The sequence below is a fragment of the Apodemus sylvaticus genome, chromosome 3 (genome assembly GCF_947179515.1).
Source record: "Apodemus sylvaticus chromosome 3, mApoSyl1.1, whole genome shotgun sequence".
Lineage (NCBI taxonomy): Eukaryota > Metazoa > Chordata > Mammalia > Rodentia > Muridae > Apodemus > Apodemus sylvaticus.
This window is the reverse complement of record NC_067474.1, coordinates 57,625,602-57,769,780: the sequence shown is the minus strand read 5'-3', so window position 1 is coordinate 57,769,780 and position 144,179 is coordinate 57,625,602. Positions and strand designations below refer to the sequence as shown.

Below are 144,179 nucleotides of genomic sequence, written 5' to 3'. Positions count from 1 at the left end.
AGCTGGGGAAGGCTGGTGAACTGAACCTTGGCGGATGAGGCCAAGTGAGGACCCCATCAGATGACATTCATCTCAGGGGGTGGGGGGACAGGACCCTGCCCAATCTTCTTCATCAGTGCCCATCCTATGCTAGGGTCCCACTCTGAGAGCCTGTAGCATCCTCCTGCCTCAGAAGCCAGGTTCCCTGCACTGTGTGCCTGCTGGATTCAACAGGTCAACAGCAGCCCTTTGCAATTCTGAACCGACAGGAAGACAAACGCTTTCCAGATAAAGGCCATTCAGGCTCCAAGGCTGCAAGAAGAGCGCTGCTCTCACCCATCCTGGGCAAGAAGAAAACTGACACAGCTTCTGCGTGGTGGGACTAAGCCTGGTCTCAGAGCTATGGCCGCTGCCTGATTGTCCCGGCCTCCGGGTACTTTTTCACTCCAGAATCACCTTGGAAGGACTCAGAATAATAACACAAGATCCCGGGATAGAAGCTGCCTTCCTGATAGGAAAACCAAATGCTCAGCCATGTTGAGAGCAGTCGGAGCAGTGCCTGGGACATCCTAATGCATACACTGAGTTCCACAACTGATGCAGAGCCTACCCTTGAATCTGTTTCCTTGGGAATCCTGCCCCTCCCATCCCTGCCACTCAGGCTGCAGAAGTCACCCAGGTGGGACTGCCAGCCCAGCTCCACTCCCTACCTAGGTACCTTTGAGAAAGGACATGAGAGATGGCCCATTTCTCCTGAAGCCAGCTTAAACTTCAAGTTTCCCTTAGGACACAGGAGGAGGGAGGGAGCAGCTATCCTGCCCACCTCACAGGGTGAGGACAGAACAGGACAGCAGAAGCCAAAGCCCTTTGTGGGCTGAAGAGAAATGAACCTGGGAGCTGGCTGGGTGGGCTGGACTGGCTCTTGTTTTCTGGAGGACACAAAAGAATCCTAGGACCAGACACAGAGTGTGGGGGATGGGCCATGTCACGTTTGCCTTGACAGGCGGCCTAGGATGCGTTGGAGGGGTGAGTGTCTTGGCCAGGCCCCACCCCCACTGCTGATTTCTGGGGCCTGTGTCCCTAGGGCCTGCCAAGATCATGGTGACAGCAAGTGCCATTCCTAACGACTGGCGCTGGCCACAAGCCTGTTCTTGTGCCCTTGAATCTATTAAACAGAGCAAAGTGATTAATTATTTTACTGTCTTTATAGCATCAACTTTAACTTGCTTCTCATCCAGATTTCCAATTACATAAGCCAGAGTCTTAAACTCAGGAGGACATGTATTATTGAACTATTTATAATCGGAGTTTTTCAGAGCAGAAAGAGCTCTGCCAGACAGGGGCTACACAACCAAAATTAATGATTCGGAGTCCCAAAGACAATCTTTCTGTAATCAGAGGGATGTGGGAGGCTGGAGGGGAAAGCAGAGAGGTTGAGTCTGAATTAAATACAGCAAACCATTTTCCACTAAAGGACACAGACCCTCAACAAGAGAACAGAGCAGACAGACTGGTGATGGGAGTCAGGACATGCCCATGCACCAAGCAAGCAGACCCTATGTGATCCCAGAGCGCAGGAATTCCAGAACAGCCTGAGCTACACAGCAAGTTCAAGGCCAGCCTGAACTATATAGCAAGACCCTGTCTCCAGTAAAATAGGGTGGGGTAGGACAATCAAACGCAGTTCAGGAAGCCATTTGAAGAAAATGGTGCTGTTGTGAATCAGACACCCCACCAGCCTGCCTGTCCGTCACAGCACCAAGGCTTATGTCATTTCCTGCCACAGCCAGGTGCAGCCCATTTTCACGTCACTACAAGCTGTGTCTTTTTTCCTTTGCAACACACGCACCCTTTAAAGGTCCCTCTGAATGCTGTGGTGCTCGTGCTCCCTGTCTCTCTGTCTCTCTGTCTCTCTGTCTCTCTGTCTCTCTCTCTGTCTCTCTCTCTCTCTCTCTCTCTCTCTCTCTCTCTCTCTCACACACACACACACACACACATTGTCTCTGTCTCCAGGGGCGGGCTGTCTCTCTGTATGTCTGTATGTCTGCCTGTATCTCTCTCCCAAGTCCCCACTCCTCCAATAAACCACTTGTGTTAGCTCCGTTGTGTGATATAAGTTCTTTGCAGCACACCTCGGCCCCAAGCAGCTAAAGTACCTTTTACCACTTTATCTTAACAGATGCAGCCTGGGTTACCCTAGTTGCAGCAACTCTGGGTTCAGGATGACCCCCAGGATTACTGAGCACTGACGGCTCAGAGGTGTGTTAAGTCCACTCTAGCAATCCAACAAGCCTGACTTACCAGCTGTCACCTCCTGTTGACCCCCCAGGAAACTCATGTGCTTTATCCTCCTACTTCATAGGAGAGTGACCCACCTCTGTCCTGTCCCTACATTACACCCTACTGCACAGCGTCATCTCCACGGTGGATGTGTCTGAGTCCTGCGTGGCCCACAGCCAGCCTACGCCCCATGGGGATTGCTTCTTCCCACGCCGGTGCCTTAAGGAGCTGTGAAGAGCCCACAGTTTGCTGACATTCTGCAGTGCATCCTGTGAGGACCCACTTCTGGTCCTTCCGTTGTGTCCTCATTTGGGGGGGAAGATACAGGAAGCTCTCTAGGGTCTCTTCTAGCAGGGCTGCATGAGAAAGATTTGCATCGTTGTCACAAAATACTTGAAACTGATGAATTTATACAGTAAATGGATTTATTTAGCTTACAGTTCAGGGAACTGAAATCCCAAACAGCTCTCTGGCAAGAGCCCTTCGGTTACATCACACCGAGTGGATAGTATCACAGCTGGGGCTGTGTGAAGAGATAACATGGGGGATGGGCAGAGACCAGATTGAGGCTGGCATCATTGTAATTTAACTGAGGGAACTAACTGAACTCTCATGAGAACTTCATTAGTCACGTTTCAACACCCCAATGTCCCAGTCCCTCCAATGAGCCCTGCCCCTTAAAGATTCCACCATCCTTAAGCCTTGCTGTCCTCTGGATCACACTTCTAACACACGGGCCTTGGGTGGCCAGCCCCCATCATACAGACACCGCAGCAGACTCTGAGCTCATTCTCAGAGCTTCTGTCCACTTCGCCACACTGCAGTGCTCCACCTCCTAACACAGCTACCTTGAGATTAGGGCTTCAATAGGTGAGCTTGGATAAATTCAAAGTTAGTCCATTCCCGCTGGGTCGGAGCGCTAGCTACCCTGGAGGGCTTCGAACCTGTACCTTCTCTCTCTTTTAAATCATTCTCTTTATGAAAAACTATACAGTTTCATTATATAAACACAAAGATAGCTCCTGGAGCACAAGACATTCCACATTTGCGATAGATAGAAGAGCTTGGAATTTATTTTTATGGCACGTTGAGTTTGTAAAATGTTATGAATTATAGTAGCATGGAATTTTGTTTTATTTTTATGACTTCAAAGGTATTTTTTGTAGACTTTCTGTCTTTATATTGCATTTTTTTTAATCTTACCAGCCTTTTGCTTGTATGTGATGGTTTCCAGTTTTGATTTTATGGATTTTGTTTTATATGTGTGTTTCTGGTCTTTTTTCCTTTGGCTTATTATTGTTATTTTTATTATTAATCATTACTATGCTTTTTATTTTTTTTTCTGTTTGTTTTCTACAGAGAGAAAAGAGAAAGGACATGGAGTTAGGTGGGTAGTTGAGGAGGATCTGGGAAAAGTTGGGGGGAAACCATGATCAGGAACTTATCTGTCCTCGGGCAGGTGGGGGTTACAGGTTAGAGGCATTTTTGTGTTATAGAATACATTCTTATGCACGGTAATTTGAATTTAAAACATAACATTCGCCATCACAGTCAAAGGTGACAGAATCAAAGTATGAGGGGACCTGAACTCCTGAGCCAGTACTGGGGTCTTGTATCTCTAGAGTAGCCAGGATTAGCAAGACTCAAAACAGGATGAGCAGTAAATATGTCTTCAGTTATGGTGTGTCCCCATGTTTGGGACATAGTGACTTTTCTGAAGGAGTTCTGGGCCCTCAGATCATGGAATTATCGTTAGGAAAACAATTTAGACTTTTAAACTTAAGCCTTTTTAATTAATGCAAACTTCGGTGTAACAGGTGTGTGTCCTATTTGTGTGCTTGTGTATGTGGGCGAGTGAGTATGAACCTGGACCCACGTGCACCTGGGGGTGTGGGTAGCAGAAATCAATGCTGAGCACATCACTAAGTTGTTTCTCCTTTTTATTTTTTGTGACAGGGTCTCCCACTGATCCTGAAGTTCACCAATTGTCTAGACTGGCTGGCCAGCAAGTCCCAGGGATCCCCCTGCCCCTGCCTCCCCAGCACTAGAACTACAGATGCATGCCACCACACCTGACTTCTCATGAATGCTGGGAAAGGTGTCTGAATGAAGGTCTACATGCTTGCATAGCAAGCACTTTTCTGACCAGACCACCTCCCAGCCTCTCATTATCCTGTGAGCATCTGGCAGCCATACTCCTACCTGTCAGAGCATAAATATGTTTGAGCTGTCACACACTTGGAAGTCTGTCACAGCAGGTAGCACTTACAGGCATGACTTAACATAATACCCCCATGCACTCTGAGACAAGATCTCACTGTGTAGCTCTGGCTAGCCTGGAGCTGGCTATGTAGACCAAGCTGTCCTCCAGCTCACAGAGATCTGCCCGCCTCTGCTGGATTAAAAGCATGTGCCACCATGCCCAACCTTGCATCATTCTCTTGGGGCACCAGAGAGGACGTGGTCTGATAGACTGATTGGTGCTCATACAGGGAACATCATTCCTGGCCCTTCTTGCTTGGGATGCTCTCAACGCATACAGCTTTGGGTGTTCTTTCCTTCCATAGACACACTTGGGGCATCACAGAGGAAGAGAGAACAGATTGAGTTCTTTCTCAACCCACACTTTACTTGGTGTTACCAATAATTCTAGTCAGCCCATGAACTGAGTGCAGTGTAAGGCTAGGAGAGCCCAGAGTCTAATTAGCTCAGTGACGAAGGCACTGAGGGGAAGGGATCAGTAGACAAGCCTGTGTCCCCTGCTGGTGTATGGTGGCCTCCAGCTCTGGTCTCACAGAGCAAGAGCCTCAGTGGGTAAATGACCACCAGCCCAAGTCACCATGTAGGTGGCTGGACCAGAAGATGTGGCTGAGCTCAGAATGTTAGGTCGTGGAGTCATGGCAGTGGCTCTCAGGGAGTGATTTCCAACACAGCCCAAAATGCAGAGAAAGATTTTTTTTTCTTTTTAGTTTATGTGTATGGGTGTTTTCCTGCAGGTCTATATGTGTACCACATGCAGGCCTAGTACCTACAGAGGCCAGAATAGGGCACTGGATCCCCTGAAGCTGGAGTTACAGGCAATTTTTTGAGCTACTGTGGGGTGCTAGAAACTGAACCAGGGTCTTCTGAAAGAGCTACCAGTGCTCTTAACAGCTGAGCCATCTCTCCAGCCCCTAGAAGCAAGAGTTTGAAATTACATAAACATAAGTTCAGGTTCTGGCTTTGCTGTCTTTGAATTCTCTCTCTCCCTCCCTCCCTCCCTCCCTTTTCCATGTGTGAATATATGAGTGTGTGTGTGTGTGTGTGTGTGTGTGTGTGTGTGTGTGTTACTTCACCTGGCCGTTGGGCAGCTTTTTTCATCTCTTTGAACCTCAGGAATGAGATAACACCAAACAAATGTTACAAAATCACCAAGAAGGCCAGGCGTGTGGCTCGGCGGTAGAGTGTTCTCCTAGCCGGTGGTAGAATACTCCCCTAGCATCTATAAAACCCTAGGTTACAAATTTGGCAGCTGGGCAATGGTGGCTGGTGTACACCTTTAATATCAACACTCTGGAGGCATAAGCAGGTGAGTTTCTGTGAATTTGAGGCCAGCCTAGTCTATAGACCAAGTTCCAGGACAGTTAGGGTGGTTATATGGAAAGACCCTGTCTCGAAAATAACCAAACCAAACCAAACCAAACATATCTAGCGCCACAAAATCGTAATGAATGAATAAATAAAATAAAATCACCCAAGAAAGAAACTAACCAATAAAATCATCCAAGACATCTTACCCAATCCCCAAATCCCTCATAGTTAGAGCCCAACAAGTGAAATGAAGACCAGGAGGCTGGAGAGGAGGGAGGAAGAGACTGTCTTTCAAACTCTCGCTGGCTCCCATGAAGATGAACAGCATCCCCACACCCTACTTCTGTGGACCAAAGGCCACTTCAGTTGGATTGAAGAAGGTTTTTACAGTACCTCCACCTTTCTGTCCATCAAGGCCCACAGAGTTCTCATCTGTGGATAGAAACATAGACCATAGAAACGGGGATCCTCACAGAAGCTGGACTCCTAGTTAGGGCAGCTCCAGCCCTATTCATGGATGGCTATGACTGTCCCTTGAGATCAGAACAGACTATGAGAACTATCTCGAAACTCAAGCACTGGCTCTAGCTTTGCCTCTCTGGGCCTGAAGCTTACTTCTCCAAGAGACGGTTCTCTTGTGGCCCCGTACCCCAAGGATGGCCGGCGGGGGGGGGGGCCAGAGGCTCACTTAGAGCATCGTTGTTTACCTGCTCTGGAAACGCCGCCACCGGCTCCTCTGAGCCATTACCGTCCGTCATGTTTATCTGCATTTAGGTGCAGTGGGGATTCACACGCTTCGATCTGTCTCTGCTCATGAAGCAATGGCCCAAAAAATGGTAATGACACCTCTGATGCCGCAGCAGTACTGCGTTCCTGCAGCCTGGGACTGCCAGACTCAGCGATAGAAGCATAGAGGGCCCTGGTCTGTTTGAATTGCACATAAGCCACACAGTATTTTTGTCAGGATATGTATGAGTTTGTGTGGGTTGTGTGATATGTGTGCAGGAGTGTTGGGGGATAGTTAGTGTGGAAGTGTTGGGGTAGTTAGTGTTGGGATAGTTAGTGTGGAGGTGGTGGGGTAGTTAGTGTTGGGGTCGTTAGTGTGGAGGTAGTGGGGTAGTTAGTGTTGGGGTAATTAGTGTGGAAGTGTTGGGGTAGTTAGTGTTGGGGTAGTTAGTGTGGAGGTGGTGGGGTAGTTAGTGTTGGGGTAGTTAGTGTGGAGGTGGTGGGGTAGTTAGTGTTGGGGTATTAGTGTGGAGGTGTTGGGGTAGTTAGAGGCACTCAAGGACTGTGATACCTGTAGTGATTAGTGTTTGACCCTTGAATGCAGTTGTCTTGTGCGAGGTGGTCTTCCCTGGGTAGTAGAACGACCAGTTCATTCCACTTTGACTTTTACAGCTTTAGGACCGAATGTTCTAAGTTTGTGAAATCTCCTTGCTACCTGTCCAGATAAAAATCAAGATGGTGGGCATATATGCAAATTGCCAGCAAGACTTCTTCCCCATCACATGTCGTCCTTAGTGGTGTTCCACATTATCTTTTGAGCCGGGCTCTTTCACTGAGCGTGGGCTTCACTGATTTAACTAGGCTGACTGGCCCTTGAGCTCCAGGGCTCCTCCTCACCCCAGTGTTAGGATCACAGACAGGCAGAGCTGGACCAGTCTTTATGTGGATGCTGAGGCTCTGATCCTAGTGCTTGTCCGGCAAGCACTTCACCTACTGAGCTATTTACCTATGAGATCATCATCCTGACCTGTCTCCCCAGCCCGAAAGATAACTTTCAAAGTGAGTATGTCTGTTGCTTTCACTCTAAAACTATTTACTGTTTATCTGAAATTCGAGTTCAGCACAGCGCCTGTGCTGCTCCAGTGACCCTTTTAATGATATATCAGGTCAAGCTCAGATAAAGAGCTTTCGGTTGGCTAAGTAAAACCTACAGGGCTAGAAGTTCTCTGCACAGCCAATCCCACCTCCTCTTACAGCTTCCAGCATGTCCTCGGGGCAGGCCCAGGGCACCCAGTATCTGCTACAAGGGAGCAAAGCTGTCCCTAAAGAGGAGGGACTTCTCAGTCTTCCTTGATGCCATGGAAATGTGTCTCCTTGTTGCACATGTTCATTTGCAGTTGGTGGCCGCCCTGCAGTGGGAAGACTTCTTTCTGGCAATTTGCATATGTGTCCACCATCTTGATTTTTATCTGGACAGGTAGCAGGGAGATTTCACAAACTTGGAACATTCAGTCTTAAAGCTGTAAAAGCCAAACTGGAATGAGCTGGTTGCTCTACTACCCAAGGAAGACCACTTCGCACAGGACAACTGCATTCAAGGGTCAAACATTAATCACTACAGGTGTCACAGTCCTTGAGTGATTCCATGTTCTGGCAATGCCTGGGAGAAGAAGGAGGAAGAGGAAGAAGAGGAAGAGGAAAAGGAGGAGCGAGGAGGAGGAGGAAGAAGAGGAGGAAGAGGAGAGGCAGGAGGCTCTATGTAGGGATTCAAAACAATGAATTTGCACAATGAATTTCAGTTCTCCACAGCAAGGAGATTATGTGGCTCTTGGGGGGCAGGGCATGTGTGCAGGAGCACACAGCCCACACGTGCTTAGTTTGCATGGATGCATGGATGTGTATAACTGCATCTGTGGGACTATGCACAGAACTGATGTTGGAGTGGTATAGGATATCCTCAAATGTTCCCATGAAAATAAATACCCATACTTCTGAAGGGATGGAGCTTAGCCCAAACGTTATGTTCAGAGAAACTCAGCCTGGTAATTTTTCTAAGAATGGTTTTAGAAGAGGGTGAGAATCATCTGAGCACTCAGCAATTTGTCAAGTTATAAAACTTATAAACAATAAAATATGGTGTAGTCATTAAAATTGTGTGATGAAAGAGTCTGTAATAACTGTGGTAAATATTCATGATATGCAGAAGTCAGCAACAGAATAGGGTGCTAGTCTCTGTGATCGCCTTTCTTCTACAGAGCTGTTTTAGGTTCACACCAAGTTGAAAGGAAGGCAGAGATTTCCTGGGCATTGGAAGGAGAGACATGGCAGGAGGTAGACATACCCCTGAACCCATTACTCCTCAGAGCCTAACTGCCTGGAAAGCCGGGCCTGGAGACCAGGCTAAATTTGAGGGGAGATTGTATTGTGTTGCCTAGTGGGAGGCCCCTAATTTCTGCCATCATTGTTTTTGGGATGCAGATGGAATAGGAAGAGAGCAGGTACTGGAGACTTGTAGATAAGTGTGTTTCCATGGCTGTACCCAGGGCTTTCCATGAGTCTCTGGCTCTAGGACAGTGTGAGACATGATGTGTCTGCTAATATGAGAAAGGGCAACGCCGTCTTCACCCTGAGAAATTCCCGTGAGCCTCAGAACCACTAGGGAAGACATTCAGAGCACTCTGGCTTCCAAATGGAACAATGGATCTTTGCGACAAGAGAACGCCACAGGCAAATGAGAAGTCTTTGGATGGAACAGTCTCCTGATGGGGCCAGAGACGTGCGGCCACACTTGGTAGGTTACCTCTTCTAAGGCTTGGCTTTGAAAATAAGCCCAGTGGGTTTGAAGTCTCCTTAACTAGAGTCCTCTGGTCAATACCATGTGGTCTCATGAGGTCACTGGCCAAGACCAAGGCACATATCTCTGATGTAGAGATGAAGCAGGGCCCCAGGACCACAAAATGAAAAGCACAGTCACTGTCCCTTCCTACCTTTTACTTAGCCTAGAGAGTGGGACAGAGAAAAATCGACAGAGAAGTCCTAAGTGTGGCAGAGTTTGGATCAAAGCTATATGAAGAGTCCCCGCATAATCATGGCTTCCTCAGGAAATGGCTGGATTCACTCTCGGCTTCAGACAGAACAGGGCACAAGGTAAGAGGAAAGCCTGTTTCCTGGAGAGAGCAGGCTCCAAATGGGTGCACCCTGCCTGAACTGTGGGCTCCCTGGCTTCTAAACCTTCAGCATCCCCCACACTGTAAGACCTATGTCAGCATCAGCGGCAGGGAGCAACTCCCAGGGCAGGCAGATCCCAACTGAGGAAGTTTTTCCTGCTGAGATTTGATTTTCCTGGAGGCCTATTCACTCTCTACAGAGCACCACTCACCTACCACCTAACCTTCCGTATCTCATAAGTGTGGTTCTGTTTTCTGCTTCTTCCCTTGGGGTATCCAGGTGCTGCTGCGCACCAATCAGGGAAGAATGGACTTTATGGACCTCAGCTCCTGGTCTGAGCCTTCCCTTGGGGTGCTCCTCTGATGCACACTGGGTCGGAAAGGGTGCAGAGAAGCCTGGAATGGATGGGTCAGCAGGATCCTCGGCCCGCAGTGAATGCCGGGAAGAGGAGGGCTCCTGCAAAGATTTCAGTGTTAGAAAACAACTGTCTTAGATGATAGTCAATGAAACAGCCTCCATTCTTTATCCAGGGTGAACGGGGACTATATAAACCTTCCAAAGTGGGAAGGGTGAGTTTCATTTCTTCTTAGGGTGAGTTTCATTGACTGAGGTTTAATGTTCTGGGGATGCCTCATTTGCATGGAGAGGCATTCCAGGAAGTTGAACCTGTAATTTCGCCAAAGATTACGTGGCATCCCTCAGGTAGAGTGTGGGGGTTGAGCTCTCCGGATAGGGTAGAGAAGAGGAAGTCCTGCTACAAAAGGGAGTCCTCCATTTTGCACCGAGCTCAGGGGAGGTATCCAGGCATGGGAGACTTTGACCTTAAGTAGCAGGGCTTCTGCAAGAGAAGGAAAGAAGTCATTGCCAAGGGCCTTGCAACACAGGGATGCCTGCGGGACCCATTTTCAGATCCGCCACGGGAAAACCGCCCGGCTGATATGAAGCAGTGCCCGAAGCCGTGCCCACATCCGTGCCCCAGCCTCTTTCAAAGCCCATTCCTGTCTCCAGAGCACCCTGCCCCTCCCTTCCCCCACTCCCACCCCCCATCCTCACCTCCCCCAACTGAAGTCAGCCTGACAACTTCCCCAGTGGTCCTTACTCTGAAATGATAGTGGGATGGGGCGTGCAGGATCCCAGAGATCTCTGTGCTGGGGAAGGGCCATCCTTTTGTGTATGGAAACAGCAGTTAAGGCAGCCAATGGACTGAGTTAGGTAGGGATCAAAGGCCAACTCTGGAACTGACACAGCAAGACCCTAAGCCTCAGTTTCCCCACCTATAAAATCAGACTATTAAAGCAGGCTCAGACTGTGGTTGAGAGTGGAGAGGACTCTGTAGTCATTAGCAGGTGGGGCAGCCCACAGGGAAGGGCTGAGCGACAGGCCCGCTCACCAGCCTCCTGCGCCCCTCATTCCCCTCTCTGTATGCGCTCAAAAGAGACTTCTGCTGCTTTGTTCCCAGAATAGTGCCCCCATACTGAGCTTTTGATTCAAATTAATTCAGATGGAAAGGTTTTGAAGTCAGTTTGCCTTGTTTTGTTTTGCTTAGTATTTGACTGAGAAAGGCTTCCAAAATCCTACCTTCCCGTTCAAAAATCCCCTCGCTGCTAAGGCTTCAATCCACCCCTCCTCACCGTCCTCACCCCTCCTCGCCGTCCTCACCCCTCCTCGCCCTCCTCGCCCTCCTCAACCATGCACCAGCTGAAGTCAGACCTCGCAAAGTTCTCACGATCTTGACTCCAAAGGAGGCCCACGCTTTTTCCATCCAAAGTGCCAGGAGAACCTGGGGACACCTCCAAAGCGATGCCATTTACAGACAATCCTTAACAGTGACAACGGCAGGGCAATGACCTTCCTAGGAATCCCTCGTAGTAACATTTCAGCCCTGGCCTGCGACAGGCTCCACTGACTCCTGGACATAAATTACTTGTTCATTATCAGGCCTTGACACGGGAAGACGGCTGCTGCTTGATTGTGTCCCAGTCCTGGGCAGGTATTTGCATGCCGGTGTGGCGCTGTCCGTGGTCCTGTTTTACGCGGCCTGCAGCCGAGGCCTTCAGCTTCATGATGCAGGCTCAAGTCTTAAGTCCCCCATCAGCTTCATCCAGGATGCCTGAGAGTCTTAAGAGCTAGGTGCCAGGGGGGGACACACGGACACACGGACACACAGACACACACACACACACACACAGAGCCAAGTGCTCTCAGCAAGAGGCTGGGGTCAGGGGCACATGAAAAGCCAGCTCCATCACAGGTGGGCTGACGGGCTTGAGTTAATACTCAAGATCCCTTGCTATAAGTCAATTGTTGTGGTGAGTGGATATGTTAGATAGTTGTGTGCTCCTGCCTGGAACCCTAGTGCTGGAGGTGGGGAGGGGTGGGGACAGATAGATGTCCGGAGTTCACTGGCCAATGTTGCCCACCAGTCAGCTCTGGGTTCAGTCAGAGACCCTGGCTCAAGGAACAAAGCAGAACGTGACAATGGAAGATATCCAGTGTCAATCTGTGGTCTCCTCAACTTATGTGCACACACATTCGCATATGCATGCACCCACATGCTTTCATACACACACATGCACACACACACAGTGCATATCATAGAAACCCAACCCCAGTCAACTTGATGGGGAAAGAAAATGGTGTGCACATTCTTTCAAACAGGAAAAGCAAGGTACATTGTATGCTAAGATAACTGACTCCGCCCCTCTTCCCATCTCTGGGAACCAGCACCACTCTCTCCGCATCTCTAATCTCTCCTACGGATTCAACTGTCCCCACAGCCCCAACCCTGGGCCTCTGTGTCAGTGTAAAGCTTACAACAGAGAGGAGAGAACCCTTATTTTCCCTAGCTGCTGTGAAAGAAGAGCCCCAGGAACTCTCTGATTGGCTCCGTGTGGTCACATGCTCTGACCAGAGCAATTCTGCACTGTGACCTCCAACCATGAGAGCAAAGAGGAGTCCTTACACAGAAAGGGCAATGTGCCCCACAGGACAGAAAAGCCACCAGTGCACCCAGATGCTGTGTCTCCCCATCTTGTTTGCTCCAGAGTCAATTTCCCTTGCAGGTGAGGAAACCGAGAGTTAGGGAAACTGGGTGATCGGCTGTAATCTCACAGCTAGAAAGAGGCAGAGCAGGGTCAAGTTCAGGTGATGCATACTCCAAAGCTGCTTGCTTTACCTGCACGGGTGGAACATTCTCTTGACAAGCAGATGAGTCTGAGAGACTTAGTAGGGAATGACATGCGCAGAATCTATCACCGTGGACTGAGGCTTTGCCCTGGGGGAGTTCTTAGAGCACAGAGTATGGCAGAAGAGGCCACAGCCTGATAAACCATGGCCTAATTTCAGGCTTTCCCTGAGGTCCACGAGTTCTAGCTTAGGTTGAGCTAATGTCCCTCATCTGCGGGTGGCCCACTGCAGGCAGAGCCAGCAAGCACTGAAGGAAGAGCAAGAGAAAAACAGAAAAGATAAAAAACGCTCTGACAATATCTAGACACAGGTGCCAGACAGGTAAATCCCGTAACCTACACATACCCCACAGCGTCCCAGATCCTCACATCTGCCTCAGACCAACAGGTGGCTGGAAAACAGGGTGGAGTTCTTCCCGTGCCTTTGCCAGTGGTTCCCGGATTAAATTCCCCACCTCAGCCCCACAGTTCTTCTCTATCAGATTCCCATGGAGCCAGCATGCCCCACAATCCCAGGGTGGGGACCAGGCTCCCGTTCTGCAGAAAAGAGAATTAAGGCAAAGAAGGGCGTGGCTTTCCCCAAGACAGCATCGTCATCAAAATCTCTTCTCCAGCCAAAATGCCAACAGTGGATTGGCCAGCTTTCTTTCTCTATGCAGATCCCTGAGATAACCAACCTGGAAGGAACAGACATCCACATGGTGCCCTCTGGTCCTCTCCATGTCCCTGGTGACCTTATTTTTTACTGGGTTCTACCTCTAAAGGATCTATCACCTCCCAATAGGGACATGGGTAGTTCGAGGAATAGTCCTGTAGGGGCCATTTGAAACCCAAGCGACAATAAAAGGTAATTAAAATATGTCTGTATGCATCCAACCTCTGCACAGGAAATACTGTGTGAGCAACTTATAAAACCAAAACAAAGCCAGGCAGTGGTGGAGCACGCCTTTAATCCCAGCACTTGGAAGGCAGAAGCATGAGTGTCTTTGAGTCTGAAGCCATCTTGGTCTACAGATTGAGTTCCAGGACTGCCAGGGCTATACAGAGAAACCCTGTCTCTAAACAAACAAACAAACAAATAAATAAATAAATAAAAAGACAAGGGTTGTGCCTTGTCCTGGAGTGAGGGTGGAGTGTATAGCAGCCTCCTTGAGGATGCCATTAGCTGTCTAATGCAAGAGAAAGCTTGAATGAGAACCACAGTTACTGGGGAGACTTATAGACTGGCTCCCCTGGATGCTGACCCAGGGTAAGGAAGAGCACTTACTGTCAGTATCTTATCCAGGAGAGCACTATGCAGGAGGATCCTGAGGTGCAGAGCGGTTTGCCCAGGTGCCCTCTCCCATGGGCGTGTGAACAGGATGCTTCCCCAGCTGGAGCTCACCAGGCATCTGAGTCCACAGAAAGCACTCCTTCTCCACAGCCTTCTTCCTCAGCACCTTCCTCAGATATCACCAGCACTTCCGTGTGAAACAATGCTCGCCAACTCACCCTCCCTCAGCCAGCCCCAGAACTCCTAGAGACAGAGCCTGCCAAATCTCCTCTGCCTCCCCAGTCCATCCTAATCCCACCCCCAACTCCCCCCAGTGTAGACAGCAGCCGCTTAATAAGAATTTGAAGGATGGGGGCTGAAGAGATGGTTCAGTCAGAAAAGCTTGAAACCCTTAACTTGACCCCCAGAACCTATATAAAAAGCAGGGCAGAGCGATGCACGTGCTTGTAACCCAAGCACTGAGGAGATGGGGCGCAGATTCCAGGACGAGTGGGAGGGCCTATTTGCTGAAATTCAAAGTCCAGTGAGAGACTCTCAAACAAAAAGTGGAAAGCGCCTGGGGGGCCAACACTGGAGGTTGTCCTCTGACCACCACACATACATGCATACACACTTACCCACACATACATAAGGAATTCAAAGGACAGAATACCTCGAGGCTGATTTGCCCAAATTTGAGGCTCCCTTCCCACCCTGGGACCGTTTCTCTCTGGATTCACCTCTGAAATCTGACTTCAGAGCTAAGTGAATGCGAAGAACCCAACACACATGCACACACATATGTACACACATGTACATATGCACATGCATGTGCACACACATACACATACACACATGCATATATGCATGTACATATGCAAACACATACACACATGCACATTTATATACAAATACACACATATACACACACATACACACACACACATACACACACACATACATACACACACAAATACATGCACATACATTCACACACAAACACACTTGGAAAGCCCGTGGTCACCAGAGTCTCAGCTTCGAGTACAGGACCGTAGTCAAAGCTGTTTCTAGCCTCCTGTAAGACACACATCTCTGCCTAGAAACCACCAAGGGACAGTGAGGGCCAACGCACTGCCGGATCCAACCGAATCCTCAATCCCTAAGCACAGGAGGCTGTCAGTGCCTCATCTGCTGTCACACAGAGTTCCCAGGAGCCACGCCCAGGGCCTGGCACACAGGAAGTGCTTGACCGAGCCCACTGAGTGAATAAAGAAATTCACAGAAGGAAACATATCCAGTGAGGGAGGAACAGCAGTATTTGCTGAACAATACTCTGTGATAAACTCGTGTGTGTGTGTGTGTGTGTGTGTGTGTGTGTGTGTGTGTGAGAGAGAGAGAGAGAGAGAGAGAGAGAGAGAGAGAGAGAGAGAGAGAGAGAGACCTCAGTTTAATGCCCAGACAACATCCTCGGGAAGAGATAGATGGTCCCACCTAAGCTTAGAGAGGGAAGCGACAAGTCCATTTTCATATCCAACTCCTCAGAGTCTACACAGAGTGAATCACGAGAAAGAACACACCCTCTAGCTCAACATTGCAGCGCCTCAGTGTTCAGCACTGTGCCCGGCTTAAAAGAGATGCCCAGTTGTCTTCTGAGACTGGGGTTGAAGCCACCATGATGTCCTCTGGGTTAGAACTTGAGACTTTTCTCTGTGATAGCAAAGGGAGACAGAGCAGGAAAGTTCCAGACTTGGTGACCAGGGCCAGAAGGCATCACAAGCTTCCTACAGATGACTCCAGCCTCTCCATAGTGGTCCTACTAGGTGGGCTGCCTGCAGTGGCCACGCCACCCTATGTGACTGGTGAAGGGCTTCAGCAGCCAGAGCCCCCGGGACCAAGCAAACCCCAAGGTCCCCAAACTTTCTACTTCCATAAAGTGCTCTGATCTTGTCAAATTGCTACCAGAGGAGTCATAGCTGACTGAGCATTTGCCAGGTTCCTGCAGCTCTCCTGAGAGCTGTCACCATCTTCATCCATCATAATTGAAGCAATCCACCTGCTCCGAGTCCATCTCTCCAACTGCCACGATGGCTGGGGTGCGGAAGATGTGTCTCGTCATCACCTTGACTCCCCTTCCCTGGAGAGCACGAAGGTCAGGAGGGATCCTGGAGCAGGTGAAGGTGATGTAGCACAAGGCTTGACCGCCTCGCCGTGGCCATCTGCCAACTTCTAGCTGCTTTTCTCCATCAGGACCAGAGTAAGCTGGAGGCTGCCTTCATTCCCAAACAGGTGCCGGCACCTGCCTGTCACCTTTACTTCTGCAGAAAGGCTGGATCCAGGAGGAATGGGGTGGGGGTGGGGTGGGGGTGGGATAAATGCTCTAGAGGGTTTGGTTTCCGTGATACCTGGATCTGAAACTACCCTAAGACACACACTTGCGCATGTCCCTCCTCCCGGTCTGTACCTCATACCCACAGCCTTGGTCCTGATCATCTGGGAGGAGGACTGCTTATCACCGGTTTCCTGATCTTAGGTTCATGGACTAAGACAGAGCGCATAGACAGGAGTGGAGAACAATAGACAGGCCTCAAGCTGCCCTGCCCAGGCAGCAGTGGCTTCTTCCCGGACAGGGAAGGGTTGATATGAAAATGGACTTGTCACTTCCCTCTCTAAGCTTAGGTGGGACCTGTTCCCAGAGCTCTTGCTCAGAAGGCGCCAACGTCTCCGTCTACATGCAGAGCAAACACCAAGGAGCTTGCGCCAGCATTCAAGGCTCTAGGCAAAGTGGTGCCAAAGAAGCAGGCAGTCTAAGGAGCCGCAGGGACCCCTGAGAGAACCAGGGATCACTTGGTTCGAGAACTAATGTATTTCTTAGCCATCGGAGATGCCCCGGAACTCTAAAAGATGTCAAGGGAAGAATGAGCTTCCTGTCTGCTGTGCCGTGCTCCTGGCCGTCTCTCTATAACCTCCTTAACAGGCACTGTTTCTCCTTCTCCCCCTCTATTTCCCAGAGGACACAAACACACACACACAAAGCACGTGCGCGCTCTGCTGTCCTTTGGCTCAACAACCCATTTCCTGAGCACCTATTCTGTGCCGGGGTTGGAGATAACTCAAACTTGGTCCCAGTAGATCTCCCCCAACATTCTTCTCCCGCCCCCGAGACAGGGTTTCTCTGTGTAGCCCTGGTTGTCCTGGAACTCACTCTGTAGACCAGGCTGGCCTCGAACTCAGAAATCCGCCTGCCTCTGCCTCCCAAGTGCTGGGATTCCAGGCGTGCGCCACCACTGTCCAGCCTCCCCCACATCCTTCTAGGACACGCCACCCACCTTCCCAGCACCAGGCATCGTGCTCACTGCCTTCCATGCTCTTCAAGGTGCAGCGCCCTCCTCTAGCACCTCCCCGTGCCTGCTCAGGTCCCAGCTTCCTTCTGCTGGTGTCCTGCAGCCAGTGTATTCACATCATTTCCCCCATTAGCCCACTGAAGGTGGGAGTCAACACAGCTTCCCAGCACCAGCCCTGAGGGTAACCCCTATTTTAGGCATAATTTCATAATAGTAGTTCTGCATGACTTTGTATAAGTCTATGCTTTTAAAAGTATATTTCTATGAATTACCTGAGATTACTGTTAAATTTCTTCTTCTCCCGTGATCTTTGGCTAAACATCATCCTCATTTAGTGGATGAAGAAACTGAGGTTGAATTTCCACGTCCTGGCTATCCTCCCCCACCTCAGCATTACCTAGAAATGTTTGAGGAACAGGGCAGGAAAATGTCACCTGACAGCTGTAGCTGACAAATATTATTGTTAGTTGTTTGTTTTGATTTTTTGTAAAGATTTACCTGTTTTATGTATGTGAGTACACTGTCGCTCTTCAAACACACCAGAAGAGGGCACCCAATCCTTTAACAGCAGCCACGTGGTCCCTAGGAATTGAACTTGGGACTGCTGGAGTAGTAGGTGCTCATAACCACTAAGCCATTTCTCCAGCCCCTTATTTTTAATTTTTTAAGAGAAAGAAAGATGACCTGAACTAGTCGAGAGCTGCGACCTCGACACTCAGCCAGAGAGACTGACGAAGGTGAACGGGAAAAGGGGGAGTCAGGGGATGGCAGGGCCCAGGCTGAGAGCTCAGGGCCCATTGACAGGGAAGGGAAGGGGACTGGGGAACGGGGTAGAGGCAGAGAAAGGGGAGACATGGGGAAGGATAGAGAGAGAAGAGAGCGAGGAAGAGAGGAAGATACCAGCTGGGTACATATGAGGAAGAGAAAGAGAACAGGAGGGAGAAAGGAGGGGTAACAAACAGGTCTTCTTACACTCTGGGCTTTTACATGGTGGGGCAGAGACGCAAGCTGTTGCTAGATAGCTGTTGGGCAGAGCTGAGATGAATTGCCAACAGTATCTATCTATTTATCTATCATATATCATCTATCTGTGTCTCTGTCTTTCTGTCTCTGTGCCTCTGTCTCTGTCTCTGTCTCTCTCTCTCTCTCTCTCTCTCTCTGTGTGTGTGTGTGTGTGTGTGTGTGTGTGTGTGTGTGTGTGTGTGTGTGAAATCTTCCATTACCTAGCTATAGCTACCCCATCCTGAGGCTCAGGTCCTGTTTCCTAATGATGATTGATGGCTTTGAAGACGCAGGAAATCGATAGGGTCTGAATTCCTAAACTCTTGACAAGAGCTGAGGCGAACGCACATCTCAATGCCTGTCCTCGCATCGGCCAGAGATGGGGCTGTGTGGGTCACTCAAAGAGATAGTCTTCTAGGTGCTACACGGCATGGTCTGTGGCTGCTTCGTTCATTCAGACAACACTCAGCCGTGTCATCTGCACCGGTTTGCACTTAGTCCTAGGGTAGGGTGGTGGAAGGGAGAAAAGACAAAGCTTGACTCCTGCTGGTGAACTAAGTCCACACAAGAAGCAGACTGCAGAGGGGAGGGCCAGGCGCCTGGACCAGGCCTCCTTAGCGCTCCTGCCCTTCCGTGCCCTCTGCATAGCCCTATAGGGAACATGTTATCACTGAGGCTGGAGTCCCAGATGAGGTCTCCTGGCCAAGGGTCCAGAGCTTGGAAGTAGAGGCGGTAGGGTGGAGACTCTACCTGAACTCAAGGCCATCGACCAAGGGGAAATGCCACACTGGGCTTGTGAGCCAGCTCTCCAACCAGAAAAGAGGATTTTAAAAGGAGCATGTGCAGGTCTTATGCTCAACACAAACCAGACTCCACCAGTGTCTATTATTTGTTGGGAGGGGAAGGGGACACACACACACTTTTTGGGTTGTTTTGTTTAGTTTTTGTTTGTTTGTTTAAGAAAGAGAAAAAACATAAAGTTGGATGTTGGATAGAGGAAGGAATCTTGAAGAGAGTGTGATCGAAAATATTGTAAGGTGTTTTTTTCTTTTTCTTTTTTTTTAAGTGGAACAGTCATTCTAGTTTGACCCTGTAACAGAAGTTCAGGAGAAAGGGAGGTGTTTGTTTGTATGGAGAAGATGCGTTAAAGAGAGGTTCCAACACAGGATGGGGCTGGGTCAAACGAGACATGCATGGGGGCCACCAAGGGTGAGTTTCTGTTCAGGAGAGGTTCCTGGGACGGAATAACGTGGAGGTTGCATCGTGGAGCGAGCCCAGCAGGGACGGTCGGGGACTTGGCCCCGGGCAGCCAGCGGCTGGAGGACGGTGCCCGCGTCCCGCCGAGTGGAGAGGAGCGCTGCGGAGGGCAGGAGGCTGCGGGGCGGGCGGCCACGCGCCCGACAGGTAAGTGATTGGATTAAGAGACCCGGCTGACAAGATGTCCGTTCAGCCGCTGAGGCTAATCAACTTCCCCATCCTGTCTGCTAATAAATCCTGCTCCGGGGACCACTCGCCTGATGATGGCTCCTCGGGGACCGCCGCCGACTTCTCCCGGAGCACTCGCTCGCAGTCTATTAAGGAGGCAGCGCGCGCCTGTCAGGTCCTCAGTCCCGCAGCGGCTCCGAGGTGCCCATCACCCAGGTGCGGCGGCCGCCAGCCCCATTGTTCCCACCGCGGGGGTGACAGCCCGGCCCGGGGTCCCTCGCCTCGGGGGTCCCGGGCCCCTCCGGGCGGCGGCCTCGCGGATCCCGCTCTCCGCCCTCGGAGCTGCCACCCGCTCAGGCCGGGCTCCGCGCATCAATTAGAAAGTGGCAGTTGCTGGATCTATAATATCGGTGGAGAAGATGTATAAATAAATTAAAGCTGTAATTATTTTCTTGCATTCGCCGCAGCTCCGAGAGGTAGCCAGCGCTGAACTGCTGAGGAAGCTGCACTTGACTTGACTCTCACCTCCCCCACTCCCCAAAAGGAGCAGGGGGTGGGGGTGGGGCGATGGGGAGGTGGAGAAACAATTTCCTTTGTTGCTCAATATAAAAAGTACAAACCTTTTGACCTGAAGACCCAGCTGCTTCTAAAACAATATGCTCCCCACTTGAATAACACACACACACACACACACACTGCTGTGAGTGGTGTCTATAGACAGCGTTCAATCCCATATTTTCATTTTATCTGGAAGAACCTCCAAGGGCGTTATTAAATATGTGAAATATGCCAGAAATATCCAAGCAATCCCCATCTGGCCCTGGGAAGGAGGAGGAATGTACTGGGAAGTAATAAAGTGTGTTTATTTTTTAATTTTGATGACATGTGTTACATCATTAAAAAAGGACAATTATTTTTAAAATTCAGCCAGCACGCTTCGGTGATTCAAATGGTCTGTGGAATCCACCAGAACCTCCCTCCAAAAGCCCAGCTCAGTCCATCCTCAAAGCCAAGCTGCATTTTTAAACATGCTAACATGAACATGATTGTGAGTCTTAAAACAATAAATAAAGAAAAATCCCAATTCTCAAGGAACAGAAAGGGCACTGATGTTACAGATTCACCTGTGGCCCCGCCTTTGCCAATCCTTCCAAAGCAAAATACCATCATCCCTCTCTGAACAGCGCTGGTGTGCTCCAGTGTGGGTGACTCCTCTGTGCCAGACAGAGCCTCTCAGCCTGCACCACCCCCTTCAGCGAGAAAAGCAGCCGGAAGTGCCAAGCATAACATCAAACAGCCAGCTCTGAAGATATCCTCACCCCTCTCTATGTTTTCAACACACATCAAAAGGCCCGGATGAAAGTGTGGGTCTGCTTCAAAGCAGGGCCCCTGCTCACTTCCCAGTGTATCTGTGGGAATGTAATCCAAGAAGCATACAAATATTATGTGAACATTTCTCTCAAGGATAGTCATGGAAATGCTGTTAAGCAATTTCTCAAGCCAAAAGTCCAAAGTCAGAGCTTGCATATTGATTACTGGACAGAAACACATGAGGAGGGCTGAAGAGATGATGGCTCAGCGGTTAAGAGTACCGACTGCTCTTGTAAGGGTCCTGAGTTCAATCCCCAGCAACTACATAATGGTTCACAACCATCTGCATGGGATCCAGTGCCCTCTTCTGGTGTGTCTGAAGACAGCTACAGGGTACATAAACAAATAAAATCTTTAAAAAAAAAATACATCAGGAATACCTGAAATGTCCAATAAGTGAAGGTGGTTGGCTACATTCCTGCACTTCCTGGTCTACCAGATGGCTATTGGAAATGATACTGCAGGGTTGTGTTTAATAGAACAGAAAGAAAATTATAATTTTAAAATTATAACTATTATATTTAAATATATATTTACATATATTACAATTAATATATTATAATTAAAATAATTCACACAGCCTGTAAAAACAAAAAATGCATGTGCAGAAACAGTGAAAGACCTCAAGTCATTAAGGACTCTCCCCGGGCAGTGGTGGCACATGCCTTTGATCCCAGCACTTGGGAGGCAGAGGCAGGCAGATTTCTGAGTTCGAGGCCAGCCTGGTCTACAGAGTGAGTTCCAGGACAGCCAGGGCTACACAGAGAAATCATGTTTTGGAAAAAAAAAAAAAAAAAAAAAGGATTCTCCCTTGACATTAGAATTGGTCATAGTTTTTATTTTCTCCTTTTTGCTTATCTATAAGTATACATCTTATCTATAAGAATACATTGGTCCAGCTTCTCTTGGTAACACCATAATTCCTCAAAGGGGGCATTATAAAGACATAAAGTCAACAGGTTTATTGCAGCTCACACTGCTGGTCGAGTTGAGGGACAGAATCTGGTGATAACTTTTTTGCCCTCAGAGTCCTAAGTTGGCTCAGTCACCATGCATATATGAATGTGCCCTGTGGTCTCTTCTCGTGAAGACACCAGTGCCCAACCTCTGACTCTCCTGTGCATAAGTTACTTTCTCATCACTGTTAGCAAATATCTGTCAGAATAACCAAATGGAACATTGATACTTAGTCACTGTTTCAGATGGTTTGGCCCCAGTATGGGAAGGTATGGCAGAACATGACAGTCTCATGACAACTGTCTCGAAGCAGACAGCCCAGAGTGGTCAAGAGCCAGCTACCCCCAGCCATCCCTTCACAGGGACCCACTGTTTCCAGGCAGGCTCCACCTCCCAGGGTTTCCAGAACCTTTCAAATTAAGGCCACCAGCTAGGGACCAAGCACTCAAGTCATAAGTGGTGGATGTGTTTTCAAACTCAAACCACAAGATCCCATCCATGTCAAGCAACATCCCAATGGCATCACCTTTAACCACTCTAGCTGGGTGTTTTCATACCTGGCCTAGCTTCACAAAGAGAACTGAACTCCACTATGAGGATTTGGGGGGGGGGTGGCAGTGGTCGGGGGCAGAGTGCAGATTCAACCCATAGCAAAATATTTCTGACCTTGAAAACTCCTAACGCACAGGAGGTAGAGGCAAGTGGATCTCTGTGAGTTCCAGGCCAGCAAGGAGAGGCTGGTCCCATCTTTAGTCCTTTGTGGCTGTTTATAGGCATAAGTAATAGAAACAGGGTCATGCCCAGGATGTTACCTTAGAGGGGAGCAAGAGGAGTGGGCAGCATATACAAGGAGATGGAGTCACCAGCTGGCATCAGGGTGTGGCTCCAGAGAGAAGCCACCAGTCCAGATCCACCCTGCACCAGCCAGCCTCGGAGTCTTCAGGTCACTGTGGCAGGCTAGTGCTCATGGGGGGGAGGGGCTGGTCAGAGTCTCATGTTCCCTTAGAGCTTTTGCTATCTTTTTAAAAGCTATATATTTGTTTTTATTATTTTAAGTTATGTGTATGTGTGTCTCCGTGTGGGTGTGTGTACATGAGTGTAGGTGTCTGCAGAGAAGAGTATGTCAGATACCCTGGAGCTGGAGTTCCTGGCAGTTGTGAGCTGCCTGCTGTGGATGCTGGGATCTGAACTCTGGTCCTCTGACAGAGCGGTATGTGCTCTTAACCACTGAGCCACCTCTCCAGTCTACAGCCCTTGTTTTTCTTTTTTTGTCACTTAAACTACAACCCAGATAATGAGGTAATTTCAGCACAATCAGAATAATGGGGCAAGGAGAAGAAAAGACAGAGAAAGGGACAATAGGATTAAAAGCTGGTGCCAGCCTTGTGTCCATCCCACAGGATATTAAAAACTGCCTGGGTTGAAGAAGACAACACAGCCGGAAGGTCGGATGCTGCAGGGGTCCCTGAGAAAGGCCCCAAACTCTGCTCTCAGGCTGAGTGGGGCTTACAGGGATAGCAAAGGCTTAGTTGGATTTGGAGAACTCTGAAAGTGGGAGAGACCTGAGCCTTCCCTAGGGAGTTCAGGCACACACAAGCCTGACAGTGCCCATGGACACAGCCATCATGGAGGGATAGAACAGAAATGGCCACGGTGGGTAGAGAAACCCATGGTGCTTCAGGATAGGAGAATAGATACCTTTTTTGAATTCCTTACAGCCATGGTAGCTGAGATTGTTTGTTATTTCTTCAGTGAAATCTGCTAGGAAGCAAGAGAGTCACCGCTTGTAGGCGCTAGTCGTGAGGGCCGGTAGGATAGGCTCAGAGCAGCTATGGGATGGGCATCTCCTGAGATAGAGCTTCTCATACTCTTTCCATCTGTGACCACTTTCACCCAAGAAATGTGCAAACTCAGAAACCTATGTATATAAAATAGGTATATAAATCAAACATTTACTGACAACAAATTAGAAAGAAATGTGTTTTAAAGCAATTCTTTGATACATATAATTTTACCATTTGTTAAAGACAAAAGCAAATTTACATACTAATGAGATGAATTTGCTTATTTTTTACAGAAAGAATTAAATCCTGGCTGTATATTTGATATTGTAGGACATAATGCATCACCCACATTTTTCGGAGTTGATTAGTATTTTGATTTCGTAATTGTAAGTATTGAGGATGCTGCTTTGCATAAATATGTAATACAAAATGGCAGAAATATGCTCAGGGCAATTTCAGAAATTGTTGGAAATTCTGTCCTAATCCCAAGTCAAAATTCACGCAATGATCTTTATGAGACTGGAGTCAGGAACTAAAACAGCAACTTTGTAGAGTCAACCCCCCCAAGACAGCCCCATGGAAGGATACACTAATTGACACTTAAATGCTGAGGCATGGCGAGAGCCTTTGTTTTCCATAATTAAGCCATTATGTTTCTCTGAGTATAAAGCGCTGCAATTCCTAACATACGATTGCCTCAGATAGAAGCCACAGGACTTCAAACAGCATTGGTGGGGCGTTACACATATGAATGCATGTGCAGAGCAAGGTATATATGTTGTATGTTAAGGCCCAAGGCAGTAGCGATGTTCTACAGAGAAACATAGATAATCACCACCAGATATCCTCCAACCCAAACATGATTACAGTTTAAAAAGTTGGAACACAGGCAACCCTAGAACACAGGCAACCCAGCTGTATAGATATGGCACCGAGAGACCTCACACACACCCAGGACGGAGGTATATCTGTCAGATGAAGAGAGAGATGAGAATCCCCTAGCTGCTGCGATCAGCTGCAGTTCCCTGAGATGACCTTCCTGCTTTGCCTTCTGATGGCACAAGTGCGACCACAGAGAAGCCAGGAGTCACACAGAAAGCCACACAGAACCAGATTTTAGTCCCAGTTTTTCCTAGACCCTGTCCCCCAATCCCACCCCCAGCACTGTAAGTAGCCACAGGACAGAATCAGATGGAAGGCTGAGACATCCCTGGGGCATGTGGCTGTGTATGTGGGTAGGTGGACCCCCAGTTGCTGCTGGGGGGTTCCAGGTGCTCCTGTGCCTGCTGAGCCTTGTCTCCAGCCACAGCACTCTGCCAATAATTGCACTGACTGTCCCCACAGCCGCCAGCACTAACCATCCACACAGCCTTCCAGCACCTGATTTATCTGAACCTAGGGCTCGCTCTTAAAGGGTCACAGCCCACTGTGGATCTCTGGCTCCTTTAGCATTAAGTGATAGAACATATTTTCTCTGCTAACTCCACTGAATGTTCCAGGATACATTATTTTAAGAATCAAGACTAAATTGAAACAAGGCAGGCTTGGATTTTCCTCCCAAAGAATCCTAGACGGGGGTCATCTATCAGCGTGACACAACAGGAGTGTTTGAGGGCTGACTCCAAAGCCCAGAGCTATGGACTCCACCCCAGCCAGTGTTTGCCTGGGTAACCTTGGGTGAGTGCTCACCCTCACTGCCTCTCAGCTTCCTCAAAAACCAGGTCCCTTCCTGGTACACAAGATGGTTTTGTCAAGTCTGTCAACAACTGCCAATGGGCTTGACAGAATTTCCCTAGGGAAGATGCAACAGAGTCACAGGAAAAAACGTTTCAAATCCCTTGTGCCCTTAGAAATACAAATCAAGAGCTGGAGAGATAGATGGCTCAGCAGTTAAGAGCACTGACTGCTCTTCCAGAGGTCCTGAGTTCAATTCCCAGCAACCACATGGTGGCTCACAACCATCTGTAATGAGATCTGATGCCCTCTTCTGGTGTGTCTGAAGACAGCTAGAGTGTATAAAATAAATAAATACATCTTAAAAAAAAATAAAGGATTTGCCTTTAAAAAAGAAATACAAATCAAAACAGTCAAGGACAACAAACTGTGGAAGGCTCCAAGATGGTCAAAGGCAGTGTGGTGAATGTGAGGGGTTACGGGAGCTCCCCAACACTGTGGCTGAAGATGCAGCCCCACAGCCCCCACAGAAGCTGGTTTTCTGTCGAAAATGAGCTTGCCTTTTGCCTCAGCAGTGCTACACCTTGGAGCTGTCTAGCGAAAACAAGTGACTGTCTAAACAAAGGCTAGCTGGTCGGTTGTGGCACATAGCTTTAATCCCAGAACTCGGGAGGCAGAAGCAGGTAGATCTCTGAATTCAAAGCCAGCCTGATCTACAGAGTGAGTTCCAAGACAGCCATGGCTGCACAGAAAAAAAGTGAAGGAGGAGGAAGAGGAGGAGGACGAAGAAGACGAAGAGGAAGAGGAAGAGGAAGAGGAAGAGGAAGAGGAAGAGGAAGAAGAAGAAGAAGAAGAAGAAGAAGAAGAAGAAGAAGAAGAAGAAGAAGAAGAAGACGAAGAGGAAGACGAAGACGAAGAAGATGATGATGATGGGGAAGGGGAGTTAAAAAATTAGGAACCAGAACCTGACTCCACTGGCCAAAGTTTTTAAAGGAAAAGGGGAAGGTGGGGTCTTTAGGGATTGACTAAAGCATGATGTTTGATGGAATATTGTTCATCTGGTTAATAGTTTCATGAAAACAGTAGTGATACAAAGTATTCATTATTTGGTTTCCTTGAAAGTAGCTCACAACAAAACAGCATGCAGAAAGAAGTATATTAAAATACTGACAGTCAGCAATTTTAGTTTTGTGCACATGTATCATCCACATGTCCTATAGTGGCCAGGACATCCTCACTTTTAACACAACAAGGGTGTAAGAATAACCACTATCTTTCTCTGTCCCCCAGGGTGTGAAGGTCTTGAGTGAAGGTCTGTACTTCATCTCCATGCCCCCACTAATAGCTTGTGTCTCTCTGCAAGTCCTAGCTGGGCTCTTGCCTAGGACTTATTTATGTCTCCATACCCCCACCCCATGCCCCAAGAAGTCACTGCAGAGGGTGAGGCCCTCTGTGTCTTGCCATCATGACTGTAAAGTGGGGATAGACAGAACAGGTCTCTGCCAAGACTCACTGTATACACATCACCTTCACTGTAGGCTGAAGAAGCCCTTAAAATACCAAGTCCTCACCTCTGCAAGTCTTGCCTTAGCAAAATAGCCTTTGTAGGAAAAATCAAAATGAATTAAGGATTCTGAGACAGGGACTCCTCGTTTCTCTAGAGTGGACGGGCCTAATGACAGTCACAATGTTCTCATAAGAGAGAGTAAGATATGTTTATCACAGGAAAATCATGGCAATATGGCCACAGCAGCAGAAGTTGAAAGGAAGGAAACACGACATGCATGTGCTGGAAACCACCAAAGTCCAAGGTTTGAAGGAAGACTCTCCCTAGAGTCTTTGGGGTTGTTGGGGAGAATAACCCAGAGCATAGCTTTATTTCTAGCCAAAAGGCCTCTCAGGCTTGAGAGAATGCACTGCTGTTGACTGAAGCCACCAGGTTTCCGGGGTCCATCCCAAGAGCCCCAGGATACAGGTACACACGCCCTGTTGAAGCCCGTGTGAAAGTTGCATAAACAGAACAAAGCCTCCAGTTAAATGATCATGAAAAGCAACTCGTTCCTTCCTTGATCATTGGGCGGTGAACATCAGCTGCTTCAATGCCAAAGAGCCACAAGATTCAGCACAAGCTCAGTGTCTCCGGAGCAGGGCCCAACCCCTCCCCAGACCCTCTGCCTGGTCCAGTTTAGCTGTAGTCCTTATATATCAGGACCTGTGTTTAATTTTGGGGGGGAGGGGGAACTGATTATTTTAAAAAAAAATGATTTTAGCACAAGACAGTTTTACGAAGTTCCCAGAATGAGTTGTGAAAACTAGGAGGCTAGTCCAACAGCTTCCTGTCCAGGCCGAGAAACCAGAGCCCAGGGAGGGCAAGGGGCTCACCCAGGGTCATAACATCAGCATCTGAGAGGAGGCGAGAGTACAGACCCTTCAGCTCCACTCCCACAGAGGCACACCTACTGTGAGGTTCCTGGCACTCTCACAAAGTCATTGTTTCAGGCTTTGCTCTGGCTACTGTCACAAATCGCCATACACTACATGGCTCAAATCAACTGAAGCCTGCTGCCCAACTGTCCCCGATGATGTCTGCTGGCCAGGTTATTTTCACTCCTCTGGGGAAGATTCTGCTTGCCCCACCCCCCAGCTTATGGTGGCTCCTAGCATTCCAGTGTCTACCTCCATCTTGCCAGGGTTTCACACGGGCCTCTTTCTCAGAAGGACCCCATCACTGGACCGTCCAGTGTAGCATTATCTTATTGAATTATATCTGCTGAGATCCAATGCCACATTCAGATATCCTTAGATGGACAATTTGGATGGGGGGAGGGGGGAGGTGACACTATTCAACCAAGTACACATGAATTTGGGATCTTTCTCCAAAATAATGGGTAACCGTGGATTGAAATGTCCATTAAGAGTCAAATAACTAGGGTTGGAGAGACAGCTCAGTGGTTAAGGGCACCGAAGGCTCTTCCAAAGGTCCTGAGTTCAAATCCCAGCAACTACATGGTGGCTCACAACCATCCATAATGAGAACTGACGCCCTCATTTGTTTATCTATTATTATATGTAAGTACACTGTAGCTGTCAGTGTCTGAAGACAGCTACAATGTACTTACATACAATAAATAAATAAATCTTTATATTTAAAAAAAAAGAGTCAAATAACTAAACATCCAGGAGGGTTCTCTGTGTCTTTTCTGTACTCTATAGTTGAACAAATGGCCAATTCTTCTGTCCCTTATATTCCATTGTCCTGGTCACCAGTTTTTTTCACCAATTAAATACAAACTTATTATTAGGGAAAAAGAACAGCGGCTGAGGAACCACCTCCATCAGACTGGGGCACGAGGGAGGCATTTTCTTGACTAGTTATTGATGTGGGAGCATCCGACCCACTGTGGGTGGTGCCGGGCAGGCGTCCTGAGCCCTGTAATACACAGATCAGTTAGCATCATTCCTCCTCAGCCTCTGCTTCAGTTCCTCTCTCCAAGTTCCTGACTTGAGTTTCTACACCAGTTTCCCTCAGTGATGGACTGTGCTCATACCGTGTAAGACAAACCTTTTCATTTCCAAGTTGCCTTTGGTCTCAGTGTCTTTATCTCAGCAACAGAAAGAAAACTGAAACACCTGTGAATCCCTGGCTGACAAACCCGCCAGCCCCCAACAGCAGTGCGACAGAGGAGGGACTTAGGAACTGTGATGATTTGAATGTGCTTGGCCCAGGGGTAGTGGCACAATGGAGGTGTGGCCTTGTTGGAATAGGTGTGACCTTGGTGGAGGAAGTCACTTTGTAGGTGGGCCTTGAGGTCTCCTAGCACTCAAGCTCCCCAGTGCAGGAGAGACCCTCCTTCCACTTGCCTTCAGGTCAAGGTGTAGCACTCTCAGCTCTCTCTCCAACTCCATGTCTGCCTGGACGTTTGCCATGTTTTCCACTTTAATGATAATGCACTAAACTTCTAAAACTGTAAGCCAGACCCAATCAGATGTTGTCCTTTATAAGCATTGCCATGGTCATGGTGTCTCTTCACAACAATAGAAACCCTAACTACGGCAGGAACATGGACTGAACGAGTGAGCTCAACGTGGCAGTTGGGAGCAGAGCCCAAAGAAATGACGTGGAAACCCAGGGGATTGTCGTGGTGTCCCCATAGAGTCTGGGATGGGTCTGGAATGGATCTTTGGACTCAGGACTGACTTGTGGCTGCCAGCCAGCAAGGAACAGAGTGGCTTTCCCCTTGCCAGGACTGTGTGAAAACTGCCAGTCTGACTCCCATTTGTCTGGGAAAACTCTAGCTCTGCTAACAGGTGTGGCTCTCCAGGGCTCCATCCCAAAACTAAAGATAAAGAACAGCTAGTCAAGACTCCTGCTGACTACAAACCCTCCCAAGAGGGCTAATAAAACTACCAAGAAAAAACAACCCCGTTGTCACATACAATGTATGTGAGGGTGCTCACTATGATGTTGTTTATAGGAAAGAATTCAAACGCGAAACCTGGAAACCCAGACAGGACTGGATTAATAAATGATTAGACACCAGCTTATGGACTATTGTACAATTGCTAAAATTTATAAATTTATAAATACTATGAAGAAAATAATCTGTGGGGCTGGAGAGGTGGCTCAATGGTTAAGAGCACTAACTGCTCTTCCCAAGGTCCTGAGTTCAAATCCCAGCAACCACATGGTGGCTCATGACCATCTGTAATGGGATCCGATGCCCTCTTCTGGTGTGTCTGAAGACAGCTACAGTGTACTTATTTATAATAAAAATAAATCTAAAAAGAAAAAGAAAATAATCATCCTGCACCTAGAGGCACTGCAGGTGTGACTGCTGTGTCACATGTGCGTCAGTAGGTGACAGAGAGGAGAGAAGCCATGTCTACACTCAGTGTTCTGACCTGAGAACATCTGAATGTTAGTAGCCTGACATAACCTGAAAAAAGCTAGCCTGAGACAATCATTAGTCTTGTGCCAGATCTAGACAAGGAGCTAGCCTGAGATACCTCACCACAAACACCTCACCAAGCAGGCCTGGATGGGCTCCCAGGACAGGGAGCAAGCTGGAAACTAGAAGAACCCCTACCTGGGACCATGTGTCCCCAGGCAGAAAGGCGCCTGAGACCACCAGGGCAGCCTGAGGCGACCGTGGGGCACAGATAGAGAGCTTGTGATGACCACAAGTCTGGTGCCTCACAGGTCTCAGGGCAGACCATGCCTAAGATGGCCCCTGCCTGGTGCCATAGCGCACAGGCAGGGCACAGCACTCCTGAGACCACTCCTGAGACGACCCCAGACATTCAAGAGACTCTGGGTACCACTAAGAAGAACAAGTAAGTGTTGGGTAAATGGAAGAGAAAGAGAAACAGAAGGATGTGGGTACAAGGAAGAGAGTCAGACCTGGAGACTCAAGGGTAGTGAGGAGCAGACTGATGTGAGTAGCCACTGATGCCACCTGGGACCACGGTGGGGGCCTGGCCTGTGCTGCCACTGTCAGGGGTGGGGTGCACCTCTGGATCCGTGGCCCTGCAGCAACGGGGGTCTCTTACCACCCGAAGGCCAGGTTGCCCCCCTGGGGACATATTGATGTCTGAGAGCTGTACAGAACTGGCCCCACCCCTCACCTGGGCATCATGGGGACACCTGGGCCCAGAGTCATGAGATCAGAACTGGTCCTGCCCCCCACCAGCCGCAAAACTCCAGACCAGGCCCTGCACTTGCCTGGCAGCACAGTAGAGCTGACCCTGGTGGCAAGGGCACAAGCAAGCAGGCCTCCTCGCTTGTCTGCCATGGCGTAACATGGGCGAGGCAGAGATTCCTGCCATTCATACCTCACCACCTCCAGCAGACAGGAGAGCTGGCTCCAAAATTATCAGAGCAGGAGAGTTGTCCTTTCCCCTCACCGCACTAGGGAGAACAGACCCTGAGCCTCACCTGGGCAGCAAAGCGAGCTGGCACTGGATGTGGGGATTGCAGGTGAGCCAGTCCCAGCCCAAGGGCATGAGCACGGGAGAGCGGGAGAGCGGGAGAGCGGGCCTGCCTCTTGCTTGCTGCGTGATGACGTAACAAGAGCGACAGACACTCTCCTCCCTCTATCCGTCCCTCACTATTTATGGCAGACCAGAGAGCTGGCCCAGGGTCAGGAAAATGGGAAAACGATCCCTGTCCCTCACCAGCTGAAACACTCGGGACAGTGGCCCTGCCCCTCGCCTGGGCAGCAGGATAGAGCTGGCCCTGGCTGCAGGGCTTCCTGATGAGCCAGCCCTGAGGGCATGAAAGCTGTAGAACTGGGGCTGGCCTGCTCGGACAGCCTCAGGCCCACGGCTTTGAAGCGGACCGCCCCAGCATCTACCCCATGGCTGATCTGCTGGAGTGCATGAAGGAACCGGTCCTACAAATCCAAAACTACAGGATCGCCATAGCACAGGGCAACAACAGGTTATCTGAGAGGAGTCCCACTTCCAGTGTTGACAGAACTGACAGAGTAGCAGAAGCCAAAGACCTCGTACCAGACCGAGGAGTCATTGCAATGAACATTTGCAAGCAAAGGAGTGTGGGCAAAGGGTACACTGTGGGACACACTGTGGCACACTGCAGATTCTACAACGAGATTTTTTTTTCTTTGTTGGTGGGGAGGTTGCAAGGGTGGAGGGCAGGTACAAGGGGAGGGGAAGATGAATGGGATTGAGATGCATGATGGGAAATTCACAAATAAATAAATAATAAATAAATAAATAGTTTTTTTTTTAAAAGGAAAGGATCATTTGGAAAATGGGAAATAATGCATCAAATACATTCCCAGTATTTTCGAATTCCAATTAATATTCTTTCATGGTTCCAAAGATACATTACTAATTAGCATTAGTTAAAAATTAGACCTCAGGTCTGAGGTCAGTGGGTAGAAGCACTTGAGTTTTGGTTCCCAGAGTCTAAGTGCTAGCAAGGCTGTTACCCCAGAGCCTAGGGAACAGAAACAAGAGGATGGCTGGGGCCAATGAATACGTATTTTAAGTTATACATACATGTATATACCATTTGACCTTGCCCCAGTTAAGAATGCATCTCATAAACACACTTATTCCGAAGGCCAGATCTTCTGCTCCTCATGCTGGGGTGCTCATGCTGCATGGTGGAACCCCTCAATGTCAGCCCCTGCAAACAGGCCTCCATCCCCCGCCCTCTGTCTGTGAGACAAAGGGGAACCAAATTCCAGTGCTGCAGCCCTGTGTGACTGGATGACTGCTGGAGGTTTGGGCGGTGGCTGTGCTTCTGCACACAGGAGAAAAGACAGCTTCGTTTGCCTAACAGCACCCACCAGGTAGCATGCGGTGCTTGCATTTCTTACCCTGCAAAGTGGCCTTGCAAGGGTCTGATTCCTTGTTTTGCTCCATGTTCTAATTCAGAAGCCAAAGCTACTTGCTAATTGGCAGGACACTTGGGACAGCCTTGCAGAAGGGCCGAAGACAGTGTCCAACAGCAAACAATTCATTTCCCTCTTGTCTACACATGGGTCTAGGCCTGATATGCACAAGGCACAGTACTGAAAACCAAATGGGCCTGGGCCATCAGACTGCATGGTTTTATTATTTTTAATATTTAATCAGATTTAATCAGATCTTTTAAAATAAATTTTAAATACAAACTTTATTAAAATAATTTAATAAAAAATTTTAATATATACTAATCGTAACTTGAATTTTTGCCTTTTCACCTTCACAGATAAGTTTAAAGTGTGTATTGTGTTTGTGTTTGTGTGTGTGTGTGTGTGTGTGTGTGTGTGTGTGCATGTTTGGAAGGGTGTGCTCTTGCATTTGTAAGACAGAGGTTTATTGGGATGTCTGTCTTTCATGGAATCTCTACCTTATTTTTTGAGATCTCTTACTGAAGCTCATTGTTTTGGCTAGATGGGCTGCTGGCCAGCAAGAGCCTGGGTCCTGACTCCTCCGCAAAGCTGGAGCTAAAGGCACAAGCCCATGTGCCTGACTTATTAAGGGTTCTGGGGATCAAACTCATGTTCTCCTACTTGAAGAGAATGCATTTAACCCACTAAGCCATATCCTCAGCTCACTCTCTCCCTTCCTCCTTCCCTTCCTCCCTCCCTCTCCCTCCCTTCTTCCCTCCCTCCCTCTCCTTCTCTCTCCCTCTCTCTTCTTCCCCCTCCCTTCTTCCCTCTCTCCCTCTCTCCCTCCCTCCCTCGCTCCCTCTCTCTCTCATGCCCTGTAGCCACAGCTGCCCTCTGTCTCCAATATTCTGGGATTACAGGGGTGCACCATCATGCCCTTTAAAACTTTTAGAAGGAAAGTAACCTGATAAAAATAATTTTAAGCCCAACTGTGGTAGCTCATGCCTTTAATCCCAGCACTCAGGAGGCAGAGGCAGGTGGATCTCTGTGAGCCTGGTCTACAGAGTGAGTTCCAGGACAGCCAAAGCTACACAGAGAAAACCTGTCTTGAAAAACTAATAGTAGTAGTAATAATTATTATTATTATCATTATAATAAATAATGAAACAGACTGTATGTTATAGCCAACCTTACTCTCATTCTGTGATGTGATTAGGGGAGATGTTTGGGAGGATCATGGGACTGTGAATTTTCATTGTATTCTGTTCTTTCATTTTCCTTTGTATTTTTCTAGACTTTTGCTCAATGAAAAATAAAAATAGCTATTTCTAACAAAAATTAAGCTAAAAGATCAAAGCGCAATTAAATTAGCAAAAGGAATTTTTTCTTCAAAACCCGATGTTGCTTCAGCGAGTACTGTTTGAGACTTCCGTGTCCAATAGTTTGTGTGATTAATCTGTACGATGATTTCTGCCCTTCCAAAAATCACTGGAACTTAAAAACTTTTTATTCTTACTCCATCTTTCTAGTGACTAACCATCACTCGGAAGTGAGCTCACTGGAGGAAATGCAGGAACGGTGCGGCTTTCCTTTAGTTCACTGTTCCTAAAACAGATCAGATCCAGGGTGGAGATCAGAAGGAAGAAAAGGAAGGAAGGAAGGAAGGAAGGAAGGAAGGAAGGAAGGAAGGAAGGAAGGAAGGAAGGAGAGAAGAAAGGAGAGAAGAAAGGAGAGAAGGAAAGAGAAGGAAGGAGAGAAGGAAGGAAGGAAAGAAGGAAGGAGAGAAAGGGGTAAGAATTCACCAATGATGTTTTGGCGGTGGTGGTGGGTCTTTTAGGGCAGGGTTTCTCTGTGTAGCCCTGGCTGTCCTGGAACTTGCTCTGTACTCAGGCCAGCCTCAAACCCAGAGATCTGCCTGGCCTGCCTCTGTGCCCCAAGTGCTGGGATTAAAAGCTTGAGCCACCATACCCGGCATGAAGTATCTTTTTTATTTATTTATTTTTTGTTTGCTTGTTGAGACAGGGTTTCTCTGTATAGCCCTGGCTGCCCTGGAACTCACTATGTAGACCAGGCTGGCTTCGAACTCAGAAATCCGCCTGCCTCTGCCTCCCAAGTGCTTAGATTAAAGGCATGTGCCACCACCGCCCAGCGAAGTATCTTTTTTAACAGTCATGTCAGCTCTCCAGCCAACTCTGTAGCAACTAGAAGAGACTCCCTGCCTTTCTCCAAGGGATGGGTTTCTAGTTCTGCCCCCAGTCCTCATAAGCACCCAGACTTCCAGCAGGTGGAAGCTGGGCTGCAGCCCACACTGGACTGTCTGCTTAGCTGCTATCCCTAGGCATCACGGGTGAGCGGTGAGCGAATGACCCAGCAAGCCGGCCCTAAATGACCTGGTGTCTGTTCCCCCAGCGGACAGTGCTCTCAGCCTCGCATTCCTCCCTGAGTACTTAGCTCCATGCCACTTCAGCACTCTGTGTACTTAACTCCATGCTGCTTCAGCACCCTAAATAGAAACTACTACTGTTGCTGGTACTGACCTCAGTCATACTCACACAAGGGGAAGCTACCCACAGCCTCACATTCTAGAGTCTTCTTTGGAGCGTGATCAACACAATGGCTGTCCAGGAGATGCCTTTAAGGTTCACTGGAGCTGGGGTGGTTCATCTCATGCCTGAGACCCCAGCACTTGGAAGGCTGGGGCAGGAGAATTTTGGGTTCCAGGCTAACTTGGGCTACATAGAAAAATAAAATTTAAAAATAAAACAAAACGGGGAGGGAAGGAGGTATGGGATGTGGAACAGTCAGAGGGTGGACAGGGGTTGGTAGGATGTGGAATAAAACATGGAGTATATAAAAATAATTAGTAAAATAATATTAAAAAACAAAACAAAGTTCTTAGGAGAAATGCACTTGGAACCTAGCAAATAGGCTTTTCCCACAGAGGGACCACAATGAAGAGGAAGCCTCCACTTCTGTGAGGGAATGAAAGCGGGCACAGGGTGGGCCAGGCAGGGTGTTCACTGCAACCCACTGAGCCTCAGGGGTGCTCGCTCAGGGACTTCGCCAACAGGTTCCTGGTGTCTCAGGGACTGTGCCAATGTCACCAGGCAGTATCCTCCTGTGGAGGGGGCTCTAGCCAGCTCCCACCCTCCCTGTCTGACAGTGAAAAGAGGCATTCTCTCCTTGTCTGATGTGTGTGTGCGTGTGTGTGTGTCTGTCTGTCTGTGTGTGTCTGTCTGTCTATATACATGTCTCTGTGTGTCTCTGTGTCTATGTATGTGTGTATGAGAGAGCAGGGGGGAGGGTGGTGGAGAATACATGCACTGCTGTGTGCCTGGTGCCTCCAGGGGCCAGATGGAATATTGGCTCCCCTGGAATTGGAGTTACAGGCAATTTTGAGTTTTCAGATTTCGGTACTTGGCAAGTGCTCTCCTGCCACTTAACAGCTGAGCCATCTCTCCAGTCCCTCTAATGAACCCTTCTATATCCATAGATGACTGGGCTGCAGTCATGAAACGAACTTTCCTCTCAGGACCAGCACACAGCCTAAGCTGTTCTCTCATACTGTGACATTTCAAACTGAACACACACCCTGCCAAGGGGGCAGAGGGACACCTTGTTGGTGTTGCTATTCTTATATAAGTCAAGGACAGAGAAGAAGGCAGCACAGCCAGAGAGGAGAAAGACAGACAGAGGCCTGTGGCCCACCGTGCTATCTACAGACCTGCTCTCCAGCACACTTCACAGGCGGGCCCTAGAGATCCTCTTGTTGTCACACCATGAAGCTCTGATGGGGCATGTTACCCAGAGGCCTGCCAGCCATGTGTTGTAACATAGGGATCCATGGTTAAGAGCACCACTGCTCTTCCAGAGGTCTTGAGTTCAATTTCCAGCAACCACATGGTGGCTCACAACCACCTCTAACGAGATTCGATGTTCTCCACTGGTGTGTCTGAAGAGAGTGACAGTGTACTCACATACATAAAATAAATAAATAAACAAATAAATAAAATAAATAAAAAGGGAGAGAGGGCACACACAAAAGAATACAACCAAGAAGATAATGGGGAGGAAAAGTTTTGACAAGATATATCCACCTCATGTCTATCAACTATGTCTAGGAAAGCTCAAAATATGTAGTTTGCTTAGCCCAGCACAGTAGAGCCGGCCCTGGTTGAGGGGGAGCAGGGGAGCCAGCCCTGAGGACAGAGTGAGGGAGATCTGGCCCTGACACTGCTCTGCTGTGAGGCGGCATGAGTATGGGGGTGACTCCCCTCCCCGCTCACCATGAACTGGCCCTGGGGTCGCGATAGCGAGCTCGCCCTGCTCCTCACTGGCCCTGGCTGCAGTGCTCAGGAGAGCAGCCCCTGCGCCTTGTCTGGGCAGCTCCTTAGAGCTGGTCCAGATGGTGAAGACGCAGGTGAACCAGCCCTGAGGAGAGCTAGCTGGCCCAGCGCCTCGCAGGCTGCAGCACCTGGGCAGCACAGTGAAGCTCCCTCTGGAAGCTCAGGTAGGAGTGAACTGGCCCAGAGGGCACAGGCTCTGAAGAGCTGACCCTGCCTCCTGCTGATGGCAGCTTCCGGTGGAGTGGTGCTGGAGAGCTTGCCCTGGAGGTGTGGATAAAGGACAGCCAATGGGCAGGCTAGCTCAGCTACCATCCAGACCCAGATCCAGAGCTCTGAGTTGGCACGCCCCAAAATCTACATCATCTGCAAATGGTTGGGACATGCGAAAGAGCCCATCCTGCTGTTCTGAAGCTCAGATTCCCCATAACTGGGAACCAATGTACGGTCCCCAGACCCTGCCACGCTTCCTGCCACACTCTCCTGACTCCTCCACTGAGACCCACCCAGATCCCAGAGTTAAGGGCACAGCTGCCTGCCTTCCAGTCCTTGTCCATTTTACAGGACCACTAAGTGGGCATGTGTCACCCTAACCTGACAGAGACTGTATGAACTTTCTCCTCTGCTCCATCACTAGCACATGGCATGGGCTCTGTAAACCTTAGAAACAATGGACCGGAGGACCAAGGAGAAAGTCTCCTCATGATCCTGGGCCACAGAATCTATAATTACCCCATTTCCCCAGCCAAGAAACTGAGGCCCGAAAGGCTGAGGAATGTGCTCACAGGCTCAGCTGCTTTCTGATGGAACCAAACAGGGACCCATGCAGAGCTGCAGTCCCTGGAAAGGAAGGCCTCATCCCCACGTCCCCAGGCTCCTGCCACTTACAGGAGCCCAGGAGCCCGCAGCCTGGCTGGTTTACATCATGTCCTCAAACCTCACACCATGAATGTACTCCCTGCCCTTGCCACTGGAGTTCTGTTTCTATCTTCCATTTGTTTTCTCTGCCTTCTCACATCACCCCCTTCCCCGCTCTTCACGGCCTGGGAGACACCCAAAGACCTGGCAAGACTTAAGGAGAGGATGTCTTAGAATAAAGGAAAGGGGGCACCACCATCATACCCAGGACAACCAGAGAGAAAGAAGGGTCCAGCATCATATCCGGGACACCCAGAGGCAAAGAAGAAATAAGTGCGCTTTCTCTTTTATGCCTGTCTCTAATAGAGAAGACAGCAAAATCCGATGAAAAATAAAATCAGCTGCTGAGGAGGAAGAAAGCTAGGGAAAAGCTAGGGAAACAGACATAATAGGCACCGTTTGCAGCCGACCCCGCCCCCTTCACAGCAAAGCCCAGAGAGCAGCCCCAAGTGTAAACAGATTTGAACACTAAACTTAGCGGACCATATACAATTATTTCTGGGGAGAAATGGATGAGCGCTTGGTTAGACAAATGGAAGAGGTGTGAATGAGTCTTAACACTCTGATCTAGCAAAATGGTCCTTTGAAATTAATGGAACAAAAAATTATACTGGGGGGAAAGCAGCAGCCAGAAGAGCGGGCACTAAAATAGGAACCATGAAATGAGAACGCATTCTTATGAGTATGAGCGTAATGAAACGAATTTAAGAAAAGGTCAAGTTCGGGAGACGATCGGATGGGCTGCGGCGCCACAAAACCCCTAATTTGCTGCGGCATTTGAAGCCCACGGCTATAGCAGGTACGGAATCCACGAGAAATCATCCATTCCATGAGTTTTCTCTGAGGCTGAAGGATCTCGGGCCCAGAGAGGCTGGACGGCTGCTCAAGAGCACACAGCTTGGTAGGAAGCCGACCTCGCGACCTCGCGCTGCATTTAAAGCACCTGTGGATTACAGGAAAAGGCGCGCTTCCGCTTCCGTCTGCTCGGGTCTGTTTGACATTTTCTTTCATGGTTCGGAGAGGCAGGAAACTTGAAGCCTATTCTCATCATGTAGAGAACATATTTTCCTACAAAGGACCAGCTGAGATGTATTACTCACAACTGGATCTCTAAGCCTCAGTCTCCTCCTGGATAAAACACAGCCAGCATCAAACACTGGGCAGAACATAAGTCCCAGGAGATTCCCAGGAGACGCTCAAAAAAGAAAAGAAAAGAAAAGAAAAGAAAAGAAAAGAAAAGAAAAGAAAAGAAAAGAAAAGAAAAAACTTCTAATATTTAATTAATTTTTCAAAATTCTGATTTTGCCTCAGAATAAAGAAAAACAAAAAACGACAAAAGAAAATGAACTCAAGAGGCTGTCGGTGGCAGTTCAAGGCCACCCCGGTCTGCAAAGCAGTTTCCAGGAGAGGCTGGATAGAAAGCCGGCAGGAACAAGGCTGGCCTCTGAGCACAATATCTCCCCTGTTGAGAAGTCCAACTGCCCAAGAGGGCGAGAAAGGCTGACCCAACATGTCTCCAGCCTGGGACACGCTAGGAGCAGCTTCCCATGAGGTCCCCAGCCTCCTCATGAGGGTGAAGGCTGTCCTTCCCTAGTCGTGCCCTTCCAGGGTTTGAGCTAAAACCCTCTCCACAGAATATTCCCCTCTTAGCAACTGGGGGGATTCTGGGTCAGCTGATGCCTGTGCTTCAGCAAAGGCGCTGAAGGGTCCTCGAGGCGTGGCTCCGTTTCCCACCACAGGGGGCACCAGAGAGGCACCGTGCTCCCAGCTGTCTCCAGAACTACCCAGAGGGAGCAGAGGATGTTTTTATATTTTATTTCATTGTGTTTGGTAATATTCATAGCTGTTCCCATCTGAAAGGTCCTGAGGGGACCCCAGCCATCAGCCCCGCCCTTCTCACAGAACTTCCAGTTGCAAGAGAATTGAGAGTGACCTGGAGGAATACCCACAGATGCTAACTTTTGCTCTAATCCCCTGAGAAGTCAAAGTGTATTTGGCTGAAATTGTTCTCACAAGATAAACTAATACGAAGAACAGCATGCTAGTTTATGGGTGGGTAGGTTATTAAGCTCAGAGATCTGCGCAGGCAGAACCTGGGCTCCCCCTGCCCCAAGTCCGCAGCCAACTGTGCCCTAGCGGATCCTCTACTGGATCGAACCCCTTTCACTTTAATCTGCACGTACTGGAAGAATTAACTAACCAGCAATGGCACACAGCCTCAGGTCGGCCATCTTCATGATGTTTTCTGGATTGTCCCATGAGAATCACCTCAAACTTCCACAGTTCTGTACTGACCATAGCCTTTGGGGATGTAAGGTGCGACTACATATGAAATGGCAGCAGCTGAGGGTCAGGGGTCATCACTTCTCCATGGCCTGCCTTAAGCTGGGGAGTCAGCCCATGGCAGGGATCAGAAGCATTTGGGGGACTGGATTAAAATTATGGGGAATAGCCAGGCGATGGTGGCGCACGCCTTTAATCCCAGCACTTGGGAGGCAGAAGCAGGCAGATTTCTGAGTTCGAGGCCAGCCTGGTCTACAGAGTGAGTTCCAGGACAGCCAGGACTACACAGAGAAACCCTGTCTTGAGAAAGAAAGAAAGAAAGAAAGAAAGAAAGAAAGAAAGAAAGAAAGAAAGAAAGAAAGAAAGAAAGAAAGAAAGAAAGAAAGAAAGGAAGGAAGGAAGGAAGGAAGGAAGGAAGGAAGGAAGGAAGGAAGGAAAATTATGGGGAATATGACCACACCAAATGGACTCAAAAATCAGAATTCCCCCTTATTCTTCCTAGGAAATTCCCAGGTGGTTTATGTCAAAAGACTCAAAGAGCCCTGGGCTCTTTGTTGAGGCATGAGTTGTGGGCACAGGAATGGCAAAGGAAGAGAAAGAGGCTTTTCTTTAGCCCTGGGTGGACCCAAAGCCAACCTCTACCTTATTGCTAACTCCCTAGGGGTGTGTTTAACTTGTCTATAACAATTCCATTCACTCTGGAGCCTATCGTCAGGATTTAAATGGGCAATGAGCAAAGAGACTGCACCAGAGTAGGCCCTAAACACAGGCCTTCCATTCTCCCTTTGTATGAAAAGACACGGTAGATAGGAAAGGGCTCAGGCTCCCATGCAAGGCTGAGCCAGACTGGTTTCGAAGGCTCCTTCTTCACGTAACTGTGTGTGACTTTGAGAAAATCGCATAACTTCTGCCTCCTGCATCTTCATCTGTAGAACAGAAGCAATAGAACCCATGTTAAATTGTTGGGGCGGGTTGACCGTGATCAGCCAAACACTGGCAAGTTGCTCAGGTGGTTGAGTCATAAGTTGAACATAAAGTGTTCATATTTTCGGTGTGTTAAGAGCTTCCTTAATCTGGGAGGGCACACCAATGGCTAGGCTCACAATCGAGGTCTCTGCTTGTAGTAACATGGGGTCCTGGCTCAGAGGATGCAAACCAAGGAGCAGTGGGCCTGTCAAATGGTAGAATGGCCACCACCACTTTGAGGTTAGCCAGCACCAGTACTCAGGTGTGCCATGGACCTGGGCTCACAGCCATGGAGGAGCACTTCACAGAGTCAGAACTTCTTGTATCATATAAATGGTATTTTCAATGTCTTCAGTCAAGGAACTATAACCATTACCCCGCCCATCCTATCAAAGACCACCACATACAGCTATGTAGAGCGTCCACGCTAGAACTCCAGAGGCTGCCGTGTACATAAGTCTTCACAAACAGCTCTCCCTAGAGTTTTGTGACCACAGCCCGCACGGATGGAGGCTACAGTTCTGCCTCCATCCGTCATGCCAGGAGAAATATTTCTGATAAGAATTAGCTGTTTAACCCAAGGGTGATAGTGTATACCCGTCATCCTAGTCCTTGGAAGGGAGAGGGGGCAGGAACATCACAAGTTCCCAGCCAGCCAAGGCCAGATGGTGAGATCATGTCTCCCAGGAAAAAAGAGGGGCATTCGGGAGATGACCCAGTGGGTAAAAACACTTTATGTTCAACCTTCAGCACCCCAACTTCGGACACCAGCACCTACATTCAAACAGAGCTGGTATACACATGTAGTGACTAGGAGGCACAGGGAGTGGAGACAGGAGGATTGCTGGGACTTATCAGGGTCCAACCTACCCAAAATAGCCCACAAGTTCCAGATTCAGTGAGGTACCCCATTTCAAGGGGATAAGGCAGACAGGGTACACCCTGTCTATATAAATCAAAGGGGACACCCAGTGACACACATGCACACACACTCACACCAGAACAAAACATAAAGCACGTTAAACTGTTTAATAATCACTTCTACAATTTTTAAAACATTTATATTACTTTTAAAAAAATCAAGCTTGCATTACTAGTATTTAATAACACCACTCAATCTAGAAGAAATTTTTTAAGTTTAGAGGTTCATGATTGGGCTAAATTTTTTAAAATCCAATTTATATGCATCTCTTTGTTATAGAGAAGTCTGATGGGAAAATCAACAAAATTTTCAAGCATAAAAGTACATTACATTGGGATAAAAATCTGTGGGGGAAGTGGATCGGAAATGTAATTTCCCACTGTTAAATCAAAGCTCGTTTGTGTGTGTTTTAAAAGGATGGTGGTATCCAATAACTCTGATGTTTGTGTTTATTGGGTTCATTTAAAACAGCAATGGCAGCTTTCTAGACTAGTTTCATAACACGTTAGACATTGAGATTTTACGATTATTTTAATTGTTGCAAAACACCCTAAATACTAGTGTCCGAGAAGGGGCAGAGATTCTTTTCAATTTTTTTTCAGCACCCCTGAGAAAAACGGTTCACCTCGCTGATGCGGCTCACTCCACTGGACACATCAGCCTCCCTCAACAAGTAGATGCTGGATCTTCGGGGGAGACATGTCCCCGTGGGGAGCGCTTGGCATTTGTTTCTCTTACCACCGAGTTCAGGCTCAGGGGTGGGGACTTTGATGCACGGGAACAGTCGTCTTTAGCTACCAAGCCAGACTGGCCTGGGTATCTGTTGTCGTCCCGTGTCCTGTGTGACCCTTCCGTGTGACCCTGGGCGAATGCTCAGCGCCTCTGTGAGGCAGATGACAGATGGCTATCTGCAGGCTATCTCCCCACCTCCCCAGAGGGAAGCCCCTGATGGTGTAGATCCATTCATTCTCTTCCACCCAGGATCCTTCACTGTGCATTTGATAGCATACCTGACACATAGTAGGTCCACAGAAAACAGGCCTAACCATTGGACAACCCCAGATGTAGACAGCTCTGCTTTTTCCTAGCAAAGAGTTTGCCCCAACCAAATAAAAGCTTTAAAAAAACCAAATTTCTGCATTACAATTACTTATATGTGTATATGTGTATGTATGCTTTATATTTGTATGTATTTATATGTGTATCTACAATTATGTGTATGTATATATGATGGAGGGATACACATATAGAGGTTGGAGGATACATTTCAGGAGTTTATTCTCTTTAATCCACACAGGTCCTAGCACTCTAATCCAGATCATCACACTTGGCAGTAAGTACCTTTACCTGACAAGTCATCTTGCCAGTCCCCCCAAAAACGATTTTTTTTAAAATTTACAATGTTTTTCCAGATTAACCACATCAAAAGGTCAACTCATAATATTTAATTAATTTAACATTTTTTCATCTCACCCATATTTAACATCCTTTATAGAAAATATGTGAATCTACCTGCATGGTGGCTATAAATGAATGTACTTGAATTATAAAATCGTGTTAATATTAACACAAAGTCTTATACAAATAGCAAGCACATTTTGAAGAATTCCCTTTTTCTTTCTACATTCACATTAATTTCTGCAGCAATTATATTCACTCTTCCCAGGCATCCTTGTCACCGGCAAAGCCACTTCGATATCATCTAACGGGGCTTTCCAGAGCGCATCCTCTCTTCTTCTGTCTAAGTCATCTAGGATACAGGGCACTCTGTATCCACGGATGAGACTGTCACTGGAAATTACACTCCCAGCCGCAAGTTTCCATTCTGTATTCATGAGCTCTGCAAAGCGACCATTTAGCGTATTGTTTTTTAAGGGTCTTTAAAAGGCTTGTTTACAGCATCCAATGTTGCAATTATAAGGAAAAATCACTAAATCCGAGCTTAGTGATTTTTTTCTCTTTCTCTGTTTGCTCCAGCGAGTGACCTTTATAAGCATTTGAAATGTATCACTGACAGGAGATTATTTCGGACGAAGATGTTGTTCCCAAATGGTACTTTGTGGGTCAAAATTAAGTGATTTCAGGAAAATCCTCAAACACGGTGGCGGGGGCGGGGCAGGGGTTTCTAGTAAAGGCTCAAGCTGAAGAAATATACCTCTTTTTTTGAGAGTTACTAGGTGAGGCCTTGGCCTTGGCCCCGCCCCCGAGATTAGGCTGCCCTTCAAGGCCTCCTTCTTTACATTGAGCACTAACTTCTACCCAGGCCCAAGCCAGAGAGGACGCCGTGGTCTCTGGGAGCTTCCTGGGTGTGAGCACTGCGGGAGCCTGAGGGTCGGCCACCCTGTGGGTCGGCCACCCTGTGAGCCCTCCCACCAGCAGAGGGCGTTCCTCTGAATTCCGCCAGAGCAAGGTAAAACTCCAAGCAACTGAGTTTCAACTTTTTCCCCACTTTGGTTTTTGGAGACAGAGGGTAGCCAGCCCTGGCTGCCCTAGACTCGCTTTATAGACCAGGCTAGCCTTGAAGTCACAGAGATCCGCCTGCCTCTGCCTCCCAAGTGCTGGGATTAAAGGCATGTGCCACCATGCTGGGCTTTGAGCTACACTTTTAAAAACAGGAGGACAGGAAGATGGTTCAGCAGGTAAAGTCGCTTGACACCAAGCCTGATGATCCGAACTCAGTCCTTGGGCCCCACATGGTGAAGGGAGAGAACTGATTCCTGCCTGATTGTCCTCAGACTTCCATATGTATACTGCTGTAAACATGTGCCCACAGGCTAAGAAGCAAGCCTGTGTGTGTGTGTGTGTGTGTGTGTATGTGTGTGTGTATGTGTGTGTGTACATGCATGCATGCAAAAAATTGTTTAACTTGGGGCTGGAGAGATGGCTCAGAGGTTAAGAGCACTGACTACTCTTCCAAAGGTCCTGAGTTCAAATCCCAGCAACCACATGGTGGCTCACAACCATCTGTAACCAGATCTGACTGACTCCCTCTTCTGGGGTGTGTGAAGACAGCTACAGTGTGCTTACATAATAATAAATAAATCTTAAAAAAAATGTTTAACTTACAAAGATATGTAAACTGACTGGTAGAGCTGAGGACATAAATAATGGCTCATAGCTCTCAAGACAGGAGCAAAAGAATCAAGAGTTCAAGGCCAGACTCAGCTATACAACAATCTGAGATACTGTCTCAAAAAACAAACAAAAAAAAAAACAAAAAACACACAGGAAAAAAAAATGATAAAAAAAAAAAAATACAAGCAAACCTGGCCAATAAATAACTCGCCATTAGTAGCACACTCCTGCTTGGTGGCTCGGAGCTAGCTCCAGTGTGGCGGTCCAGGTTTACGGCTGTTCTTCCGATTAAAACAGAAACATAGCAGCGCATAGTCGTGTAGAGCTGTTATCCCAGCACTGGGTAGCCTGAGACTGGAGAACCCAGTTCCAGTCCAGCCTGGGCAATGTAGCAGGATCTGTCTCAAACAGGGGTGGGCAGTGTGCAGAGACAGAGAAAGAGAGAGAGAAACAAATAAGGATGCCTGCCCGTCGGGTCCTCGTGAGAGCTGATGGAGGGAGGGAGGCTGGATTGGGGATGCGGGTCAGTGCAAGAGCGAGTGCCTGAGGCCCTGGACTTGATCCCAGCACTTGATCCCAGTTATGGAAATAGCTGTCCCTGACCTAGAATTCACATCATCAGCCTTGCCTATAAGAACCTGGGCTCCTTGGAGGACAGAGAACACGCCACAAAAAGAGAACTAGGTGTTCCCTGGAAGGACAAGGCTTTCCTGGATGGCGAGTAATCATGAGGTTTAAGGATTGGGCCACCAGACCGCCATTTTCACCAGGGAGCCAGGCGGCCCCACAGCCTTCAGTGCACAGACCCTGCCAGAAGAGAGTTGGTCTCCCAGGAGTATGGACCCAGGCTTACAGGCCCACAGGAGGGACAAGCTCCAGCCAGAAACAGCAAGACCAACTAGCACCAGAGATAACCAGATGGCAAAAGGCAAGCACAAGAACCCTAACAACAGAAACCAAGGCTACTTGGCAACATCAGAACCCAGTTCTCCCACCACAACAAGTCCCGGATACCCTAACACACTGGAAAAGCAAGAGTTAGATTTAAAATTGTATCTCATGATGCTGATAGAGGGCTTCAAGAAAGACTTAAAGAGCTCCCTTAAAGAAATACAGAAGAACATGGGTCAACAGGCAAAAGCCCTTAAAGAGGAAACACAAAAATCCCTTAAAGAATTACAGGAAAACACAAACAATCAAGTGAAGGAACTGAACAAAACCATCCAGGATCTAAAAGTAGAAGCAGAAACAATGAAGAAATCACAAAGTGAGACATCTCTGGAGATAGAAAACCTTAGAAAGAAATCAGGAGTCATGGATGCAAGCATCACAAACAAAATACGAAAGATAGAAGAAAGAATCTCAGATGCTGAAGATACCATAGAAAGCATTGACTCAACAGTCAAAGAAAATGCAAAATGCAAAAAGCTTATAACCCAAAACATCCAGGAAATCCAGGACACAAAGAGAAGACCAAACCTAAAAATTATAGGTATAGAAGAAAGCGAGGATTTACAACTTAAAGGGCCAGTGAATAGCTTCAACAAAGTTATAAACGAAAACTTCCCTAACCTAAAGAAAGAGATCCCCATGAACAAACAAGAAGCCTACAGAACTCCAAACAGACTGGACCAGACCAGAAAGTCCTCCCAGCACATAATAATCAAAACACCAAGTGCACTTTTAAAAAGTAAGAATATTAAAAGCAGTAAAGGAAAAATGGCAAGTAACATAAAGGCAGACCTATCAGAATCACACCAGACTTCTCACCAGAGGTGATGAAAGCTAGAAGATTGGGCCACCCACTAGAAGACGGTAAAGCTGGTCAGGTTTCATACAGACCCCAAGAGAACACAAATGCCAGCCCAGACTACTATACCCAGCAAAACTCTCAATCACCATAGATGGAGAAACCAAGATATTTCATGATAAAACCAAATTTACACAATATTTGTCCACAAATTTGTCCTACAAAGGATAATAGATGGAAAATGCCAACATAAGGAGGGAAACTACACCCTAGAAAAAAAGCAAGAAAGTAATCTTCCAACAAACACAAAATAAATTAACCACACAAATATAAAAATAACATCAAAAATAACAGGAAGCAACAATCACTGTTCTTCAATATCTCTTGACATCAATGGACTCAATTCCCCAATAAAAAGACATAGACTAACAGAAATATTTTTCATGTAAATCTTTGATTTTATCAGAAAATTTTTGTAATTCCTCTTTCAATTAATTTAGTAATTTTTTGTCTACCATTTTATCTGCATTATTCTTTATGATAATCTTCAATTTTAACATGTTTTTCTATATATTTCTTCTATTTTATCAGAAATGTTTTCCATGTAAATCTCTGATTTTATCACAAAACATTTTAACTCCACCTTCAATTAATTTAGAAAGATTTTTGTCTACCATTTTATCTGTATAATTTTCCATGAAATAGTCGATTTTAACGAGTTTTTCTATATATTTCTTCAGTTTTATCAGAAATATTTTCCATGTAAATCTTCAACTTTATCAGAAAATGTTTATAATTCCACTTTCAATCAACTTAGGAATACTTTTATGCCTACCATTATTAATCTATATAAAAATTTCTATGATAATCTTCAATCTTAACATGTTTTCTACATTTTCTACAATTTATCAGAAATATTTTCCACATAAATCTTCAATTCTATCATAAAATGTTTCTACTTCCTTTTTCAATTAATTTAGCAATGTTTTTATGTCTACCATTTTACTCTAATTTTCCATGAAAATTGCCAATTTTAACGTGTTTTTATATACATCTCTTTTATTTTATCAGAAATATTTTCCATGTAAATCTTCAATTTTATCATAAAATTTTTTTACTTCCTTTTTCAATAAAAGAACATGGTTTTCAAAAAAAAAAAAAAAAGGATTGGGCCACCCACTCAGATACAGGGCTCTCAGCATGTCTTCTTAAAAATCCTGTCTGTGGTTTGTTTTTCTTATCTCAAAATGATATCATTGATTATGCACAGGAGCAAAAAGAAAATTATAGTCAGCTCTAATTCCTGGGAATCTCTTCAGCTAGGATTTCTGGGATACATCTCTCTACATCTTCTGGCTGGTGTGTTGGTATTTCTCTTGTTTCCTCTCCTCTTTTAGTAACAAACAGAAAGTCATCCTCTGTACATCTGTGTGTGTGTGTGTGTGTGTGTGTGTGTGCAAGCACCTGTGTGCCACTATACAAGTGTGGAAGAGAACAATATGCAGAAGCCAGCTTTCCCCTTCCACTGAAGGTTCTGATGACCCCCTGCCTCTTGCTCATCAGCATGCTCTACATGTGAGTCAGTACAACCAGCTCACTGTGAGTCCAGGGTTTAACTTGGGTCTCTGGACTTGGGTAAGAAGCACTCCTCCCCCACCCCCCACCCCCACCCCACCTCACCCCACCCCACCCCCGTGAGCCATTTTGACATCCTCCAAGAAGATACTTGATTGCCAGTGCTCGGGAAGAAGAACAAGGCAGACGCCAGACACTCCCATCTCCCAGCACTGCATTTCACCTTTGAGAACCGGTCGTTGAGGTCTAAACCTTTTGTAGTTATGTAAGCAAAGGCTCCAATTCTCCAATTCGGCCGCCTCTGGAACACAGGCACAGGTGTGGTCTCCTTCATAGCAACTTTTCCAGGAATGAAACCAACAGGAGGGGAAACTGGGGGTGGGGGTGGGGAGCGTTTTCTTTTCAGATTATTGTGTTTATTATTTTACTTTTCTTCACATCATTGCTGGGGACAGTCTGTGGCGTTCAAGTCACCAATGCCACAGTTTGTGTTTTTGTGCCTGTTATCCTCCAAGTGATTTCATCTACAATGTACCTTTTTTAAAGTCCTCATTTCAAAATGCCGAAGATGAAGAGAAAATGTCATCAACATTCACACAAGGGGCTGGAGAGATGGCTCAGCGGTTAAGAGCACTGACTGCTCTTCCCAAAGAGCATGAGTTCAAATCCCAGCAACCATGTAGAGGCTCACAACCACCAGTAATGATATCGGATGCCCTCTTCTGGTGTGTCTGAAGACAGCTACAGTGTACTCATATAAATAAAATAAAAATAAATAAATCTTTAAGCCTGGCAGTGGTGGTGCACACTTTTAATCCCAGCACTTCGGAGGCAGAGGCAGGCGATTTCTGAGTTCGAGGCCAGCATGGTCTACAGAGTGAGTTCCAGGATAGCCAGGGCTACACAGAGAGCCCCTCTCTCAGAAAAAATAAATAAATAAACACCATTCACACAGATACGACTTTTTTTTTTACATTCAAATATTCACTGTAAGGAAGGTTAAATTCTTACTGCTTCACCCTGCTTTCTCATACAGCGATAATGAAACATCTAAATTTTGAAGTGCATATTATCTTATTAAAATTGCTTTATTTTACTTTTATATTGTATGGCAGATAAAATGCTATATTGATTTTTAAATTTTGTAAATAGATGGAGTATTTCTGAATATAATTTCAAGATACTAAAGGGGAGGTTCTTTTGAAAATTACATTATCAATGGTCAGGCCACAGGCTTGATCTCTATTTTGGTTTAAATCTAAAATATCCTCAACAATTCACCTGGTTTGAATGCCTCTTCTCCAGATGGCATCTCCATGTTGAGAGGCTTTAGTGGATGTGATGGGGTGGGAGAATTATAGATTAGTCATAGAAACATAGTTTTCTTATAGATAACCCAACTGCTGTTTCCAGTGTGCTCTCGACTCCCTGGTCCACCATGATGTGAACAGCTTCTGCAGGCAGCTGCCATGCCGACCCTTCCCGGCTGTGATGTAAGACGCTCTGAAACTGTGAGCCCAAATAAGTCTTGCTCCTCTGAAACTGTCTCACCACATAACAACCACTCAGAAGAAGACTTTCCCTCTCTGCTAAAGGGTCGTGCGTGAAGGCAGGTCTTGGTCCATCCAAGGAACATCCTGTGTTTGGAGTTCTGCATTCATAGAAATTGACTAACAACGGTGACTCGTCCCAGATGCTGCAGACTCCAAGCTTTTATAGATGGAGAGACACCAATTCTTTCTTTTCTGTTTAAGAGTATCTATTTATGTAGTCCTAGCTATATTGGGGTTTGCTACAGGCAGGCTGTGAATTTGTAGAGATCCTTCTGCCTCTGCAAAAGGCCTGCACCATCATTCGCAGCAAGAGACACCATTTCTAAAATTTCTTTGCTCAAAGGACAAATCAAGGTAGAACTTGCTGCGCCCGGAGACTGAAAGGATGCACGAGCTCAGATCTGACGATCCGAAGGCTGCTGGCCCAGTGCCTGGCAGAGGAGAGGGCCAAGGGAACAACCCTGGGGTTATCATGAGATTCCTCTAACTGAAAGTCCCAAGTCTACATCAGCACCCCTCTGTCCAAAACTAGGGAGTTGTTTTTACTCAGACATTTTCCCAAGCCCACCCTGTCCAATTTATTTCTTCTCCTCCTCCTTCCCACGTCCCTGGCCCGGCCCACCTTAAATAATCTCACTCTAATTGGAAATTGGAGCTGTCAGCATGACCTTCCTTTCCTCTCCCTGAAATTCACCTTGGTTCCCAGCTCTGACAGATGTCAACATCCCCACAGCTCCAAGAAGCGGTAGGGTAGCATCCCGGGAGGGGATGTGAGAGGCAGACTCCATGGTCGCTGTGGGTAGGACTGTGCCCCAGACTTCAGCTGCCATGCAGGGGAGTGAACCTGGCATGGCTTGTGAGGAGCCTCGGTGGCGCGCCGCCCCGGGGGAGCTGTCTCCAGCCCTCCACAGTGGCGAGGCTGCAGGTTTATCTCGCTCGCTGAGAGAAGACATAATCAATTCCCCAGCTGGCACTTTGCACTGAATACCCACTTTTTCAGCTTGATAGCAAGACTAAATTAGTTATTTAGCAACTAGGCCCTAATTTAGAGCGAGCGAGCGAGGGCCTTGACAAGGACCATTGTTCAAGGCTGTCCTCGCTTTGCCTTCGGATAGGAAGCCTGCAAATCCCCAGAAGGTGATAAATAGACAATTAGAAAATAGATATATTTGGTTAGATCTACAAGGCTCCCCAGCGCTGTCAGGCTCACAATGAAGGGGGCCAGGGTAAATTGGTGGCCAATGAACACCAGCTGCACGGCCATCCGTCCTGCAGACACCCAGCCATATGTGGCCATTTGCAGACCATCCTGAAGAATAGATCGGACCAATAAGACCAGAGGGAACTAAAAATACTTGACAAAGTTGGCTGCTCTTCATTTAACAAGAATAAAATATCTAATGGGGTGTAATGGAGGCCATCAATCACACGCTGCCAGGCCCAAGCCCAACACCACACTTTTAACTATTAATGCAACTTTGTTTCTCTAATAAGTAGGACAGGCGCAGGAGCTCGGTGCACAGGGTGGGTGTCTGGGTCGGGGGAGGTGAAAGGGGGTTGCTGGAGAAGTCGATTCCAGCTTTAAAACAGAAGGGAGAGATAGGAAATGGTGAAGCCGCAGTGGAGAATGGTATAGCAGCTGCCCTTTAAAAAGTCACAGGTACAATGGCCAGAGGATCCTGGCATCCATTCCCAGGTACAACCTCAAAAGACTTGAAGACAAAGGCTCACACAGACATTGAATAGCCAAGTTCCCAGCAGCAATAATCACAAAACAGAAGCACCCCAAACACTCCTTGACAGGTGAGAGTCTACAGAATGCTCAAAGTGCACCTAACAGGTCATTATCCAGCAGCTGATACATGCTACACGGGTGGACATGGCGGGCATCATGCCAGCTGCAGTAACCAACTGCAGTCACAAAACAAAGCATTGCCAGGAACAGAGATGGTGGTGACATAATGACCTGGTGTGTGTCACCTCAGCATATTGGAGGCCAAGGCAAGGGGATTGGCCACTTCCCACGAGCAGGCTGCTCTGGACTTCTGCCCACAGTTACTGAGCTCTCCTCTGTGGAAAACAAGGACCTAGGACGCAGGCTGAATGTGGGTCAGGCCATGCCTGCGCTCAAAGGACAGAGCTGTCGCTCTGCTGAAGGAAAAAAACACACCATCCGACCCCACATACAACACACAACACCACACACTACATACCACACACTACCACACAGACCTTACACACACATACCCCTCACATGCCCACACATATATATCACACACCCCACACACCACCACACAGACCATACATCCCACACACATACATCATCCATACACACACACTACAGACACATATCACACACCCTACACCTCCACACACACACCACACATACCACCACCTCCCTACATACAACACACACACCACACACACACATAACACACACACATACCACACCAACCGCACACGCCACTGCCACCACCACACACACACACAACACACATACCACACTACATACAACACACAACACATACATACTATGAACACAACTGTGGGAGCCCACAGAACTCATATTGTTGGCAAAGAGCAAGATAACCTCAGCATGCTCCTCCCAGTGAGGGAGACAAGAGGCTAACTGGGAGTTGCTGGTCTTGAGCTGGGAAGATCTGGCCTGAAAGCAGAAGAAAGAATGCAGACGAGGGTGGATGGTGCACAGCGCACTGCGCAGCACAACCCCACTCTGCTGGGGTGGGCAGCAGAGAACGGGAGAATGGGTGATGTTCTCCACCATCAAGAGAGCCTGGTTCAGTCTGCCAGCGTTAACCATGTTGAGATACTAAGATCTGCAGAAAGGCTCCAGAGAAGGCTCAGCAGTTCAGAGCACCTGCTGCTCTTGCACAGAGGACCCAGGTTCAATGCTCACCACTCGCACGGGCCGCTCAGAACTGTATGTTCCAGGGAATCCCACCTCCTCTTCTGACCTCCACAGGCACTGTGTACTGTACAGACAGACATGCAGACAAAACACTCATATGCAGAAAACAAATGAATCTAAATTTTCTAAAAAATTCAGGAAGATGGGAAGATATGAAGTTTTTATTGTTCTCTCTTGTTACACATGATAATAAAGGTTTGGTTTTACTTTGATCTGCATCTCTCTGCTTTGAAAGCACGGGGCTTGTTAATAACTTCCCCCTTCTCGGCTTTGTACTATCAGATTTAATAAGGATCATCTTACAAGATGATCACTGACTCACTCACTCTGGAGAAAGGAAAGCCAGTAGCCATTGCACCTAGAGGGCCAACTTCACTCTCGTGCAGAGTGACTCTGCTCTCCACTAGACCTGCAGTGCTCACACACCTGCAGGAAATGTTCAGTGGTAAAGGGCAGAGTGCTGACCCCAGCTGGTGACAACAAGCAAAGACTGGAAGCCAGCATCAGACTGGTAGTAGACTCAACAGAACACATTCTAGAGCCTTCTCTCTTCTAGAGATCACTAGCCAATTCCTTTCCTGTCTTTTTCTTTTTTCTTTTCTTTAATGGTGTCTCCTGGGTTTCAGACTGGCTTCACACTCACAGTGTGGCTGTCATAGTGTTCAGCTGCTATGAAAAGGCACCGTGACCACAGCAACTCTTACCAAGGAAAGCGTTTATTGGGGCTGGCTTACAGTCTCAGAGGTTTAGTCCATGGTCATCACAGAAGGAAGCATGGAGGGATACAGGCAGAGAGGGTGTTGGAGAGGTAGTTGGAAGTTCTACATCCGGATTCACAGGGCAGGAAAAGTGAGGTCTTGGGCCTGGCTTAAGCACTTGAAACCTCAAAGCCCACCCCAGTGACACCCTTCCTCTGGCAAGGCCACGCCACCTAATGGTGCCACTTCCTGGTGATCAAACATTCAAATCTATGATCCTGTTGGGGTCATTTGTACTCAAACCACCACAGCCAAGGATGGACTTGAGCGTGTGTGTGTGTGTGTGTGTGTGTGTGCACGTGCACATGTAGGTACATGTGCACATATGTGTAGGATGTTTTCACTTCCACTCTATTTTTTTTGGAACCCTGTCTCTTACTTACCTTAGAGTTCACTGATTGGCTAGACAGGCTGGCCATTGGGCTCCTGACTTCTACTCCTCCCTTCAGTAGTGACATTACAGGAGCATGCTACTACACCCAGCTTTTCTATGGGTCCTGGGGAGACAAACCCAGGGCCTCACACTGGCTCAGGAAACATTTTACACCTCTAGCCATCTCTACAGCTCACTCTGACCTTGGACCTCTGACTCTCTTGCCTCCACATACTAAGGGCTGGGATTAAAGATGTGTACCACGGTGCTGGGTATTGAACCTAGGATTTCATGCATGCTAGGCAAACACTGTACCAACTGCAGTACCTCCCCAGCTTCCGTTTCCTCTTTGGCCAGGGCAGGTAAAGCATTTCCCAGCCCCCCATGCATTTGAATGTGCACAAGTGACTGAAAGTGGATCGCTGATGGAGTGAGCCACCCCCAGCCTCGCCCGCAGAAACTTTCCTATACAGCCTACTATGTCTTCTCTTGTCTGCAGGCAGATCAGAGGACCCCACCATCCAATGGGATCAGAAGTGTCTGGGGGAGGGAGTTAGATGTCTCGTGTATCAGTTTTCAGGGGGCACAGAACTGGACTAGGTGGTTCAGATTAGATGAATGTATTTTCTCATGTTCTGGAGACCAAAAGTTCAAGATCATCGGGACAGCAGAGCTTAGAGATGGCTGCCTGCCTGGTGTCTTCACTGGTCTTTCCCCAGGTGCATCTCTGCTTTCCCACATCTTCCTGGTCTCATAAGGACACCGGTCCCAGTAGGTAGATCCCACCCTGACTGACTCACCGCTCACATTCTGAAGTATGATTTCAACATATGAATTTTGGAAGTACATATACAATTCAGTCCATGACCATGAAAGGTTTTTCCAGTGGATGTTCACATGATCAAAGAGGGAATGGCTGTTGTGTTAAGGAATTGGGATTTGGGAACTGATTAAACACTTGAAGGCAATCGCCTTGACCAGTGAACGGGATGTTTTCAGCTCTGTGGTCAATAGCTTCACCCAAAAGCTCCTTCGAGAGATGTGTGTGCTTTCTGCTTCCATCTGTAAGTAAAAAGAGCCGCATCCAGGTGTGGCAGCTCACAGCTAACACCCACAATCCCAGAACTCAAGAGGCTAAGGCAGGAGAATTTGTCACTACCAAATCTGTCCAGCCGAATAAGGGAGACGACACAGGAGAGTCTTCTCAACGCAGTTTATTCAGGAACGTTATTTCAGGAAGCCCCCGATCCTAGCCCGTTGCCCCAGTTATATATCCCAGCTTGCACCAATCAGCGACCGCCACGTGGAAGCTCGTGATAGGATCGAGACGATGGCCCAGGAGTGGCCTGATTTGATGTCAAAGGGCGCATGCGCACTTCTCTGGTGCATATGTGACTTTCAAAGGGGAACGTGGGGGGAGCGTTGCTGAGTCATGTGACTTGGCAACCAGCCCAGGTGCCATTTTAGACTGGCCAGCTGGGCATGCTACTCACAAGAATTAGTATCAGTTCCAGACCATCCTGGTCTACAGATTGAAACCTTGTCAAAATAAATAAATAAATAAATAAATAAATAAAATAAAAACAATCAAACAGGTGTTGGTGGTGCCCCCTTTAATCTCAACACTCAAGATGCAGAGGCAGCCAGTCTCTGAGTTTGAGCCCACCCTGATCTACAGAGTGAGTTCCAGGACAGCCAGGGTTACATAGTAAAACCTTGTCTCGGAAACCAGGAAAACAAAACAAAGACAACATGTGTTGCTTCTGGAAGCTTTCTATTAACACAGAATTTCCTCCTTTCCCAGAAACCCCTAGTAAACTTTCCTCCTGCTGTGTTGGCCCCCAGTGGGTCACATGTTCACGATCAATCACACTCCCTTGAGAGGTGCAGTCATCCCGTGTGCCTTATATAATCAAAGTGACTCAATGCTCCCCAAGGTGGATGGCTGTGTGGGAAAGGGGTGGACAGTCTGAAAGAGCCACGGGACACGGGAGAGGACGGCGCTGGGCACGCGGCAGCAGCTACGCCATCAGTTCTGCTAGAGTTCTCCTTATTCTGGAGACCTGAGAGGCCAGGAATTTGCTGAGCTCACTCCTTCCCGGGGGGGGGGGGGGGAGGGGGCGGGGGGGGGTAAAAGACATGGAGACAATGTTGAGGTCACCTAGAATGGAAGATTCAAAGGGTCAGAGTGATGTCCAGACTGCAGCACAGGGGCCTGGTCACACTCCGTCCTCCCTCACCCGTCCAGAAGCTCCCACGCTGCACCACTCATGAATGACTGAGGAAATATCTAGCTACCCAGACTCCCCCAGCCCCTGGCCAGGCTGACTCAGCATCCCCAGGAGTGGAGTCCGAGATTGTCTTTGAAATGCGTCTCTGGATTATTCTGATTGATAACAGATCTGGGAAACAGAATACCACATTCTTTTCTAGAGAAATCATCTTTATATCCTAAGGTATTTTGAGAAAAAAAAATTGTGAATTTAGTCAACCTAGGAGTATTTAAAAAGACTGTCGCCCTGGAAGGTTGGCCACCTCCTGAGCAACGTGTGTTTTCTTTGGACCCCAGTTTCCTTGTCAATAGGTGACAGATTACTGTCTCTGGTCCCTCTGCCACCTTGAGACAGTATGTGGCCCCAGGAGACTTAAGAATCTCTCTGTGCCCTTAAATGACATTGTCATAATTGCCAGCCCATCCCCCCTCCAGTCAGCAGAGAACTGTTTAAGGAAACTCCATTAAGATCCTTCATCCATATGGACTGAATCGTTCCTCTGAAAGATGCCACGATGGGATAGCTGGGTCCCCACTGGTGAAGGCAGGACCCTGTTCTCAACCCACCACCCACTCAGGGAAGCTCCCACTTGGCATCTGCTGGATTCATGCATTATTCAGTCACAAGAGTCACCCCAAGTGGCCTGAGTGTCCTTCACAGTCTGAGAGCATCTCCTAGTAGGGCAGACTGGGGACTAGGAGCCCGGTGACTTTGAATACACCTCCAGGATGCAGATGGGACAGGTGTTTGGCAGCATGGGATAAAGCTCTTTGTGGGGAAAGTGCAGGGGGTGTGAGCCCAATGACAGTGACAGAAAGCAAGCCACCAGGTGTGTGGAAAAGTCTGTGTTTTGGCTTTTTGTAGTCTTCCCCACAACCCCCAGAATAAATATTTAGGTTTATTATAAAATTCTCCTTGATTTCACACCTAAGCCCAATCACATGCCTTCACTCATCTGACCCACAAAACAGCCTCGGACATAAACAGAGAGGGTTTTCCTTTGTCGTGAGTCGGGCCTGCTGTGCTCCTGTCCCGTTTGACTCCCTCCATTCACCCATGTTCTTCATTATGTCAATGAACCCAGCCGCCACAGGCCTCCGTTCGTTTTCTACTTGAATCATAATCAGTAATTAACTCAATTAGTAGATTTTATTAGTTAAGATTCACAAGTGGTAAAAGCCAAACTCAAGTAAGCTTAAGCAACAACAAGAAAGAATGACATTATTATGAAGATGAAGACTCCCGGGGTCAGGCTCTCCGAGCTCTCCTTCCTCCCCCTTCTCTGATGGGACGCTGGGTAAAAGCCATGGTCTCTCCTCTCCCTCTCCCTCTTCTCTTGGATTAGTCTTCTCCAGGTCTCTGACTCAAGGAGAAAGAAATGTGAAAGCCAAGCGTTCATAAGTTTTCTCTTAGTTTTCTACCGACTGGGAAGAAATAAAATATGGCCACCCTTTCTATCCGACTCTAAGAGCCCTTGGATTGGGGTTCACTGACGTAGGTACCCACTCCTGGACTGATTACCAGTGGACAAATAGGCTAGGACTTCATCCTAAAAGATGACGTTTGGAGGATTAGTCAGGGAAAACAAAACACGTCTCTTAACACAAATACTTCTTGAGTCTACCGTGAAAGGGGCAGACTCATTCACAAATGTATTGTGGGCACCTACTGAGTGCTAACACTGTCCTGGTCACTGGAGATGACCAAGACACCACCCCTGCTGTCACATGATACCCGCCATACTTGCTTTTGCCGTCGCGGTTTCATACAAGCAAACAGGACAGCTCTTCAGTAGTTTCTTTTCCCACACATAGGACAACATCAGAAGAGGAAACTGGAGGGAAGAGGGATTTATTCCAGCTCGCAGTTTCCGAGGAGCCAGTCCACCGTGGCTGGAGGGGCATGGTATCTTCTTCTCGGTGATTCAGGAAGTAGCCAGGCTAGGCTGACTCTGAAAGACCTGCCTCCCCCCTCCAAAGACCCACCTCCACCAGCCAGGCTCCGCCTCCACCAGCCAGGCCCCGCCTCCACCAGCCAGGCTCCGCCTCCAATGACCCACCTCCACCAGCCAGGCTCCGCCTCCTAAAGATTCCATAACTTCATCAAAACCCAGAACCCATGTGAAATGCCGGGGAAAAGTGGCACTCTCTTATAATCCCAGTGACAAGAGGGACAATAGGACCCCGGGGCTCACTGCCCAGCCTCCCAGGCTCCCTGGTGAGTTCCAGGCAAATGAGAGACACTGTCTCAAACCAAAGAGGACAGAATTCCTTGAGGATGATGCAGAGGTGTATGCACACAGTCAGTCAGTCAGACAGACAGACAGACACACGCACGCACAGACATCACACAATTACACGTTAATAAAACAAGACCCACAGTCAGACACATTTTGAAGCACTGGACTGACTGGAAAGGAAAGTTTATTCTCTGTTGCAGAACTTGTCAGCCTTGGGCTTGCCACGGTCCCCTGAGAATCCCCAAAGAGGTTCTCTCCAGTCCAGTCTGCATACGCATCTCCCCTTCAAGTGCCCGCATCAGACCTGCCGGGAGTTCTCTTCCGATTACAGAGGGCACTTATTCCTCTTGGGCATCCGTTTTGGTTTGGCTTTAGACAGGGTCTTACTACATGCTTACCTCAGGCTGGCTTGCGACTTACCCCCCTGTCTTACAGCTCCACCTCTGGAGTGCTGGATTGCAGACCTGTTCCACCACATCTGGCAATTTATGGGGCTTGAGAGACCTTGCCTTCAAGGATACAGTGGGCTTTAGACTCTAGTGGCCTTCCAGGGGCCTTTTCTCTCTCTCCCGTCTCTGCATGTTAGAGCAGCAGAAGCAAGCAGTCACCATTCCCAGCCTCTTTAGAGGCAGACATGGTCCACCTCTCCTAGCAGGCCCTAACCCCAAGGAGCTGGCAGAAGCATGCGGGCACTCCAGCAGGTTTGTAGGAAGACACATATGAGGACATTTTGCCTCTCTGCTTCTGCTTCTGCTTCTGCCCATGGTTCTTTTTTTTTTTTTTAATGTACTTTAAATTCTTTTAAATGGTTCTTTTATTTATTTTATGTATGTGATATACTGTAATTGTTTTCAGACACACCAGAAGAGGGTATCAGATCCCATTACAGATAGTTGTGAGACACCATGTGGTCTCTGGGAATTGAACTCAGGACCTCTGGAAGAACAGTCAGTGCTCTTAACCCCTGAGCCATCTCTCTAGCTCCCTACAGCTCTGTTTTTTATTTACTTATTTATATACATTTATGTTTGATACAGGGTCTCACTATGTAACCCCTGCTGGACCTGAGTTCAATTCCCAGAACCCATATGTCAGCTACAAATATCTATAACTCCAGTCCCAGAGGCTCCAACACTTAACACACACACACACTCACACACACACACCCACATCACACATACACACACACTCACACACACGCACACCCCACATCACACATACACACACACTCACACACACACACGCACACACACACACACACACATGCACACCCCACATCACACGCACACACACAAATAAAAGTTTAAAACAGAATTTAAATATTTGTAAAGGATCTCTGTATCTTTTATAGAACACTGAATATTCGTTTGTCTTCCATAAACCGCAGAGAACAATTGTGACTAGACCCCAGCCCACCCGAAAGGATTTTTAAGAGCACACAAGTACATGGCCTGCCCGCTTGTCTAGGGTGGGGCTCATTTATCAATATTATCCCCCAGATCCCTGTAATGTACAGTCATATTTAAAGATCATTGCTCCAGAAACTCATCAGGAGGAAAACCTTCTGAAAAACCACCGGGCAGTGGTGGCACATGCCTTTAATCCCAGCACTTGGGAGGCAGAGGCAGGCAGATTTCTGAGTTCAAGGTCAGCCTGATCTACAGAGTGACAGAGTGAGTTCTAGGACAGCCAGAGCTATACAGAGAAACCCTGTCTCAAAAAACCAAGAAAAAACAAAAACAAAACAAAAAAAACAAAGTCCGATAATCTCCATTTCATGGCGAAGCACAGTCAGTTTTCATTACAGTAAATCTTACTCCTATTGTCGCTTTACCTTTTCTCTAGGTTCCCAAATGTTCCTTCATCTTAAGTCACTTATAATCCAATACGATTCCAAATTGCCTGTGTTCAGTCACTGGGCCCCCTCCAGCCAGACCAGCTCTCCAGTGTACACACCCACATGTACTCACTCACTCACACACACACACACATACACACACACACACACACACATGTACACACATGTACACACTCACGGATGCACACACGCACGCCCCAAGGTCTGCTTACTTTTTCCAACTATGTGACTGCTTTTGATGTCCTTGTGCACCCTCCTTCAGAAGCTGGATTGCCATGAGCACATTCCACAGTGGTTAAAACCTAGGCTGGTTCAATTCCCTAATCAGAACTATCAAATGTTACCCTCTGTGGTTAAAACCACACTTTACTTTGGGAACAAAACACGCAGTTTCACTTGAGCCCGTCCGTCAACCCATTCAAATGTTGTGTGTTCTCCGTCAGTTCTGACAAAGTGAGATGGAGCTGGGCACCCTGTGAACTGTCTCTGTGCTCTAACGTGTGAGCTGCGCTTCACTAGAGGGAATAAGATAATCCGCTGTCATTTCTGTTTTGATCATATTCATTTTGGGCAGAGAATTTATTCTCCCTGCACCGTATCGCTATTTATGAGCTACAGTCTCCCGCTTCTGCATTCCCCAGAGAACGCACCATTAAAACTCTTAATGTGACACCTCATATTTTAGTAGACTAGAAAATAGTTACAATTTTAATTTAAATTGAAATGGCTATGTAATGGCTGGACAAATCAGCTTGAGCTCCCCAGAGCTCTTTATTATGATTCTCCATTGTTTTCTATGCATAAATGTCTTTTCTGAGCTTATTCTAAAATACTCTCTCATGTTTTCAGCTGCTGTAGCTCATTCCAAACTCACTTATTTAATAATTTTCTATGGTGAACAACTTCATGATTAAACTTTAACGTTAAATATAAATGGTGGGGATAATAAGCTTTATTAGAGAATTTAAGGGGGGAAGGAGATTCGACATTTAAGGGATGGTGAGCTTAAGAGTCAAGGGCATGAAGAGCAGAGACAGCATTCAGCCAAGAACAAAGTCGATTTTGATAGCTTAAATATATGCATCTATAGGGCATAAATGGCTGGCATAAATGTCTAGATTTCCTCAAGCAGTGGGGACGGGCACTCAGTGACAGAGCAGCCACGAGTCTATCTCGTGTAACTGCTCATTTATCAGTGAGGGATACAGGGCTCAGAAAAGGGAAGTGATTTTTTTCATTCCAAGACAAATGACTTATTAGCTAAGATCAAAGAACAATCATCAGCGAAGCAAAAGAGAACAGACAGAATTCTTTTGTTTTGTTTTGTTTTGTTTTGTTGTTTTTTTAATTTATTTTATTTTTTTAATTTACATTGCAAATGATTTCCCCTTTTCTGGGTCCCCATTCCCCGCAAGTCCCATAAGCCCTCTTCCGTCCCCCTATTCTTCCATCCACCCCTTCCCACTCCCCTGTTCTGGAATTCCCCTATACTCTTGCACTGAGTCTTTCCAGAACCAGGGGCCACTCCTCCATTCTTTTTGGACATCATTTAATTTGTGGATTATGTCCTGGGTATTCAAAGTTTCTAGGCTAATATCCACTTATCGGTGAGTGCATACCATGATTGATCTTTTGAGACTGGGTTACCTCACTTAGTATGATGTTCTCCAGCTCCATCCATTTGTCTAAGAATTTCATGAATTCATTGTTTCTAATGGCTGAATAGTACTCCATTGTGTAAATAGACCACATTTTTTGTATCCATTCCTCCGTTGAAGGACACCTAGGTTCTTTCCAGCTTCTGGCTACTACAAATAGGGCTGCTATGAATGTAGTTGAGCATGTGTCCTTATTGCATGCTGAAGAATCCTCTGGATACATGCCCAGTAGTGGTATAACAGGGTCCTCAGGAAGTGACATGCCCAGTTTTCTGAGGAACCGCCAGACTGATTTCCAAAGTGGTTGTACCATCTTGCAATCCTACCAGCAGTGGAGGAGTGTTCCTCTTTCTCCACATCCTCGCCAACACCTGCTGTCTCCTGAGTTTTTGACCTTAGCCATTCTGACTGGTGTGAGGTGAAATCTCAGGGTTGTTTTGATTTGCATTTCCCTAATGATTAATGATGCTGAACATTTCTTAAGGTGTTTCTCAGCTCTCCGAAGTTCTTCATGTGAAAATTCTTTGTTTAGCTTCGTACCCCACTTTTTAATGGGGTCATTTGTTTCTCTGGGTTCTACTTTCTTGAGTTCTTTGAATATATTAGATATTAGCCCTCTGTCGGATTTAGGGTTGGTGAAGATCCTTTCCCAGTCTGTTGGTTGACGTTTTTGTCCTTTTGACGGTGTCCTTTGCCTTACAGAAACTTTGTAGTTTTATGAGGTCCTATTTGTCAATTCTTGATCTTAGAGCATAAGCTATTGGTGTTCTATTCAGGAACTTTCCCCCTGTGCCCATGTCCTCCAGGGCCATCCCAGAGTCCTCCTGCCGGTCCCATTCCATTGCAATGACACCACCCTCCCCAGGGGGCGGGGAAGGACTCAGGTGCCAAACTGAGCAGCAAAGTGTGTCAGGGCCTCGCAGGAAGGTGTGCTGTGCTGAGGCATTCCAGGGGATCTCGTGCTTAGCTTTAAAACAAAGCTAGAGCTGGAGGCGTACATGGCTCTGAGAGTCCAGGGCTTGCCTGGCATGCACAAAACCCTGGGCTCAGTCCCGAACATCACACAGGCTGAGCATGATGGTGCACATCTGTAATCACAGCACCCATGTGAAAGGAGAGACTCAGAAGTTTGAAGTCATCTTAGGCTACACAGTGGGTCAAGGCCAGCCTCGGATAAGTGAGGCCCATTCAAAACATTAATAATTAAACAAAACATGAGATACTAAGAGATCAGACGTGGTTTTCAGTTTTGCCAGACAGTGCTAAGAATGTAAGATGTGCTTATTACATATACTAAAATTGGAGTGGTACAGAGATAGTCGGCACTGTCCAAAAATGGCATGCTAACCCGTCAGCATCCACGTTGGAGGAGGAGGAAGATGCCACCCAGAGAAAGTTATCAGAATGCCTATCAAATATTCCTTGAACGAGTCAACTCACCTCCCTAGAATCATGTTGGAGGTCTGGAGAGGTGGCTTCGGGGCTAAAGCACTTCCTGCACAAGTGTGAAGCCCTGAGTTCCAATCCTCAGGATGCGTGTAAAAAGTTAGGCAGGCATGTACCTCAGCACTCGAGATGGGAGGCAGGAGAGCCCAGGCGTAAATTGTCTAGCTAGATTAGCTGGATCCGGTGAGTTCAGCAAGAGACCTACCTCAATAAGTAAGGTGGAAAGTGATCACGGAAGATACCCAGTGCCAGCCTCGGCCCTCCACATGAACATGCACAAACATATATGCACACGTATGCACCTATGTACACAGACGTGTGTGGGACCTTATAAGGCAGTTTGTAGCCTGGTTGAGCAAGGCTTATTCCAGAGGCGAACCCGTGAGCCACCGACCCAGACGTCTGACTCCTCAAGTCCATAATCCTGTGGCTATCAGTCACGCATGGCCACGCCCCAGGCTCCTAGCGTTCTGGCTGGACTCCACCCCTATAGTGACCTGGCTACAGTCAGGCTTCCCCCCTTCCTCCCCCAACCGCCCCACGGTTGCCTGTTGCCAGGTAACCCAGCCTACTATAAAGGAAGGCTTCTTGCCCCTCCTTGCTTTCTCTTGTCCCTCTCTTGCCTCGATTTCTCTTTGTTCCCCCTCCCTTCTTTCCCCTCCTTCCACGTGATCATGACAGCTCTCATTCCTCTATCGTCTCCTTTTCTCTTCACTTCTCTATCTCCTTTTCTCTTCCTACTTTTCTATTGCCGGGGTCCAGCCTCCACACAGGATTGGAGTTCTCAACTGGAAGCAGGGATATCTGGAAGGCGCATAATAAATATACACAGACTACTTTGGGGGTACAAGCTGACAGGCAAATTTTCAAGGCTTAAAGTTTCTCCTCTCACTGGCTGCCCCCACTTTTTTTCCCCCACAGACGTGCACCCACACCACACATGAGTACACAAATACACAAACACAAAGATATAGTTGGAAACAATACCATGTAAGCTGAGTGTCAGATACCACAGAATCCTCTCAGCATGGTGCACTTTCATGGGAGGTTATGATGGACTTTGCTGCAAAAATTCAGCACCCAAAATCGAACGGTGGATCGGTGGTTAAGAGAACTGGCTGCTAGCCAGGCAGTGGTGGCACACACCTGTAATCCCAGCAACTGGGAGGCAGAGGCAGGCAGATTACTGAATTCAAGGCCAGCCTAGTCTACAAAGTGAGTTCGAGGACAGCCAGGGCTACACAGAGAAACCCTGCCTCAAAAAAACCAAAAACCAAACACCAAAACCAAAATAAAACAAAACAAAACAAAAAAACAGTTACTGACTCTCAGGATTCAGAGGAAACATCGAGTGACTGAGAACTGGAGCTGTAAGCTTCATGCCCAGCGTCCAGCGAACACTCTGGCTAAGTACCCAGGGACTGGAAATTTGTCACTTTCAGGACTAGTGCTTTTTTCCTTCCAGACAGCTAAAGGTAAAATCACACAGAGCCACACCCGCATTCGGTAGGTATTCTGTGCACCCCACAGACCCACCCAGAAGCGGTCACACCTCTCTTCCTCGATCTCCCCCCACCCCAGATTGCTGGGTCACCTCCATCCCTTCCACCCTTCCTCTCACAACACAGACTCCAGTCCCTGTACGGCCTACCCCGCTCTCCTAAGTGTAATCATTTCCAATAGCGAAGTGTGTTGTTCAGAGCACAGAAGGGATTTCTTTTAGTTTTCTTTTAAGTAGTTCATTTTTGCAAACATCAGGGAACAATTTTCGGAGTGGCAGCATGATGTATGGTGACACAGGACAAGGTTATCCAGAGCCCGGCACATCAGACCGTCCAGAAAACCTTAAGTGAAGAATGCCTGTCTCCATGAAACCTTTGTAATTTAGAGGGGACAATGACTATCTGAAGCATTCAAGGTCCCCGTTAAATCTGGCAGGGCTAGGTGACTGGGACGGGGGTGTCTCGTGCAAGGGGCCCCTTCGGTCTTTAGCGACATCATTATCTGTGGGTTATTACCATTACCACAAATACTAATACAGTTTATTAAGCACTGGCAATGACCCAGGGCAAGTGAGCTTAAGTTCATATTAGATCCATTTTCATTATCTAGAGGAAGCAAGAGGATGAACAAGGGACTATAAAGTGAAGATCTAAAGTAGGAAAAATGAAAAAAGGTTAATTAAAAAAAAAAACCTCCCAGTGTAAAGAGAAAGGCTCCAACTGTTCACGGTCAGAAGCCATGATGGATGGGGAATCTTGTCACCCTGGACTTGTCCCCTACGATTTCTTTTTACCTTTCTCTCGCTTACAAAAAAAGAAAAAAGAAAGAAAGAAAGAAAGAAAGAAAGAAAGAAAGAAAGAAAGAAAGAAAGAAAGAAAGAAAGAAAGAAAGAAAGAAAGAAAGAAAGAAAGAAAGAAAGAAAGGAAGGAAGGAAGGAAGGAAGGAAGAAAGAAAGAAAGGAAGAAAGAAAATATTCTCTCAGCTAAGGACATGGCAGGGTCAGGAGAGGGCAGAGGGAAGCAGACCTCCATTTCAAGGGACCCTGTCTCTGAAATCCTGAAAACATCATTGTTTCCTAGTTCTAACTGCCAGCCCCCCACAAAACCCAATTTACCATTAATCTGGTTTAAAATGGAAAAACAAAATTAGGATACTAACCCTGATGGACAGCTCCTTGTTAAAATACCTTCTCCTTTTTCTATTTTTTTTTTTTTCAAAGCTTGGACATGAACACACTCAGATGTCACACACCCAGAGCCTTCTAGTAGCTCATATATCTCCCAGCCAACCCAAGAACTGTACTAGTAACCGTCACACTTCTTTGAGAGTCTCCTATGGAGTTCTGTCTTTCTGTTCTGCAACTGCCTAGCACTCAGATGGATTACTATGCAAGTTATTTTTCTCCATAAAGGAAGAGCCTGGGTTTTCTCAGCGTGTAAAAGCCAGGCCAGAACTCAGAATGCCCAAGAGGTCAGCAGGACGGGCACTTCTAATGGAGGGGTAGATGCCCAGGCCTGAGGGGCCTGGGAAGGAACTCTGCATTTGGGGTAGGAGCACACTCATTTGTCAGTGGCTTCCAGCGCTCACTGCACACACTCTCACGAAGCTTGCAGCCTCCCTCGATGGAGGCACTGCTTTGCCCACTGTAAAACTGAGTGTCCCCTTCTTTGAGGAGACGCCCAGTTGCTCAGCACCCTCTATCAGGACATAACAGAACCTCTAGAGTACCTCCCATTCTATACATTCTAAAAACTCACAAGCTCACCAAGAGTCCCTCGCTCTCTTCCACTCGAGACATACACCCGGCAACGCAGGTTCTGGTGTTACTGTTGTGTTTATCTATCCCAGTATCCCAGGTATATTTTGTGTATTCCCGCTATCTAAATGATCCATTCATCCTATAATAAGCCCTGATTCTGTCTGTTATAGGGTTGTATTGGAAACCAAGATCTGAGTTGAGTGCGGTGGCATATGTCTGCAATTCCAGCACTCAGGAGGTAGAGACAGGAGAATCAGGAGTTCAAGGCCATCCTCAGCTACATATAGAGTTTGAGGGGAGCCTGGCTCTGCAAAGTAAGATTCAGGTTATCTAGGGTTACATGGTGAGACACTATCTCAGATAGATAAGTAGATAGATAGATAGATAGATAGATAGATAGATAGATAGATAGATAGATAGATAGATAGATAGACAGATAGACAGATAGATAACATTTCCACACATAGCCATTTGTGTCTATACCAAGTTGCCTGGGGTCCTACCACAATCCATCACCAGGTGGTCATTCTGGCTCCCTGCTCTTGCTTATTAGTAAATTCTCACTCTAGCTGTGAGAAAGAAGCCTGGTTTTCACCTCCTGCCACTCATTGACTTCAGTGCTCAACTCTATTACATGTGTAACTTGGGTTTGCAAGGGAACCGGCCTTCTCAGCTAGCACGCAGCTGAGTCTGTCCTCTCCGCCTTGTGTCACACTGACAATCGTGCAGTGGCTCACGCCAGCGCGCCTTCCACCCACCCGTCAGGGAGGTTGCTTCCTAGACCTGCTCTCAGGGAGTCTCTCATCACAGTATACACTCCTCCTGGCATCTCCCAACCTTGGGAGTGGGTTTAAAACAAGATTTTATACACGACGATACACTCTTTGTGCTAGAAAGTTCTACTTGGGTTTTTGATAAATCCAAGTGTTCCCCCACACATACATAAAGGTGGCCAGATTCCACACACCTGCCACATATAATTTAACCACGTACAACTTCCCTGTGCTCCCTTATTGATGCCATCACCGCCAGTGGCAGTCACGGACCGTTAGAGGGTCTCTAGTTCCTCTTCTGGAATGTTAAGCAGTGTGAACCAGATGGAAGGTAGCCTTTCCAGATTTAGAGAAGTGTGTGTGGTAATAAAGTAGATCAAGCAAGTTGTGACAAGAAACTGCCTGTGCTGCCTTCCCACCGGAAGGGAGGGACCCATGAGTCAAGTGCCGTGGAACGCTTCAGGGGAAAATAAGCAAAGGTGTCCCGACCAGAGTCTAGAGAAAATAAGGCTTGTCAGGGCCTCCATCTGAACCTAGTGAGACCTGTGGTTGACCTCTGACCTACAGAACTGTAAGCTGATAATGACGATGAGTGGGAGGAGCATTAGCCACTCAGTCTGACAGCGGAATTAGAAAACTAATAAGCACGCTCCTGTCTGAACTCTGCTCCGAGGCTGGCATCATTGAGCCATTCCCAGCCGCCCTGTCTTGATCTCTGAAGCTTTGGTTTTGAGAGGAGTGTGACTCTTCAACTCTTCTTCTTTTCAAAGGTGTTTTGGCTATTCTAGGTCCCTTGCATATGCACACGAATCTTAGAATCAGCCTGTTGGCTTCTGAAAAGAACCACCATGGGATTATAAGGATGCTCTGCCTGGAGGTCACTGGAGGCACCGCTATCTCAAGAACACCAACTCCTCCTGTATCTAAGAGCACGGGATAATTACTTAATGGTCTTAAGAATACAAATCTTAAAATAGTTATGTTCTAGGTGTTTTCTTCTATTTACAATTGTCCATCATTACTGTAATTTCACCTTCAGATTGGTTTGTTTACACACAGAAACATAACTGGTTTTTTCATTAGCTTCGTAGCCAGTGGCCCCGCTGAGCTTAGTCTCCCAGACAGTTTTGTGCAGCGGTTTCTATACACCAGGCCATATTGTCTACAGCTATAGCTCGTGCTCCCACTCCCAATACTAAGATCTTTTCATTTCACGGCCTAACTGCTCTGAGAGGACCCACCTTTCATTACATTATACTTTGTCTTAAGGCAAAAGCATCCAGCCCCCCACCACAAAGACCCTACCTCAGAATAAAGTAAAACTTGTAAAGGGATGGGGATATGATTTAGAGGCACGTGTATTAAATCCCCAATAGAAAATAAAATAATAAAAATGTTGAGGTATTTGTAAATTCTAAAGCTGTATAAGGTTAAAAACCAAAATAAATAAGCCCAACAGTTACTTATAAATAGTTCCTACAACGTTATAGGGCTCAGAAGTCAAAATTTAGATTTCAGGATCTACTTTGAGGATGAGACCTACTGGACACACTGGACATCCAGTCAGAACCACTGGCCCACTGCGAGCCTCAGTTCAGGCTTGACAAGGTGGAAGTGGTATTATTGCCCTTGACTCTCTCATCATAAGAAAAGAATAAATCCTTTTTAAGGAAGGTATCACCTACAATTCTGAACAACCTTTAATATATATAAAATCTATCATTCAGTAAGTAATTATTAAACAAAATCAAAATAAAGGTGGGTGCGGTGGTATAAATCTGTAAATTAAATACTTGACAGGACGATCTGGTTGGTTCCAAGTCCATCCTTGGAGTAGCTGGGACTCTGAAGTAAGTTCAAGGCTAGCCTGGACAACTCAGTGAGAGCTTCCTCAGAAAAAGGCGTGGGCTGCAACCCTGTGGCAGAGTGCTTGCCTAGCATGTGTGAAGGCCTGGGCTCAGTTTCCATCACTGAAGAGGGGGATTAGAAGAAAAACTATAGACTGAAGATGTAACTTACCTGGTATTGGATCCTCACCACCAGAAAAACAAAAACAAAACTACCCTTCAGAGCAAAGACTTAAAAGACAATCTATAGATTTTATATTCAAGACAATCACTTTTTAAATGATTTATTTGTGTATTGGTGTTTTACCAATATATGTCTATGTGAGGGTGTCAAATGCCCCAGAACTGGAGTTACAGACAGTTATGAGCTGCCACATGGGTGCTGGGAATTGAACCTGGGTCCTCTGGAAGAGCAGTCTGTGCTCTTATTTGCTGAGCCATCTCACCAGTCCCAACAATCATATTTTGAAATAAACAATTTTAAAGGTTAAAAATATAATTTCGAAGGCAGGAGAGCTGGCCCTGAGGTTCCCAGAGCTGGAGAGCTGGCCCCACCCCTCACTTGGCACAGCCCTCTGAAGAGCAGCACAGCAGAGCTGGCCCTGGTGTTGAGGCACAGGCCAGCTGGCCGGGAGGGCATGCGCGAAGAGCAGCTGACCCTGCCTGCTGAAGCGTCAGGTGAGCTAGCTGGGGCAGTGCTGGCGCGCTCGCCCCAGGGGCGTGGGTGTGAGTGCTGGCAGGTTATGTGCAAAAAGTCTTAAGTAAAATTGTCCTAATTCACATGCTCCAATCTAAGAGAAAAACCATTCAACCCCCTCAGTACAGGCTGAAGGTTATCTTTTAAAGTCACTTTTATTACAACAGTTTCCTGGTGTCTCTTTTCCTATCACTGTGATAAAACTTAGGGGGGAAAGGGTTTATTCTGGCTGAGCTAACAGTCCGTCATTGCAGGGAGATACCTGATCACACTGGATCCACAGGCACGAAGCAGAAAATGACAACTCAGACCACCCCTTTTTCACCCAGTCCAGAACCCAGCCCAAGAAATGACGCCACCACATCTAAAGGGGGTGTCTTCCCACATCAATTAATACAATCAAGACAATACCCCACAGGCAAGGCTGAGGCCCATCTCCTGTCATTCTAGATTCTGTCCAGGTGATAATTAACACTAACCATCACAACTGGAGGTCCCAGCCCAAATGATATGACAAGAAATGGAAAAGGGGCATGCAGATTTGAAAAGGCAAAGGATGCCTGTGTTCACAAACGACATAGTTACATGCACAGAAAACACGAATCTACCTCAAAAAGCTACTAGAATATGTAAATTTCAGAAAGTCACTAGATAGATAGATAGACAGACAGACAGGTAGATAGATAATAGTTAGATGATAGATGGATGGATAGATAGATATTATAGATAGATGATGGATAAATGATAGATAAATGGATAGGTAGATAATAGATGATGGATGATGCATAGATAGATAGATAGATAGATAGATAGATAGATAGATAGATAGATAGATAGACAGGTAGATAGACAGGTAGATAGATAGTAGAGACTTCCTAAGGATATTTGTCAGGGTTCTCTAGAGGAATAGAATCACAGGGATGGACACACACACACACACACACACACAGTCATTTTGGAGTACTTTAGATTTTTAGATTGGGATGCACTGATAGACATTATTCAACAATAAAAATGAGTTATTAATATAGACAATGGCATGAACTAATCTCAGAATCATGTTAAGTGAAAGAAGTTACACCCCAGAAATCCCAGATGGTAAATGACTGTGTAACACTCTACATACACAAAACTTCTGAGCTGGACGTCAGCTGTGGTGATGACATATGGGACGGGGGAGCTCTGCCGTCCTAGCACTCAGGAGACTGAAATCAGCAAGTCCCAGGCTAGCTGAGTCTACAACAAAGACCCTGTCTCAAATACACAAAAACAGGGCTGGGTTAGAGCTCAGACGGTGTTGTGTATGCACCTCGCATGGGATACATGAGACCCTATCTTTAAAAAAAGATGGAAATCAGATAAGAGTCTGCCAAGAGGCAGGGGCAGGAGCAGAGACTGACAACAGGGCATGATAACAACCCCTTGGGGTGATGGAAATGTTTTAATTTTGGCTACGGTGATAATTTCATGACTATATGCATTTCTCAAACTATGTAACTAAGAAGGGTAACTCTGTTCTATGTAAATTATGTCTCCATAAACCTGATGTCCCTAAACTGGATTATTAAGAGGAGATTCAGTCTAAGATTACAATTATCTGACTGTTTTGCCTGGGGCTGGAGAGGCAGCTCAATGGTTAGGGCACATACTACTCTTCCAGAGGACACCTGGTCCCTAGCATCCACATGAGGTGGTTTACAACCACCTGTAGCTCCAGCCCCAGGGATCCTAGGTCCTCTTTTGGCATCCGCAGGCACCTATTATACTCATGTACACTCAACCCACACGCCCCCACAAATATATACAGTAGTGTACTGGACATAGTGGTGTACAGTTACCATCCCAACATCCAAGAAGCTGAAGCAGGAGAATCGAGTTCAAATCCAGGCTAGGCTACATAGCAAGATCCTGCTTTGCCGGCTCCCACTTCAGGTCCCAGTGTGTTTGTCTCAAGTGTCCCCCAGAGCTCCGAGTGGAGGGATGGGCTGGTTTCACCTAACACTATGTCAGGGAGGGAAGAGATCAACAAAACAGCCCAACAATGAAAAACATTGGGTGTCCTTGGGAATAACTAGAAAGCAAACCATCGTTTCTTAACGTTTTCAGGATTTATCATGATGTACTACCGCATTAGTACTTCATCCTAATTCATAGCTGAATAATACTCCATTGTTTATCCTATTGTTTGTGTGTTGATATAAAAATGCCGACAGTAAGACTAGGAAGCTGGTGATGAAAGTTCAGTAGAGAATTCCAGCCAACTACCTCAACTTCCCCGGCTGCAGCTACTGGAAGACTGCCTGATCTGATGTTCTCTCTCTGCTATTTGTTCTTTGACTTCAGGCCTCAGCGGTGAAGACACTGTTGTGCCCAAGACTCTCAATGGATCTGCTAGCTTCTATAGGCCCCTGGTTGATCTCTGCTTCATGTGCCTCAAAACTCTCTCTTCAAAATCCCCAAGTGAGGTACTAGCATAGAAAGGCTCACATTATACGAATTCACTGTGGGCTCTGTAGACATAATCCCGAGATTCTGGATGATGCCATTCTCCACACAGGCAGAAGGGTGAGCACTGTCTTATGCCTTCCAAGAACAAGTAACCTGGGCTTCAGAAAATTATAACTTTTTTTCCCTCAAAATTCACCATCAAGTTAGGAAACCCACAGACATAAAAAAGCTAAAAAAGCAAACCAAAATCACAGGCGAAGGTGCTGGTAAGACAGCTCAGGAGTTTATAAAGTGCTTTATCATTCTTTGGGTTTTTTGTATTTGATTTTGTCGAGACAGGGTTTCTCTGTATAGCCCTGGCTGTCCTGGAGCTCACTCTGTAGACCAGGCTGGCCTCGAACTCAGAAATCTGCCTGCCTCTGCCTCCCAGAGTGCTGGGACTATAGGCGTGCGCCACCACCACCTGGCTGTACTTTATCATTCTTGTAAACAAAATGGAGTATTATTCAGCTATGGATTAGGATGAAGCACTAATGCAGGCATCATAATAAATCTTGAAAACATTAAGAAGGTAGATCGTGAAAGTAACATGTGATCCCATTTTGCCCTAATTAGCTTTGCTTTTTGAAAAAGATTTGCGTGCACATGTTCTGTGTGCAGCCGCCTGCTATGAGGTCCCTTGGAGGTGGAGTCGCAGGTGTCTATGAGCTGGCCACTGTCAGTGTGGGGATCTGAACCCCAGTCCTCCTGATTGAGCGACAAGTGCTCTGAACCACTGAGCCATCTCTCAAGCCCTCTTTTGTCCTCGATAGCTTTGCCAACCTGACACAGCCTAGAATCATCTAAAAGGGGCTGGAGAGATGGCTCAGTGGTTTAGAGCACTGATTGCTCTTCAAGAGATCCTGAGTTTGAGTCCTACCAACCACATGGGGGCTCACAGCCATCAGTAATGGGATCTGATGCCCTCTTTTGGTATGTCTAAAGACAGCTACAGTGTACTCACATACATAAATAAATCTTTAAAAAAACAAAAACAAGGAAACAAAAAAAGAATCATCTGAAAGCCTAGAATGAACAATTGCCTTGATCAGAAAAGCCTGGACATTTCTGTGAGGGATTACCTTAATCATTAGTGGACGTAGGAAGGCCCAGCCCACCATGGGCAGCACCATTCCTCACGCAGGTAGTTCTGAGCCATATAAGAAAGTTAGCTGGATTTTATGAGGTCCCATTTGTCAATTCTTGATCTTAGAGCATAAGCTATTGGTATTCTGTTGAGGAAATTTTCCCCTGTGCCCATGTCCTCAAGGGTCTTCCCCAGTTTCTTTTCTATTAGTTTCAGTGTGTCTGGCTTTACATGGAGGTCCTTGATCCAATTGGACTTGAGCTTAGTACAAGGAGATAAGAATGGATCAATTTGCATTCTTTTGCATGTTGACCTCCAGTTGAACCAGCACCATTTGTTGAAAAGGCTATCTTTTTTTCACTGGATAGTTGTAGCTCCTTTATCAAAGATCAAGTGACCATAAAGATCAAGAATTGACAAATGGGATCTCATAAAATTACAAAGTTTCTGTAAGGCAAAGAACATTGTCAAAAGGACAAAATGGCAACCAACAAATTGGGAAAAGATCTTTATCAACACTATATCCTACAGAGAGCTAATACCCAAGATATACAAAGAACTCAAGAAGGTAGACTCCAGAGAGCCAAATATCCCCCTTAAAAATGGGGTACAGAGCTAAACAAAGAATTTTCACCTGAGGAATATCGAATGGCTGAGCAGCACCTAAAGAAATGTTCAACATCCTTAGTCATCAGGGAAATGTAAATCAAAACAACCCTGAGATTTCATCTCACACCAATCAGAATGGCTAAGATCAAAAACTCAGGAGAAAACAGGTGCTGGCTAGGATGTGGAGAAAGAGGAACACTCCTCCACTGCTGGTGGGGTTGCAAGCGGGTACTACCACTCTGGAAGTCAGTCTGGCAGTTCCTCAGAAAACTGGGAATGATACTTCCAGAGGACCCCGCTATACCACTCCTGGGCATATAACCAGAGGATTCCCCAGCATGTAATAAGGACACATGCTCCACTATGTTCATAGCAGCCCTATTTATAATAGCCAGAAGCTGGATAGAACCCAGATGTCACTCAACGGAGGAATGGATACAGAAAATGTGGTATATATACACAATGGAATACTACTCAGCAATTAGAAACAATGAATTCATGAAATTCTTAGAAAAATGGATGAAACTAGAGAACATCATTCTAAGTGAGGTAACCCAGTCTCAAAAGAACACTCATGGTATGCACTCACTGATAAACAGCTATTAGCCTAGAAGCTTGGAATATTCAAGACACAATCCACATATCAAATGATGCCCAAGAAGAAGGAAGGAGTGGCCCCTGGTTCTGGAAAGGATCAGTGCAGCAGTGTAGGGGAATACCAGGACAGGGAAATGGGAAGGGGTGGATTGGGGAATGGGGGAGGGGGAGAGGGAAGAGGGCTTATGGGACTTTCAGGGAGGGGGGATCCAGGAAAAGGAAAATCACTTGAAATGTAAATAAAGAGTATATCAAATAATAATAATAATAAAAAAGAAAAAGAAAATACACACACACACAAAAAAAGTTAGCTGGAGCTGGAGAGATGGCTCAGGGGTTAAGAGTGACAGTTGCTCTTCTGAAGATCGTGAGTTCAAATCCCAGCAACCACATGATGGCTCACAACCATCCATAATGAGATCTGATGCCCTCTTCTGGGATGTCTGAAGATAGGAACAGTGTACTTACATAAAATAAATGAAAATAAATCTTTTTTTTGTTTTGTTTTGGTTTTTTGTATTTGGTTTTTTCGAGACAGGGTTTCTCTGTATAGCCCTGGCTGTCCTGGAACTCACTTTGTAGACCAGGCTGGCCTCGAACTCAGAAATCCGCCTGCCTCTGCCTCCCAGAGTGCTAGGATTACAGGCGTGCGCCACCACAGCCTGGCCAAAATAAATCTTAAAAAAAAAAAAAAGAAAGAAAGAAAGAAAGAAAGAAAGAAGGAAGGAAGGAAGGAAGGAAGGAAGGAAGGAAGGAAGGAAGGAAGGAAGGAAGGAAGGAAGGAAGGAAGGAAAGAAAGAAAGAAAGAAAGAAAGAAAGAAAGAAAGAAAGAAAGAAAGAAAGAAAGAAAGAAAGAAAGAAAGAAAGAAAGAAAGCTTTCTGGGGCTGAAGAGATGGCTTAATGGTTAAGAGCACACGTTGTTCTTCCAGAGGACCCAAACTCAATTTCCAGCACCTATGTCAGGCGGCTCACAACTGCTCTTAAGCCCATCTCTAAGAAATTCAGTACCCTCTTGTAACATCTAAGGACACCTGCACTAACATCCGTAAGTCCACACATAGGCACAGGCATATAAACACTTAAAGAAACTTAAAGATAGTAAACACAAGTCTGTAAAAAAGCCAGCAAACAGTGTTTCCTCGTGATTTCTGCCTTTTGAATTCCTGCCCTGATTTCCTTCAGTGATGGACTGTGACCCGGACATGTATTCTGAAGCATACCTAAGTTGCTTTTGGGTTGTGGTCTTTGTCAAAGCAAGTGTAAAACTGGAGCATATTTATATAAATTACACAGACCAGGTCATCTGCAAAGACAGAAAGCAGATTCACGCCCATCAGGGATGGCTGGGGGGAATGGAGAGCAAGTCTTTGCAGTGCAGTTTCTGTGGATACAAATCTTACAAAATCAGATTGTGGTGATGCCATCATATGAATAAACTTTGTTTTTTCCCGTTTTTATATGTGTGCATGTGTGTGCGCACAGGTGTGTGCACAGGTCTGGGTGCATACGTGCATCAGAGTCTGAGGCTGGGGCTGGCTATCATCCTCCCTTACTCTTTTGCCAAATTCATTCTCTCAGTCAAATTTAGACCTTACACCTTGCTCTGGGGGATTCCATCTCCACCTTCTGAGGCTAGAATTCCAGGTAGACATTTGCAGGGTTCTGGAATCCTAACTCTGCTATCACTCTTGGATACCAAGTGTTTTAACCACTGAGCCATACCCCAGTCCTTATTTATTTTTTAATAAAAACTTTCTTACACTAGTTTTGTCACGGGAGAAGAGTGGGGATGGGCAGCATGCCGTGGCATGCGTTAGAAGTGAGGACAGCTCTGGGCTCAGTGCTCTCCTGCACGCGGGTGCTGGGCATGCTGGCAGCGAAGACCTTTACCCGCTGAGCCATTGCTCTGTCCCATGAATACGCTTTTTGAAAATCTCTCAGTTATCAATATTTTAAAAGATGGAACCTGTAGTGAGTGCTTATATGTCAATAAAGCTGTCACTACAAAGTACAAGCTCCTCATTTCCTTACCCTTCAGTAGGGTGTTCAGTTCCACCAGTGTTTATTTTTGGCTAACCTTCCAACTCTCATCCATTTTCTCTTAATACTTAATGTCAATTCCATTTCCCTTTAAACTTTCGATTCAGCTGCACCTGGAAATGCTTGCCCTTCCCCTATATTCTGTTAAGAACATCACACCGCCCACTTCTGTCTAGTGTCTCCCTGTGGATCTGTCAAGAACAAATGCTATTTTTCCCAAGTCATCATTCCTACCTTCAGATCATGTGTGAATACGCAAACAGCTGGCCCTCATGGCAGACTCTGAACTGCCTGGTTTGCTGGGCAGTGCCACTTCAGCTCCAGAAGCAAACTCTGTAAGCACCCAGTGAATGTTTATTGAATAAATGAATGACAAAACCCCTGCCACTGACCAGAAACAGTGCTATTTTTTTTTCTCCAACTAGTTTAATTGGTAAAATCCATACAAATGTAACTTGAGTTCTGGCCTTTAGAGACCAATAAAATGAAATAAAAATACAAATTTGGAGCCATCGTTGAGACTTAGAGAGATTACCATAAAGCAACATTTCATGGGGCCTGCAGTTCGGATACTTATCATTGTTGACTGGACATACTTACTGAAGTCAATACGCTTTTATTCCACATATTAAATGTGTTGTTTAACTCTGGTAACCACAGCTGTGACTTAGTTAACGATCTCAATAAATCCTACTTAAATCAGAGACAGGAAAAAATTATGCAAATGAATTCTTATCTGTTTTTCTGCCCAAGGCATATTTGATAACAGATAAAACACACTCCAAATAATCTCTACTTAAGAGTCAGGAAGCCATTCGAGGTTTTATTTGGATCAAAATCAGATACAAAGAAGAGCTTGATATATTCACAAATGGTTTTAGTTCAGAAAGAAACTGTTCATCAAAATGAGTCACAGGGCAGAGCTGGCACTCCCTCACGGAAGGGAATATAAAACAGTAACACACCGAGCCACGTGATTAAACAGAAGAGACAATGACAGAAGAGTTGCCTTGGATTCAGCCACAAAGTAAAAATTTTTGTTGAAAAAGCAAAAAATATATTGGTCTTGAAGATGGCTATTTAAATGAGCTTGTAGTTCCGATAGGTCTGAAAACCTAACCAATCTCCTAGTGTTCTTGTGTACGCAGCACACCCACGTTCATCCAGACAGACAGACACCACCCATCAGTCACATCTTGCAGTCAGACAAGATATCTTCCACTAATCTCTTGTAAACCCAGGCATCGCCCTTCAGCCTCTGTCTCCGGATGCCCACCACGTCAGGTCTCTGAAGCTGGCACACTTCCAGTTCAAACTGCATCGTCACTTTGCCAAAATCAGACTGCGTTTGACACTTCAGTGTGTAACTGTGGAAAACACAAGAGACCAGGCAGTTAGGGAGCTGTAGTGTTCTGGATGATGCCAGAGAGTTCCTGGCTTCCAGGAGCCGGCGGGGAACTGTGGCATTATTTCCCTCTAGCTACACACTCTCCAGTTTCCTGGCTGTGCCGCAGTGCTGAGCGGTGACCCTAAGACAGGTAAAGCCCGTTCAGAGCACTCGCTCTCAGTCCACAGGAAAGCCTTCCTCCTCTGCCAGCTGCACATGTCACACGTGCCCAGGCAGCCTGGCATTTCTTTATGTGTTATCTAGGGACATGAGGCCATTTCCACAGTTCCCAACAAGAGGAAACAAGGAAACTTTAGAACATTCTTATCTCTGAAACATGTGACTTTCACTTAAGTAAACTGAAGCAATTAACTCTCCAAAGAAAGATTTGCCTTGAGATTTTTCTAATACACGCGTAGAAGTTATGGTTACTAAAACACTTTACAATAGAAAGAAAAGCAAAGAAGACCTAGGAGACCTCCCCCACACCCCAAAGCATAGGGCATGCATCTCAACACTGCCGGGTTCCCTTCCCTAGCAGCACAAAACAGAGCTTTGACTAGGAAAGTGGCATAAATTCATATAAATAATTTATATTTTAAATGAGTTATGTCTTACTGAGCTTCAATACATAAAAAACCACAAGGAACACTAGAGTTTATTTTAGATTTAAGTTCTCCTAACCATTTAACCATATGATTAGGCATTGTTCCTGAGAAGTATGGGCATTTCTGGTTTCTTTTTTAGACAGGGTCTTGTGGCCATAGACTCTTAGAACTTGTGAGACAGAGACAGTTCAAGGTTATCTGCTGTTACACACTGCTACATAGGACAGTTGAGGTCATCAGAGTTCCCTGGGATTGTCTCAAAAACAAAAACAAAAACAAAAAAAAAAAGAGAAACAAACAAAAAACACCAAGCAACAAGAAATAGTGTCTTTCCAGGTAGCCCAGACTAGCCTGGAAGTTACTGTATAGTTTAGTCTAACCTCAAACTCACAATATATGTGCCACCAGGCACAACTGCAACTGATTTTATTACTTATTATGAAGTTTCACAAAACATTACTCGTTGTCTTAGTTATGCTGACTTGGGGGAGAAGGACATGATGCCTTAGAAATAAACAACCAGTATGAGAAACGTCAAAAGGTACACCCTAAGGTGAAGGATCTTCACAGGAAAACGAAAGCAGTGTAGTCTGGGGAAAGTGATCCATCCTTACTGACGAAAGGTTGAGCTATCACACCACACAGGAGAGCTGAGTGCTGCCCTTTGCTTTGTCACAAGGTAAAAGCAAACAGAAGAGAGTCAAGACCCTTTGGTGGCTTAGGCCATCGGGAGGTGGAAACAATGGTAGATTTCAGCGTGTGAGCCACTGCTGAATCACCAGCCAAAGGAGATCATCCCAGGCCCAGGAGATTCAGCCAGAGCGTCTGGGACCAAAGAAGCACCACCACACGTAAAAAGCACTTAAGAGTGAGTTAGAGAAACATGTTCTAATGAAGCTGAGAAAAGAAAAGCAAGAGTTCACATAGGTAACACACCCACGGAGTCTGAGTGTGATCCAGTCACAAAGGATTGTCTAAAATTAACTCTAAAATGACCACAGCAACACAAACCTGTAAACCCAGAGCTGGGAGGTAGAGGAAGGAATTGAAAGTTTAGGACCATCCTGGATTAGTTAATTGAGTTCCAGGTCAACCTGAGATAACCTAGAACTTGGGGTGCTGAGGTAAGAGGACCAAAAGTTGAGGCCAGCCTGGACTACAGTACAAAGTCCTGTCTCAAAAGGCCAAACAAACAAGTTGAACTCTATGTAGTCCTAGCTGCATGCTGTTAGGATGTACACAGCTACTTTCATAAAGGCATTTAGAAGCTGCTGTGATAACATATTTGTAATCGCAGTGCTTGCGAGGCTGAGGCGGTCCAGATGAGCTCATGCTGTCCTGGGCTCCGTAGTAAGACTGTGTTTCAGAGAGTGAGTAGGGCCAAGGAGGTAGCTTGGTGGCTAGGAGCACCGGTTGCTCAAACCCAGGTTCAATTCCCAGCATCATCAGAGCAGCTCACATATAGACATATATACATGTAGGCAAAACAGCCATACACAGAAAATGAAAACTAAAACTAAAACAATTAAGCTATTTTAAGATATAAATTACTGAAATTCTTAGAAATAGAAACAATTTGCATGATCAGAAGAGACCTAGCTCCTCAGACCATGAGGCACACCAGAGCCTCTCAGCAGGGACATTCAGCCAAAACACCTTCCTTAACTTACCAAGTAGTCACAAAGACGTGATCTACAAATTTTCACTTGTCCAAAGTGTTTTATTGATTAAGATTTCAGCTGATAAATAATAATAATAAGGCAGAAAATTATAGGATGTACAGGATTGTCCTACATCAAATGCAAGTCCAGATTTTCCAATTCTGCAATGAAAGTCTAACCTTGAAAGTGGTGACCATGAGTGTTCTCAGCTCAAAAGAAAATCAATATGAACAATGGAGATAGCACAGCACCCCTCTGGAGAGTGGGGGGCGTTCTACGTGGGCAGAGGGAGGGTGAGCCCCAATGCACTGACAGGGAGGGAGGAGTGACAGCAGGCAGTGAGCTTCTTACCCCTTCTGCACGAAGTCCACGTTCTTCTTTGGAAGAACAGCCATGATTTCACTCAGGAGCTGGTCAGGATTCACCAGTCTAGTTGTAGTCACATTATAGTGCAGCTTAGAAAGAAAAGGGTGGGGGAGTCAAACTTCACATCGACACCAAAGCCCAAGGCAACACCTTTTCCAATAAGAACACCTCAAGAAAACACAGGAAGAACACCCAGCCAAGTCAAAGGTAAAGTCAGGGGAGACTGTCTTCATCAGAAACATCCCCATTAAAATAAAGTGTGTGTAAGTGTGTGTGTGTGTGTGTGTGTGTGTAGGCGTGACATCTGTGTGAGCATGAGTGAACCACAATGTGTATGACGTGGTTTCTCTCTCACCGTTATGTGAGTTCCAGGGATTGAACTCAGGACGTTGAGCTTACATAGTGACACCTTTACCCGCTGCTGAGGTCAGGCATGTCGGAGGTGTTCCTGTATGGAGGCCAGGAGAGGCCGCCATGTGAAGCTGTAGGGGTGAATGAAGCCTCGGAGACCTCAAGATATTGGAGATGCCAGACTTGTGGGATACCAAGGAGAGCTGCTAACAGGGTGTGGAGCCAGAACAAGGGAGGGAAGTGTGCTGCAGTCACCGAAGCTAAAGGAGTTGGAGATCTGAAGAACACTTTGACACCAGACAGGGAGATGCAGAGTTTGGCGTTAGCCCTGCTGGGCTTTTGTCTTTGATTGGGACTCTCCTTGCTGTGCTCCCTTTCCAGCCTTTTGGATTGGCAATGTATCATTGTGTGTTCAAAGTGTGGGATCTGCTTTTTGGGTTTGATTTTACAGGGGGTTAACAGCTGAAGAGATTAGTGAAATCAGAAGAGACTTTGAGCTCTGGGCTCTTAAGTAATATTAAGACTATGAAAGACTTTGGGACTTTCAAAGTTGGACTGAATTCGTGTTTTCAGTATGATATAGCTATAGGCCTATGGGGGCCAAGAGAAGGCCACCGGTGGTCTGAATAAGAATGGTCCCCTAAGCTCATATATTTGAATGTTTAGTCACCAGAAAGTGGAACTATTTCAAAGGACTGTGAGGATTAGGAGGCGTGGCTTTGCTGGGGAAAGTCTGTCACTGGGGTGGGCTTTAGGGTTTCAAAAGCCCATGCACGGCCCAGAAGCTCTCTTCCTCCTGATGGCAGGCAGATCACAGCTGCTTCCCCAAGGCCATGCTTCCCACCATGATGATAATGAACTAACCCTCTGAAACTGTTAGCAAGCCCTCAATGAAATGCTTTCTTTTATAAGAGTTGCTTTGGTCATAGTATCTCATCACAACAAGAAAACAGTGACGAAGACACCTCTAATAGGTTGTTTTCTCCTTCCCCACCAAGTATATTGTCTACACCAACAGATTAACTATTTAAAAGTATAACAGGGTTATTAAATAAGATGCAGACCTCTTAGCCAGGCCTTGGGCCTTCCATCCTGTCTTCCCAACTCATTGTTTTTCTTAAACATACTAAAATGCAAAGTTCAAACTAGGACTACCAAGATGGCTTAGTGAGTAAGTTCACTCCCAATTCGGATGACCAGTTTGATATTCAGAATCCATATAGTAGAAGGAGAAACCAGATTCCTGCAAGTTGTTCTCGGACCTCCACGTGGGGAACTATTTTTAAACAAATGTTTTTTAAAAATTCAAATTAACTTTCCTCGAATGTAAATATTCCATGAGAACCTATAAAGGTGTCTGTGTGTCAGGGACTCTTTAATGTGACAGACACAGGACAACTAAGCTCAGGTCTCCAGCCTAAGGGCAGCTCTTCGTTTCCCATATATATCCCATGTGTCCCACCTCTATGTTGTCCTGTGATCAATCTGTGTGATCTTGAATTATTTGAATTATAGTTATATGTTCTTTGAAGAGGGTGACTATACCTAAATTACCTCTGTATCTATAAGAAAATATTTTTTTAGGTCTTTATTTTATGTTATGTGTTTGACTGTTTTATCTGCAAGTCTGTGCATGATGTGTGCCTCGTGTCTTCAGAGGTCACAGAGAACACCATATCTTCTGAAACTAGAATTATGGGTGGTTATGAGCCACCATGTAGGTGCTGGGAACTGAACTCAGGTTCTCTGCAAGACAACAAATGTTCTTAACCACTGAGCCATCTCTCCAGGCCACCTCTGCATTCTTAAATCCCCCATAAGAACATGCAAGTATTAACTACTCAAAAAAATGTGCATAACTGAACTAATAAGTAATTTTAAAAAGAAGAGCAAAGTTACTTGATATAGTTGTTTTTAAAAAGCAAAAGGATCTACTACTGGCAAGATGGCTAAGTAGGTCAAAGTGTTTGACATGTGTAGGAGGAACTGACTGGTGGCCCACAGTGGCGCACGCACGCACGCACGCACGCACGCATGCATGCACACACAGCAGCTACCTCCGCATTCGGCGACCATGAAATCTGTCTGACTCCTGGAGACAAATGACAACAGAGCCCATGACCAGAACAACTAGTCAGATGGTGCCAGCTACAGAGAGCGAGACGTCACGGTCCAATGGGGGCACAGGTAGAAGGTATAAAAGCACACCTCATCCCACAATAAACGAGCCTGCTTCTGCCTCTCGCCTGACTCCCGGAGTCTGTCATTGATTCTGCACCTTCTTGCCCCCTACTACCAAGGACCATCTCCACAGGCCGAGGGCTAGGGCACCAGATATGTTAGTTCCTGGATCCTACGGGTGGATCAACAGTGGCATGTACACACACACACACACACACACACACACACACACACACACACAGAGGTGGGATGGAAACAGCCCAGACAGACAGGAGGACACCACGGCCTGTGGTAATGGCAGCACATGCCTTTGAGCCCAGCACCTTGCAGGCGGAGGGAAGAAGATGACCCTGGCTTAAGGCCATCGTGGGTTAGAGATCCCAGCAAACAGAGGAGGGTGGGCTAGATACACCAGCTAAGAGTCACCTTCTGACGTCTCTAACAGACTCCGGCCCACCTACCTTTCGCTTTCTTGGCCCATCTTTGGCAGAGCCCTTCTTCTTGTTCCTCGTGAGTGCCGTGAGCACCTTATCCAGTCCTCTCTCAAGACTCCCAAACACATTGGTTCCTTTCCTTTTAGGGGTGTCCTCCATGTGTGCCTGGTTGAGATCCACTTCCATTGAACGGCACCTTAAAAACCAACAGAGCACTGGTGGCACTGCCCTGTTGCCCTCACGGCTCCTGTGCCTGTCCCTCCATATACCAAGGGCAGGCCACAGGCAGGGGAGCAGAGCCAGATGACCCCAGTCCTCCTGGGGGAGGGGACTAAAGCCGTCCCCACAGAAAGGACCTTTTACCTGCCACATCAGTCTAGCTTTCCTTTCATTTGGTTTATTCATTTGGGAGATGTCAGTGATTGAACCTCGGCCCTCATTTATACCAGGAAAGCATTCTACCAATGCCTCTTTTTACATTCTATTTTTGTGACAGGATCTTAAGTTGCCCAGGCTGACCTTGAACTTGCAGTCCTACCTCAGCCTCCCAAGTAGGTGGGATTCAGGCCTATGCTGTGCCACAAGGCCCAGCTCCTTCACTTTTTTGTTTAAATCAAACACTGAGACATCAGAATACCACATGTCCTCCTAGGGCCAACAACTGCTAATATCTGGTCAGTGGCTTTCTCTGTGTATATAGACAATACAGAGACTAAGTACATATATGCACTTGCTTAGTCACCAGAAGGTATCATAATACCTCCACCCTGAAACACTTCTGCGTGCACCTCTAATGAATAAGACTATGTTCTTTCTTAGTCAAACACAGTATCAACAACATAAGACTGATAATGCCTGAAGCAGCATCCAATAGTCAGTTTATATTCTATTTTCCCCAAATAGATCATGCATCTAAAAACAATGACAAAAGCAACAAAGGCTCACCTATGCCTTGGGACTTTCCATGTAAGAGCAGTGAGGTGGTTCCCTTTGCAATCTAAATTAGTATTTTACCACTTGGGGGAATGCTGGCAGTCAGTGTGGACCTGTCCTCTACTGGCAGAGAAATAGACCTAAGTAGCCTCGGAGCAGGGTCCCCACCCTCCCGGCTCGCCGTGCTGTAAGCCACCAGTTCCTGACTTCAAACTGCTCCAGTAGTCATGCTCAGCCCCAGAGCATCCTCATGCAGACAGTCCCGCGTCCAGCAGTGTCTGTCTCCGTTCCCTCTGCAGGAGGGTAATCCCATGACCTACACTAAAGAATGGAGTTGGAAAAGCAACACTTACCTCCTCTCAGGGCTAATGACACCTGTCGTCAGCGTGTCTGCTCCTGCGGAATTCACTGGCGTTCTAACTGGGGCTTCTCTCAGGCACTGGGCTCTAGCTATTAGAAAAACAAACATAAGCCACATGCCGCTGACAGGGCTCCAACATGGTCCGCAGCAGCTGTGCAGCAACACATCTGGTTACCACTGACTAACGTCTTTTATGGTCTACGTTTTAGACCGCTGGGATGGTGGCTGATTGCCCCAGCTCTGTCAGCTGTACTGAGCGGAGAGCACTTGCCTAGCATGCCCAAGGTCCTGTGTTCAATCCCTGGCAAGACACATGTTCACAGGCTTTATTCCCTTTAACGGTAATATTGATAACATTTTTATGGGGGGCGGGTATTTTGTCTTTAACTAATAAATTCTATTTTTCCTAGTTTCACAGGAACAACAAAAAAAGTTAATTAAAAATGGCTGTTAAAAAGTCTTCATCTTTGTATTCTAACAGAACACGCTATCATACAGAGCTGTCCTGTGACACACAGGAGCCGCATGCAGGAATTAATATTCATTGCAACAAAAGTAAGATGCACTAGTGGGAGTACCAATTACATCTTAAGCCACTTGCTCTCCATGGAAGCTCTTCTGTTTAAAGAAAAATAGCCAAATACTATCAAGCTTTTCATTAACACGATGTTGCAGGGACAAGCTGTGTAAACTACATTTCAAACTGTCCACATTCCAAAACCTTTACAATCACTTTAAAAGTATCAATAATAAAAAAGTATAAGAAATTATGTAGCCAAAAGATCCTTTGTTGTTTTGTCTGTTTCTTTTTAATTCCTGAATGAGGTTTAGGAAATGGCTGGGTTGGTGTGATGATTTAAATGTTTGGCCCAGGAAGTGGTGCTATTAGGGAGTACGACCCTGTTGGAATGGGTGTTGCATTGTTGGAGAAGGTGTGTCACTGTGGGAATGGGCTTTGAGATCCTCCTCCTAGCTGCGTGGAAGCCAGCCTTCTCCTGTTTGCCTTCAGAACAAGATCTAGAAGTCTCTGCTCCTCCAGCGCCATGCCTGCCTGGATGCTGCCACTTTCCTCCGTGATGATAATGGACTGACCCTCAGAATCAGTAAGGCAGCCCCAATTAAGCGTTGCCTTTATAAGAGCTGCCTTGGTCGAGGCGTCTCTTCACAGCAATGGACACCCTAGCTCACAGTCCTGGCTATAGGAACATGAGAACATGAGCTTAGGGCCTCAGCACCCCTGTGAAAAGAAACAGGCCTGGTGTGTCCACATGAACCTCTAACTCCATCACCAGAGAGGCAGAGGTAGGTGGGCTCCTGATGGTTGATGTTAGCCAGCTTAGCCTAATGAGCTTCGGATCCCCTAAGACCGTCTCAGTAAAGTAGGCGGCTCCTGAAGGACAGTCACGGTTGACTTCTGGCCTACATATTCATCCTCTCATTCTCAGCCCCTCTCCCCACACCCCTACCAGGCACAATGGTGCACGTCTACAATCCCAGCACTTGGGAGATGGAAGCTAAGAAAATCAGGAGTTCAGGATCATTCTCACTTACACAACACCAGCAAGTCTAAGCTGGCCTGGGCTACACAAGACACAGTCTGAAAAGGCAAAGATAAGCCGGGCAGTGGTGGCACACGCCTTTGACCCCAGCACTCTGCTGCATACATGGATTGCTCCTCTTGGGGAGACCCGATCCTAGCAAACGGGCCTTACACTGACACAGTAGAATGTGTCCAGATGAGACCAAAACACTAAGTGTCCTAGGAGAAACAGTTTAAAAACTGGTGGACATTACACGGAAGAGGACACCAGGAGAAAGAAGAGTCACCTGAAGGCTGGGAAGGAGTCACAGGCTCCCCTGCCTCTGGACTCCAGGGTACGACCATACAGCAGATCAGACCAGGTTACCGGATGGAGACCCAGCAGTAAGAAGAGCTCACGCCAGCCTCTGAGTCCCAGTGCGGGGGAAGTAGGCAGAGCCGGATGCAGGGCCCTGGCCAAGCACCCCACTCTTCTAAGACTCTATCCTTACACATGGAAACACGGCACGTTCTAAGTGGCTATCCTACTGCCATGACTCAGTCACACAAATGCTGGAGAGATGTCTCAGCAGCTAAGAGTGCTGGCTTTGCTTCCAGAGAGGGGCAGAGGACGGTTCCCAGCACCCACATTGGGTGGATGACACCTACCTGTAACTCCATCTAGGGGATCCTCCCTCTTCAAGCCTACACACACACACACACACACACACACACACACAATCTAAAATAAATCTTTAGGTGTGGAAAAGGAAGTAACAGCACCACTGTGAATTCTAAGTTAAGTATTATCTCTATTTCCACTAACTCAACTCTATGATAAAGGCACCTGACCCACCCCTGAAGCCACACAACAAGGTTACATATTTCCAAAAGCCAGTGTGTTATTTATAACAGTAAGAATTACATTTGAACCTTTAAATCTCTAATTAAATCTTAGCAAATACCTTTGGTAGGTGTGGTGAAGCGGGTTGGTGAGGTGAGTAGTTCTCTCTTATACTGGGTCTTACTAACTGGAATCTTCGGCTCAGAAAACACAAACTGTTCTTCATTCTTCACTGAAGACTTGGGAGTGCACATGTTCTCTTTGTCCACTAATTTGCTTGCCAGTGCTTTGTGTACCCCTGGCATTGGTGACTTAGATGCTCCAGAATTTGATTCTGTCAAGTGTTTGGTAACCTGGAGGAAAAAGGTCCAAGATAAAGTACACGGAGGAAGAAAAGTCTATTTCTTTACAATATACCTTAATAATCAACAAAGTCTTATTAAAACTCAAGGCCACCAAAAGGACATTGCTGGCATACCAGGATGCCTGACAGTGTCTTCAGTTCTCCTCGGCACAGGTAGATCATCTGTCTTTTCTACTGGCGGGGATTCCCTCATTTCAGAGTGGGTGCTTAAACACAAGCAGACTCCTAGACAACGCTCAGAATAGCCATCCACAGCCTCCACGTCATGTTTCTTAATACCTACATTGTCATGGTTTAACTCTAATATGTACCAAAATAAAAAGTTTTCTCAGTGATTGGGACCCAAAAAAAAAAAAAAAGTTAGAATACTCTTTGCCAGATGGTGGCAGTACACATCTTTAACCCTGCACTCAGGAGACAGAGCTGGGTGGATCTCTGAGTTCTAGGGCATGCTGGTCTACAGAGTGAGTTCCAGGACAGCCAGGGCTACAGAGTGAGATACTGTCTTGAAAAATATACAAACAAACAAAAATTCTAACAGTGGCTGTTGGGATGGCTTGGTTAGAAAAATGGCTGTTGCACATTTCCAAGGGCCTGTGCTCTGGCCCCTAAGACCCATGTAAAAGCTGGGTGTGATGGCTGTCTATAACCCTGGGGAGGCACTGGCCCCTAAGACCCATGTAAAAGCTGGGTGTGATGGCTGTCTATAACCCTGGGGAGGCACTGACACAGGCTGATCCCTAAAGCACAGTAGACAGCTATTCTAGCCAACTGCTGAGTTCTGGATTCAAAGACAGACCTTGTCTCAGGAAAGAAGATGAAGAATAGAGGACACCCAATGTGGACCTCTCTCTCACGCGCGCGCGCGCGCGCGCGCGCGCACACACACACACATCTACACATGGGGGGATGACTGACTCATTAGAATAATTCACGCATTTTCAGGAACTATTAGAAAGGGAATCTGCAAACTGGAAACAGGTGGGTCAAAATTACTCCAAGGAACAGAAAGAAAAGAGAATTGAGACAAAACTTCATATTCAAAAAAAAAAAAAACCAACTGGCTGTAAAGTCCCATCTTTGGTGGAAAACTTTGAACCACATACCTAAGAAGTCCAAGAAACTTAAAGTAGGATTAAAACAAAAATTGTTAAACAAGGAGAAAAATATATCTGCAGCTGCCCTTAGTGAAGAGGAAAAGGAGCTGACAGAAAGGCCACGAGACCTGGGAGAGGGCAGTAGAATTACTGTGTCAGCATTTCTGGTGGCTCTGTACTGTAAAACACAAAGCTAAACACTAGAAAGGACGAATCTCAGCTATTTAACTACATGCAAGTTACAGTTCATTCAAAGAGAGCAGAGGCAATGAAGTGCCCCAAAATGGAATCTTGGTTTTCTTAACTTTGAAATCACTGACTTCTCCCTCATTAATATTCCAATAATCTCTCATTAACGTCTTCAGTGGCTTAGAGAGTAAATAAATCTACAAGCACAGAGTTGATTTCCTGTTAGGCTAGATGTGTTTATAATTAAGACATGCATTCTGCTTTAAGTAGTAATAAAACTACCCACCTGTGGTGTCTTGGAAGCTAATAAATCATCTTTACACAATTCATCGTCTATTAATCCAGTCCCACAGTTATCGTCACTTGTGGTCATATCTTCCAGGCTCAAATTCTTTGACTATTAATTTTAAAAGGCAAAAGAAGTAAGTTAGTAATATCAATATGGAGATTCAAATTTTACAATAGCATATCCCAAGCACAGGGAGAAACTCTGGAAGCAGAAACAAAGAGACAAGCTAGATGTTATATGGATGGACTACAACTGACTTAGCTTGTCACTATTACAAAGAAATATTAGGTACTCCATTTGCAAATTTACAAATAAAGCCTCTCCAAAGCAGAAGTTGGAGAGGACATAACCTCTGATACTGAGGAGCATCTACCAGGAACCAGCATGATGACTCAGCAGGTAAAGCGCTCGCCCTGCAGTCCTGGTGACCTGAGGCTGACCCCTAGAGTTCATATAAGTAGAAGGAAAGAACTCACTCCACCAAGTTGTCCTCTGGCCTCCAAACCCCAGCCATGGCATGTATATACACCCCACGTGTACATTACACTATCCCAATCAAAATTTTATTTTTTCTGATTTTTATTTTATGTTTAAGGGTATTCTGTCTGCATACAGGTCTATGTACCACATGCATACATGGTGCCTATAGAGACCAAGAGGGTGTCAGATCTTCTGGACCGTGGACCTGGAACTGGAGTCACAGATGGTTGTAAGGCAGCATGAGGTGTTGGGAATTAAGCCTGGATCCTCTGGAAGAGCAGCCAGTGCTCCTAACCACTGAGCCATCTCTCCAGCCCATTAAGAAAGAAAAAACTAAAAGCACACAGTACAAGTAAATTTTAAAAGCTCATCATTTCGGCCAGGAGTAAATTAGCTTTATGACTTTATGCCCCATAAAGAGGACACCTGGGCCCTGTGGTAACACTTTGCCCATAACAGGACACGGGTATGCTAACACTACCAGCAGAACACCTTACTTCCCTTCCTCCTTTGTTTTCCTATACCAGCTGAAAGTATGTCAGACACAGCCTAAAGTCAGAGGCATGGAGTAAGCTAGGCTGAGAAAATACCGATGCTAAGTCTAGGGCGTCAGGAAAGCCCAGTGTTGCACACAGGATGGCAGCGATGATTCCAGAGCAGGCAAAGCTGGCATGCAGCGTCCCTAACCGAACAATTCTTTTTGTTATTTGTTTGTTTTTGTATTTTGAGACAGGCTTTCAGGTGTAGCCCTGGATGTCCTGGAACTCACTCACTCAGTAGGTAAGACTGGCCTTAAACTCAAGAGATCCGCCTTCCTGTCTCTCAAGTGCTGGGATTAAAGGTGTGTGTCACACACCTGACTTGACTAAACAATTCTATACAGGAATTTTTTTTCTAATTTGACATTTAGTTATTTGATTGTGTGTTTGCTCGGATGTGAAGGACAGCTTATGGGAACCAATTCTCTCCTATCCCGTGGAACCTGGATATCAAACTCAGGCTGGTAGGTTTGTCAAGCCCAAGTTGGTGCCTGAGCTCTGCTAATTACATTTATCTTACCCAGTCACTATTCTCCCTCTTTCCATTTTTCTAAACTCAAATTCAACTGCTAATCCATTTTGGATCTCCTAGTGGTGGTCACTCCTGTTTCCCAAAGTCCTCACAGCAACCACTTATTCTGGAACCCGTCTACTAAGGTATAGAGTCCTTGTGTTTCTGTGCAAGTGTGTTTTCCCTTAGCATGACTATTCCAAGAGCAAGTACCAACTCAATTAGATCTGTTCTCCACATCCATGGTGCCTGGCAACACTACTGCTTAAGACTTCTGATTCAGACTTGATAATTATGTCCTTGAAAGCGCCATCAATCAATTGATAAGTCAGAAGTACTTATTCTCTTAAAAATCACAGAAAAAGAGGCCATCCTATTAGGGTGCAAAGAAACTATACAGCCTTTTCAAGTTCATTAATTAGCACAAACACCAAAAAAACTCAAAATTTGATTTTTGCTTGTTTTCTGGTCATTAAAATGTCTATTTGCTGTAAAAATTGGTTCAGTAACATGACTGCCCAAATAATGCAATAACTAGGTAAATATTTCCGATGTAGTGAATGGAAGCTAGGAGTATCTTCTCAGATCTTCCCACTTGGATACTTTATGTACATGCAAATGCAAAAACAAGAAAATCCAAGGGCTCAGGAGAATGCACCAGGGATCTTAACTGAATATATGTGGCTCAAGTAATTATTCTAAATGTAGAGGTAAATCATACCTTCCTGCAATTACCCTGATCAGAAGCAAAGCTCATATTTTATGTCCTCCTGGACCCAAATAAATCTAAAGTGAAAAGGATTTGATCAAAGCATGGAGAAAGGTGATGGGCTGATTCAGTCCACAGACAGGCAAGAGCACGGGGCACTCACCAGCCCAACAGAACTCTCCAAACCTACCCAGAATACAGCCTGGGGGTGAGAAGACCTCACTCCACAGACTTACGTAGTGGTCAATTGCACTGATACTATTAGTCCAGAATTTGGTCAAAATATCAAGAAGGGAGGAGAGGCGGGAGAGGTCTGTCAGGACCCTAACATCCACCTGCCTCATGACTGACAGGCCATAAAATAGATCTAAAAGAGGAATTAAAACAAGCTGGAAACAGATAATCCAACTAGAGACCATGAAGGCAACGGCTTTAACTTATTTAAAAAAAGTTTTGAGATCTTTAAAAAAAAGGCTTAATTTAGGGCCATTTGGTAGTTATATTAAATAAATAGAAAGAAGGTCAACTGTCGCTTTCTGAGGATAACAATACATTTTCCTTTCAGATTTTTTTTTTTTTTTTTTTTTGCTTTTGTTCTCTGTGATACTAGGCATCAACCCAGGGCCTCAGGCCATACGCTAAGTGAACACTGTTCCACTGAGCAGCTGCGGCAACCCTAAGGTAGGCTGCCTAATACTGCAGTCATCAAACTGCAAGCTGAATTACACAGAGCAAAGACTGTAGTATAGCACCCCACACCCACATAACAAAGTACTCAAGCAGTCTGCTCTACAGAAAGATCTCATTCTGTACCCACGGGCTGGCCTGAATTCATACATGCAGGCAGGCCATGCTGGCTTCAGAACACACAGTGATCCTTCTGCTTTAGCCTCCCAAGAACAGGCAGCCAAATTTTACGCAATAGGGGCACTCAGGGAGGGGCAGCAGACAAACAGCTTAGCGGGGAAAGGTGCTCGCCTAAGAACATCAATTCAATCCCCCGTGACAATCAGCTGTTAAAAGCCATTCTCTGGACGGGCATGGTGGCGCACGCCTGTAATCCCAGCACTCGGGAGGCAGAGGCAGGCAGATTTCTGAGTTCGAGGCCAGCCTGGTCTACAGAGTGAGTTCCAGGACAGCCAGGGCTATACAGAGAAACCCTGTCTCGAAAGGAAAAAAAAAAAAATCCAAAACAAAACAACTCCCCCCCCCCCAAAAAAGCCATCCTCTGGGCACCTGCATGCTGTGGCCTGTGCGAAGACACACACAAGCATGGGACACACACACACAGACAAACCCTCTTCTGTATGTCTAAAAACACCTACCATGCACTCACATACATAAAGTAAATAAGTCAGACAAATAAACAAACAAACAAATAAATAAATAAATAAATAAATAAATAAATAAATGATATAAAATAGATTTCAATTATGGAAGAGAGAATTAAACAGAAAACAAATCTGAGCTAGGAGTCTAGAATGGCATGTTGCTTGCAATATAGAAACTCCATCACTATAAACATTCACAACAGAGGAAACAGAGGAAAAGAATCACAATTTGCTTAAAACCAACTCTAGTAGAGTTTACTTTGCTCAAACTTTGACAAGTACAGAAGCCTAAATCTCAACAATGAATGAGATAAGCATGAAAGTGTTTATACTAAAATATCCTGTGTCGCCTATTCACAGGCCTGACTCCCTTTTAAAGCCCTGTCAAGTACACAAGGCAGAGACAGGAAAGACACATTGAAGAATTAACTTTATCCAGGGCCAAAGAGATGGTTCAGTGGATAAAAACACTGGCTTCTCTTGCAAAGCACCTGGGTTCAGTTCCCAGCACCCCGAAAGTGACTGACAACCGCCTTTAACTCCAGCTCCACTGGATCTGACATTCTCTTCCGGCCTCTTCTAGCACAAGGAACACACAATGGTATACACACACATGCAAACAAAACTCATATACGTTAAAATAAATAAGTAAATACATCTTTTAAAGACAGGAATGATATCATCTGCAGCTAATAGGTTTATAAGGAAATCCTATTTCTTTCTTTTAGTTCACTTGTTCCCCAATAAGCATGATAGGCTATAAAAGGACATAAGAGAAAAGGAGAAAAAAGACAGAAAGTGTTGGTTAAATGCCATATTAAGTTTAGAACTCCCATTTTCTCACCACGATGTCTAAACCCATTGGAAAGAGCTCAGTGGTGAGCACTTGGCTTGCATGTGCAAGGCCTGGGTTTCCATCCCAGCACTGCAGAAGAAACACTTTGTTGCACCTGCGCCTGGCTTACTCCTACTGGTGGTGGTGGGGCTGACTGAGGCTACAGGGGAGCTGGGCAGGTGTCCACACAGGGCTTCTACAACTTGCCTTTGGAGTGCTGCTGGCGGTTCCACAGGAGAAGGACAGGAGCCGCAGACGAGCTGGCTTCCCGCGAGCCTTCTTGGCTAGAAGTAGAAGGTAGGTGGCTGTGAGGTGATCATACTGCCACTGCGGAAAAAAGAAACCAGGCAGGTAAAACACTCACATATGTGAAGGAATGGTATTCTATTTTAAATTGTTTTCTTCAATGTAACAGACATTCAAAATTCAGTCAATAGCTTTGCAGACATTTCTCCACATCATGCCTGCACACCTAAAGCTGCCCTGCACAGAAAGAACTTCTAAACACCTGAAAGCTATTTTGTTTCAGTTGCATATTTCTGAGCTATTTTCCTTTGTAGTTCAAATTGCTTTATCTCAGATTATTCCCCATAGAATTCTTAGTATGGAAAAATAAAAATTTTGCTCTATGACAACATCTTTCCTACATACATCTTCCCATCTCCACTGGTAATTTTCTCATTTGCAACTAAATCAATTTTATATCATTATGAGTTTGTAAGTAGTATTCACAACTAAATAGGGGTAAGGTTTTAAATATTGTATTGTTATCCCAATACAACCAGTCAGAATAGAGACCAAGAGGTGGCCAAGAAGGTATTAGGGCCTTCTAGCGGAGTATCAGAGAGCTGAGGGAGGACCACAAACATGTCAGAGACCAAAACTAAGGCCATATACACAGGCATGGGAGTGTGTGTGTGTGTGTGTGTGTGTGTGTGTGTGTGTGTTTATAACATCACTGTTAACTGTTTAACAGTTTGTGAGATATAGGGCTAAGGAAGCGGCTCAATGATAAAAGTACTGGCCTAGTTCGTGCAAGACTCTGAGTTTCAGCTCCAGCACCATAAAAGAATAAGATATTGGGGAAGTGCACAGTGGATCTAAGACAAGTGACAAGGAGGTACTCAGAACAGCACCACCACCTCCAGGACACCTTAATAACAGCCACACTGCTTGACTATAAGCCCAGCAACCAAACCACACAAGAACTAAAAGCAAAAGGACACTAAAACAGAAGAGAAGAGTCTTGGATTTTCTTTTTGATGTTTTAGAATTGAGCCACTCCTGAAATTAAATTTAAGTGCCTCGTTCTTCTAATTCTACCTCAAACTGTAATAGTCTTACCTCTCAACAGTCACAGTACATTGGCTAACCCACCTCCCTGACAGACCCCATATTGGCATTCCCTGTGCCACCTGCCAGTCTAGCAACCTTTCTCTCCTCCATGCTACAATGTACCCAAGCGGTCTTCTTTCTAGTTGGACACTCTTGTGGAAATCATCCTCCAGTAACTTTCTAAGGGTTGACATGAAGTAAATGTTTTGAAGGTGTGCATGTCTGATATATGACAAAATTCTGTCCTTATGACTGATTCTGGTTTGGTCAAGTAAAGAATTATAGACCAACAATAAATTCTATAGTTTGGAAGATACTATTCCTCTTGATTCTAGTATAGCTATTTAAAAAAAAAAAGTCTAACTCTGCTTGGATGGTGGTGGCACACGCCTTTAATCCCAGCACTTAGGAGACAGAGGCAGGAGAATCTCTGAGTTTGAGGCCACCCTGATCTACAGAGCAAGTTCCAGAACAGCCAAGGCTACACAAAAAAACCCTGTCTTAAAAATACACACACCACACAGCTTCTCGCTCGCACTCCTTGGTAGGTCTGCTGGTGAGAGACCTTTGTCACCCTCTCGTCACTTCCTCAGTTTTCAAGGACCACTTAAAGGACTAAATATGCATGAGTACATCTCCATCCACATTGGCCAGGCTGCTGCCAAGATCAGCAACACCTGCTCTACTGCCTGGAACATGGCATCCAGCCTGATGGCCAGATGCCAATTGATAAGACCATTGACTCCTTCAATACCTTCTTCAGTGAAACAGGAGCTGGCAAGCAGGTGCCCCGGGCAGTGTTCATAGCCCTGGAACCCAGTTACTGATGAAGTTCCCACTGGCACCTACTGCCAGCTCTTCCACCCTGAGCAGCTCATCACAGGCAAGGAAGATGCTGCCGAGAACTATGCCCGTGGCCACTACAGCATTGGCAAGGAGATCATTGACCTTGTCTTGGAAAGGATTTGCAAGCTGGCCGACCAGTGCACAGGTCTCCAGGGCTTTTTGGTTTTCTACAGCTTTGGTGGGGGAACTGGCTCTGGGTTCCCCTCCCTGCTGATAAAACAGCTTTCTGTTGATTACTGAAAGAAGTCCAAGCTGGAATTCTCCATTTACCCAGCCCCCCAGGTTTCCACTGCTGTGGTTGAGCCCTACAATTCAATCCTCACCACCCACACTACCCTGGAACACTGATTGTGCCTTCATGGTAAACAATGAGGTCATCTATGACATTTGTCATAGACCTCAACATTGAGTGCCCAATCTACACTAACCTTAACTGCCTTATTAGCCAGATTGTGTCTTCCATAACTGCTTCCCTCAGATTTGCTGGGGCCTGAATGTTGATCTGACAGAATTCCAGACCAACCTGGCACCCTACCCTCGCATCCACTTCCCTCTAGCCACTTATGCCCGTCATCTCTACTGAGAAAGCCTACCATGAGCAACTTACAGTAGGAGAGATCACCAATGCCTGCTTTGAGCCAGCCAACCAGATGGTGAACTGTGATCCTTGCCATGGTAAGTACGTGGCTTGCTGCCTACTGTACCGTGGTGATGTGGTTCCCAAAGATTTCAATGCTGCCATTGCCACCATCAAGACCAAGCATACCATACAGTTTGTGGACTGGTGCCCCACTGGCTTCAAGGTTGGCATTAATTACCAGTCTCCCACTGTGGTACCTGGTGGTGATCTGGCCAGGGTCTCCAGAGAGCTGTGTGCACGCTGAGCAACACCACAGCCATTGCTGAGGCCTGGGCTCGCCTAGATCACAAGTTTGATATGATCTATGCCAAGCGTGCCTTTGTACACTGGTTTGTGGGTGATGGCATGGAGGAGGGAGAGTTCTCTGAGGCCTGTGAGGACATGGCTGCTCTAGAGAAGGATTATGAGGAGGTTGGGGCAGATAGTGCTGAAGGAGACAATGAGGGTGAGAATATTAATTCATGTGCTGCAAATTTACATTTCTGTGGTCTCATCTTTGTCTTTAACTGTCCTAAACTGTCAATAAAGGTGTTTCCGTTTAAAAAAAATACACATGTACATACACACACACATATATGCATATGTATATACACATGTACATACACACACATATATGTATATACACATGTACATACATACAAACATACATACGTGCACACAGTCTAGCGCCCATGCCTTTGTACATGACCTTAGTCTTCGTCTCTGAAACCGTTTGGGGTTCTCCCCCAGCTCTCTGATGTTCCTCTAGAAGAGGCGTTGATTTGCACATCTGTTTTCGTCCACTATGCTAAATCCTGGTTAATTTTCTGGGATGGTTCCCCTGACCAAATCACTGTTTAGCCTTCTATTTCTATTAATAATAATGTGCATGATACATCTTCCTTACCCCGTCTGTCATTTTTGTTGCTGTTTCAATTCTTAAAGACAGGGTTTCTCTATGTAGCCCAGGCTGGCCTCCCTTCTCTCATTTTTGTATCTTTTGTTTCTTAGTCCTACTTTTGAAAACTTCACCTTAACTTTGTTTTCAAATATTTCCATGAGTTTTTTATTTCTATGGAGAGGTTAGAGTTCTGAGGGCTGGCACTTAGAAAGTTTCTTATGAACACACCTTAATCCTCTTCAAGAACTAGCTTCCCTTAGTTCTGGGAATAGTCTTTTTACCCATGTCCCCATTCCCTGCATTATGTATTTTATTACCGTATCTTCTCATTTTCTTCCTTTTCCTTGTTAACTGTCTCCAGTTTTCCGCCTAACCCTTCCCAGAATTACAGAGCACGGGTCGCTGTCCTCTATTACCTCTCCCCTCCACAAACAACTTTTGTCCTCTACAACCTATGTCATAAATTTAAAACTGTCTTGATATCCCTTTGTCTCTTTTTTATATATGTATCGTGGAAAGCTTTTGACTTTTTAAATCGCTTTCTATTGCTTTAGTAAGATTTCAGGAAATACTTACAAACTCAAAGTAAATTCAGATTATGAGCTTCTGTCCTTACCAAAAGATGCTAAATTTTAATAATGGAGTAGCCATGATGTGCTCTCTCAAGAAGGGCATGGCACAAAGGGCCACCAGCAATGTGATTTTTGTTAATTTTGTCAGTTAATATTTTATATAGGCTCATGTGTAATAAATGACTTGAAATTTTCATGTTGGTCCTTTAGATCTAGAAAGGGCATAAAATACTGTATAATTACAGTGATAATTACAGTGGCTATTGCACACATCATAGCAAGAGAGGCAGAAAAGACCTCAGAGAAAGAATTGCAGAACTAAATGAAGACGATAAGCATCCTCCTTTTTCCCCAAATTATACTAAAGATCCTCTACATCTATTGTGTCATATGTGCTGGCTACCTTTTGAAAACAGATTAAAAAACAAAACAAAAAAACCCTGTTTGAAAGACACAGGATAAGAAAGAAGTTAGTTAGCAGGCTGGAGATATAGTTCAGTAGTACTGCACTCATCCGGCACACCCGAGGCCCTGGGTTCAAGCCCGAGTACCACCAAAATAAAAGGGGAGGCTGCACTATACTAACCTAGTCCAAGCACTGTAATGATTTCTGGATAGGGTTAGGGGTTTTTTTGGTGGGTTTTTTTGTTTGTTTGTTTTGGTTTTTTTTTTTTTTTTTTTTTTTTGGTGTTTTGGATTTGGTTTTTTCGAGACAGGGTTTCTCTGTATAGCCCTGGCTGTCCTGGAACTCACTCTGTAGACCAGGCTGGCCTCAAACTCAGAAATCCACCTGCCTCTGCCTCCCAAGTGCTGGGATTCCAGGCGTGCACCCCCACCCAGTCTTCTGGATAGTTTTAGATATTTCAGAACAGTCCCTATGTTCTGCGGTACTGTCTCACAGCAGTTTATGGTCTTCTCTAAACGTGCCCACGCTTCCACTTTCCCTTGAGGGGGGCATCGGTCTATGAATGCTTTGGGCTGTAGTCACTGTGCACCCTCTTGATGCCACCACAGGAAGCTGAGGGGAAGGGAGTCAATGCAGTAGTCGCCCTTCCCACCTCCTTACCTGTCAGGTCACTCCTCCTTTGAAAGCAACGTCTGATGCTGATAGGTTTGCCTATTAGAAAAAAGCTTCTGCCTCTAGAAAACTTAAACACTTTTAACTTTTTTAAAGCTTACGTGGGGGAGTGTACACATCTGGAAGTCAAAGGGTCCATGGCTTCCTTCTAATATGTAGGTTCCAGACTCAAAGCCGGGTTTTGGCTTCTCAATGGTGACTCAAGGCCCACTGAGCTATCTTGACAACTGACCACTCCCCCAGTTCTGTTGGGTCTCTGCATAGCTCTGACTATCCTGGAACTTGCTGTGTAGCCCAAGCCGGCTGTAAACTCACTTATGCCTACACTTGACTCCTGAGTGCCAGGGATAAAGGACGCACCACCACACAGGGCCTGACGATCCTTTCTCTGCGCTCAGCTACATGTTAACCTTTCAGGCACTTGGGAGAGAGCATACAGACCCCGAAGTGAAACTCACAGATATGTGTATGCTCCCACAAGCCAGAAGCTGGAGCACCACGACTTGGAATCTCAGGACCGACATAATGACATGGGCCAAACTGCAGGCCAGAGGAGAATCTGACGACTTCACATAAACATTTATTAATAAAGAATTTAGAAGCCATGAATGGTGACTCAAATGTTTAATCCCAGCACTCAGGTGGCTGAGTATAGGAAGCTGCTAAGCGCCTCGCCCGTTTGGAAAGCCTGCTGCTTCTTGCCTCTTCCGCATAGAGACAGCCTACCAGCAGTTCCCACGGGGCTTAACCTGATTTGATCTTGGGACAGCATAAAAAGGGTTGGTGGACACTCCCTGGAAGAAGAAGCCTTGTTTAAGGTTCCCGAATAAACTGCTTGGGGAAGAAACTCTCTGGTGTCGCATCATCTCTTGCTGGACAAGGGTAGTCTCGACAATTGGTGGCCTGTACGGGGATTGAACCCGCGACCTTGGCGTTATCAGCACCAGCTGAGGCAGGAAAACTGCCAGAAACTGGAAACCAGCCTGGGCTACGCAGGCAATTCCAGACCAGCCTGAGTTATAGAGCATAATTTTGTCTTGAAAAAAAGCAAGCCAGGCGGTGGTGGCGCACGCCTGTAATTCCAGCACTCTGGGAGGCAGAGGTAGGCAGATTTCTGAGTTTGAGGCCAGCCTGGTCTACAGAGTGAGCTCCAGGACAGCCAGGGCTATACAGAGAAACCCTGTCTCGAAAAAACCAAATCCAAAAAACCAAAAAAAAAAAAAAAGAAAGAAAGAAAAAGAAAAAGAAAAAGAAAAAGAAAAAGAAAAAAAGCAAGCAAACAGACAAGGGAAAAGTACTTTCAGGAGTATTTGCTAGAGAGCTTCAGTCTGTGGGTCACTATTTCTTCTGTCTCCTCACAAAGATCAATGGTATCACATTAGCATGAGGCACAAGAACTGATCTGTTTTAGAAGTCCCAAATTAAAGACAGAGCTCCACACTGCCTTAGCAATAAGTACAACCTTAGTGGATCTCCAAAGATCTTTAATTGGAAAGTAAAGGCCCTGCATTGCTTTAGTCCCAGCACTCAGGAGCAGAGGCAGGCGGCTCTCTGAGTTTAAGGGAAGCCTGGTCTACAGGAGTTCCAGGATAGCCAGGGCTACAGAGAGAAACCTTGTCTCAAAAAGCAAATGTAATTAATTAGTTAACTGGAAAGTAAAGACTGGGCATGGTGACACTAATTCAGTCCTAAGAAGGCTGAAGCAGGACTGAAAATTCAAAGCCAGACTAGTCTATACAGAGCTGCTCTACCTCAAACTGGAAAGTACTTAGAACAAATGGCAACTCTCTGAACCTCAGCCTTTCTGAGAGAAAAAGACTTATATAAAACCTAAGTATTCTTTGAGAATTTCACATATGTACCCAACGAATTTTAGCTTCTGTCACTCTCAATCCCGTCTCTCACAAGAGGTCCCCCTCCCCCATGAGCCCTCCTATGCCACCGTGCTGGCCCACTGGTTGGAGGTTATTACTGGAGTGTGGGTAACTAATTTATCAGTGAGTACAACAGTGAGAAAATGGCACCCTTCCCCCTGAAACCATTAATGCCAATCGTCCTGTCCATGACAAAATGTTGACTGGCCAGATCCTGTGCAGATTACCACAGCTGCACTGAGGGCACAGTACAATGGCCCATCAGACATCTTTCACAAGACATCCCCGCCCTCGGCTCACACACTTTCTGTCCCTGTCTCCACGATGTTCTGACCTTTGGAGAAGGTGATGGCTCCTTTGGGGTCACACATGGCATCATCACTACACTCAGCACGGACCCGTGAGAGAAACGTTTCGGCACTGACTGCCTCCCTCTGGAGTAAGAAACCTCTCTAGTGCCAAGTGCAGCACTAATCTTACATGGTGGCCAGGAGCTGGCTTTTGTTCAGTCTTTGAGATAGAGTCTCAGAATGCAGTACAGGTTTGCCCAGGTTAGCATCAAATTCCTTATCTCAATATCGCAAGTACTGAATTACAGGAGTGAGCTCCCGCGGCTGGGGGTTGGCTGGTGTGAAGTGGCCTTTCACTATAGCAGCGATCCTCCTGTCTCAGCCTTCTGAAGGCTGGGATTACAGATGGCATTAAATGTAATTTTTAGTTAAAGATCATCCTAAAGAAAAAGCATGCAAAAGTTTTGGGTTGCTGAAGTAGAAATTTTGAATTTGTACTGTTTGAGACTAGGGAGATATTAAGATGTTCTGCATTAGTTCCAATTCTTGGCATGCTGTCATCACGGTCCAGAGCCACTGCATGGCAGCACTCAGAGTTTCTTTACGCTGCAAAGCTCCCACTGCAGAGCAGTAAAGCTGTTTCAAAACAAACTTAAGATCTCTAAAATGGACTGTGGAAAAAACAAACAAACAAAAATACAAAGCAGAGGTGACAAAGACGAGGTGTTGAAGAGAAGCACACACTTGCCATTCCAGATGGGACTTAGAGTTATGAAGTCTTGATCTCTAGAATTCTAAAGACTACAGGTTTAGCCTGGACATAAAGGACCTAAAAAAGCAATTTGACATCAAAAATCTTGCCAATGACGTCCTAACATGAGTTTCACACACTAGAGGATGAACAGCACACTATAGGGTTGTTTTTAGGAACTAAACTATACAGGCAGTGGTGGCGCACGCCTGTAATCCCAGCACTCTGGGAGGCAGAGGCAGGCGGATTTCTGAGTTTGAGGCCAGCCTGGTCTACAGAGTGAGTTCCAGGACAGCCAGGGCTACACAGAGAAACCCTGTCTCAAAAAAGGGAAAAAAAAAAAAGATTTATAAACTATGACATGAGCTGCACAGTGTCAGATGACTGCATTCCCAGTTCCCGGAAGGCAGAAAGACCAAGCTGAAGGCTAGCCTGAGCTACAGAGTGAACAGCAGGATAAGGCCTGCTGAGGCATACATCAAAACTGTGCGCACACGTGCATCTGTGTGTGTGTGTACATGCGTGCGTGCTCATGACAAACAGACAGAAAAACAGACACAGAAGTCAGAAACAGAGAGAATACAGAGCACGTTATTTGGGGCCTACTATCTGGACAACAATACAAGCCCCTGCTTGAAAACAAACCTTTTTGTTCTTGTTTTGTTCTGGTGCTAGAGATAGAACCCAGAGCTTCAAACACACTGGGCAAGTAATCTACCACTGGCCATGCCTACCCTTGAAAGTAAATGAAAGCATGTGTGAGTATCTTGTCCTCTTCATGGTTACAGCAGAACCAGATCTACATCTGAGAATTTCAAAACTGTGAAAATGGGCGGTACCACTTCTCGGTGGATTAGTTTCCTCTGATTTTCAACTACGTAAACACTACATCTCAGCTGGGCGTGGTGGTGCATGCCTGTAATCCCAGCACTTGGGAGGTAGAGGCAGGTGGATTTCTGAGTTCCAGGACAGGCAGGACCACAAAGAGAAACCCTGTCTCGAAAAACAAAAACAAAAAAACAAAAACAAACAAACAAAAAAAACAAATAAACACTACATCTCTCTAATCAATGACCACAATGCAGAGTGTTCTTGTTTAAAGAGGACATCCAGGGATGCTGAGAGAGCTCAGTGGGCAGACACACTTGTCATCAGGCTGGCCGACCTCCTGAGTTCAATCCTGAGAACCCAATGGTAAAAAGAGAAAACTAGGCCAGGCGGTGGTGGCACATGCCTGTAATCCCAGCACTCTGGGAGGCAGAGGCAGGCGGATTTCTGAGTTTGAGGCCAGCCTGGTCTACAGAGTGAGTTCCAGGACAGCCAGGGCTACACAAAGAAACCCTGTCTCGAAAAAAATCAAATCCAAAAAACCAAAAAAAATAAATAAATAAAAGAGAGAGAACCAACTCCCACAAGCTGTCCTCTGGGCACTACACACTTACCTCAGCATGTGCTCACATCCCCACCACCACCACAACCACCACACACACACACACACACACACACACACACCCCAAGCAAATAATAAATGAAAAGGTTGTAGGAAAACATCCAGAAGACACAAGGAAAGAACTATATCATACACGAATATACATTCATGATGGTTCATGGTCCAAAAATTGCTATATCACTGTCAGTTACAAAACAGGACCAGGAAACAGAAGTCACCACGTTTGAGTTCATGGTGTATTTCTTACCGACGAAATTAAATCCTCCACCGTTTGCCTGCTGTTGCGGTGATGCACAGAAAGCTCTGTGATGCAGTCCTCATCAAGGTGAGTCAACTACAAAACACAATTTCATATACTGTTGTTGGCAGGTATGTTCTTTTGAAAGTTAAAATTAGCACAATCATGAGCTTGTCAGACGTTTGGCTACACATCAACATTCCTCTGATTTTTCTTTTGGCAGTGCTCAGACTCGAGCCCACGACCTCACTCTAGGCACCTCGATGAGCTACATGATCAGCAGGGCAGCCCTCCCCATTGGCTCCCGGCCATGACACCACGTCAAGAGAGTTCGCTCCTGGCTCTCATATGCCGTCACCTGACTGACAGCCATTTTGTGCAGCAAAGGGATCACGTGTTTAGAAATCAGCGTTGACACAGAAGGTCGGTGACCCTGACTTACTGTGGTGCACTTTGGGTCAGGGTCTGGTCTGCACGATCCCAGTAAGCCATGTGATAGTGTGCGACAGTCACACAGCATAGCCAGTCACACTGAAGGTTCAGCACACCATAATGTCAACACACCGAAACTCGCCTTAAATTTCAATTTGCTGAAAGGCAATTACCAAGTCCTTAAGAACAAAATGACAGAAATGGCCTTGTCTGGGCTGGAAAACACTCAGAAGATGGAATGTGAAGAGAATCACGAGGAACATGGCTTCCAGAGTAGGCCATTCTCCCCACAACAGCTCCAGGAGAAAGGTCTACTTTCTGAGGGAAGCTGGGACAGCAGGGGTGCTCAGCCTTAACATCACCTAAGCTTGTCTCCATGGGATCTTCCCTACTGTGTCAGCACAGCCTGACAGCTAACAGGCTGTGAGATTAGACAGATCTTGGTTTTCATTGTGACATTACTTTATAACCATGTGACCTCCCTGAGCCTGTTTTATCATCTGTAAGAGACACGGTACATGCCTTGCCATATATGTAACACAGGAATACTCAAGTATAGCACTGAAACAGACAAGGCCTTCAAAAAATGCTTAACTATTTTTACTAATATACACAATTTTAGTTCCTCTTTAACTTGATAACTTTCAGAAACTTAAATGTTCTTATTACAGGCCACTCTTCCCCTCCAAATGAGCTACTTGGAATCAGACACAGTATGGTATGGAGGAGACATTTGCCTCACACATGACCACCCACATGTGCCCCCCCCACACACACACACACACACGAGACAGTGAGCGCCTGAGAAACTTATCCCACCTCAAGAATGGGGAGAAACAGGAAGACAATGACCGTTCTGTGGCCCAGTGTCTGTGTTCCTTAAAGACTGGATGCTGACCCTTAATGACCAACCTGAGTGTCAGGAGGGGAAGAGGAGAGGAGGGGACCTGTCCTTATGAATGGAGAGGCCCCAAGGCGCCCTCCACGCCTTTGCTGTGGGAGGATGGCATCTATGAAGGAAGCAACTACAAACAGAAGAGCAAGCCATGCCCAGACACCAGGCAGGCTGAACTTCCCGGCCACCCAATGCTTGGTACTCCATTCTAGAACAGACTGAACAGATCAAGACAAACAGATGCTAGTGACTGGACAAGCTCAAACTCGAGGGTAATTAAAAAAAAAAAGTACAGACCACATAGGTTTATACTAATGGCACTGAAGAGTTCCAAAGTGCTAAGATATATATGCACTGTCTTGCTTTAGCTTTGGTGACTCTTCAGAGTACAGATTCCTCATGTAGGATAACCTCAACCTCAAAAGCCCCAAACACTTCAACACCCAGCTGGGCATCTTCTTACTGACATCACTGCTCAAGGAAGAAGAAAAGCACTGAGTGCCACACTCATGCTTCCCCCTAGCAGGAAACCCCTCTCAGCCAGGTATGACGCCACCCATAACTCTAACACTCAGGGGTTAAGACAGGAGATGAAGAGTTCGAGGCCAGACTGAGCAAGTCCAAGGCCAGCATAGGCTACACAGGACTTTAACTTTCTGTGTCTGACTGTGCCTGAGTGTATGTGTGCGCACCACCTACAGCCTGGAGCCCAGAGGTCAGACAAGGGTCAGACCCTCTGGATCTGGAGCTACAGATGGTTGTGTCACCACGTGTGTGCTGGACACCAAGCCCAGTCCTCTGCAGCAGCAGTAAGTGCTCTTAAATGCTGAGCCATCTCTCCAGCTTTGGGAGACCCTATTTTTAAAAGAAAAAGAAAAAAAGAAAAAAAAGAAAGAAAAAACCCAAAACAGGTCTGGCAATATGGCAGAAGTAGTAAAGACTCCTTCCACCAAACTCCATGGCCTGGGAATGTAAGCACCACAGAGAGAAGGAAAGAGCTGACTTCTCCGCCCCCCCCCCACACACACACACAAATAAATGCAAAACAAAACAAAAGCCCCTGTTTTTAAAGGAATCAGACAAGCACCCTGCTTTCCAGCCACCCTGTCCTGTGCATCTACCAAATGCTATCACAGGAAAAGCAGGACAGCATGAAGGAGGCACTGTGCTTTCTGCTGGACTCCAGAATAAAAAGGACAGGGTGACAAAGGTCTGAGAAAGTTTCTCATTTCAAACTGGGTCCTCAGAGGGACCTGAGAGTTTGATGGGGCCCTGAGTTCTCAGCTGTACATACTCAGGTTAGGTTAAGGACAAAAAATGCATGTCCAAAGGTAGCCAATTATTTTGGATTATCCGTGCCTGCTACATTTCCTGTTCACTAGGGCAGAAAATGAAACTGAATATAACTTCTATTTGATACAATACTAGGGTACTAGACCTGTGCATGAAAATAGCACGAGGAGATCATGCGTAGAATTATTACAGCATCTATGCCTTAAATATCCAAGTAAATCAGAATTATTTTTATAGTTCATTCTTGATAACACACACTGAAAGAAAAAAGCAAATCCTTCAAAAGGCGACAGCAATCCTTCGACCTCTTCTATTTACAACTCATTTCACCCACAGCAGCTCCAAGGAGGGAGAGCGGTGAGGTGAGTAAGCTGATGGGTTAAGGCACCGAGCAACTCCACAGACAGGACACTAACCAAAGTGCTGATTAGGAACCCTCGAGGAGCTGAAGATCACCTGCCCCACCCCACCCCACCCCATCCAAGACTGGCAGTTTTTAGTCCTGGCTCAGACTTTTCTACCACATGGTGATGCTACCTGTCTATGGTTCTGTTCCAGCAGACACCAGACAAGGAATGTGGCAGACAGACAGGATACAGGCCCACACTTAAATCAACTGGCCTCCCAGGTCTTTTCCGGGCTGCAGCCCCTGCCTGGATTCAAATTCTGGTTCTCTACTCTATGCATACTTCATGAAAATGTAAATCCTTTTGCCCCACCTGCAAAAGAAGGCAACAATGGCCCCAATTTGGAGAGCTAGTTAACAAGTGCTACTGAACAATGCTTTGCTGGAAAGTGCTATCCAAAGAATCCCACCCACAGCATCCCATAGTAAAATAGAGAGTCTGGCTCTTATAGTAGCATGCTAATATAGAATTTAACAAATACTAGCAAAATTTGAAGGCTTATTTTTACTACTCTGTGTGTGTGTGTGTGTGTGTGTGTGTGTGTGTGTTGGGGCATGAGGAGGCCAGTGGTATCAGATCCCTGTCTGGAGCTGCAGTTTTAGAAGGTTGTGAGCCAATTGCCATGGGTGCTGGGGTACAAACTTGGGGTTCTCTCCAAGAACAGTAAATATGTGCTCTTAACCACTGAGCAATAGTTTGTTTTTTTTTAAGACAGTGTCTCACACTGTAGCCATGGCTGACCTAAAACTCACTAGGTAGCCCAGGCTGGCCTCAATTCATGGCGGTCCTCTTGCTTTTGTTTCCCAAGAGCTAGGATTACAACTATGCACACCCATATCCAAAGTATCAGTTAACTGTTTTCCTTTCTTGTTCCCAAGACACAAGACAAATTGTCATCCTCCTGCCCAGCCTCCCGAGAAGCTCAGATTATAGACCTGTGCCACCACAGCTGACCAGCAATTATATTAAGATGTAAATAAAACTGTATGGAACACTCAAAATTATATTTTACTTTATACTATGCCCCAAGTTTAAAAACAAAGAACAGAAAGCAAACACACAGAACCTGTCTGGTGTTTGTTTAAATGGTAGAGTGTCCTTAGGCGCACAGTTAGGAAGATCTGAAATCCCATGGCAGCTTTAGCAAGTCTGAGGCCAGCCTGGGCTACATGAGACTGCTGTCTCAAAAACAAACAATGAGACACATACTTCATTTGGTGTCTATTCTAAAATGGATAGTAGTGTATTCTATCTTATTAGAATCATGGCTCAAAAGACATGCAAAGTCTTCTACACATGGGGAAATGATGACCCCCAATGGTTGAACACAGGCATTTGCACCCCAATCTCCACCTCACAAGGGGCACTTCCTTCTGAAGACCTGCTCAGACACTCACATGGTTCTTTTCTTTTTTTTGGGGGGGGGGGGGAGGGGTTGGATTTTGGTTTTTTCGAGACAGGGTTTTTCTGTATAGCCCTGGCTGTCCTGGAACTCATTCTGTAGACCAGGCTGGCCTCGAACTCAGAAATCCACCTGCCTCTGCCTCCCAGAGTGTTGGGATTACAGGCGTGCACCACCACCGCCCAGCTACTCACATGGTTCTTAGGCCCTGGCATTGGTAATCACTAGATTAGGTTGCATTTACCAGACAGATATCCACTACATCATAGAGGGAGAAGGAGAATACGGATAAGAGATACACTGAGAGTTCCATCCCAGGAACATGGGGGAGAGGGTTTAGTCCAGCCTGGATAGCCCTAACATGGGGACAAGAGTAGAGGCTTGAAGCAAAAGTCCTCTTTTCTAAGACTAGCTAACTACTGAGTATTTATATTCACTGATGTGATTATTCCAGAACACAAACGCGCCATTTGTCTACATGTCTGAAGCACACCTCCAAGTTATTCCAATCCATGTGCATGGCACACGCCACTGCAGAAGTGGAGAACAGTCTTAATTACCTGAAAAGGCTATAAAGGCACTCCTCCCTTTTCTAATTACATGTGAAGCTGCATGTGTGCAGTACATGTATGTGTGTGTACAGTGTGTATATGGTGTGTGCACATGTGTGCATCACATGTGCCTGTGAAGCAGCAGAGGAGAATGTCGTGTATAGTAAAGCACTCTTTACAGTGCAGTCTGCAGTCTCCTGAGGAGCTCCAGCGCCCACACCATTTTTCTAACACTAGTGCTTCTCACGTTCCCTCAGTGCTCACATTTGAATTATAGCACAAAATCAACGAGTGAAACCGAGGCTTCTGTAGAAAGCATGGACTCACAATTCCCCTAATAAGTCAGTTTCAATTAAACCCTTGATGAAGCAAAGAAAAGAATTATTCTATTCTACGTCAGCATCGTGCATGTGTCTGTTTATTATAAGATGGAAGTGTCAGATGCAACGCCCCTGCTGTCTGAGCAAAGCATCTATGTGACTGGGGCACATACAGCCTCAACAGCCACTCACAGAATATCACTCTTTACTGGTTATTCAAATTTGGGTATTTGAGAAATAACTTGTCAAAGCTCAAAAAATATATTAACTGATGGTATTTGTGTCAAAAAATGTGTGGGCATTGGAAACATTGCACAACTCAGTGCACAAGTATTTCCCACGTGACCAACACAGAGTGGGACTTAGAGAGAAGAGCCATGAGCAGACTGAGGGCTTATGGGAGGATCCACAGTGCTCCGGTGACTGCAACGTCAAAGAAAGCACCAAACTGAAGGCTAGACAGACTGTTCTCCTTACTCAGGACAGAGGTTCGGTTCCCAGCACCCATGTGGTGGCTCACAACCATCTGCAACTACAGCTCCAGGAGACCCTATGTCCCCTTCTGTCCTGCTTGGTCACAGGTTGCAGGCAAGCATCGCACACATGAACTAAAACAAAGATTTAAAAAAAAAAAAGAAACAAACAAACAAACAAGCATTAAGGAATTATCACAAACTATCTGAAAAGATCACTAACGTACTTGCCCTTTCCCCCTCTCCGTCTGGGTAAGGCTGCATTTTCTAAATGCAGAACAGAAGACTATACAGGTGTCTTCTATTATACCAGACTCACAGTAGCCAATAAAGGCATCAACATGCCACTCCTTTGTCAAACTATTTTTAAATGATTTTTCTTCACAAAAAATATGTATTCATAATGTGTAACAGCTTTATTGATTGCTTTTCTCTTTAGAGATAGTCTCTGTGTATAGACCAGGCTGTCCTCAAACTTGCCTTCCACCTGGGATTACAGGCATGTGTCATTACACTCAACCTTAGTGTTACTTTTTAATGAGCTAATAAATAAATATTAAGGATACAAAACATTCCTCAGGCTTAGATGTCTGAAAACTAATGTAATTTCACAACTCTGGAAAGCAGAACAAGTCCAACCTATTTCTACAAATGAATAGACAGGTTAAGCAGAATTAATAACTCCTTCAAGACTCCACAGCAGCCAGGCCTTGGTGGCACAGGCCTTTAATCCTAACTCTGGGGAAGCAGAGGCAGAGGCAGATAGCTTTCTTAGTTCAAGGTCAGCCTGATTCTCAGCATGATTTCAGGACAGCCACAGCTACACAAAGAAACCTTGTCTCAAAACAGCGACAACAAAGACTCCAGAGCACTGTTCATGATCCTGACTGCACATGGAAATCACCTGGGAGCTTTTAAAGGTGCTCATTAAGTACTGTAGAATGGAATAAAGGAACCGCCGGCAGCCATAAGTCCTGGAATTAGAGACAGGTGTCATCATTCTCAGTCAGGGCCCAGGGCCTGCTTTTTAAGGTTCCAGGTGATTATGTAAAGTACAGGTTGAACAACCACTCTATGCCCAGAGACTGATAGGCATACAGGACTGGGTGTAGTCTCCACCATCAGTCCAGCTAAGTATGCAAAATACATTTCCTTTCATATTTAGAGCACAGCATGAAGGTTCTGGAGTCACACAAACTTTTGCAAACAAACCACTGGGTAGTTTTTCATTGTACTTACAGGAGTCTTGCTTTGCCACTCAACAGGACAGCTGTAATCTTGCATGATCCAGGGATGGTTCAAGAGATTTTTCATAGAAATCCGTTTCTTTGGGTCCACCTAGTGGCCATTGAAATACATTTTAAACAGAGACTACAACACCTTTCTTCTGAGAACTCAAAATGCACCAGAATAGATGTAAACGTTATCTTCACAAATAATGCTGTCAAAGACCTTAAAATGGCCTTGGAATGAATTCTTTTAAAAAGGCAATTGAGGCAAGAAAACTATAGCAACCAACACAGGCCTACAAGATAAATGTTTAACAAACACGAACTTCATTGGCATGGACATTATTCATGAAGTTCAGTCAATCTATTGTATGATGTAATAGTCTTTTTGCTGGAAAACCTATTCATGGGAAATATTCACCAATTTAGTATTCAAGTAAGCGCAATGCAGGGCTTTCACACTGAATATGCAATCTCTACTTCCGATTCACTCGCAATCCCATAGAACAAGCTGAAAAGCACACCTTTCGCTTCCATTTGTGATGTTCAGATGTGAGGAGAGAAAAATTAATCAACAAAGATTAAGTCTGGGGTCTGGAAGAAAGGCCAAGGCATTTTTCAATCTCACTATGGAGATTTGGTGGTCTGGTTCTACTTAATCAAAGTGGGTGAGCCTGGGGTACATTTTAAATTAAAGGTAAAGATGGCTTAATCCATGGAAAACTGGAAGATATTCAGGTAACACAATAAGTAAAATAATTCACTAATAAGATACTCACCCCCTAAGCATTTCTAATTCATTGCATCTAAAATATACCTCAGCAGTGAAGCAGGCTCAGACACACTACCCCCCTTTTTTAAATGAGACAGGGTTTCTCTGTGTAGCCCTGGCTGTCCTGGAACTCACTCTGTAGACCATGCTGGCCTCAATCTCAGAAATCCTCCTGCCTCTGCCTCCCAAGTGCTGGGATTAAAGGCATGTGCCACCACTGCCCGGCGGCATGCCCCTTTCATCTTATAGATCACAACAGTTTAGGAGGTTAGCCGAATACTGACTGATTAATAGGATGAATACCTAGACTTTCACCTTCATCGCATCAGAGTCATTCTCAAAGTGGCCCCAAAATATCAGCATCAGCACCATTCAGGAGCCTTTTGGAAATGCAAATGCTTGGTGCTGCCCCAGATCTGTTACATCAGACAAATGGAATGGGGCCTGCTAGGTTGTGCTTTAACAACTCCGCCTGACAACTCTGCCACAGGTGACGATTGAAGTGTTCTACTAGATCACAGGTCATAGACTACACACATCAGTTCATCCAAGCATTTGTTGAGTAGCTTCCAATGCCTAACAAGCAAAAGCTAGAGAAAACAGAAACACAGAATGAATGAATGAGTGAAATCATAAATAAATAAATGTGGGAAAGGGGCACATCATCAAAGACAGGCAGAGTAACAATACAAGCAGCAGTTCCACGATGGTAAAAGTTAAACCACATGATTACAACAAGCTTCTATTACTTAAAAATAAATAACGCCAGGCGGTGGTGCACACTCTGGGAGGCAGAGGCAGGCGGATTTCTGAGTTCAAGGCCAGTCTGGTCTGCAGAGTGAGTTCCAGGACAGCCAGGACTATACAGAGAAACTCTGTCTCGAAAAATCCAAATTCCAAAAAATAAATAAATAAATAAATAAATAAATAAATAAATAAATAAATACATAAATAAAAAAAAACAAAGTTTACCTGAAGCATCTGTTGGAGAAGCAGAATGCTACTGGGAGAGAGCCACTTAGGAACTTCGTATTTCCCTTTCTACAAAAAAACAAAGGAGACATTAAGACTTAGGTCCACCCCACCTTGCAGATAGTCTTAGGAAATGGGATGCTAAGGTTTGCTTCTCTAACTTTCTCTAACCAACTACAAGATTCAGTCCACACTGTCGATAAGAACTCCCAGCTCTTGCCGAAAAGAACAAAATCCAGTAAATTAAATCCTATCATCACCTCTAAATTACCCACATATTAGTACACACACACATACATACAGATACACTGAAGACATACATACTGATCCATACATGGAATCAATACTATTATTACGTGAACAGCAAGGAGAATACTACACTCATTTTATATTGCCAAAGCAAAGTGGAGTTGATCATCTCAGTGTAATTATCATATGACACAATGAAGCAACAGCAAAATGTATTTGATAGCAGGACATGTAGTTAAAATAGATGGCCAGGTGGTAGTGCTGCACACCTTTAATCCCAGCACTCAGGTGGCAGAGGAAGGCAGATCTCTGTGAGTAGGAGGCCAGCCTGGTCTACAGTGAGTTCCAGGCTAGTCAGAGCTACACAGAGAAACCCATCTTGAAAAACAAACAAACAGCCGGGCAGTGTTGGCGTTCGCCTGTAATCCCAGCACTCTGGGAGGCAGAGGCAGGCGGATCTCTGAGTTCGAGGCCAGCCTGGTCTACAGAGTGAGTTCCAGGACAGCCAGGGCTACACAGAGAAACCCTGTCTCGAAAAAAACCAAATCCAAAAAAACAAAAACAAAAAAAAACAAAAAAAACAAAAAAAAGAAAAACAAACAAACAAAAAGAAGCCACAGGATAGGGGAAGAGCTAGGTTGTGGCAGGCTTGCCTAGCAGAGGTTTACAACCTTGGATTTGGTCCCCACCCATAAAACAGAACAGAAACAGGGCAGAGCTCTTAATCAAACTGAAAAAAGTCACTATCTTTTTTTAAGACATTATTATTCTGTGGATTGGCAGGATTAATATAGTTAAAATGGCCATCTTCCCAAAGGCAATCTACAGATTCAATGCAATCCCCATCAAAATCCCAACTCAGTTCTTCATAGAGCTAGAAAGAGCAATTCTCAAATTCATCTGGAATAACAAAAAACCCAGGAAAGCTAAAAACTATTCTCAACAGTAAAAGAACTTCTGGAGGATTCAGTATCCCAGACCTCAAACTTTACTACAGAGCAATAGTGATAAAAACTGCATGGTATTAGTACAATGTCAGGCAAGTGGATCAATGGAATAGCATTGAAGACCCAGAAATGAACCCACACACCTATGGTCACTTGATCTTCGACAAAGGAGCTGAAAGCATCCAGTGGAAAAAAGATAGCCTTTTCAAATAATGGTGCTGGTTCAACTGGAGGTCAGCATGCAGAAGAATTTGAATCAATCCATTCTTATCTCCTTGTACTGAGCCTGAGCATGTGAATGCAGTGGAGGTGAGAAACAGCTCTGGGCAGCCGGCCCCTCCCCCTACTCAGGCCAGCAGGTTTGTGGGGCACAGGGCTCTCACCCACTGAGCTGCCTCTGCAGCCATCTAAAAGCATTTTCTAAGGTAAATATTTTTGAGGAAATAGAAGACACTGAGGAGAGAATGCTTACAACCTGGTTAACTGAGACATTATGGTCACTATATCATCAACCAAAGACAAAGCCAGGAGGTTGTTAAACCTTATCTCAGATCAAGATACCTTTTGATAGAACCTGCCACAAACAACACTCTTTCCCAACTCTGGGGCAAGGATACAATAATTTCTTAGAGCAGAGATCAAATTTTTTAATGATGCTAGAATAACAAGATAATTATCTGAGGAAACCTAAATAAAGTTGAATGTGTTAATTCATCGCATGCAAGAAAACTAACTTCATCCAAATTAAATGCAAATATAAAATCCTAGAATACTTTTAAAAAGCAAGGGAAATTGCTTTCAGAATTTTTCCAGACATGACTGCAAAACCAAAGACTGTAAGACTGTCACCACAAAATAAACACATTACATTTGTGAAAAGCAAAACATTAACAAGATTAGCAAGCATCAGGGAAAAGCCTTTCCTGCCTAAATGAAAGAATACCACAAACACTTAATCAAACAAAAAAGTCTTCAAATCACTAGGTTATCACCACACACACACACACCAGGGAGTGCTAGAAGCATTGTCTCTTCCTCTCAACCCACACTAACCTCCTCAGCATCCTGGCTGTGCTCACAATATCCCAGCATCCTCACCTGGTCATCCAGACCGCATCACTGTGGCCAGGAGCCTAGTCTTCCCCTCTTACCCCCTTTTCAATAGTCATGGCATCTCACTACTCTACACCTCTCCCAAGTGGCTTCCCGTGTGGCTCAGGGTCGTCTGTTTCCTCTTGTCCATCACACTTCTTGCTACCTCTCAAACTCATATAATGTCTCACTCTCTCTCACAAACTATAGTCACTAGTGAAGGCGGCCTACCTCAGGCCGCAGACTGTTCCCTCTGCCTGCCATGGCCGCACTGGGCGCCAGCAGAGTGTCTGCATCAGTCTTCCTCAGATCTCCACCTAAATGCCAGGGAAGACTGGCCTGCCCATATTTACCACAGCACCCACACCAGTCACCCCTATTTGCTTTACAGCCCATAGTACCACTATCATATATTTTATGCCTCACTACATTCAGACACAAGCTCCTTAATACAAGGATTTTGCCATTCTGTTGACCTAGAATGGCGTCTGGTCCTCGTGCGTATAAGGTTCTCAGTTCATATTTTTTGACTAAAGGAAGGAATTAGACAGAAAGCATATACTCTTAAAAGAAAACAGACAAAGAATCCTGATAAGACATTTACGTGGCCAATAAGCATGGCATGATATTCAACTAATGGGACAAACACTTAGCTGTAGAGAGAGATGTGGCTCCAGGAGTAGTTGGTTACTGCCTCCCATGCGCAAGGCTGGCCAGTTCAGGCCTCTGCACTGCAGGCCAGGGGGAGCAGCACTCACCTGTAATCCTGCACTAGAGACAGGAAAGCAGTTCAAGGTTCTCCTAGGCTACTCAGCAGGTCCTAGGTCAGCCTGGACTACAAGAGACCGGTCTCAAAAACCCAAACAGGAGTGGGCGAGGTGGCTCAGTGGATGAAGGCACTAGTCACACAAGCTGGGCAATCAAATTCAATCCCAAACCCACACTGAGAAAACCTTTATGTGGTGCTGCATCTGTTACCCCAGCACTCCTTCAAGGACACAGGCAGCACACTGCCCATCTGCCTGCTTCTCTCTCTCTCTTTTTTTTTTTTTTGCTTTGTTTTGTTTTTTGTTTGTTTGTTTGTTTTTCGAGACAGGGTTTCTCTGTGTAGCCCTGGCTGTCCTGGAACTCACTCTGTAGACCAGGCTGGCCTCGAAATCAGAAATCCACCTGCCTCTGCCTCCCAAGTGCTGGGATTAAAGGTGCACACCACACCGCCCCGCTCTGCCTGCTTCTCTTAAACTTCAGCTTGCCACAGAAGAGCGGGACCGCCTACCTGCGCCCCTGAGCAGACCTTGCTCCTCTGCCCTGTCTCACTGGACAGACTGCGCTCTGGGCGCTGTAGGCTCCTGCTCACTCCCTGACCCCTCTGCCCTGAACTGTGCCCGCCCTCAACCCCAAGAGAGCAGAGCTCAAGCATGTCATGCCACGCCCCCAAGTCCTTGACTATAGAACTAAGCAACTCCTACAGCTCCAGGCAGGTCTCCCCTCCTCAGGGGCCACTCACTCTCCCAGCAGCGGCTCCGTTCTATGTTCCCAGCTTTTCTGAGACTCAAATATAGACTCACAACTATCAAAGCAAAAGAAATGCTATGCCCTTAAACTAACACTCAAAAGAAAAATGAAAAAAAAAAGGGGAAAAAAAGGAAGAAAGAAAGAAAAAAGAATCCAAACTCCTAGCAAAAGGGAGGAGTACTGCACGGTCGGCACACCAGTGGCCCCGGCAGGAGGACTTTGAGCAGAAGCCTGTGCTCTGCAGGACTGTGGAGGACAGGCACTCCTGGCCCCTGGTGGGCACAGGCCAAGCTCGCTCTGTACACCCCAACACCTCAGGACTCGGCACTTAACCACCTACAGCAAAGAATGAGCTCGGCCCAGATTCTAGAAACAGCCAAGGCTGAGAAACATGTTACACAACAAAACATTCCTGAGGGCTAGAAAGGGGAGAGGCAGCCCTTCCTGCTATGCTTATATAGCACCCCCAAGGAAGCCTACAGGTACAGAGGGGTGACTTAACCAGAGAAGAGCTCGGGGAACAGTGCCACTGGGAGGGGCATCTCCGCAGAGGGCCTGTGCCAGCCAGGGCTGTGCCCCTTGGTCCTGCGTCTTTATTTAAAGGGCGATTACCATGCAAAGGAGAGCAGAAGCAACAGAGGGTGGAAGCCAAGCGGGAGGAGGTCTCTGGGCTAAGGGTCATCCTGGGAATTCTAGCAGCCCTGAAAGAAAGGCGCTAAGAAAGGCAAGCAGTGTCTCCAACACACAATGACAGCACCATAGTCAACTCTATAAAATCATAAAAATGTAATCTCATAAAGAAACAACTTACTCATTTCCTTTAAATTTGAAGGTAACAATTGGTAAGCAATTTTACCTTCAGACTATCCAACTCTGACTTCTAAATTACACAGACCACTCTAATATCTGTGTACCAGAACCAAAGTATGGTCATGCTTGTCTTCAAATGCAGTGAAAGCAAATGAATAGGTGACTTAACAAGATTAAAACACAATCTCCAAGTGACCATGCTGAAAATTACATTTCAGGGTTTTGTTAAAATAGCCAACAAATGCAAAAGATAAACGAAGGCTGCTTCTTCAATAAGTCACACAGTGTGTCAAATATTGCTGAGTTTTTCAATCAAGCCAAGAAGTGAGAGTTGTACTAGGTCCAAGTGAGAATTTTTAGAACATTCTAGACAGATACATACTGTATGCATGTGATATGACACCTTAATTAGATTCAACCAGCAGACTGTATTACACTGTGACTCGGAACAATAGTTCTGAGCCAAGATTACAATAAATTTCAAAATCTATAATGTGTGAAATTAAATTCTACAATAATGCATAAAAATCCTAATTTGAATCAATTTTCAACTTGCAAAACATAAAAAACTAAAAAATAAAATTCAAAGCCGGAGAAACAAAGAATACACAATATTAGTAAATAATATTAATTAGAAAGGCCAAATCTCGCCCAAACAAGAATTAGACATGTTCGACCATTCATGCAATTGCAAAGGCACTCAATTTTGCCCAAAATTAAAATTTACTATTAGGGAAGAACACTTTCATATTATTTTAAGGTAAGTTCCAGCCCCCCAAAAGATTTATTCAAGATCCACTAGTGCACTCAAATAAATATACTAATTAAAAAATACTAATAATTAATATATTAATGCCACATCTGCATCTGTCATGAGTGTGAATTTGCACGAAAGGAAACAATATAGTTTAAGGTCTAGACAAGCAAAAGCACAGCAGCCCTCATGGAAAAGTCAGGAATCAAGAGCATCGCAGACCTCGCGGACCTCAGCTCCGGCGGTCTACGAGCACTCGCTTATCCTATCAAATCTGGACTGCATGGCTTAGGTAACAGCCTAAAACTGAAGATGCCGACACTCAGTGACCCTGTACTGTTCGGTGTATCTTTCCTGATACCTTGTTCTTTTATGAAATGCAAATGAAACGTGCACATGAGCTATGTGCCTCACCATGCAGCCGGGCACCAAGGCTGGTGATTTTGATGACCCACTGAGCTGTTCTTTTCACAATGGTTTTGGGGTTCCTGGAGAAAAACTGAGTAATCTCAACACAGTGAGATCCCAGCTCCCTCAAACCACCAGTCAGGAACATCTGGGAACCAATCGGAAGGCAGGTGCTCTGAGCACGAAGACACAGGCCTTGAGCATCCTCCATACCCTGTCGCCAGCTCTGCTTCGCTCTGCCAGGTGATCCTCTTTTCGACACTCTTGGGTTTCACAAGAGGTCTGAGGACAGCCAGGTCTCAGAGTAAGAGATGGATGGCACCTCCGAAAACAATGCCAACAAAAAGTTCTCTTTTTCTGAAAACAAGGTCTCGTGCAGCCCAGGCTGGCCTTAACCTTTTTATTGAATAAGTATGATATATATTATATTATATGATATATATTATGATGTATATGATGTCATATATGATATGATATATATTTAGTACGTACTCAAAAAAGTTTAACAAAATATAAGCTGAAAGTATTATATATATGATATATATCATAGAGGGATAGACATAAATGTGTACCTTGGTAAGTTTTCAAAAACTTAATACAAAAAGTGTGACTGGCATCCAAGAAAAAGCAAGCTCTATTTTCCCCTTAACCATGGCCATTCACTAGCTATAGTCTTATCCTCTAAGGCCTGGACCGTATTTGCCTTCTAGTACTTTTATACATGCAAGCACATAACAAGTGGCGCAGGCAGCTTTCCTTCTGAAACTCTGTCCCCGTAACTGTACTCACCATTATCTTCTTGTACAAAGTCATGACATTATCATCATCAAATGGCAGGAATCCACACATAAGCACATACAGGAGGATGCCCATGCTCCAAACATCTGCCTAAGAGGGAGGAAAAATAACATAGGACACATTTCAAGAAGGCGGGACACCTAAAAGAGAATCACAGAACCATTCTCCTGACTGAGCACAAAGTCCAGAAAGGAAGATTTGTCCAAAGTCACTGACTAGTGGAACACCTCCGCACTTTCAATTCAGTATACTTCTCTAGCTACATACTAATACTGACTAGAAATAATTCCCAGGTGGGTGTGATGGTGTATTTGTTTAACACCAGCACTAAGGAGGCAGGGGTTGGTGATCTCTGTGAGTTCAAGGCCAGCAGACCTCAACAGGTCTATAGACCTAAATGGGCCCACAGAGCAAGTTCCAGGACAATCAGGACTACACGGAGATACCCTGTCTTGAAAAACCAAAGAATGAAAAAAGAAATGGTCTAGAAACTAAGTCATAAAGAAAGAAGCCTGATTCTCTCATTCTCAAAGACAAGTTTAAGACGGCTGGAGGCTAAGGTTACACAGGAGGATGGGGTCAACATTTAGAGAGATGTCAAAAGCAAGTCTAAAAACTTCCTGTTAATCTGAAAATGCAATTAAGCTATGATGCAAAATCCTTTGCATATGAAGAAATCTTTATAAAATTCAATGGTTGACTTTTCAAATATGTAGGGTAGAAATTAGCATAACAGCTCTACAAATCCTCAACTTCAGAAAGAACTGTTTCTGAGATTCCCTTGAGTCCTGAACAATGACTACTTATTCAAGTAATATTTGACTTTGAGCAATAAAGATGCTACATTATTTATTAATCATGGCTCCTGTAGTGGTGAAACTTGGTTGTCGAGTTTACTACATCTAGAATCAATTAAAACCATAGTATTGATTTGCTTTTTTTTTGTTTTTCAAGACAGCATTTCTCTGTATAGCCCTGGCTGTCCTGGACTCTGTAGACCAGGCTGGCCTCGAACTCAGAAATCCTCCTGCCTCTGCCTCCCAAGTGCTGGGTTAAAGGCATGCAACAATTAGAACTACACAAAGGCCACAGCAGCACCACAGTTACTGCCCAGCCTGCTGCCCTCTGGCAGCACACTCAATAAATAAATAAATAGACAAACAAGCATTTTCCCTGCCATTGCCGAGTCTTACAGAGAAAGGGGGCCTCAAAGTGCATTCCAGATTCAGTTTCATCCTGCCCCGCCACCGCCGAGGCCGGAAGGCACTGCTGCTGAAGGTGGAAGGGGCAGCTTTACAAGAGGTGCTTAAAAATACACTCAACCAGCCAGGCGGTGGTGGCGGGCGGTGGTGGCACATGCCTTTGATCCCAGCACTTGGGAGACAGAGGCAGGTGGATTTCTGAGTTTGAGGCCAGCCTGGTCTACAGAGTGAGTTCGAAGACGGCCAGGGCTACACAGAGAAACCCTGCCTCAGAAAAAAAAAAAAAGAATATGCTCAACCAAGAAAGCCTAGCTCGTGATTCACGGAACTGAAAGCCTCAGGCAAGCTCCTAGCACACCTTTGTGTGTCTGTTTCCAACTGTGTATGTATATGTATTTTATCAGGTTGTCCATATGTATATCAGGATGATGGAGTCCCTTTGTGCTGAGCACCAAATCAACCTAAAGTTGACACAACAAGCTAAAGAGGTAGGTCTGTGTGTGTGCAGCTACCAAGGAGGACAACCTCCCCACACTCCACCACCCGATAAAGTGTCTGGTTGCAGTTATATAGTGGGTACAGACTATGGAAAATAATCTCAGGTCAAGAGGTCATGGAAGAGCACTTCAAATGCAAGAAATGAACAAATTAAAAATTTGGCTCATTTAAAATAAATACATGAACAAAAACAGGCTGGCAAAATGACTCAGCAGGTAAAGGCTCTCTCCCAAGGCCCTTGCTTGGTCACCAAGCCTGACAACCTGAGAGAAAGGCCTGGAACCCGAGTGGTGGAGGAGAAAACTAACTCCAGAAGTTATCCTATGACATCCATACGTACACTGGAGTATGTGCTGCCCCAATATACACACAAAATAAAGATATAATAGTTTTTAAAGAGACAATACATTAAAAAAAAACACACACAAATACTCAATTAAAAAGGAATATGATATCCAAGTCACACTCATATAACTTTTAAAAATTACAAATTTAAATAAAAACATACCAAAATTTCTTAATTCTATTTTTGCACAATACTTTAAATGGAGATCAAAATTAAGTCAGTAAAAATATACAAATTCCCATCTCTTTCTGTTTCAGATTAAGCAGGCTGGTGTTTGCAAAGTTTCTCCCACATAGCACTTCTCCCCAGAGATGGTCCATGAGACAGCTGAGCCCCGCGGCCACCTGTGCTTCCCTTCCAGAGCTCACCGGGTACCACAGCAGGAAAGACAGGAGACTACCAGCCCCACAGTTCCTGAGCTTCTGGACACTTGTGTTTTGTTTCCTTATGACACTAGCATCAGCAACACCAGAGCTGCAGAGCAAGAGATGGTTGACTGACCTAAGAAGCAAGTTCAAGCTGGCTGTGGTGGCGCACACCTTAACCCCAGCACTCAGGAGGCAGAGGCAGGTGGATCTCTACAAGTTTGAGGCCAGCCTGGTCTACAAAGTGAGTCCAGGACAACCAGGACTACACAAAGAAACCTGTTTCAAAAAAACAAACAAAAACAAAAAACAAGTCAGCTATGTCGAAGGATAAGTTTTTCTCTCTGTTAATTATTAAACATCTTTGAAAACTGAGTGCATCAGCCTACCTAGCTGACCTAACTAGTTCAAACTATAGCCACTTTATACAAAAAGCAACCACAACGAAGATGAAGAAATACATCAAACTAACCAGTGACAGTTACCTCCGATCCAAGATACGACTTCCCTTGTATTAGCTCGGGGGCGGCGTAAGCGAGGCTCCCACAGCACGTCTGCAGATGGTAGTCCTTGTTGCCCTAGTAACACAAAAAAACACTTGCAGTTATGGCCCCTAGGAACAGTGGGTCTCAGAGCAGACATGCTGCTGCAATGTGCAGTCCCAGCACTTCAGCAGTAGAAGCAAGATGACCAGTTCAAGGTCAGACTCAGCTACCTGAGACCAGTCTCAGAAACAAAAATAAACATTAAAAACATTAAACTTTGATAAATTCTCACTTGTGAACTCAAAGAGAAGCTAGATGAAAAATTGTCCCCCAAAACAGAGATTTCTGCAACTGCTCTTTGCATATACGCACATGTGCACATATCAACTGGGATTCTCTACACTTCCAATACCACTCGACCTCCATGAAGATCTTTTTCCTCTCAAATCAGTCAAATCAACTGTATACTTCCCCCAGATACTCATCTGCACAGTAGTCAACCCCACATTTATCCAAGTACCCATGATTTCCCACACCCAAGTATTCAAGGAATACCCACGGAATTCAAGTCCCTAGCTTTAACATCAAATCTTTGCTAATACAGAAGATCTTCCTCCTTGTTCACAGGAAGAAGCAATCTCCTTGTTCATAGGAGAATGCATTGCTAATCTATTATCTAGACTCTGTGATAAGACCTGGTAATCTGTCAACGTCTTCTCTCCCATAGAAACATAGATAGGCCTTATAAAAATGAAGGTACTACTACACTCCTGTGCTGAGCTCTCCAGGAGGCAAAGGATCTAGAAACCGTAAGACTTCCTTTATAAATGAGTCAGGCGGTGGTGGCCCAGTGAGAGCCCCACAGAACTGAGGCCATCTTTCCCAACTGCCACATTTTCTTAGATGCTGTCTATATGAACTGAATCTATGGCAGCCATTACAAAAAACAAAAAAGCTAATGGAGTCTTCCACAAACACTCCCACTACCTCTTATGGAGAATATAACTTATATGCCAAAGGACAATCTTTATAAGCTTTTATATGTCTGTAAAAAAAATTTTTAAACCTGCCTTCTGAATCATCTGCTTCCAGACACAAGCTCCCACTGGTAATCTCAGAATAGACATCAGTGGGAGAAGAATCAGAAAGAATCAGACATTCAAATCTGAAAAGGCAAAATCTGCTTCCCTCTGCACCTTGCTAGTTCTGAGGGGCAGGAAATAATCATGGGACTACAGAGGGCTGAGACGAATCTGCAATTCCAACATTCTTAATGAGTACAGACAGCTCATTTTAGCAGCGCAGTGCCATCATTAGCGAACCCAGGAGGAAGCCTCCAACACGCAACCTCATAGGAGACCTGCTGCAACGCAGCGGCAGAGCTGAGAAGTTCAAAGTCACCTCAAAGAGAAGTTATGCTGAACAACACCAGGACTTACCTACTTAATGCGAACGAGGGGAATTCTGAGCAGAGTAACTGTAGACACCTATGGCCATCCACTTCCCCTCTTCTTTCATGAGGAAAGGGGATCACCTCAGCGTAAAACTAATCCTTAGACATACAACCATCTGGGTAACAAAAACTAGATACACACTAAATTCTCAACTTCTACACAAATGAGCAAAGGCATCATCTAGCGGCAAACACTCAAGCGACAAACACATGACTCAGTATCATGTTATAATGGCTTCATGTTGCCTATCCTGTGAGAGTCTCACAGTTTCCCTGTGGGGACAAATCCTAGACCTACAGTGGTCACTCACAATCTTGGCTCCATCTCAGATTTATGTAGCACACTTATAAAACTATTAATGATAAGGATAAAATTTAATATTCCTCTAAATGGACATAACCAAACAATAAAGATTAAGTGAAAGTAAGTGCAAAATAACACACCAGCTACAGCTTATAGACATAAATGTATTTTTATTTCCATACTTACCATGGGTTTTGCACAGAGACCAAAGTCAATCAGCTTTAACTTATGATTTTCATCAAACAATAAATTTTCCTGAGAAAACAAAGATATTTTGATAACTGTATTCTGATTTCCTTATGTCACACCCCACTTCTAACCATTTCTAAAAATAATTTACAGTTGTTTCTATTTGAAGCTGAGATCCAATGTAAGTTAAAACATAAATAAAAGCTAATAAAAAAAAAAAACCTAGAAAAAACAGAGCTGGGGAAGGGGGAGCTGGAGATGGCTCAGTGGTTAAGAGCACTGATTGCTCTATCAAAGGTAGTTCAAATCCCAGCAACCACATGGTAGCTCACAACCATCCGTAATGAGATCGGATGCCTCTTTCAGGGTGTCTAAAGACAGCTACAGTGTACTTACATATAATAAATAAATCAATCTTAAAAAAAATAGAGTTAGTGATAGGTACACACTTTAATGACAGTACTCAGGAGACAGAAGCAAGTGGATCTGTTTGAGACCAGCCTGGTCTACATAGTAAGTTCCAGGCCAGCTAGGGCTATATAGTAATCCCCTCTCTTCCCCAGTCCATCCCCCGAAACCCTTTAAAAAAAAAAACAAGGAAAACAAGAGAAAAAGACTGGAGACTGGAAATGTTGCTCAGAGGCAGTGCGCTGCCCCAGCAACCTGTGAGCCTAGGTTTACTCCCCAGAACCACTAAAGGAAAGAAAAAGAGAGAGGGCTAGGGAGTTGGGCAGAGGTGGCATACACCTTTAATCCCCATACTTGGAAGCAGAGGCAGGTGGGTCTCTGTGAGTTCGAGGCCAGCCTAGTCTATAGAAAGAATTCCAGGACAACCAGGGCTACACAGAGAAACCCTGTCTCAAAAAAACAAAAAGGAGACTAACGGAGCTCAGACTAAAGAGTTTGGTATAAAAACTAAAAAGGGATAACACTGCTGCAGACTGGCTCTGTCTTACAAAGTCACGTTTAAATAAACACTCACTATCACACGCAGTGGATACTAAAGACTAAAAGAATGCTCACATCTTTCATCAGTCTTTAAAGGTAGAAGCTGTCAATCCTGCTGAGCCTTCCCCTTCTGGGGGGAAAGGTTTGAAATGAAAGGAATATAATCTCAGCATTTCGGGTGGCTAAAGAAGTATCTCAAGCTGGGGGCAGCCAAGGCTATACTGTGAGCTCTAGGCCAGCCTGGGCTATAGGTAGATGATGTCTCAAACAAAAACAGAACACTGAATGGAAAATACTGGATGGCTCATTTTTCCCAGGGATAAAATCTTGACGAAGGGCAGCTATGATGTCACATACAACGGGTCATGAGGATGCTAAGGAAAAAAGTGAATGGACAGAGTCTGACTACAAGAACCTAAGAAGCAGAACTGGAGGGTTATAAGCAGGAGGGGGGAGGGGAGGAGGGGGAGGCGCTGGAAAGATGAGGCACACCGTGCTGAACTCCCAGATGAGCATCTAAGGGCCACAGGGCCACTTACTGGTTTGAGGTCCCTGTGGGCATAGCCTTGGCTGTGGACATATGCAACTGCAGACAGTATCTGCCGGAAGACGACTCGGGTCTCCTCTTCCGACAGGCGGTCCTGGGAGATGATGTAGTCGAACAGCTCTCCTCCTGGACAGTACTTCAACAAGAGACTCTCATTACACTCATTACCGAAACCACCTCCAGAGAACGGAAAGTAAAACCCTACCAAACTCAGTATTAGCTTAACTTTAAAAGCAAGGGAACTGAGTAAATGAACTGCACTCTCAGGATCCAACAACGCAGTAATTATTCCAGAAAGGAGAACAACAATTCTTCCCTTGAGCAGTTTTAGTACCAATAAACAGAAGTTAAACCAACTACCACTGTGATTTTAAAAAGCTCACTCAGGGCTCTATATTTTTATAGCAAAATACTAAAATTCATTCTCAAGTTAACAAATTCACATTTAGCACACTCATCTAAAGTTAAAAATAAAAAGCAGGAGTAACTACTGTTTCTTCAGTAATTATTGCTGGTCATTGTCCAAAGAGCACTGATTTTCAATCTCCCTAAAAAACGAGCCCCTTAGGGCCTCCTGTGAACAAGCGCGAGGACCTAAGCTCAGACCCCCAAGCACCACATCAAAGCCTGCAGGCGGCAGCACACATCTGTAATCCCTGCACGGAGCCAGAGACCAGCAGGTCTGGGGCTCCTTGGCCAGCCAGCCTACGCAAAACAGTGAGCTCAGGGTTCTGTGAGAGAGTCTGTCCCAACAGGAAGGGAAAGAAAATAGAGAGAAACTGAGTTCCCACATGCACGTGAGCAAGCACACAGATGTCTGCCCCACAAGCACACAATCACACACTTACCTATAGGAGAAAAAGTAACTAAGAAAAAGAGCTTACAAAGCCCCCCTTCAGGATTTATATAGTTAATGGTTGATAAGGGAGGGAGAAACATTTTCTTCAGGGATACAGCCGGGCAGTGGTGGCGCATGCTTTTAATCCCAGCTTTGGGAGGCGGAGGCAGAGGCAGGCAGATTTCTGCGCTGAAGGCCTGCCTGGTCTATAGAGTGAGTTCCAGGATAGCCAGGGCTACACAGAGAAACCCTGACTTGAAAAACAAACCAACAAACAAAGACAAGACTGGGCTATTAAAAACACAAAGACATGGAAATACAAGCAGGACTAGTTGAGAAGAAGGAACCGGGGTAATGAAAATGCAATAGTGATGGTCAAATATGGCCAAAAACATTATATAGAAGCTGGACAGATGGCAGAGAGGGTAAGAGCACTAGCCGCTCTGGCAGAGAACCAAGTTCACTTCTCAGCACCCACTTCTCAGCCGCTGACAGCTGTCTATCACTCCAGCCCCAGGGCATCCAACACCCTCTGTGGTTTCACCAGGCCCCAGGCATACAAATGGTGCACAGACAAACATGCAGGCAAAATACTCATAAACATAAATACATTTCATATATAAAAATGTTATGTATTTTTAATGTCACAATGTAACACATTATGTATAATTAATATATACTAATTAAAGGCCAGCAAGATGGCTTTCATCCCAGGAACCCACATAAAAGTGAGAGAAAAGAACCAATAACAATAACAGTTAGCTTTATTGCCTAACACAACCTAGACTCACCTGGGCAGAGAGTCACAAATTGTCTATATGGGACGGCCTGTGGGTATGGCTAAGTTCATACTGTGAACTGTGGGTGGCACCATTCCCTAGTCAGGGGTCTTGTACTATGTGTAAGACTGGAGAAATCCAGCTGAGCAGAAGCAGAGAAGCTAGCGCTTATTTATTTCTCTCTAAGACAAGTTTATGCTGCTCTGCCTCCCTGTGAACCTGGAACTGAGCTAGCCCTCCCTCCCCTCCTCTCTTATGTCCTATAAGGATTATTCTATCACGGCAAGAGAAATGAAACTACAACATTTATTCTAATTTTTCAGGTAAGAAGACAAAATTCTCTCTCAACTACTAAGAAAGCAAACAAGACCTTTCAGTTGTCTGGAACCCACCACCGACCTCAAGAACCATGAATATTTTGTTCTTTGTCTCAAGCACATGGTAGAGCTGACATATATGCTGATGTCTCAGATTCTTCAGGGCATCAATCTCAGTTTTGACTCGGGGCAAATCACTCTGTTTGACAAAACATTGGTTCAGATAAGCAACAAGACTTCCCAGCATCAGCATCAACAACTTAAATATTAGGTGGCTATCACTAGCTCTAAAACAAGCTGCTAAAAAAAAGAAAATCATTACAAAGTTAGTGTGCCGAGGAATCTTATAAAGGCAGACTCAATGTAAGTGTGTCAGCTGATCTGTCAGTTTGTGTGGGCGGAGGTCAGCCAGCACACACTAGGCATGTCTGAGGACCCACACTGAACACAGGGATATCACTCAGGAAGCTTGGGCGTGGGTGGAATGAAGCCGAATGCCTACTAGCAAAGGCATGCTGCGTCCTAGCTGCCACTGAGGCGCATGCTCAGACCAGGACACTAGACATTACCTCAGGCGCAAAGCAATGGATCATTGGACCCAAGTCACAAGACAAAACTCAATCTTTCCCTCTTTTAAATTGTTTCCCTCGAGTATTTGTCACAGTGACAAAAAGCTACCGACATAGTAGGTCAACAGTACAATGCCCAGAATTCCTGAAAGAAGCTCAGACCAATGTAGAAGGGACCACTCAAATATAGACATGCACACACACACCTCCATGTGTTCCCACATACATGCCATGCAAACATACATACATATGAAAAGACACATATATTTCTTAGTGGGGTGTGAAGACACACACCAGCAGCCCTAACACTCATGAGGGTAAGGCAGAGAGATCCCAAGCTGAAGGTCAATGTCGACACAGGTGCTATATATATAGGGAACCCTTGACTCGAAATTAAGTTTTTAATGTCATGAGAGACAAATATGACCAACATACTATAACTCATAAATAAATATATCAGTGGAAGCTGGTGAAATAGCTCAGTGGTTAAGAGCACCAACTGTTCTTCCAAAAGTCCTGAGTTCAAATCCCAGCAACCACATGATGGCTCACAACCATCTGTAATGAGATCTGATGCCTTTTTCTGGGGCGTCTGAAGACAGATACAGTGTACTTACATATAATAAATAAATAAACCTTTTTTTAAAAAAAAGTATCAGTGATCAATGTACTATAACTCCATATATAAAAGTATGACTGGAACCCATTATTTTGTACAATTAAGGTAAAAGGTCATTTCAAACTTACCCCCAGTGCACTCTTATCCATGATTTTTATAGCTACCATCTCTCCAGTGAGAACATGGCGGGCAAGCTTGACCTTCGCAAAGCCACCTGAGGAAGAAAAAATGCAAACGAGATAACTGAGGACCCTAACAGATTCTTTAAAAGGCTCCATCAAGCCACATTTTTCTGGAAGTTTTCCTTTCTTCTGTCATTTCCAACACGCTAGCCAGGACTCCAGATTCTTCTTGGGGTGGGGGCGGGGTCAAACAATCCTTTCACGGGGTCACCTAAGACCATCCGAAAACACAGATATTTGTATGATAACAGTGGCCATTAAAGTTGTGAAGTAGCAACAATAATTCTTTGGTTGAGATACACCACAACCTGTATTAAAGAGTTGCAACATTAGGGAGATTGAGAACCACTGTTCAAGATGGAATTTGTATTCCTACCATCAACAGCAAATACCCAATTTTATAATAAAGAAGTAGGAGAAAATTATTCACTCTTTAAAAATGTGCTCTATGGCTGGGCGGTGGTGGCGCAGGCCTGTAATTTCAGCACTTAGGAGGCAGAGGCAGGCGGATTTCTAAATTCGAGGCCAGCCTGGTCTACAGAGTAAGTTCCAGGACAGCCACGGCTACACAGAGAAACCCTGCCCAAAAAACAAAAAAACAAAAAATGTATTCTATGGGAGTTGGAGAGATGGCTAATAAGTCAGAGTGGGTCCTCCACTCTTACAGACCACCAGAGTTGAGTTCCCAGCCCCCCTCTCAGCACCCACAACTGCCTCTCACTCCATCTCCAGAGGATCAGACACCCGCTTCTGTTCTCAGCCACCACAGACATAAGGATTACTCATGCACAGACCACACAAACGTATTAATAGAAGCCAATCTTTGTAACCATATTCTCTGTTTAACATTGCAGTTAAATTTGCTTTATTATGAACATGCTAGAACACAACACGGAGTTACTAAAACTGAAGACAAATTATACACAACTTCAAAGAGCCTAAAAACTACAAATCAATTATGTATTAGAACTGGGTCAAAGGCTGACTAAAGACTTCTAGCTATCTGAAAGATGTTCAAATTAATACACCCAAAAAGAAGTTTCTGACAGTCTCCTCCGCGGTCCTCCCCCACTGTTTTCCCAGGTGGCTGTGAACCACAGAACTTCATTTCTCCAGCATTCCATGGACAACTCATAAGCAAATCCCACCTCCACACATGGGGAACACACCAATGACTTCCCTGGGGAAAGGAAACAGGTTCTGACTAGAAATGCCCGAGTCTTCTCTGAGCAGATAGCTCGTGACTGTCTATTCGTGTCAGCTCATCAACATCTGCACACATTGCATTGTATGTTATAACTCGGTCTCGATAGCTTCACCCTGGCATTCTAGCCATGCTGCCATATCCTCCCCTGACGCGGCCTCTCCTGCCTGCCACCGCTTCCGACAGCTGTGCCCTCCCCCACCCAGGGTCTTCACTCTCAAGCAGTCAGAAGACCCCTTCAAAACAAAGGTCATATCACTCCTTAGCTGAAAACCCTCCAGTGGCTTTATTTACACTAAAATGCAACACTTTTGTAGCGACCTGTAAGCCTCTCTGACAGTCTACCCTTGCTCTACTCTGTTTATTAAAGCAGGCAGAGGATCAGGAGTGATGGCTCAGCAGGCAAAGGTGACTGGCACACAGGCCTGGCAACTTGAGTCCCAGCCCCAGAACCCACATAATGGTGGAAAGGAATCTACTCCACAAAGCTGTCACTTTACCTCCACATATATGCTGTGGCATGTTTCCCACGTACATCATACACAGAGACATACACCAGACCAACGCACACACAAAAGAAAATAAATTCAAACTTTTTAATTATAGGTTTAAAAACATTTAAGCCACATCAATTATACTAAAAAGCTCATGACCATCCAAATAGACCACACTTTTAATTACTTTTCAATTACTGCCTCCAAGGGGAAAAAAAAAAAAGACAATTACCTGTCCCAATCGTTTCATATAATTCATAGTATTTGAGGAGTTCATCATAATCTTTCATAGTCCACCTGGAAGTTTATTCAGAATGACAAAAAGAACCTGTAAAACAGAAAAAAAAACAGTATATATCCAATAAAAGGAATATCGGCAGCTCACCACCTCCCTTTGCAAATAGGGATAAGTTTAGGCATATAAATGACCTTGGAAGCACTAATCAGCCATAGTACAAATCAATCAGAGCCAGGCAGAGGTTGCCCATGCCTTCAGTCCCAGCACTCAGGAGGCAGAGGCAGGAGGATCTCTGAATGCCAGGACAGCCAGGGCTACACAGAGAAACCTTGTCTCAAAAAACAAAAACAACAAAACAAAACAAAAATCAAAACCTGAGTTCCTGCCTCACATCATCTACACAAATCAAATTCCAATAAAGAGCTGAACTCACCAAGGTGACAGAACTTACCTGTAATGCCGGTATTTGAAAGGTAGAAGCAGGAGTTCAAGTTCTTCCTAGACTACACAGAAAGTTCAAGACCAGCCTGGGCTATAGGAGATTATGCCTCAAACAACAAATCCACTTGTTCAGTGGGTAAGGTACATGCCACCAAGCCTGAAAACCTGAGTTTGATCCCAGGATCACCATGACAGAAAGACCAACTCCTATAGATGGCAACTAACCTACACACACACAGAGACAGACACAGACAGACACAGACACAGACACACACACACACACACACTTAAAAAAAAAAAGAAAAGAAAAGAAATTCCTAGACAGGAAATAACTGAAGCTTAGAGGCCAAGACATGGCCCAGTAACTCCAAAGATCCTGTTCAAATAGACGGAAGGAGGAGGGAAAAGGCAAGAAAGGAAATAGGGGAACTTGGGGGCTGTAAACCTGATTGAAGAGCTGTCTGCTGGAAAGCAGGCTAGCAGGCCCAGCCTGGAAACTCAGGCCTGCAATCCAGGCAGTCTCCACTTCTTTCAATAGCCCAGGCAGTTTTGAATTTTCACCCTTCCTGCCTAATCCCAACACAAACACACACACACACACACACACACACACAGAGAGAGAGACACACACAGTATGCTACCAGACTTGGCTCATAATTAACTTCTTCACAGATTCCTCCCTATGGAGTTTTAAAATGTCCAATTCCCAGGAAAAGACTTGCACAAACACTAAATCCTTTTTTTCCATCCATCCTCTTCCCTCAAATCACACCGTTGTTGAGTAACACCACTGTAGGGCTAGATTATATCTTGAAATTCAAGGAAGATCATTTTTGCTACTATTACAAAATCTAGCTGGGCAGAAGTGACATGTTAGTCCTAGCACTTAGGAGGCAGAAGCAAGAGGATCTTTGGCTTCAAGGCCAGCCTGGTTTACACAGTGAGTTCCAAGACAGCCAGGGCTACACAGAGAAACCTTGTCCCAACCCCTCCACCCCACCCACCCCACCCAAAAAAAGAAAGACAGGCATACTAGTGATTAGATCTAGTGTGTCTAGCCGGGCGGTGGTGGCGCACGCCTTTAATCCCAGCACTTGGGAGGCAGAGGCAGGTGGATCTCTGAGTTCGAGGCCAAGAGTGAGTTTCAGGACAGCCAGGGCTACACAGAGAAACCCTGTCTCGGAAACAGAAGGAAAAAAAAAAAAAAAAGCTGGGTCTAAATAATCTTACACATCCTGTCTACCTTCTAGAACTTGGAATACAGAAAGCAAAACTATGATATCTGAGTGGCCCTCTGGTTGGTGAAGAAATGGGGCATATTCAATAGAAACTTTTTGTGAAGTAATAAGAAATCAGTTACTGGGAAATTTATGATTAAACTATTAGATACTGTGGTACGTGTCTTTATACCAGCACTCAGGAAGCAGAGACAGAGGCATCTCTGTGAGTTCGAGGCCAGCTTGGACTATACAGTGAGAGTCTTCATAGGAAGGCAAACAGGATATTTTGCTACCAGTATGGTGTCATCTGAGCCATGCTATCACTTACTACAAAATACATTAATTTGCCTCGGGTACTCACTGAGACACTGATCTGATGATCATTTCGAAGGCGCGTGCAGAATGGCTTACAGCTTGGCCTCAGAATACAGCTGAGTGGCACCCTTCTGCTCCCTTGCGGAAGTTTCTGAGAGCAGCAACAGAGGCAGGCATTCATTCCAAAAAGCATTTAGGGACTAACCTGTCCATCTAGTGGGGTCATAACAGATAAGCAAAAAGGACAGCGCTACTGTTCCCACGAAGGTGTTTGACAGGCTTCGCTGATTCTCTCACACCTCATAAGAAACAGAAACCAAAACATGAACAAAAGCTGGGGCTATAAGCCTTTACACCGCATTATCAGACCCCTCTGAAACCCTCTCTTCCTCCTCCTCCACTAACCATAGAAATCTACCTAAGGTGAGACTAGAATACTCACTAACCTCACCATAGTGTGAGCTCCTACCTTGGGATGCCTTCTCTGAGAAGTTTCCCTGTTCCTCTCCACACCCTGCTTGGCAGGAACCACCTTGCTACTCCATTTACAGCTATAGCCTCTGGGCACCCTTACAACGTGCATGCCACTTGCTTTGAAGAGGTGCAAGGCGAGGAAGGATTAGGACCCAAAAAAGAGGGTGATCACACATTTCTCTTTTGACTGGAATAACCGAGAGAACTGAGTTGAAAAGTAAAAGTGTCAGCTGGGCGGTGGTGGCGCACGCCTGTAATCCCAGCACTCTGGGAGGCAGAGGCAGGCGGATCTCTGAGTTCGAGGCCAGCCTGGTCTACAGAGTGAGTTCCAGGACAGCCAGGGCTATGCAGAGAAACCCTGTCTCGAAAAAACCAAAAAAAAAGAAAAGAAAAGTAAAAGTGTCGCAAGGCCCATCGCTGAATCGTTTTGCGGACAGTCAAGAGCACTAAAACAGAACTGGAAATTCCCATTTACCGCAGCCTCCGGGGCGTCAAACGCTCTGTCAAACTTTATCAATTACCCGAGAGCTGGGAATGGGGGTGGGGAGCGCTCACTCCCGTATCCCCAGCTCTCAGGAAGCTAAGGCAAGAGGATCCAGAATTCAAGGACCACTTTGGATACAAAGTGAGTTCGAGACCAGTGAGTTCAAGACACAAGATACATCTCAAAACGAGAGAATAATAATAATAATAATATTTTTTTAAAAAATCACCATCTGAGAAAGCCAGGGTCGAAAAACCTAGAAGTTCTCACAGAGAACAGTGCTGCTGGCTGGAACCCCAGGGAAGCTCCGTCTCCCGGCCACGCCCCACAAAGCCCAGAGCGCAGCCCGAGGACGGCAGAACTAACCTGAAGGGCAGCGGGCCCGGAGGACCGAACAGGACAGAAGGTGAAACAGCCGGCCGTATTGTCAAGGAAAGCTGGAACAAGTCGGTGGGAATCTCTTCAGGATTCAAGTTCCAGCAGCTTCCGCCCGCCAAAGGAATCAAACCTCGCGGGCCGGAAGAGGCGGGGCCCACGGGAGCCCGAGTCCCAGTCCCAGGGAAATGGGGCGGAGTCGGGAGGGAAAGTGGGCGGGGTGGTGATGGGGCGGGGCGAGATAGTCACAAACTTCTGATGGGATACTAAATGTGTAGGAGGTTGTCGAACGCTCAGGATCAGAGATGATGAAGACTTTAAGACCCTGACTGAAGACTTAAGGCCTTGCCTCCGTCTTTCTTTACTTAAAGAATATTTTTTTAAACTACCCTTATTCTTCGACAATTTCATACATGTATACAATGTATACTGAGCATATCAACTTTATTTTCCCTCTTTTCTCCCCACGCACCCAAAGCTCTCTCTCATCTTCACTTCCTTTTTTTTTTATTTTAATAGTTTGCCTTTACTAACTGCAGTGTGCATATCTCCTAGGGGCACGGAAATTTTTTCCAGAAGATACTGACTTGTTTTCACATAATTAACTTTCTTATGGTCTCTTTTAATTTTTCATTACATTTATTTATTCGTGTGTGTGTGTGTGTGTGTGTGTGTGGTGTGTGTTTGGACACGTGCCACTTCACACCTGTGGCAGTTGGAGGACAACTTTCAAAAGTTGGTTCTCTCTTGCCACCTAATGGGTCTAACTAATCAAGTCATCTCAGCACCAATTGCCATTACCCACTGACCCCTCTTTCCCCGATCATATCCCCCTTCTGGTTCATGGGAGGGCTCTCCCTGGCCTTGACTACTCTAAGCAAGAGCTCTAACCTTGTACTACTTTCCCCAGCCTGTACATTTCACAATTCTTCCTAAAATCTGTCATTATGAGTTACAAAACCTTAGGAACTAAATTAACTATCCATCAAGGTGCTAGTAATGTGGCTCCCAGGTGAAGATACTTACCACCAGCCCTGACAACCTAAATTCAATCCCCAGAAATTCTGACTTCCTTGTTCACCCCTCCCTGCAAATACATAAATGTTTTTTGAAAAGAAAGTAAACTCAGTGCACCATAAACACCCAGTATGCCAATAGAAGTATTTTTCATCATAGCATCCTTATTGTACCCAGTCATCAGCTTGGTCATTATAAAACTCACATAGGTCTGCATGAGTTAAATTGTAGTGACAGCCCAAACCAGAAAAATACTGAGTTACAGCCATGGGGGGAAATAAAGTATATATGCACATGTATTTGCACCTTTATAATTAGTGACACTCAGCAATTAGTTCACATCCTCACCCTCTTGGACTGTCTGGTTTCAAAGAGACAGAGAGTAACAATGTACAGAACTTTGTAGAGAGCCCTCCCCACGGGTAACCATACAGAGGAATGCAGCACGGGCATACCCTAGTGCAATTTTGGTGTACCTCGTATCAATGGACACATTTGGAGTCCCGCTCTTTTCTCTTTTCTTTTTCTTTCTTTCTTTCTTTCTTTCTTTCTTTTTTTTTTTTTTTTTTTTTTTTTTTTTTTTTTTTTTTTTGGTTTTTGGTTTTTTTTTTTCGAGACAAGGTTTCTCTGTGTAGCCCTGGCTGTCCTGGAACTCACTCTGTAGACCAGGCTGGCGTTGAACTCAGAAATCCGCCTGCCTCTGCCTCCCAAGTGCTGGGATTACCGGCATGTGCCACCACTGCCTTATATTTGTTAATGGAGTATGGTTCATTTACCATTTATTGATGGCAGAACTGGCCCTTCTCACTACACTTCTATAAAGGAACTATTACACTGGGTCCCCGGTTTTGGTTAGTTTTTTGTCAACTTGACACAAACCAGAGGTATCTGGGAAGAGGGAGCTTCAGTTGAGAAAATGCCTCCCATTGGACCGGCCTATAAGCAAGCAATTAGGGCATTTTCTTTTTTTCTTTTTCTATTTTTGTTTTTAGTTTTTATTTATTTTTGTGTTATGTGTAGGTGTGTTTTGCCTGTGTATATATCTGGGCACCACATGTGTACAGTGCCTGTGGAGGCCAGAAGAGAGGGCTTCAGATCCCCTAGAACTGGTCTAGGCACCCTAGGGATGCTCGGAATTGAACCCCTGTCCTCTGGAAGAGCAGTATGCGGGGCATTTTCTTGGTTGATGACTGATGTGAAAGCTTCGACCTGTTGTGGGTAGTGCCACCACTGGGCAGTTGTCCTGGGGTGTGTAAGAAAGCAGGCTGAGCAGGCCATGAGGAGCAAGCCAGTCAGCAGTGCCCTCCATGGCGGCTGCATTACTCCACCCTCCTCACCCCTGCCTGGAGTTCTTTCCTTGGCTTTTACCTGATGATGTGGTGTAAGCCAAATAAACCCTCCACCCACCCACCCCCAGATTGATTTGGGTCATGATGTTTTATCATAGCAATAGAGAGCAGACTAGAATACCCCTAGATCTTTAGTTTCTAATAGTGAATTGTTTTAGGGTGCTGGATAGAAGATTTTCAAGCAAAGGAAAAAAAATAAGGTAATATAAAGGATGGAAATATGAAAAGTGGGAAAAGGAGAAAGAATACGTGAAGGATAAAGAGATGTTTACCTGCTGGCTGGGGACGGAGCATGGTAGCAGAGGCCTGTGTGTGTCCCCAGAGTGCACTACAACACTGCAAAAATGCATTAAATAAGAGAAGGATGCTGTGTTATTTTTATGTGTTTTGAATAGTTGATGCATTAAATCACCCAAATATATTTCCAATCCACTAGGTACTTTTTGTACTAGTTAGGGTTGTTTGTTTGTTTTTGTTTGTTTTTGTCAACTTGTTGCAAATCAGGGTCATCTGGGAAGAGGAGACCTCAATGGAGAAAATGCTTCCATCAAATTGGCCTGTGGGCTGTGGGCGAGGCTGTGGTGCGTTTTCTTGATTGATGATAGATGTGGGAGAGCTCGCAGCCCTCCATGGGTAGAGCCACAGCAGTAGCTATATGAGAAAGCAAGCTGAGTGAGCCACCGAACAGAATCCTCCAGGGCAGCAGCTTCTGCCTCCAGGTTTCACCCTGGCTTCCCGCTCTGACTTCCCTTCATGATGGGGTATAAGGTAAAAATAAACCATTTCCCCACAAATTTCTTTTGGTCCCAGGGGTTTTTACAGCAACAGAAACCTAACTAGTAGGGGTAGAGAGATGGCTCAGTGGAGCCCTGGCTGCTCTTCCAGAGGACCTGGGTTCAATCCCCACCACCAACATGGCAGATCACAACTGTCTGCAAGTACTGTTTCAAGGGATCTGACACCTTCATACAGACACACACGCGGGCAAATCACCAATGTACATAAAAATGTTAAAAAATAATAATAAAAATAAGTCAGTGGTAGTACACACCGTTAGTCCCAGTGCTCCAGAAGCAGAGGCAGGTGGATGATGTAGAAACGTAAGGGTTCTTCAGAAAGTCAGTTGTACTGGGTGGTGTTGCATTGACGTGGACACAGTGAAAGGCTAAGGCGGTCTCATGAAGGATCGTTTGACTGACTGAAGCAGACACAGGAGAAAGATGTTCTGCTAAAACAAGCACATGAAGGACACGTGATGAGTTTTGGGCTAACAACACACATGTACTGGTTCACCTTACACTGTGTAGTTGAGCTCTATTTGTTGGGGCTCCATAGAGAGAAATGTGCCAGAAAACTTCTGGTGATGTGCTATAGTTTCTTGCCGCTTCCATGGACTCAGACTGATTGGCAGAGTGATGCCAGCTGAGACAGGAAGACCCGTGGAGAACACGTGATGTTTGGAGGGAATAAATAGGACTCGACAGACAGTGGTGGAGGATGAGCCAGGCTTGCTTATAGAGCTGGCTGTGCCACACCCGTTGGTCTCTTCTCTCCACTGATCTTCGCTTAGCTAAGAGGGGCACAGCCAAGAACTGTCCCTGCTGGTCCAAATCCCTCCTGCCTGCCTGTTCCTGCCAGGCTGTGCTACCCACTGCTATCCCGACACTACTAAACTAAAACTATGAAGTGTTTGGGAGTGGATCAAGCTGCTCCTGCTGACTCCTGTACACAGAACTGCCAATTTCCAGACAAGAGTTGCTCCCCCCAAAAAAAAAAAAAATCTAAACAGGTCCACTCCCCCTGAATCCTTTCTTTTCCACTATCTTTGGTGGGTGATGGGCTAAAGGGGAGGTTAAAACAGTTAAGTAATGATGGCATTAAAAACAGAATTTTGAAAAAAAAATTAAAGTTACTGGTGGATTTCTGGATCTCTGTGAGTTCAAGGCCAATTCTGGTTTACAGATCAATTCCAGGACAACCCCTGTCTCAAAAGCCAAACAAACAAACAAACAAAAAAGCCAGCAACCAACAACCAAAAATAGTTACCATATATATAAAGTACAACCCAGGGCTGGAGAGATGGCTCAGCGGTTAAGAGCACTGACTGATCTATCAGAGGTCCTGAGTTCAATTCCCAGCAACCACATGGTGGCTTACAACCATCTGTAATGGGATCTGACACCCTCTTCTGGCGTGTCTGAAGACAGCTATAGTGTTCTCATTCATACACATAAATAAAACTTTAAAAAAAATAAACTACACCCTTTGCAGCTAATCAAGGTTGTCATGAAAAAAATTAATGTCTATTTAAAATTTCCAAGATGATTTTAGGTGAACATATTCAAAACAATTTGATTATCACCAAACTAAAAACAATGTAGTAGTGGCACACAGCTTTAATCCCAACACTCAGGAGGCAGAGATAGGTATATCTTTGTAGTTCGAGGCCAGCCTATATAGTGAGTTCCAGGACAGCCAAAGCTACATAGGGAAACCCTGACTCAAAAGCAAAAGAAGAAAGAAACAAAATGCTACAGCAGAGAAAACAGCCCAGTTCAAGAAAGCAGGAGTCATGAGCTTCTGTGTCCAAAAACCCAAGCCTGGCCCTCTGTGGGCTTTATTTCCTTGTTCAGGCAGTAAGGAAGCTCAAGTCCTACTCTGCTGCTCTCTGTTTCAAGAGTGTCTCAACTAGCCGGGCAGTGGTGGCGCATGCCTCTAATCCCAGCACTCTGGGAGACAGAGGCAGGTGGATTTCTGAGTTTGAGGCCAGCCTGATCTACAGAGTGAGTTCTAGGACAGCCAGGGCTATAGAGAGAAAGAAACCCTGTCTCAAAAAAAAAAAAAAAAAAAAAAAAACCAAACAAACAAAAGTGTCTCAACTGAGTAGGTTGGGCCATTTAAAATGGAATGTCTCTACCAATAACACCATCATTAATGGCAGTGATAAAAGCCACTACAGTTTTCTAAACAACTGAGGCACACATCCATGCCTTGTCCCTTTATGCAAGTGCCTGCCCTGTGACACGGGATAATCTGTGCTCTCCTTCTCTCAGCAGTCACCAGTGTCTCCGTGTCTACCCTTTGCTAGGCCCTTTTCAAGGCACTGCCAGAGGAAAGAAGAAAAGAGATGTGGCTTCTGCCCAAGGGAGTTCAGAGCCGACGAGAGAAACTCATAAACAAGCAAATACAGCTAATAAAGTGCCAGCTAGAAGTACCATGATGAGTGTATGCAGCCAGCCATGCAGGGTAGAGCTCAGAGAGGAACGGTTAATTCTGACCAGAACTGAGATATCCTAGCATTGGATCTCACACATAAAACGCCAAGAGACAGACAGACAGACAGGCAGGCAGGCAGGCAGGCAGGCAGACAGACAGACTAGTATTCCCCAGATGGAATACTAGTGGGGGTGGAAATAAGTGTGCAGAAGCATAAAGGTGGGAGAAAGCAAGTTGGGTGGACACAGTAAGAAGGGAAGACCTGTTCAGCAGAGCAGGAGTGTGGGATACAGAGGACATACAGGACAGAAATGGCTGACGCACAGGAGACCCAATGTAAAGGTTTGGGTACAAGCCTTCTCTCTGCTAGCCAGAAGACAAAGGCGAATAGATTTGCATTTCAGAGAAAGCCAGAGCAGCCACTGAGCCGAGAATGTGCCTGGCCTACTAAGGCAGGGGTGGGTTGGCGTAGGTGGGTTGGAGTGGGTGGGTGGGGTGGTCTCTAATGGAAGGTGCTGTTCACAGTAAGACCCTCTGCCCTCTGAGGTCACCCAGAGTGGCCAGCCTCAGGCTATACACCGCATGCTGAAGTTTATAGCCAACCTAGTTACAAGCGGAAAACCACACAAAATTAGGGTCACAGTCCTGCTGTGGAAAAATAAAGAGATAGGATGCATACACGAATGTCCCTGTGGTTTTGTGGGTACAGGTGTGCATGCACTGGGTGTCTCTGTCAACCCCTCTCTACCTTAATGAGATGGATTTTTAAAAATCTACTTATAAAGAAATCTACTTTTTTAAAAAAACTGAGCCAGGCGGTGGTGGCACATGCCTGTAATCCCAGCACTCTGGGAGGCAGAGGCAGGCAGATTTCTGAGTTCGAGGCCAGCCTGGTCTACAGAGTGAGTTCCAGGACAGCCAGGGCTACACAGAGAAACCCTGTCTTGAAAAAACCAAATCCAAAAAACCAAAAAAACAAAACAAACAAACAACAAAAAAAAAACAAACAACAAAAAAAAAAACCCTGAGTTTAGCGCCATCGAGATGTCCCAGTGAAGGTGTTTGCTACCAATGATCTGAATTCAACACACTGAGAATCCACATGGAGACTGGAGAGATGGCTCAGGGATTAAAGTACTAACTGCCCTTCAAGATGGACCCAGGTTCAACTCCCAGTACCCACATGGCACTTCACAATTGTCTCTAACTCCAAGATCTGAAGCCCTCACATAAACACATACAAGCAGGCAAAACATCAATGCACATAAGATAAAACAAAACAAAACCTAGAATCCACATGATAGAAAGACAGAAATCATACACACACACACACCCTTAACAATTAATAAGCAAATTAGAAATATTTACAAGCTGGATGGTGGTGACCCGTGACCTTAATCCCAGCATTCTGGAGGCAGAGACAGGTAGATCTTTGAGTTCAAGGCCAGCCTGGCAGAGCGAGTTCTGGGAAGGCCAGGATTAAACAGAAAAACCCTGTCTAAGAAAAGAAACAAAAGATCAAAAGGAAGAAATATTTGTTATGTGGGTAGCCTCCAACTCATCCCATAAATATTTGTTAATCACTTTTTTAAAATGTACTCGACTTTTGTTTATAATTTTTTTAAAGATTTATTTATTTATTTTATATGAGTACACTCTCACTGTTTTCAGACATCCCAGAAGAGGTCATCAGATCCCATTACAGATGGTTGTGAGCCACCATGTGGTTTTTGGAAATTGAACTCAGGACCTCTGGAAGAGCAGTCAGTGCTCTTAACTGCTGAGCCATCTCTCCAGCTCTTTTTTTTTTTTTTTTTTGGTTTTTTTGGATTTGTTTTTCTCGAGACAGGGTTTCTCTGTGTGGTCCTGGCTGTCCTGGAACTCACTCTGTAGACCAGGCTGGCCTTGAACTCAGAAATCTGCCTGCCACGCCTGCCTCTGCCTCCCAGAGGGCTGGGATTACAGGCATGTGCCACCACCGCCCGGCTTTCTCTCCGGCTCTTATTAATCACTTTTAAGGAATATTTCATTGTTACAATTTTATGATATTACATTTGTATTGAATTACTCTGTGTGTGTATGTGTGCTTGTGATAAATAAATGAATGAAATAATAAAATACTCAGAGCAAAGCTGAGTGTGGTGGTACCTGACTATATTCCCAGCACTCAGGAGGCCAAGGCAGGAAGGCCATGGCGGCGGTAAGGTTTGGGTGCTCAGGCTATGAAACACGATCCTATTGCAACAAAGAAAACATTCAGGGATTTGGTTTTGAAACAACTTCAGGAATTTGTGAAATTTTCTGATTCTGGTCAGTGAACTATGATATATGAGTAAATGTCCTAATCTAAAGAAAACATACTGAATTTTGTGTGTGTGTGTGTGTGTGTGTGTGTGTATTCTACATTAAATGGTTCACAATATGCCCTCCCACACATCTCTGAGAATAATCCATTATCCTTATCACAACTGATACTTGCAAGATGTCAGCCCTTCTGACTGCTGGTATTTCCTCATTGAAGGAGAGGTTGGGGAGGGTTAATGGGTTCTCACTTGAGCTTCTACCTGTCCCCAACTCTGCGTGTCACTGTACCCTAATTGTACGAGAACTGGAGGTAAAGTGCATTGATATGGGTGTTAAACTGGAGAGGAGGAGATGATCTACACAGCTTCAGAGAAGTCATCCTCCATGAAGGATGCTCCTTTCCAGTGGTGCTGTTGCCTTGGAGTCACAAACGCTTCATAAGTGACCCCTCACCCATGTCTCTAAGTGACCCCTCACCCCTGTGGCCCCTCACCCATGCTCCCCAGGTGACCTCCTCACCCATGTCTCTGTAAGCCAAATAACACATTGGCTCCTCACATTAGACACTGGAGGAATCCTAATCTGATTTGTCTCAGTGCCATAGAAGGAGGATCAAATGTTTGTGTCTCTCCAGAGGACAAGTTCCCAAAACAGAATAAAAAGTAGCCAGCTAGGGATGCAGATCAAGACTAAAACAGCTCCCTCGCCTAGGTGAAAGCTAGAGTTCAATCTGTAGCCCTGAAAATGAGATTAATTAATGGACCCAACATGGAATGCGTGTCCCAGCACTCAGTAGGCCGGCCGAGACAGGAGGAGCCTAAGCTCAAGGCTCACGTGGGTTACAGAGTGAGGTCAAGAAAAGGTAATTCATCCTTTAAACAGTTACCACTACTGAGCAGAGGAATGGCTTCTTGTATGAATAAGTTTGTATTGATCCGTAAGAACAGTGTTCAGCTGCACCTCCAGGAAAAATGCAACACGAAACTTTGTTTAAAAGTCATGTTTTATTAATGAGTTTTCAAATATCAGTTTACTCATTTTCTGTGCTAACAAGGGTGTATTGGAACTCCGGTGCGTGGGGACAATGTACACACTGTTCATAGAAGTATGGCAGCTGACAATGTGACCCAAGACCCGTTGGATATTAGCTCCCAAATTTGAAAAATCATGGGGCTTTGGTGCAGTGATTCAATTCTAATTATTTATTATATAGATACTTTTCTTCACATTAAAAAATGACCCAGCTGGGCAGTGGTGGTGCATGCCTGTAATCCTAGCACTTGGGAGGCTGAGGCAGGTGGATTTCTGAGTTCGAGGCCAGCCTGGTCTACAGAGTGAGTTCCAGGACAGCCAGGGCTACACAGAGAAACCCTGTCTCCAAAAAACAAAAAACAAAAAACAAAAAAAAAAACAAACAAACAAAAAAACAAAAAACAAAACAAAACAAAAAAACAAAAAAAATGACAAAGGGGTTGGAGAGATGGCTCAGCAGTTAAGAGCACTGGCTGCTCTTCCAAAGGTCCTGAACTCAAATCTCAGCAACCATATGGTGGCTCACAACCATCCGTAATGAGATCTGACACCATCTTCTGGTGTGTCTAAAGACAGGCACAGTATATTCACATATAATAAATATAAATCTTGGGGCTGGAGTGAGCATAGGTTCTGAATTCAATTCCCAGCAACCTCATGATACATAAAATAAATACATCTTTTAAAAAAATGACAAGGATATTCAATGTGCCGTTGTCTTTGTTTTGGTTTGGTTT

General features: G+C 45.6%; 1 protein-coding gene, 1 long non-coding RNA gene, 1 other non-coding gene and 1 pseudogene across 3 annotated transcripts; 2 read left to right on the top strand and 2 right to left on the bottom strand.

The window, feature by feature from the left end:
* The first annotated feature begins 30,518 nt into the window (after nucleotides 1-30,518).
* LOC127681924 (small nucleolar RNA SNORA17) lies at nucleotides 30,519-30,649 on the top strand. Its single transcript, XR_007977263.1, has one exon. It is a non-coding gene; the product is annotated as a small nucleolar RNA SNORA17 (small nucleolar RNA).
* A 27,256-nt stretch (nucleotides 30,650-57,905) lies between these two features.
* On the bottom strand, nucleotides 57,906-58,701 carry LOC127679887 (uncharacterized). The gene is made up of 2 exons (XR_007976921.1): nucleotides 58,519-58,701; nucleotides 57,906-58,134 (listed from the first exon to the last, which is right to left on the bottom strand). It is a non-coding gene; the product is annotated as an uncharacterized LOC127679887 (long non-coding RNA).
* Nucleotides 58,702-78,172: 19,471 nt separating this feature from the next.
* On the bottom strand, nucleotides 78,173-134,665 carry Melk (maternal embryonic leucine zipper kinase). Its single transcript, XM_052176397.1, has 18 exons — nucleotides 134,516-134,665; nucleotides 131,210-131,305; nucleotides 129,226-129,311; nucleotides 127,992-128,108; nucleotides 125,968-126,111; nucleotides 124,478-124,546; nucleotides 122,535-122,627; nucleotides 119,630-119,728; nucleotides 113,066-113,134; nucleotides 111,332-111,430; nucleotides 104,329-104,415; nucleotides 94,573-94,692; nucleotides 89,958-90,068; nucleotides 88,143-88,374; nucleotides 85,651-85,747; nucleotides 84,392-84,560; nucleotides 81,384-81,487; nucleotides 78,173-78,743 (listed from the first exon to the last, which is right to left on the bottom strand). Exons 2-18 carry the CDS (start codon nucleotides 131,265-131,267, stop codon nucleotides 78,566-78,568), a joined length of 1,932 nt encoding a protein of 643 aa, XP_052032357.1. The 5' UTR covers nucleotides 131,268-131,305; nucleotides 134,516-134,665; the 3' UTR covers nucleotides 78,173-78,565.
* On the top strand, nucleotides 96,322-97,203 carry LOC127680739 (tubulin alpha-1C chain-like; annotated as a pseudogene).
* Nucleotides 134,666-144,179: the final 9,514 nt, after the last annotated feature.

Coding starts and splice junctions, on each gene's coding strand:
- Melk (XM_052176397.1), bottom strand. CDS start 131,267: ATGAAAGATTATGATGAACTCCTCAAATACTATGAATTATATGAAACG. Junction 124,547..125,967: donor CCCACAGGGACCTCAAACCA/GTAAGTGGCCCT, acceptor TTGTTTTCTCAG/GAAAATTTATTGTTTGATGA. Junction 88,375..89,957: donor TAGCTTCCAAGACACCACAG/GTGGGTAGTTTT, acceptor TTTTTCCTCCAG/GTTACCAAACACTTGACAGA.